Source organism: Alosa pseudoharengus, unplaced genomic scaffold (genome assembly GCF_046254945.1).
Source record: "Alosa pseudoharengus isolate Yale_2024_CS ecotype anadromous, Long Island Sound unplaced genomic scaffold, YU_APseudo_1.1 YU_APseudo_1.1_scf_4, whole genome shotgun sequence".
NCBI lineage: Eukaryota > Metazoa > Chordata > Actinopteri > Clupeiformes > Clupeidae > Alosa > Alosa pseudoharengus.
Genome location: NW_027468774.1, coordinates 43459062 through 43587731, shown reverse-complemented (window position 1 = coordinate 43587731; position 128670 = coordinate 43459062). Strand labels below are relative to the sequence as shown.

At 42.3% G+C, this 128670-nt stretch overlaps 9 protein-coding genes and 1 long non-coding RNA gene across 19 annotated transcripts; 5 read left to right on the top strand and 5 right to left on the bottom strand.

Moving 5' to 3' along the window:
* The first annotated feature begins 44111 nt into the window (after positions 1-44111).
* Positions 44112-45266, top strand: LOC143102703 (G-protein coupled receptor 183). Its single transcript, XM_076266476.1, has one exon. The coding sequence runs from the start codon at positions 44238-44240 to the stop codon at positions 45252-45254; it is 1017 nt and encodes a 338-aa protein (XP_076122591.1). The 5' UTR covers positions 44112-44237; the 3' UTR covers positions 45255-45266.
* A 50-nt stretch (positions 45267-45316) lies between these two features.
* LOC143102701 (nuclear factor 7, ovary-like) lies at positions 45317-49727 on the bottom strand. The gene is made up of 7 exons (XM_076266467.1): positions 49595-49727; positions 48282-48686; positions 47673-47768; positions 47145-47375; positions 46859-46881; positions 46488-46606; positions 45317-46275 (listed from the first exon to the last, which is right to left on the bottom strand). Exons 2-7 carry the CDS (start codon positions 48675-48677, stop codon positions 45743-45745), a joined length of 1398 nt encoding a protein of 465 aa, XP_076122582.1. The 5' UTR covers positions 48678-48686; positions 49595-49727; the 3' UTR covers positions 45317-45742.
* A 105-nt stretch (positions 49728-49832) lies between these two features.
* Positions 49833-53734, bottom strand: LOC143102700 (zinc-binding protein A33-like). Its single transcript, XM_076266466.1, has 6 exons — positions 52967-53734; positions 52243-52338; positions 51927-52157; positions 51038-51060; positions 50800-50918; positions 49833-50565 (listed from the first exon to the last, which is right to left on the bottom strand). The coding sequence occupies exons 1-6, from the start codon at positions 53369-53371 to the stop codon at positions 50030-50032; spliced, it is 1410 nt and encodes a 469-aa protein (XP_076122581.1). The 5' UTR covers positions 53372-53734; the 3' UTR covers positions 49833-50029.
* Positions 53735-58521: 4787 nt separating this feature from the next.
* tubb4bl (tubulin, beta 4B class IVb-like) lies at positions 58522-61200 on the top strand. Of its 7 annotated transcripts, none has more exons than XM_076266475.1 (5): positions 58522-58578; positions 59441-59549; positions 59789-59899; positions 60143-60222; positions 61081-61200. In XM_076266475.1, exons 1-5 carry the CDS (start codon positions 58522-58524, stop codon positions 61198-61200), a joined length of 477 nt encoding a protein of 158 aa, XP_076122590.1. The 7 variants fall into 7 exon arrangements, with proteins under 7 accessions (XP_076122590.1, XP_076122589.1, XP_076122588.1 ...); XM_076266474.1 differs by having other exon boundaries at positions 60143-60265; positions 60992-61200; XM_076266473.1 differs by having other exon boundaries at positions 60143-60459; positions 60961-61200.
* A 798-nt stretch (positions 61201-61998) lies between these two features.
* On the bottom strand, positions 61999-67594 carry crb3a (crumbs homolog 3a). Of its 2 annotated transcripts, XM_076266465.1 has the most exons (5): positions 67257-67594; positions 67094-67171; positions 66456-66641; positions 63661-63719; positions 61999-63510 (listed from the first exon to the last, which is right to left on the bottom strand). In XM_076266465.1, exons 3-5 carry the CDS (start codon positions 66541-66543, stop codon positions 63307-63309), a joined length of 351 nt encoding a protein of 116 aa, XP_076122580.1. In that variant the 5' UTR covers positions 66544-66641; positions 67094-67171; positions 67257-67594; the 3' UTR covers positions 61999-63306. The 2 variants fall into 2 exon arrangements, with proteins under 2 accessions (XP_076122580.1, XP_076122579.1); XM_076266464.1 differs by having other exon boundaries at positions 67094-67594.
* Positions 67595-68592: 998 nt separating this feature from the next.
* Positions 68593-81156, top strand: asf1ba (anti-silencing function 1Ba histone chaperone). The gene is made up of 4 exons (XM_076266463.1): positions 68593-69063; positions 69440-69555; positions 69695-69871; positions 80348-81156. Exons 1-4 carry the CDS (start codon positions 68955-68957, stop codon positions 80540-80542), a joined length of 597 nt encoding a protein of 198 aa, XP_076122578.1. The 5' UTR covers positions 68593-68954; the 3' UTR covers positions 80543-81156.
* A 2905-nt stretch (positions 81157-84061) lies between these two features.
* Positions 84062-105548, top strand: prkacaa (protein kinase, cAMP-dependent, catalytic, alpha, genome duplicate a). Its single transcript, XM_076266462.1, has 10 exons — positions 84062-84720; positions 95305-95366; positions 95849-95977; positions 96119-96217; positions 97064-97146; positions 98083-98209; positions 98634-98729; positions 99134-99256; positions 100757-100921; positions 101826-105548. Exons 1-10 carry the CDS (start codon positions 84672-84674, stop codon positions 101949-101951), a joined length of 1059 nt encoding a protein of 352 aa, XP_076122577.1. The 5' UTR covers positions 84062-84671; the 3' UTR covers positions 101952-105548.
* Positions 105549-105841: 293 nt separating this feature from the next.
* On the top strand, positions 105842-111334 carry samd1a (sterile alpha motif domain containing 1a). Of its 2 annotated transcripts, none has more exons than XM_076267194.1 (7): positions 105842-106345; positions 108322-108619; positions 108804-108943; positions 109059-109119; positions 109233-109323; positions 109983-110097; positions 110314-111334. In XM_076267194.1, exons 1-7 carry the CDS (start codon positions 105920-105922, stop codon positions 110461-110463), a joined length of 1281 nt encoding a protein of 426 aa, XP_076123309.1. In that variant the 5' UTR covers positions 105842-105919; the 3' UTR covers positions 110464-111334. The 2 variants fall into 2 exon arrangements, with proteins under 2 accessions (XP_076123309.1, XP_076123308.1); XM_076267193.1 differs by having other exon boundaries at positions 105842-106387.
* Positions 111335-113386: 2052 nt separating this feature from the next.
* tecra (trans-2,3-enoyl-CoA reductase a) lies at positions 113387-120091 on the bottom strand. Of its 2 annotated transcripts, none has more exons than XM_076267192.1 (12): positions 119883-120091; positions 119381-119570; positions 118659-118710; positions 118515-118559; positions 118244-118347; positions 117153-117268; positions 116520-116625; positions 114807-114879; positions 114644-114687; positions 114487-114544; positions 114224-114312; positions 113387-113788 (listed from the first exon to the last, which is right to left on the bottom strand). In XM_076267192.1, exons 2-12 carry the CDS (start codon positions 119540-119542, stop codon positions 113615-113617), a joined length of 1023 nt encoding a protein of 340 aa, XP_076123307.1. In that variant the 5' UTR covers positions 119543-119570; positions 119883-120091; the 3' UTR covers positions 113387-113614. The 2 variants fall into 2 exon arrangements, with proteins under 2 accessions (XP_076123307.1, XP_076123306.1); XM_076267191.1 differs by having other exon boundaries at positions 119381-119574; positions 119883-120090.
* A 3696-nt stretch (positions 120092-123787) lies between these two features.
* LOC143103352 (uncharacterized) lies at positions 123788-124210 on the bottom strand. Its single transcript, XR_012982776.1, has 2 exons — positions 124120-124210; positions 123788-123875 (listed from the first exon to the last, which is right to left on the bottom strand). It is a non-coding gene; the product is annotated as an uncharacterized LOC143103352 (long non-coding RNA).
* Positions 124211-128670: the final 4460 nt, after the last annotated feature.

Sequence of the window (128670 nt, the reverse complement as noted above, 5' to 3'; positions counted from 1 at the left end):
TTTAAATGTGTTTGACGGAACAGGCTTGTTATGAACTTTGGCAAGGGAGTAAAGAAGACTCCCTTTGTCATACTTATCAGTGTAACACTAGCCTTTTTGGCAAGATGGGTAACTGCTAAGAGGGACTCTCTCTCTCTTTCTCTCTCTCTCTCTCTTTTCTAAATAGGGAAAAAAGATGTAAAAGAATACACCTGTTTTCTAGTAACATTCCTAAGATAAATGTCATGTAATTCCAACTCTGAAGCCTGAGTTGAACTCCATGCACTTACATAACAACACAGGAGGCTTTGAGTGCCAGGGGTGAGTTGTTGTCTTCTACCGGATCACTGACTACAGGTGTCGAGACTCCATCAGGTTCTCCTATGCGAACGCTTGTCCGAGTTACCACTGGCACTGAGACCAGAGACCACTGGCACTGAGACCTGGGAAGGATGCGCACAGAGCTGTAGTGGAGGCTAACATAATTTATCCACCCCTGAAATTTAACACCCACAACATAAATCAAGGAAGACTAGACAAAGCATCTACATATTTACTCACAAAGTGTTTTTAAGCAATGTTTTAGACAACATTGACATGAAAAGCACTGACTCTTGCACCAAGTTCTGAACTTTGACTTATGAACTCACAATTTGTTATGTCCACTTAATACACGGAATGGACTTTTTGGATGAGGAGTAAATGTGTGAACTTTGAAAAAAAGTGTATGTGTAACACTGAAATAGCCTCGTCCAGGCAGCCGTATTAATCCCCCTATTTACTTTGGGTCCCATTTAAGGCTTCTGTCTTGCTCTCAACAAAAGGAATCTGTTCTTTTTCCCATAAACACATTGAAGGGAGCTGCTTTTCTTCGATTCTTCCTTAATTTGGAAGCACTGGGGTTTCATCACGGCCAGTGCATCGACATAGACAGACTACAGCCATCTTTGCTCTCTGCTTCCCATGTTAAAGAGACGAAACACATACAGAATCACAATATGCATCTGCCATGTTCCCAAGAGATTTGGGAGTTTAGCCTGACAATGATTGGATAATCTAATCTCATCTGAGAAATGATTTTGAGATGGTGTTTAATTAATTGTCTTGATCAAGCTAAAAAGGGTCTCTTCCAAGAATGAATAATCTAGATGGAAAAGGATTGAACTAAAGGACTCTAAGAATACAATTTGCCACTACGCACACAGACATAGACTGACGAAAACAGGCAGCCGGGCCTGACAGACTGTCCAAGGCTGCTCAAGGCCTGTGCTGCTGAACTGGGGGAGCCACTGAAGCACATCTTCAACTGGAGTCTACGTCTCGGAAAAGTTCCAACACTGTGGAAGACATCATGTCTCACCCCCGTCCCCAAGAAACCACACCCCAGTGAGCTTAATGACTTCAGGCCTGTCGCTCTAACATCACATGTGATGAAAACAACGGAGCGACTGGTCTTAGGTATGCTCAGACCCCAGGTACGCCATGCACTAGACCCGTTACAGTTTGCATACCAGGAGAAAGTGGGCGTGGACGATGCCATCACTTATCTTTTACACAGGACACATTCTCACCTAGACAAGTGCTGTGAGAATCATGTTCTTTGATTTCTCAAGTGCTTTAAACACCTTCCAACCCCTCAGACTGGGAGACAAGCTCTTGCAGATGGGTGTGGACGCTCACCTGGTAACCTGGATTACAGATTACCTGACCGAGCGACCACAGTTTGTCAGACTGAAGAACTGTCTCTCTGACACTGTGATCAGCAGCACCGGAGCACCACAGGGAACTGTGCTCTCTCCAGTCCTGTTCACCCTGTATACATCTGACTTCTGCTACAACACCGAGTCATGCCACATGCAGAAGTTTTCTGACGATACTGCAATTGTGGGGTGTATCAGGGACGAGCAAGAGGAGGAGTACAGGGGCCTGGTGGAGGATTTTGTGCATTGGTGCAAACTCAATCACCTTCAACTCAACACTTCAAAGACCAAGGAGATGGTGGTGGATTTCCGCAGGTCTAAGCCCGCTCTGCTACCAGTCTCCATTGATGGGGTCATTGTGGAGGTGGTAAGCACCTACAAGTATCTGGGTCTCCACCTGGACAATAAACTGGACTGGTCAGCCAACACTGATGCACTCTACAAAAAAGGACAGAGCAGGCTGTACTTCCTGAGGAGGCTGCGGTCCTTCAATGTGTGCAGCAAGCTCCTCAGGATGTTCTACCAGTCTGTTGTGGCCAGCGTCCTCTTCTATGCAGTGGTATGCTGGGGAGGAAGCACAAAGAAGAAGGATGCTGAGCGACTTGACAGGCTGGTAAGGAAGGCTGGCTCTGTAGTGGGAGCTGAACTGGAGTGCATCACTTCAATATCTGACAAAAGAACCCTGAACAAACTGATCAACATCTTGGACAATGAATGTCATCCACTCTACAGCACTATCAAAAACCAAAAGAGCTTGATCAGCTGGAGACTTCGCTCACTGCCATGCACAACTGAAAGGCTGAGGAAGTCATTTGTCCCCAGGGCCATTGAACTGTTCAATGCCTAACTAAAGGGAAGAGGAGAGATAGACTTCTCTGCTTAGTCTGTCTGCCTCTCCACCCTCTCCATGTTTTAGTACTGACTGCCAACTGCTTTACTACTGTTTTACTAATGTCCACAGCCTAATGTTTTCACTACTGTTCTACTGCTACATTGTTTTTCATGCTATATTAGCACACATGATCAATGGCTGCGGTCAGGCTTCTGCTACAATACTGAATGAATTAATGGCTATAACCCTATTACCTCAACCTGTTCTTGCACTGACATCGTTTTTTATATTACCTTGTCTACATTATACTTTACTCTCCTATTTGTCCATATTATTTATGCTGGTCTCTAGACCTTATTTTTGTACTGTTGCACTGTTGGACTAATGTTGGACTACTTTTGCACCTTCACTATGACACTCACTCTCTTGAGCACCTTGCCATGAACACATAACTAAAGGACTATGGTTGGACTACTTTTTGCACCTTCACCATGACACTCACTCCCTTGAGCACCTTACCAGTCCTGGCCCTGTCACTACAAGCGTCTTATGCTTGATCACCCTCAAGCACATTGGACTTTTTTAATTAAATTTATATAGTGTATTTAGTATTTAGTTTAGTTAGTTTTCTTATCTTCTACTGTCTTTATTGTACAGTGGAGTTTAGTTATATGTTTATACTTATGTTTACCATTTCTGCTGCAAGTGCATGTTGTGTGTGATGTCTGTATGCTACTGAGACCCTTGAATTTCCCCTTGGGGATCAATAAAGTATCTATCTATCTATCTATCTATCTATCTATCTATCTATCTATCTATCTATCTATCGAAAACAGGCTAAGCCACATACCAGTGAGTTTTATTGTGAATATGATGTATTGCAATGCTATGATTTCTGTGCTATGATTGGTTATGAATCATTCTTCTGCAGAAAAAGATCACGGTGAGCTCATTCAGTCAAAGTATCCAGGGAGTAGTAAGGACTCAATGGGTTAGGATGTTTCAGAGGAACAGCCTCATCAAGTTAATGGCATGTTACATGATCAGAGATCTTAGACAGGTCTTTAGAGGTCAAAGCCACAACATAGTGGCATGCTGAGTACAGAACTATTTGTGGCATAATACACTTTTGCCACCACGCACACACACACACACGCACGCGCGCACACACACACGCAAGTCATTAATTCATGCCATTCTATTTTTACCCTGTTTGTTGAGGCTTTCCCTTGTATTTGCATCTACTTGTCTGCGTGTGTGTATGTTTGGGTTTTGTTGCTTTTTTTTTCTTCTGATGTATTTTGATAAGGATGTGTGTGTGTGTGTGTGTGTGTGTGTGTTCTCTAGAGACGGTACACCCTGAAGCCTTTCTGTGTTGTGCTGTGTGTGTGCACTTAAGGATCTGACTGCTGACTGTCTCACGCACTCACAGTGTTTACTCCTTGCTGTTTGACCTCTGTGTTTTGATCCTCTATGACTTGAGCTTGTTTGCGATCCAATGATAGTGATCAATTAACACAAGTCCACCCTTGTCCTGCTCCACTCCAAACACTCCGCGTCCCTGGGAGTCCTCAACACCACCATTGCCACCACCGACTCCAGCCCCAGGGCATTTGTTTCTGTGTGGGCTTCCGGGGGGACTCTGTCAAACCGCGTTGGCATCACCGGCCCCAACACTCCAGTGCCTCTCGCTATACCACCTAATGAGTCAACACAGTTGGCACACACACACACACACACACACACTTCTTTGTCCACTTCTCTCCCTGCCAGGCCAGAGCTGCTATTCTGCACGCTTGTTGTGTGTAATTAAAGCCCATCACCTTTTGTTGCAGTAAACATTCGCAGTGCCTCAGAACGAGACCGGGAAAAATTCCCACAGCATTAACACAAAAGCCCTCATGAAAGGTCAAACACTTGGCCTCTTCGCTTGAGATGTAGCAACAACCCACACCACACGTACGTTCACGTTATTTTTGTCTTTTGGTTTTTGCGACCTAATTTTGCCATCACTGGACATGTCGCTGTGGCAGATTGAGAAGTCGTGTTGAGCTGTGGTATGTAATGAAGCGTGTAGCCTCTTATGTAAGGCTCAGAAGACGGGGGGGGGGGGACACACAACCATGGCCTTATATGTAGGGCTCAGCAAACAACAGCTTGTGGGGACAAACGTGGGCTTGTCACGCCTGGCTCCCCTACAGAAGCTGTGTGGAAGGAGAGAGGCACCCAGGAGGACTACGCTGGGCTCGTCTCCCTGCAGCTGGGGCAGGGGGGGCTACTCGTCCTAGAGACCAGAGCGCTCCCATATTTCCCAGGACTGTAAATCACTCACAGTGGTGTGCACTCATGCAGAGGACTATCTGTGTTTCTTACTTTTTTTAATTATTATTATTTTCTCGCCACAAAATTAAGCACCACAAAGTCCATTCCTTACCGGGAGGAGTACGATAAAGCATGTGACATACACGCTTCAGGCTTATCTTAAGCTTTGATTTCGAATGCACGATGACTTTCCGATGTGCTTTCGCGTCTGTTGCTTTTTTTCATTTCATGTGATGTAGTCATCATTGCTGGGTGTTCTCCCTGTACCACATGGCGAGAGCAGACATATCAGACATTCCAGGCAGCTGCTGATAGCCATGTGAGAAATCAGGCTATGCTGGCTGTTAGAGACACTGGCGTCTGTGTCATCCTCTACGGTGAGAGCCTTTGGACAAACAGCGTGTCAGATTTCCTGGCTTGCCATCTGCCTGCAATGTGAATATGATGGCCATCACACTAAATATAATACGAGTGGTTTTCCAATATGATTTTAATTGTGACAACTCTGCTGAATTTCCCTGTAACCAAATGAGATAAAACCACCTAAAGAGCAAATATGCATTTACACATTTACATGCCAAAATTAAGTCAGGCACTGCCCCCACAGGGGGTGATATGTACTTAAATGCACTGTCATCCTCTGAATATTACTGTAAATGTGGCGTTGCCAGTCACCAGGTTACTTCCTTCCCCCTGCCGATGAGTCCAGAGATATGGCTGGTTTTAGTTCATAGCTTGTATCTCCCAAACTGACCCCCAGAAGGATTAAGGACCTGAGGATTATCTTTCATTTCCATGTTTTCCCCGCTATTTTGGGCAGCTATTTTCCTATTCAAATGAATGGAATGAGACTACCATCATTTCTGTTCCCAAAAGGCCTCATGCCAAAGCCCTGAACGATTTCAGACCTGTTCTCTGCAAATGGAGAGAGGAGAGAGTTGTTGCAGAAGAACTCACCACTATGGTTGGAGAGAGTCTGGATCCGTTGCAGTTCGCTTACAAACCAAGATGTGGAGGACACCAGTCTGACTCTCCTTTGTCAGGATTTTATTCATGGACTTTTCATACAGTAAATATCAACACACTTCTGCATCGCCTCCAGCTATCAGATCTGTACATTCAGGCAGTGGAAAGGAGATCAAATTCCATTCTCCAGGACCCCTCCCACCCCATGTGTCTCTGGCCAACAAGTCACTATACACAAAAGCTTTCATACCCAAGGCAATACACACACACACAACATATATCTTACACAAACATCTCACATAATTAGGACATTGCCTTCAATCAAAGAAAATGTTCTAACATGGCAACATGTTGGACAATAAACACTTTGGTATGGAATAGAACACTTTGGGATAAAATTGAACACTTTGGAATGGAATAGAACAGCTCTGGAATAGAAGCAGGGTAGGAATTTCACGGCGGCCACGACGGCCATGGCGAATCGAATAACAACGTGGATTTCGGGGCCTCATTTCGGTGCTTAATTAGCGTTTTTTTTTTTTTTTAATAGGCATCACTGCATGTCATGCGCCATCTCTAACGTCTTTCTCTGATAGCAAAACATCCAGATACAGTTACCCAACATAAACACTGGATGTATAAACCAGAGGGGTGCACCACATAGGCGAGTGGATGGACAGTGTTTGACAGCTTGCGTGAGCCCAAGTAGCTTACTTTAAAGAGATATCACGAGCTCCTGTCAAAATCTAGCAGTGGGCCTAACTACACACAAGCAAAAGGCTATGAAACAACATCAACAGTAGCCTATATGTTACACAATATCCTTGCTAATGCGCTAACTGGCATTTATTTGAAATGTTATCAGCAAAGTTGTAAGGTGAAAACTTTATTTCAAAGTGTGTTCTAAAGACAACATAATGGCATATTAATCTTTCATGTGCATGAGGCCCATATATAGTCAGGGGGCCTATGTGGTTTCTGTGGGATTGAAATGTTAATTTTTGGAGAGTGGTTGGACTGTCTTTAGAGGTCATTGAACATGGAGAAAAATTATGTCTCCGTTTTATTTAACCTGTTTTAACCCTATTTTTGTGAAATTGTATATTTCACTATAATTAACACCATAAATTTCGCCTAAATCACTGGCTATGTTGAATAAAGTTCACAAAACAGTTATTTTCTTATTTTCAACAGTATGATTGTATGTCAGTATTATGATTGTATGTCAAACAATTAGAGATAAGATCAATAACCAATCAGTTTCACCAAATACACATACTCCATTGCTGAAAGATAGCAAAATCACAGAATCACAGATGAGACCTCAAACAACATTTTATTCATTTACATATACACAACATATTAGATCTCACTTCCACTCCACAATTTCCTCATCAAAATCTACAACTAGTCTACTAAACCCTATTTGTACTCACCTTCTTAAGACTGGTCTCCCCTTCCTGGATAATGTTTTGCTCTAGATTATAAATAATTCTATCAGGGCATGTACCACAGTCGTTTAAGACATCTGTTATTAAGCCCTCCCTCAAAAAACCTAGCCTTGTATCGATACTGGTCCTCCTGGACCTCAGCGCTGCCTTTGACACCATACACTATGACATACTACTTAGGCTTGAAAATTTGATAGGCATCAAAGACTCAGCACTCGCTTGGTTTAGATCATGCCTTCCTAACCGTCAACAATTTGTACAGGTCCATAATAAACCATCTACCCAGATTATGGTAAAATATGGAGTGCCTCAAGGCTCAGTACTGGGGCCCCTGTTGTTTAGTAGATGATACATAACTATACCTCTCTATAAAACCTGATGAATTAACCCCGTTAGCCAAACTTGACACATGTATAAGAGATATAAAGACATGGATGACGAATAATTTCCTGCTTTTGAACTCAGATAACAGAAGTCATGGTTTTAGGTTCTAAAAAGATGAGGGATATCCTATCCACATCACAGGCTTCATATAGTGATCTTCCACTGACCTCATCCACAAGTGTTAAAAACCTGGGAGTTATAATTGACCAGGACCTAGCACTAAGTAATCACATAAAACAGATCACCAAAACTTAATTTTACCATTTAAGGAACATTTCAAAGATAAGGAAGTCCTTATCCTTACCAGATGCCGAGAAATTAATGTTTTGTCATCTCAAGGATAGACTATTGCAATGTTATTGCAATGCTATTATGCTGGCTGTAAAAATACCTGTCTAAAGAGCTTACAGCTTATTTAAAAGGCAGCTGCTCACACACAAAAAAAATATGAACATATTTCCCCCATCCTAGCATCTTTACACTGGCTACCTGTTAAAAGTCACTGACTTCAAAATATTACTTATAGTTCTTGTTGGTTGCCTGCATTGAAAGAGGACACCTCATGAAGACACTCTTTTGTCTGCTTCTGACAGAAGAAGCACTTATCTATGCTGGCAGCAGCTGCTGCTGAACAAGTGTACAAAGTCCCTAGATGGACTTGATGCAGTTGCAGGTGTTGCTGCAGGTTCAGAAGATGGTCTACCACGTCTTTTCTGAAGACACTGAGTCCTGCCTGCTTCACATGATTTCTAGTAGCGAATCTTAGCATGCTGCAGATGCTCACTGTTACAGGTGGATTTGTAGCAGTTCCTGTGCCAAACTGCTTAGTTCTGTTGTAAAATAACTGCACTGTAACAATGTAATCGTTGGCTGATCTGTGATCCCCATCTCCATACTCTCTCATGGACAAAAACAAGAAATTTGGCATATGTCTCTAGTGATGGGTCATTCACCAGTCCACACATATCTGCCACTGGATACATAGCCCAAAATCTGTTTCTTTTAGAATATGTGTGCCATCACCTGACTAACAGAAAGACACACCTCAGAATATAACCTAACTAGACTGTGCCACCATGAACTATGAAAATGTGCTTGCTCAAATGTAGAAGGCTAGAAGGTCACTAATATCACCAACCATGAAGAACAGAGCACTATGTGCTTCAGGTTATTCGATATTCTAAATTCTATCACTGCCAGCTATCATCAGCCAACTGTCACTGGTAGTCAGGGATGGATTACTGCACGGGCCTACCGGGCCCAAGCCCAGGGGCCCAAGGAGTCAGGGGGCCCAAGCCATTGCATGGAATCATTGCCTCAATATCAACACATCATTTCAACACATAGGCTATGAATCTGATTGAATAAAAGTATTGGCCATCCCCAAAATGCACCAGAATACAGGAAATTACATCAAATAAATGTAAAAAAATGTCCCCCGCAACAATTAGTGGGGGGCCCTTAATACATCTGGGCCCAGGGGCCTGAAAGTTCATAATCCGTCCATGCTGGTAGTGTCTCTCTTTCTCTTTCTCTCTCTTACACACACACACACACACACACCTGTCTGTCTATCTGATCCTTAACCCTTTTTTTTCTTCACACTTACATAGGCTACGGAAGGCCTTACAGACTTCAGCTGGTACTATGTAAAAGTCTATTAAACTTGATTTAACAGAGATCTCTGCACTTTGTGCTCTGAATGGGTGTAGACAAGAACTGACAGAGCAGGCTAGGCCTACACTCAAGCACACTAATAGGCATGAATTGATAGTATTGATATTGAAGTATTATTTTTTTAAGCAGACAATTTCTAGAATTTTAGGCACAATTTCTTGTTAAATAGATCAATCATCAGCCTAAAAATGTTTTATAATGTTGTATTGTTTATGTGGCCCACTTTTGCACACTACCTTGTAGAATATCTTTGCTTTTTGGCACCAAACCCTATGCTATAATACCAGCAATGTGAGGTTTATGGACAAAACACCAAATTTGATGTTTTCTGAATTTGACCTGATTTGGGTCCTTCAAAACCATCAAAAAAAATGGAGACATGTTTTTTTTTACTCTTAAGAACCCCTAGAACAAAGATATAACACTCTCCAAAAATTAACATGCGAATCCCACAGGCCCCCAAATTAGACACATAGGCCCCCCTACTATATAGCAATGAATATGAAGATCATGTTAAAAGTTAGCTGGCAAAAACATAAATATGGGTACAACCGGGACGATTGAAACGGGGGACGAAGTGCAACGATGATAGACAGTCATCATTTGGACAAAACATAGAGCATATTAACCTCCGTTGCACAGCCAAATGCCTTCCTGTTACGTCCTGGTATCACGGAGTTACAGGCGATAAACGATTTTTGATGGTCACAAGTTTACTTCATTAGCGGTTTATTTTTTTTGATTATTAAAGAGTGTTTTTCATTTAAAGAAGCCCTATGCAACAATTTTAGCAAAAATGACCTTAATTATGCAGGTTGAGAGTCGTTCTGATGGTTCTACAACACTTTTTGGGTCGTTTGGTGGGTGCTTCGTCTCCCCCTAGTGCTTCTCCGCGGAAAAACCGAATATGCAACTTTCTGGTCCCGGACCGAAGAAATCCGGATGTGACTCGGCGGAAGGACTCGAAAATTTAATCAGATTGTAGTTTCTAAGAAGACTGCAAAACGGACTCCGACTTGGCTTTGTTGCTGCTGAAATTGTAATTTGCCTACCCTTGGGTGAACTTCGTTTTTGTAATGTGGTTTGATAGTCTCTTGAACAATGTGTTTGCTCGACCGTTTTATTGTGAGCCCTGTATGTGTTTAGCTTGGTTTCTTGATGGCTAGCTCGCTAGCTAGTGGGGGTTTAGTGTAGCAGTCACTTGCTACCGAAGCTGCAGGGGGAGCTATGTCGTGAAAAATGCGAGCCCAAATCAGGCGAAAACCCAGAAACAGCGAAGGAATAACCAGACTTGCATAGGGCTTCTTTAAAGGTTTGACTTCATGCTTATTCAGTAGAGCATTTAGTGCTCTCCCCAATCCCAGACGTTCACATTGCATGTTTGTTTGTAATGGATGCAAAACAGCATGCACAAAACCATCTCCGTACCAAATTTGGGCTTTAAGTTTTACAATGTGTTTAAATTGTTCCACATGATTTCATAACTGGCCAAATACAAAATAAATGTTACAAATATCGCCTAGATATTGGTAAATCAGAGGACAGCTGACTAAGAGTTTGTGAAAGTAGCCTTAATGATCACAAAATGCTAAGCATGCATCTAGGCTATTTGAGTTTCTTAAAGCTGAGCTGTGCTTAAATTGTTCAATGCATGATTTCATAACAGGCCAAATATAAAATAAATGTTATATATAGCCTAGATATCTGTAAATATTAGATGATCAGACAATTTACAGTTCTATGTTATGTCATGTTTCATGTTTTTGTAATGTTTCATACAGTGATGCAGGTCTACTGCAGTGAATAGGCTAAATACAACTTTGATCATTTTTATAGCCTACTACTGTATAGTTAACTTTGGCCTTGGTGCCCTGACATGTGGCCTTTGTGCCCCCCACCAAATATGCCCAACTGAAGGCCAAGTGGCCTTGCCCCCAGAATGGTGAAATTCCAAGCCTGAATAGAAGACTTTGGGATGGAATGGAACACTTTGGAATGGAATAGAACACTTTGGGATGGAATGGAAAACTGGAATGGAATAGAATACTTTGAGATAAAATGGAACACTGAAGACTTTGCAGCAGATAGGATTGCCCTTTATCTTTCATGATCATCAATCATGATGCAATTTCTGTCACATTGCAATTACTACACAATGTGGGATGCACACTTGACATTTGTTGTTTTTTGAGGAAATAACATTTTTCGAGTGTTTTTGTAAAGCAAGATTAATTTGTCAGATCTGACCATATTGTCATAACCAACAAAGGAATCGTCCGCCCTCAATACCAACCTCGTTAATCAAACCACACGTCTTTTACGTATGTGTGATTAAATAATTTATTCATGTACTGACGCACACACACCCAGAATGGAATCAGCAACACTGCTTTTAATCATATTGTGAGCTAAAGTGTCACAGGGATGTCAGGAAACCAATTTTGTCCTCCACCTGTGTCCCAGTGACGTGAAGACATAATAGTTTCTGAGCCGCATAATTATGGTGATAAAGAGGCAATTTCACCTATTGCTTTTTATATGAACAATCATTGGCCGAGTGCTTCCTGTTCAGTGTTTCTTTATATCCAAACCCTTAATACTTAATGGACTTATTCATGATGTGTTTACCAAGCCTAATGCAGTAAGTCCCTTGTGTCTACTAGAGGCAACACAGAGTTAGAGTTACTATGTGCACTCTCCACTAGATATGTGATGTGGCTCCAGTGTCTGTGTGTGTGTTTGTGTGTGTGTGTGTGTGTGTGTGGGGGGGGGGTGCATGCACATATATGTGTGTGTGTGTGTGTGTGTGTGTGTGTGTGTGTGTGTGTGTGTGTGTGTGTGTGTGTATGTATGTGTGTGTGTGTGTGTGTGTGTGTATGTATGTGTGTGTGTGTGTATGTGTGTGTGTGTGTGTGTGTGTGTATGTACTGTATGCAGCAACATGTAATCATCTGTAATGATAAATAAAAGTCAACATACACGTTAACCTAGATGCTAATAAGCTGTTGCTCTAACCCACTGATCTGTCCTGTCTAATAGGATACATTAGTTAAACTTAAAATTAGTGTCCTTGAATCCCGGTGGATTCTGTACAAGAAGCTAAGGAACTGACCTAGAATCAGTGCAGGTGTAGGCATCGGAGCCAAACAAATCTCCTCCCAATCACCACTAACTGAATTTTAATCAGCCGTTCCATTACCCACACCACTTTAGAGAGTGATTAACTCTCCCTGTGGTCGACATGAATGATGCCTTTCCCATTTTAGTTGAGTATAAACAGTCTCATCAGTAATCACAGTGATAACATTAAGCACAAAGCCATGAATAAATAAATGTGTAATTGAGCTGATGGCCATGTAATTGGGCATTTGGGAATCTGTGACATGACTAATTAATTGATGTAATTAATGGAAGAGGCTTAATGCTAAAGTGTTATGACCGTGGTAAATTTGTTCAGTGAGCACACACACACACACACACATGCACACACACAAACATACACACACCTACACACACACATGGTACATAGACAACAGGTGGTGTGTGTCCTCTTCACCTGTTACTTAGTGTCCGCATGGCGTCATTACACTCCTGCCCTTTGGCTTGCTCACTAGACCCATGAATCTTCCGCACATTTTACAGAGGAGGTGATCTCTTTAATCAGATTACCAGTAACTGCTATTCTCTCATTGGTCACTGGAGTGTGTCCATAGGAGAGCATATGGGAAATTATTTGGTGGGGGGGGGGGGGGGGGCTATGTCTTTTCTTCCTCTTGTTGGGACACAGCACATTTTGCCACAAGGCTGTACTCACTCGTCAGTTTCCTACGCTACTGAAAACTCTCCCCACACCCTTAGGTGACGAGTGTGTATTGATCTGTGCACTCGCTGAACCCCGTGAGTCACTGTGAACGGCTGTTGCGCTTCATCTCCCGCTGTTAGCAGGTTTGGGGAGGCAGCTCTTGTTGTCCTGTTGTTGTTGTCTCTGTTTTCGTGCATCCGTGTTGCTGTTTGTGTGGAGCCCGACATGGAGGAACACGAGCATCGCAGAGCCACAGGAGCCCAACACAAACAACTGGGGAGACAGTCGCGGACAGAAACAGACTGACAATGGACTCTTTCTGTCTTTATACCTCTCTCTCTCTTGCCTTCTGTCGCTCCCTATTACCCGTTTATCCGTCTTTCTCTCTCTTGCTGACCCTCTCACTTTTAGTCTCTCTCTCTCTCTCTCTCTCACTCAATGCCCATAAGCACAGATGGTAAGGTCTCTTTCATCCACAAATGGCTGAGTCTGCTTCCTCTAGCCAGATGTGTCAGGGACTCTGGATCCATCCACCTGGAGGGCACAGCTGGGGGGCTGAGTGGCTGTTGACACAATCATCTTACAGTAATGTAGTTACAAGTGGACATAACGCAGATCAGTTGAGATACGGCATACTTCAGCTGAGATCATCATATTATGTAGGTAGTATTATGGGGTTCTAATAAAGTAGTCATTATCTACAAGGAAGATTTGATGCAATGCAAATGTCCTACAAGTGTTCTTTTCACACTAATAATTTCTAGGAGATGCCTTGTAAGTGTCTGAGGTGTGTGTGTGTGTGTGTGTGTGTTGTGTGTGTGTCTTAAAGCAACCTCTTACTGTATGTCACCAAAACATTGTATAGGGACAAGAGAAAAAACAAACAAATTAGCTTTGGTTAAATAGGCATGGGAGGAAATTGCCGCAATTGTTTCCATGACTGGCATTTTTTTCTTTTTGACAACATGTAAATAAAGAAATGTTACAAAGACATACTTTCCGATGTTTTGAGCTCACCCTCACTGAATCACAAGGTTATGAATGCATAGTGATATTTTTGCAATGTAGTCTAACATTAGACCGAGATTACTTTGCTTCACTATACCTCACTATAGACGATGCAGCTCTAAGCTCTCCTCTTCCGTGCTGCTGTTGGGGCATTTGGGTTAAATGGCATCAGCACATGCAGTTCAACATCACGTCTCCTTAAGTACTCTAATATTTCCTCATTTATGTCATCAGCACATCCATGAATGTTGTGTAAAACACAACATGCCACAAAGAATGCTGCTTAGCTTACGTCTACATTCCTCCTCACTCTGGGAGAGATAGGTCAGTCTGGGCCGGCAGACCCTCTCCCTCCCACGTCTAATTCTCTGTCCCAAGACGTACTCCATCTCACTGTGCAATAAAAAAATTATGAGCAAGCGCATCTTAACCAAATTGTGCACACGCTACATTATTGCATATCATGTGCCCTTAAAATAGCATCTGAAAAACGTGCCACTGACTTTAGACTAGGTTTTTCCTGGTCTGTGGCGGAATTGTTTTCTGAAACTGCAAAATAGCACCAGGGAACGTTTGTGCCGGAACACGCCTCCTCTTTTCTCTGAACCGCTCCCGGGAGCGCAAGTTCCTTCCCTAATTTATCGAAGTAAAATTCCGCTGTATTCTGCTCAAATGCAAAATAGGAATGAAAAGAGTGCCAGTGTACAAAACAGTACTGTGCACTGAAATTGGAAAATATGACCAAAAACCTTTAAATTGCCATAAGATTTCTTTGACATGTAAACCAGCCTCCTACTATGCAAACGTTACGTTAGCTGGACATACCAGTTTTGATTTGATAGCTAGCAAATTATGCTGATGACAATACTGGTTGAAAGGTACATTTCGTAGAAATTAATGTTGATTACCAATTCACATTGAATAGTAAAATGTTTTCTTTTTTTATTTTAATATTACTGTATACTATTTCTATTTCTAAATTACCTAATTTGCATAATGTAACTGCAATATCCTATCTGAAAAAAATACTTTTGTATGATCATTTATTATATTTGATATAATTTGAATATTATTTGGGCCTAAACCCATTAACCTATCTACTTACAGCCATTTTATCAATACATTTCTTTATTATGCATTTACATTTACATTGTATATTCGCTAATGTATTCCAATATGTAAATTAAAAACAGAACATTGCACACCAAACCAAGATCAAATCAGTAGCCACTGTGGCCCCAAAATCTCATGTGTTCTACGGTCAAGAGGTCTCTGAACCCATTGTACTTTGCAGAGAACAGAGAGGGAGACCGTGAAGAGAGAGGCCAAGCGGCCAAGATAGCAGGCCGCCAGGATCATCCAATATGACATGGACGGCGACGTGCTGGCTGACCTAGTCACTGGTGATCAGCATCACAGACCGAGCTTGTGGTCACATAAAAATTGAAATGACCGATAAGAGGCCTAGAGCAGTTTGCTGAGTCCAGAAACAAGCTGCTCAGTGGACAGCAAGTTGGATGAAAAGCTTGATATCACAGCCATGGTGATAAGAAAAGTGCTAACTTCCAGTTGGGCAAGACCTGGATCATCACCTCACACCCCTCACCAAACTCCAAGGACTCCAAGGACACCATGTGATTTCCACTGTGCAGAGGCCTCTAGGACTATCACCTCCTCACAAAGAGAAGACTATCACCTCCTCACAGAGAGTAGACTATCACCTCCTCACAAAGAGAATACTATCACCTCCTCACAGAGAGTAGACTATCACCTCCTCACAGAAAGCATACTATTTTCTCCTCACAGAGAGTAGACTACCTCCTCCTCACATAAAGCATAGTATTTCCTCCTCACAGAGAGTACACTATCTCCTGCTCACAGGGACGAGACTATCTCCTCCTCTCAGGAAGTAGAATGTCTCCTTCTCACAGAAAGTAGAGAAGAAGGAGGCTGCCAGGATCATCTGCAACTGTAGTGTGCTGACTGATAGTGAACATCTTCCAGGTCAGTGATGTCTTGAGCTACAGTAAACTAATCAATTGACTAACCATGGACCTGGTGTCTAAAGGAAAGCAATGTGAGGCTGGATGAGGAGCTCTGATCCAAAGGTCAAGATAAAATGAAGAAACAAACCAAGAAACCATATTCTGGATTGGACAAGACTGCTCTGGTGAACTCCAGTTTGGCACCAGCATGCAGATTTGAACAAGGCAGTTACAGGAAAGCATGAGCTCATTCTTGATGTAAATGACAAGAACAAAAAAAACAATGCCAGTCTGCTCAACATGAGTCACAATAAGAATTGTGGTGAAATGAAGGACAGACAAGGAAACATGAAACAGAGAGATGAAGAGAATCCTCACAAGGTGCAGCCCAGAAAGGGAGATAAAGACCAACTGGAAACCAACAACCAGTCCCTAGGGAGATAGTCCATGGGGCAGATTGCCAAAGTGACTCAAGCAAGAGGTTTGGCCAGACATGCAGTATGATCGATGCACCCTGAGTACGGTGTAATATGTGTGCCTCTTTGCTGAGTATGCAGTGGGATTTTCTTTAGAGCACAGCAGGATTTTTGCAAGCACATATATTATATTTGAAGAGAACATATGCCTCTGAGCAAACAAAAAATCTGTTCTATACTTGTTCATCTCTCTCTCTCAACATTTACCCTGTGGGCGTGATCCACTCTCTTCCTGCGCTCACCTGACAGTATCAAGCAAGATCAAGCTTGCTTAGAGTGGTATGGTCATAATAAGCAATACATGGCTGACTAAATCACCCTCATAAATCACATGATACATGCTACAAAACTATCTCTCACTATCTCTGACCCCCCCCCCCTCTTCTCTCTAGACAAGGAGTTTGTGTATTTGGACTTCTATTCAGCTCCAATGTCAGAGGATATCTGTGGTAACCTGTGGTAAGACGCAACCTTCACTTAAAGGTTGTAAACTTCACTTAACCTTGTTAACAACTGTGTCTAGAACACATTGTTGTTTGGTCGAAAATAGCAAGTTCAGTCATTCAAAACACCATCCAGTGTTACTGTAATGACGTCAGGCTATAAGTTGATGATAAAAAAATTTGTCCTGCATATTTACTAGAGCATCTATATAGAAATTATTGAGAACCCAACGTATAATTAATGGAAGAAAATGTTTCTGTCGTGTTCCAATATTTTCTTAATTACAGCCTCTGCTCACGCGCAGGCGTGAATGAGAGGATTATTCCACCTCTGCACTCAAGATGAATAAAACATTATAATTGAAATACTCAGTTGAAGGCTGTTCAGGTACGACTACAGAGGGTCAATCTAGTCAAACTAATGCAATTAAAACGTTGACAACCATGTTTGTGATTGATCATTGGAACTACGTTTTCTGGACATATACAAGGACGACGGTTCTAACTACAAAGATTGCAGCAACCCTTTCTAGAGGGTTACTCATATAAGAGCTGTTCAGCCAGAGCTGCTCAATCCATGGAGAGGATAAGAAAGCCAGGATGAAAGAAAGAGGAGATATTGGATACAAAGAGGAATGCAATGAAGAGCACCTCTCTGACATTTCCCTGACATTCAATATGAAGGATGTGATTGCTAAGTAACGAAAAATGCCATAATTAATTTCCTGTCCTTTGTCTTCACCATTCTTCCGATTGGGAGACAATCTTTCTGACAGGCAAATTTCTAATTTCACTTAATGGCTTGATTGAAATCTGTATGCCTCCTACTGAAATCATCAGAGCGATGAGTTATTTTGGGATTCCTATTTCAAGAAATGACACATTACATTTGCCTTAAATGTGCTGCCATTACGTAGCACAAGCATCTGCTTCCCTAAAATGAGATAGCACACAAAGATGAATCTTGAGCGAATAAGTGAATAGTAAGTGGGCTATTAGGGCTGTAAAAATGACTAATTTATGTCAAATTATCATTCCAATCATCACCCCAGTCATCATTTTCTCTTTTAACTTCTGTTTGTTTCTCTCTCTTTCTCTCTACTTGCAGGACAAAAGGCACTCCTTCTCTTTTGGCTGTCTGCAGGGGCGCTGCTTTAAAATTTGGGCCCTATGACAGACAATAATTCTGGGACCCCCGATAATTTTATCTATAATATTATATGGTATATGGTTTTATATATAATACTAAGCTTTTCCCCCACTAGCGCCACCCCTGTCTGTCTGTAGTGGTAGCATGCATGGGGGATTGTAAATTTAGACAATATGTTGCTTCTTCTGCCCTGACCACAGAGGAACACAGCTATGCTATGACCTAATGCAACTAACTAATACACAACCACAGCCATAATACACAGAAACAGTATGTCAAACTGTCAATGTTCAAATCACTACAACAGGGCTCGAATTATCTTTTTGTCTTTAAGGGGGTCTCTCTATCTCATAAAAAGTTGGCACACCCCGCGCATCGATACAATGAAATAGCCTAGGCGCAAGTGGCGCTTTTGCGCAGTACAGTATATGCGCACGGTAGGCCTAGGCTTTACCTTGACACACGCACACAACAGACATAGATTTTTCATAGAAATTGATTAATTTTAATTAATTTCAACATATTATTGATTATAATAGTCCATATCTCATTTCAATTTCACAATACAAAGAAATAGACTAAACGATTTAGTCTGTGCCATTCCACAACGTAACTCATTTAAACCAGACCACTGTCTCAGATAGGCTATCCTCAGTGTCAAACACAATAATGCATGTAGTGTAACTTATACACAGGGGAAAAGGCACTAACTGGCAGAAATGAATAAAGCCAGCCAAACTATGTTCTAGTAGGCTAATGTGTTGAACCGTGGAAAATTAATAGACGAACAATTTTGGAGTTTGCACTGAGATATTGTCGGGTAGCCATGGAATATTCCGACATCAGAGATTGCTAACAGGTGTTTCAAAATAGCTGGGAACTTTCCGGAGCTCTGAATGGCAGAGGATAGCTAGATCATCAGACAACACAATCATTGTAGGCTGCATTATGGGCCATAATTTATGGCTTTGTCAATCAACATAGAATAGGTGAAGCGCAAGTTCAACAGCAAACAGGACTTTTCAGCACGTATCAAACCACGTAGGTTAGCCCAGTGTCATGCTGCGTTCAAGAGCGTAGTGTAGGTCTACGTCCCGTAGTAGCCTATATTTTAATTTAACGTCTTTAATGGTAAGAGATCGCACAGGGATGGATAATGAGCGGTTGTTTAAGATTAAATTACAATGCCAGACACCTTCAGATATGAGAGACCCCCTCAGGTTTTTGACTTTGTTGCTTTAATGGGAGCCAGTCCTCCCTCTATGGGAGCTCGGCTCCCTCTGGCTCCCACGTAATTCGAGACCTGCACTACAGCTTAGACAGACAACGTCATCTAGTGTAATGTGTTTAGTCACACGCTGCTGTGAGGGTTTGGATTTATTTTGTGACTGAAGTATCACGGTTTTAGCCCCTCACCCTATAACAGTTGTGTAAGCTGTGCTTTGCCCGTTTTTAGAGTGTCCTCATGTATGTAAGGGTGTGTGTGTGTGTGTGTGTGAGACAGAGAAAGAGAGAGGGGGGGGGGGGGGGGTGAGAGAGAAGGCACATATAAAGAGGGTTGGGGGGGCACATTCGCCGCTCAGAGCACACAACTTGGCATTTGCAACCTTGTTCCAATCAGAGCTGTGAGGGGACGCGGAGGTGTGTGATCCCCAGGCCACAGCCATTAGAGGTGAGCTTTCACAGCTGCCGGCGCTGAGAAACACTACGCCTCACTCGGTTGAGCCGCCTCGGAATGTGCAATATATATAAAACACCAAAAACGGCTTTGCGGATATTGGGTCAAAGCTTTCAACTTACCGGTTCTGTCGAAAGGCATGGAACGGCACGGCAGCTATCAATCACTGATGAGCATGCTGTGATGTAAGATTCTCATACAGAGAGGAGGAATTCATGTTTTGGTTGGATCAGTTGTGTTGTCGCTGTCAAAGAGGGACACGTGTAATTAAGCCCATGCTGAGATGAGTGGAATATTTTTATATACATTTTGGGGGGCTTTTTTTGCCATTTTTATATTATGACAGTGAAGAGAGTGACAATGAGCGAATGGGAGAGAGATCTGGTGGGTCCCCTTGGGCACATGGTCCTGAATGTGGTACATGAGCCTCCGAAATCATTAGACTGAACCCTATGTGCTATATATTCACAAATTTGAAAAGGGAATAATAAAAGGAAACATGTTCCTCTTAATCTAAGACCTGTTTTCAGACACTGTAGTCTGCCCCCAAACCCTAAGAACTGTGACATGTGGAGTAGTTTGAATAGGCTACCAGAATGTCTACTGTAGGTGCCCCTCTATCGTGTACATTATTTCATACAATTGGGAGGTCATGGTAACTTGATCTGCTGCCTGAATATCAAAGATATCACAGATAGTGCAGTATGAGACTGTATAGAGGGAAAGTTGAGTCCATACGGCAGACTCAGAATAGCAATAGGAAGGGTGGTGCAGAGAATTCGCCTAAAGTACACTGTTGATTGCAATGTCTGCCCATGGAGCTGCTTATCTGGACTGGCTGACAAATAGGAAGAATATCATTCGTCTCACTCAAGCTAACTGTGTGAGCATGTTCCTACAGAGAGGCACAAGGTGTTTGGCGCTAACACATTTAGCTCCTCTAATAGATATGGCCTACCATAATTTGATTACAATAACCATCCATAAACATTAGGCTACGTTTGTTAAAGGACCTGCACAATATGTTCTAGAATCTAGTGTGTATAGCCTACATAAAATGCAGGGGAGAGTGGGGTTCAACCAAACACATTTTGGTTTTGGTTGAATAATGTTTTAAAAGTAAATTTGTTGAGCTTCTTTGCCTTCACTATGACAGGACAGTGAAGAGACCCACAGGAAGTGAGCAGGGCCTGAGCCAGACCCGAAATCGAGTCCCTGTGGACACACAGGTATGACTGGCACGGGCACCGTAGCCATTTGCGCCACAGCACCCCCTTGGCTGAATAATTTAAAAACCTATTTGAGTTAGACTAGTCTGATCAACCCTTTGCAACTACGTAAATGGTCTGTGTTACATTAGCCTGTGTTAGTTTGTGCCCCACGCTGATCACAATTTTAAATAGCTCATATAAAACCAAAGACTTATAGACTGTTTCAATCTATTCCTAGTGGATTTCCAGTTGAAATATTCAAAACCAATGTAAATCATTTTCAATTAAAATGAATCAGACTTTAGCGTAATGCTAATGCATTTGTTTTGTTTTATCTTCAAGTTACCATTAGCTCAATCAGAGAATGTCTAATAAGCCCGTAGATGGGCTTTGGCTCAATGTTGTTTTCTGTGCCACCGGAAATGTCTTAAGAATGCATCTGTTTGTTTATGCCATTGAAAAGCTAGGCCTATAAGGAAATTGTGTTAATTACAATTAATTATTTACATTAGCAGCATTAAGCACATTAAAAGTACATAACAGCTAAGAAGCATGGATCATTCATTGATACGATTTCTTCAGTGAGACTTAAAATTAATTTCCTTGGACAAAGTCTTAAAGAGACAAACTAATGGGTTTGTTTCCTTACCATAGCAATGTTGTTATCACTCTGAACAAACTTGACATGCCATCTCCCCGAGGTAAGTTTTTCTTGTTTTGGTTGCAGGCCTAGTGGGGATCCCAGTGAAGACATTCTGTGGGAACCATATTGGATGGGCATGAAACGTCTGGCAACACCAACTACATGTAGGCTTTTTTATGAAATGAAAAATGTCACCACCTACGCTAGGCTTAGGCCCTGTTTACAGACTGTTTAGACGACAACGAAAACGATGCAACCAGTGATGTTTTTCTGCGTTTGACCCTGTCATTTAGACGCAAACTGAGGTTTTATCCCCGCAAACAGAGTTTTTAAAAACTCCGGGCAGATTGTTTTTTGGGGAAACTCTGTTCGTTTGCGTCTAAAGAGGTACAAACAGAGATTTATTTATTATTTAGGCGGAGATTTTTAGTCAGTTCAATAGAGAAAGAGGAAGTGATTCGTTGCTGTTGTTGATATTTTCGGGATTCTGATCGGCTAACATGGGCTTGAGCTTCTCATTACACTGCCACGTGCCACATACAGGTTTGGCATGCTCTTGAAGGCATACTGTATACCCAGGTTAGTGTAAAGGAAAACTTTTCTGAAAACGGACAGGTGTGCACAATGTTATTTTTGAAAACGGAGAGGGTGAAATGTCTGTTTATGAAAATAGCCGGCCACGTGTAAACGTAGCATAAGTAGCACCTTGCTCAGAGCTGCACTGCAATGGTCTCTTGTCACAGTTGGCTACTAAACATGCCATGACATATAGGCAGTCTCAAATTGGGATATTTTGAATATATTTTGGATATTTTCCCAGCTCAATCCCGCTGCAATCGATGTTCCTTCCTTTTTGTTTTCTATTTTTGTGTCATGTGTGCATCATAGGCTACAACTAACATGTTTGGCATGTGCTGAGAGAGTTAAATCGATCGCCTAGCAAGCTCTTCCATGAAGACATCCTCAGTCTGAGCCCTTGGCCTCTTAGGTCATCTTTCCTCAGCAAGGTGACATGCTGCTTAAACAGACGCAGAAGAAGGGGGAGGTGAGTGAGGCAGGCGCACGTTCATCCCTTGCTCAGATTTATCAGTTCGTTCCTGCCCCCAGGGACACTTCCGAGACACTTTAAGTGCTCTGCATTCACAGGAGCGCCTCAGTGCACGCGCTGACTGCTCACAGAGGCTAATGCGAGTGGAACAGACCACTTGAGCGTCAACAGAATAAGAACAGTCTTTGGTGCTCACGCCGACTCGCATTGTCACATGTGAAAGCTCTGTTCTTATACCGGGGGTATGGCTAGACCCTTAGGTTAAATGTTTCCGTTCAGCGCTTCCTGGACAATCATGTAATTCTCATTCGTAGGCTACTGTAGCCTACCTCACACGCTTGAGCGAGTCAATGCATTCCCGCCATCTAATGAGTCTACTCTCTTTTGAATTATAAACACTTGACGGCTTTGTCCTGCCAAAATGACATATACTGAACTACAAAGTGAACTAGAAATAGGACTTCAAATCGCCTAGTGATTAATGGAACTAGTGCAAATCGTTCCAGTGTCTGTATAGAAACCTTCCGTCCACGGAAAATGTATTTCGTGTTATGAAAGAGCTTTTTTTGAGCATGTGGAAAAATGTATTGCAAAAGAGTTCTCTTAATCACAAGCTACCAAGGTATGGTTGTAGGCGGTGTAGTCTATGTGATACGCAGGCCTACGCAGTGTACCCACTTAAAAAGCATCACCATATCCGTATACCCACTTGAAATAGGCAAGGATATGTATTGACATTTGGGGTTGATCACAGTATAACCTACAGCTAACTAGACTACACCACTGGTTGTAGGCCTACAATATACCTTTTACAAGTCAGCATGGATTTCCTTTTGAACAAGAGGAAAGACAGTGGCATTAAATGACTACCAAAGTGCTATCAACTGCCTGCTTAAATATACAGCTATCATCCATCCCGTCAAAGCACAACACACACTCTAAACCCAGATTTAGTTGTAATAAATATGTTAGGTGGTCACTACTAATGTTTGTGTGTTTTGTGAAAACTCTATGTCATAACTAAAAGAAATTAGTTGATTGTACTATTTAAGTGAAATATACAGTGCACTGATCATGTTAAGCAGAGACAACGATAAATGCTATGTTTTTGCAAGGCAGAGGAGGGGTCTAATAAAAATTCTGCCCATCAACCGTTCCTCCTGCTTCTCAGCATCGTGCTGCTGTGACAAATAGGCTACTACATCAAATGGTGGGTGAACTTACTGATGAACTTGTTGAAAAATTAAAATTCTGATGAAATAACCGAAAATTATCTTCAGTTTGACCAATAGTTAGCTAAATGTTTGTTTACCTGGGAAAACGAAGGTAACATTAGCTTCGTTGTTAGCATGCTAGTAGTCTTTCGGACAGTTAGCTCATGGTAGCTACCTTCCAATGGGTGTGTATGGTAGATTATAACTTTATCACATATGTTTTCGTGTAAATATACCTGTCTTGGTGCTACTTAGTTTAATTCAGACTTTATCATTGAAATGGGTGTTTCTGTCTGTAGACAGTCTTAGCTAACCATAGCAGCACATGTTGGTTAGCTTTTGGCTAATGTTAGCCGATGTCCATTCACTTATGTGTTGCATTCATAGGTGATATAGCAAACTTTTATTTCAACTGAGTAAATGAACATGAACTAAAAATTTGTTTTCTTGTGTTCTTTTTTATAGGTTCTTCGTCTTTTTTTTTTATAGGTTCTTCATCTACAGTGGATGTGGAATATGTGGAGTGGAGTTTATGTGGATGTGGAGTTTAAATGTTTGTTCATGATTTATCAATAATAAAAGGCATTCCTATACATTGTGATGAATTTCTCTTAAATTTTTAATAAAACAGTTAAATTAATACAGTAGCCTAATCTTAAAATAAAAAATAATAGGCCTTTCTACAGAACTTAGTTCATATTTTAATGAGTTTTTTTAACATGCATTTTAACCTAGTTATTTTATACTTTTATACATTTTAACTGCAACTTCTTAAACAATAAGTTAAGTGAACTAAAGATTTTTAGTAAAGACTACTAATGTAAGCTTAATTTGTCTACAGCATCAACATAAGGTTGTTAGTTGACACAACTAAACCTGTTTAGTTTTATGTTTTGTAAAAACTAGAATGGTTTAAGGCAATCGGTTTCCACGCAATTTTCTAGTAATGACAACTAGTTCGGGTTTAGAGTGCAGTAGGCTAACTCTCCCCAATTAGTCTGATGGGACTTTCACAACACTTGATCTGTGCTTTTGTCTCATAATGTGATGCTCAAACACATACATTTAACAAGCACAAATAACCAAACCCATACAAGAGCCATGTTTGCAGAGTCCAAAATCAGAACCATTCACTGAAGAACATATTAAAACAGCTGTTAAAGGAACACGCCACCCAAAATCAGTAATAATATATGTTCTTACCTTAACTTTCACAAGTTGAGTCATACCTCTCCCGCGCCGGTAGGTGCACTCAAACGCTCTGTCGCGCGGCGTGAATGTGTTAGCATGTTGTGACGGTAATTGTAAAGTAATTTACAAAAGATTCACTGAACAAAAATGCTGATGTGGTACATGAAAATTTAGCTAAAAATGTGGAGAATGCAATGCAATCAAGCATTTTGGATGATATATTGTCACAAGCTGCATGGCAGAATAGGCAACAGGCCGATGTGCGTTTTATTTGGAGACTGTTTTGCGCGACAGAGACTGAGTTTGCTGCTGATATTCTGGGGATAGGCCTAGCCAATGTACGACTTTAGCCTTTTAATATATTTGCTGCATTAGATCAGTCTTTCTAGAACAGGCAAGGGCTTTCTAGCCTCACGTCAGCAGCGCTGCATCACCCATATAGCCTACATTAAAACAACCAACGGATGGTGGGCGGGTGCAGTTTTTAAAATTGGTCAACAAACTTTGGTGCTGATGGATGGCTGATGGATGATAAGTTTTGCTATGCAGTTATGGTTGAAATAATAGCCCATCAGCGCATCTCTAGTGTGTGTGCCTCTCTCTCGCTCAGAGGGGAGGGAGAGGCTGAGGGTCGATCCAGCATGAATTCTAAACTCTGTGGTGGATAGGATCTACAATTAGGTGTTAATAATATTACCACGCTAGGTCGAAGTACTCCCAAGTGCTATTGCGCCACACATTGTAGTTCTCCTGTTTATTCGCTTGGAAAATCGCCACGTTTCATGTTGTGTGACGTACACATTTTTATCAACTACTCGTGCAACTGTATTTAAGTAGGGAAAACGTGGAGGTGTTTGATTACTGCTATGTTCCTTTCTCTATGGCCACGGCAGAGCCCGCTAGCATAGCAACATGCTAACACATTCGCGCCGCGCAACAGAGCGTTGAGTGCACCTACCGGCGCGGGAGAGGTATGACTCAACTCGTGAAAGTTAAGGTATAAGAACATATATTACTACTGATTTTGGGTGGCGTGTTCCTTTAATGTTCAGAACCATTTAACCATTTAAATCAGAACCATTCACTGAAGAACATATTAAAACAGCTGTTAATGTTTAAAAGAAAGAAAGAACATATGAACAAAGGGTGGAAGAAAGAGACTGCGTGTAGATATTAGTTTTCTGCCATTTATTATTTTCTCTCTGCCTGTCACCAACAAATTAAATGGCGTTTACAAACCTGCACAGTCAACTCCGGCACGATTCCGCGAAGCAATTCAGGACCCTGGCCAGAGACTTCACCAAAAATGCAAATTCCAGAATGTGAACTAGTGAACTCCACTGTGGCAAATGATGTAATAGCTGACCTACATGGCAATATGTTGCACAACAACAACACATAACTTGAAATAGGCCTACATGTGATTTTTTTTCTACTTTCACTTCATCAGTAATTTGATATTCTTTAATATATATCATGTTATGTCAGTGCCTTGAACTGTGTGTATTTACAGAGAAAACATCAAGTCTCCGAATATGACAAAGTGAGCAGGTAAAAGCAGTGCTGAAGAACGTCTGTAAAGGGTTTTAGTTTTATGTTATGTGTGTTATTTTTTAATGTCAATTGGATTCAAGTTTAATGGATCATTTAAATATGCACATCCCTAATGTTGCAACTGCATCAACTAATCTACTTTATAGAGCTAATTCCATTAAATAGTTAATTTGCTCAAATCATAGTGGTTTTTGCTTAATACGTTTGAAATGACAACAAATCTAATTGTAGAGTGAAAATACCTTTGCTGTTATTAAAATGACTGCATGAATGGTTAATATAAATTAAAATGTGCATTAAAAGACAAAAAGACTCAGAGTCCCCCTTAATAAATAGGGACTTGTACGTTTTTATTACTAATGATTCCTGTCTGGGATTTGATGTATCCCTCACAAAGCTGATTGCTTTAATTTTGCATTGCGTATGTGCTTGCTCTTGTGTGTTTAGGCCTAGGGCTCTGAGACATGTCCACTGTTGAAAGTCGTTGTGTGGTTGAATTCAATTGAGTGTATTCACCTAGCAGATGCTTTTACCCAAAGTGCGGCAGCTAAAAGAGCATCAGCAGAAGGAAAACCATAGAGATTCCACCCGTCACACACCAGCTGAGAGCCCACGAGGCACAGAGCGCACGAGGCAGTGTTGGGGAAGACGACGCAGCGGGTCGCTGCATGACTGCTGCATCTTGGCTCTTCATGTCCTAGAGACATGTCCTGTCTCATGCCATGTGGATCCGACCCATGTGGCACTGAGCCACTGAATGTCACCAGCCGGCCTCAGACTGGAGGGGACACGCGTCTCCTTATAGTGTTTCCATTGAGTGGTGTGATTCAGTTCAGTACAGTGCAGTACAGTTGGGAATGGTAAACCCTGACCTGGCCTGCTTTTCGACTGCCAACAGTGCCCTTACATGGTAGGCGGTGTGTAGGCCAGATGCCGATAGCCGCATCAGTGAGATAAGTAGCGTGACATCATACCAGCGTGACGACAACGAACGTGGCACAACAAAACAATGGAGGACATCCGGCAGCTTGTTTTTTTGGAAGGGACATGTGTCTCCTTAGTTTTTTGGAGGGGCTTTGTATGCCTTTAATCGGATAGGGCGGTAGAGAGAGTGACAGGAAACAAACGGGAGAGAGAGAGCTGGGGTAGGAAATTACCTGGGTCGGACTCGAACCTGGGTCCTCGTGGGCACGTGGACCTGAATATGGTGTGTGCGCTGTGACAAGTTGCGTCACAGTGCCCCCCACGTGTCTCTTTAGTGAGCTTGGGCCCCAGTGGTTTCGTGACAGAATTGAACCCAAATATCCCGTCATACTTTTGGCTGCTCAGCACCCTCTTTTTTGTTTCCACCAGCTAGCATCATGCTATTCCTTAACAGCAGCTTCCTCCTGGCTGGAGAGGATCAGAAACAAGAATGAATCCACTCACTCACATTATTGCAGTATTACTGTTATAATGACCACACACAAATTGAGAGTTCAGTCAATCAGGACTGCCTTGCAGAAGAGATGTTGTATCCCAATGGGACCATCCTGGATAAATAAAATAAGATAAATCACTCAATTAGCAAAGCACAGAGACTCCCGTTGCTTCAGAGCCATAGGGATAACTCTGATAAACCCTTCCCAAACTCCTAAACGTCCTGTTAAAAATGCACTTCAAATGATATAAGCAACTCTTCATCATGAAGCTGTCCTTAATTTGGGCTCTCTGAAACTCACTAGTACAGAAGAACAACCAGTCAGCATCAAGTGCTGGGTCCAAGGTCATCAGAGGAGACTGTACCAATCCTTAGGAACATGAAGTGCTCGCATGAATTTTTAGAACTATCTTGAAGCATCAACAGTCTGTAGACAAGTTATGTGCAGGCTTATGCATGTCCTGGATTTAACTGAAGTTGCCAGTTCTGGTGTATCTCATGGTCTTTGGTTTTACAAACTCTATGAGGACAGTGAGTCATAAAATGTGCTGTTCCAATGTAATTGTGAGTGAGGCTCAAGAAAGCTCTTTTTGCTTTAGCCTGCCAAAACCTCAACATCGGTTCCTAGTGAAGATATCCTCATCGAGCTTCGACTTGTTGTCACAGATGGAGTCCAGGCCCAGATGTCTGTGCCATGTACTACTCCATCCCGATATGTTTGACATGGAATGTGTTGAAAGCTAAATCTTGATGGAAGAGCAGATCTCTCGCACACTGTGGGTTTTTTCGTGCACTCCAGCATTCCAAGCTGTCAGGGCCACGAGGACATCTGGGTTGATGGGATTCGGAACAAGAAATGCAGAGAGCAGGAAGTTTGTGTTGGAGCTTCTAGAGAAGTCCATCATGGCATTTCACACCTCAGCGCTGACATGCAAGAACCCCATATAAAATATGTGAAGATTTTAAAGACATTCTTATTATTAACAGCTTGAAAGTACCTTCCTACTTGAAAGTAACACTTTCTATAAAGATCATCATTACAATGATTTGTAAAACTTTGTCACCATTTATGTATATTGATTTATGTCACCTCATACGTCTTATAATAATAATTATTAGAATGCTCTGAGATTTTCAGCCCATATTGATACGATCTGGTACATACATTAAAGCTACAGGTCATAATTCTTTATGAGCATTCATAGAGTCTCATGCTTGCTTGTAAATGATTATAACAAATATTCTAATGACTTATAATCACATTATCATGTTATGAATGTATGCATAAGTCATTATAACGATTCCGTTACACTGCTCTCACAGAGTCAGATGTGTATATTTTTACACACAGTGTAGGTCTATACTGAGACACCCCATTTGGTGTTACATTAGGGAATTATTGTACGACAAGTGTGTGTGTGAAGCATCCTAAACTAAATCTTGTTTACTCTTGTTATTCTCTGAGAGTATAATTGCCAGAGGACTATGTGAGCCCTGGTACAACAACAGAAATGAGCTCGCTGTATGCATCTAAGGATTCATGACGCATCCACATTTGTGATGAATAGCCTCTGCACAAGAAAAATTACAGAATTCTCCTTCTGTCTTGTTGGCATTAGTAATTTACTTAAGAAAACAACAACTACTACTTGCCTGTCAGGAACACTCATAGTCATGTAAACTAAAAATATGACCGTGTAATCGTAATCGACATTAATCACCCTGCAGTGCATCAGTGGCTTTAGAATATGATTCATGTTAGTTCCCTTAAAGTGAATACCCCGGCATAGCAACTGCCCCTGACAGGAATCTTATCCCATTTCAAAATGAACTGTCTCTACACTTGCAGTGTGAAGAAGATATATACGAGTAAATACTATGTAACGTTATATCCTTTAAATGGATATTTTCTTCAAGGAATCTCTGCCAGCCCAATGCTGATGTGCAATTCTTGCCTGTATGATTTACAGTTACCTTTGGTTAGAGCTATAAGCTGAATACTAAATAGGTGTGTGTCTGAGTGCCTGCTTGTGTACAGTATGTGTTCTGCATAATGTGTGTGTGTGTGTGCTTGTGTGTGTTTGTGCCAGATTTTAGAGCAAGGCAAAAAAAGGGGACCCACACATTGAACACAGGAGTTGTACTAAACAAAGATGATGGCTTGCTGAAATCCAGCATTTGACCTGCGGGCGCATAGAGACATCCGCTACCCTGAGTTAGAAGGCATCCCTGAGATCTGAAATATAATTTCTAAAGCGTTACATCAAGTGTGAGCACTCCACTGCCCTGGGGCCCCCTCGGCTCCATGCAATCATCATCTATGACTAAAGCTCCGGCTTTGTCTCCCTCATGAGTGGTGTCCAATTATCCTAAAGTCTAACAAAAACACACGTTTTTTTTTTTTAAATCATTCTACTAAATGTATTCAAAAGCTGGTGTTCAGGCTTTTTTAAAAAAAAAATATCGGTAACACTTAATGAAATAGCGCTGAAATGCTTTCAAGATGTGATTGAACATATTTGGACATTTTTCTGTCTGTAGCCTACTCTGCTTCGTCCCATTGCTCACACTTGCACCCTTAGGCCTAGTCCACATGTACCAAAACGATCTCCCCCCGTCTTCCCTGGAATCGTTTCAAGAATATTTGCGTCCAAACGGACCCATCTCAACACGATTCAACACGTTACTTCATATTCCAAGCCTATAGGTGGCACTGTTTCTGTTACAGAAATTTACCAAAGCGTGCGCTCTGTATACTAGACAGGCTATGACGAAAATGGCTAGTGCAAGGAAACCAGAATCATTTGTGTCGACTAATAGTGAACTGTCAACTGAGCAGAGCCGGACAGTAACGGAGTACATTTACTTGAGTACAGTACTTGAGTACAATTTTGAGGGATCTGTACTTTACTCGAGTATCATTTTTGGGGAGTACTCATGACTTTAGTCAAGTACATTTGAGAGGCAAATATTGTACACTACATTTCTATCCATAACTGTGAGTACCTGTTACTTCTAAAAAAAAAGGGAAAAAAAAAAATCTCGGAAACCCTCAATTTGTTGCTTCCCTGTGATTGGATTGTGCAGACGCCACTGATTGGGACAGCCTATCAGCAATCACCTTCAGCTTTCCGCCAAAGTCAACTCCATGGTCAGATTTAGATAAGAGACGAAACCATGGACGAAACAATGGATGAAGACGCAGCAGGTCCATCCCGGGAATGTGCCAACCTGTGGCCCCACCTCGCCAGACTATTTCAGTTTTCTGAACAAGTTAATGATAGTTTTCGCTACAAGTGTTTCAATTACAAAATAGTATTTTGTATTTGAAATACGTATTTTAAATACATGTATTAGAAATACTGCCCATCCCTGGCAACATGGTAAAAAGATCAGTACTTTTACTTAAGTAGACATCTGACTGTTGTACTTTTACTTGTAAACTTAATTTTTACGGTTTGTGAAGGCTATTCCCTCGGCACATTTTTAATATCTTTGTTAGTCGATACTTTTGCCTGCATCAAATCACGCATTCGCATTTAGTGCGCATCTAACTATAGGCTCAACATGAGTTCTAAGCGACTTGTATGCTCATATCTGACTTCACTAGACTATGAATGCATATTATTATGACCGCCGCGCAGTGAAGTCGGTACACTGAAAGACCGGGGTGCACGAAACTTGGTGGGCATGTAGCCCCACAAGGATAACATGGAACCATTGTTTTTCGAAAGGAGGGTAGGGCGGACACAGTTTTCTGTGAATATCTTGAGAACCGTATAGGGTTTAGGAGGACCACCTTTTTAAAGTTAAAAACGAAAAAGTAAAAATGAGGTGTTGTAATCGCAGATATCTGTGACCTAACATGGTCAAAACTGCTTTTTTTGTTTTGCCTCCAGGGGTCATGGTAACTAATTCCATATGCACACATGTGCATAAACAGATATTCACACACACACATACATTCACAGTAATGATACGTATGACACATACACACACAGTAGACATATGTACGCATGCATGCACATGCACACACACAGGCACATTTACAAGCACATGCACGCGCGCACACACACACACACACACACACACACACACACACACACACACACACATAAACACGTACACTCACACACACAATTCAAGAAATTCTCAGAATTATGAACAGGCAAGATGGGGGTGGGGTTGTATAAAATGTATTTTACATGTGAAATCTATGAACTAATCATGTTTTGGTACTTGTTGTCTAGCAGATACCAGTGAGAATTGAGTGTGCATAATACAATTCAGTGAGACAGTTAGAATCATATATGCCTTTCACCTTTTAGCCAGCAGCCAGACCAGCAGATACCCTGACTTTGCTGAATTACTGAAGCTAAGCAGTTAGTACTTGGATAAGAAACCTCCTTGGACAAGTAGGTTCCTGCTGGAAGTGGTGTTGGTGGCTGGCCAGTAGGTGGCACTCTTCCCTGTGGCCAAAAGCCACCAAACATGGCACTTATCGCAAAGAGTAGGTGGTTCCCTGATTTGCTTTATTTATGTACACATACATAGACACACACACATGCAGGCGCGCCTGCAGGTGTACGTCCGTACGCACTGTGCGTACCATCAGGCTACTCAACACCAAGAGAAAATTTCCCGTGTGTGTGTATTCACACCAAATTGGCCCACCATACCTTCCCAACTATGGACAGTATCTCCCATTAGCTGCATGCCATCAGCCTACAATTTACAATTTTCTATTGAAGTTAGTGAATACCTTATCCAAATTTTACGCGCACACATTTTGTTTGAGCAGGGGAGAGAGAATACGCACGCAGGCACGCAATAGGCTACTTGTTGTTTTCTTTTACTCGGCTATCTATATATGGTTATCAGCACACACTGTTGAGTTAATTCACTAACTCAATACTCATCATGGATATCACAAGTTTAAACAACGAAAACAGAAAGGATGGATGCAGCAAAGCTAGAGGAGTTATTCCAGATGGGCAAGATTACAAGGTAGGCAATTGCTTGTCAGAACGTTAGACTGCATTAGACAGCTGTTTAAAGCCAGACGTCACGGTAAGCTAGAACAAAACTGTAAGGTAATTTTCGCCTGTATAGGGCTGTATCAAGTTGTCCAAATGAATACTGTAGGTCATTGAAGACGTTGTTGTTGTATTATTGCATGTGAATGTTGCTATGTTACTTTTTTGCTCACCAATGCACGGACCTAAAACCGGGAAACGGACAAATATTGTCCACGCGTGAAATGTTTTTTTTTTTTTTTTTTGGGGTGGGTCAGTGATGGGTGTGCGTACCATAGCATTAATTCCTGCAGGCGCCCCTGCACACATGCACACACACATAAAAACACACACACATACATGCACACACACGACACGCACACGCACACAAACACATAAACACACATACACACACACACATGCACCCATACAAACACACCTACATACACAAACACAAGCACACACACACACACACACACACAAGAAACACACACACAAAACACATATACACAAAAACAACCACACACTCTGCACACACTCAATTACAAACACACAAAAAAGGAACAAAGTAGGAAATGAACACAATTTGACAAGCGTGACTTATTTTTGTGGAAAAAATGTGCTGGACTGGGCGGCGGTCATATTTTGTACCGCTCTGTTGTAATACATGTAAAATAAATAAAGGATACCGGCATGATTCATTTAAACGTACACCGCACTTCCCTAATAACTTCTGACTAGTTCTCTCGCGTCAGTCACTGACAGTAGCTAGAATGCATCAAGAAAACACATAGGAAAAACACTGTTCAGTCCACCAAGTCAAGATAAGCTATTGGCGCTGCGCAGCACCAGTTGTGATATTTATCCTACTGAGAGTAATCGTAGGTAATGTCATGTATGAAAACTAGTATTGTTGGGCAATACTACAAGTGTCATGTCCAGGGCAGCTGTGGTGATGACAAGCGGTTTCACCGTCCATAGAGACTACGGTTTCAATTTTTTTCACCCTGGGACCAGGTTTCAAAAAAGTGCGGTTTCGGGCAGTGCGTTTACAGGATTCGTTTGAACGATCGGCCAAGACAATGCAAAACACGTGCGTTTAAACCAAAAAGCGTCTCCGTGTGGATGGCCCCTTAAACTGCACCATAAGGTGTCACTTTTCTGTGGTGTTAGAAAGGTGAGGAAAAGAGGTTTAAGCATTCAAATGGGTCAGAAGGATAAAGAAAACAACATCAGTCCCGGGCTAGACCAGGCATGTAACTGAAGAGCTCTGTTTGCGGAGCGTAAAAATAGTTTTAGAAGATAGTTTTCATTTTTTCTAAGATTCACACCCCTATCACATCTGGTGCAGCCAGTTCCATTGATTACAGTGGAAGCTAATTGTTGCAACAGACGCTCTGTGAATGGAACACTTCAGTTACCGGTGTAACCTCCCTATCAGAGTCAGATGTTTCTTTTAGGTCTTTAACTGTTTAGCAGAGTCCTACTTTTCATCAGACAGGCAAACATGGGCCATAAATGGAATGATCCACTGTCTGTGAAACCACTTCACACCTTACAGAGAGCATAAGTACATGGTTGAAAAACTGAAAATGTCAAAACCACCTCTTGATCATCTCTCAGAACCACCACCTGAAAAACTCAGTGCAGTGGCTGACAGTTAGCCTGCTGTGTTTTGAGTGCCTCACAACTGGGCAGTGGGCATGTCTCCCTCCCAGCTTAGCTTAGCCTCGGTCTTTCCTCATCCTGAAACTCACTCCGCTGCTCTTGGTTAGAGGTGTTCCTGTGGCTACATCTCTTCTATTGACCTCCGCGCCAACAGCGGCCCCTTGCCCTGACTCCTTGGTAGACGAGATGATTGCCCTGTCAGCGCACCGTTCCACTGTTGGACCCTGTATGCATTTGTTCCCCTCGCTCCCTCTCAGAAGGAGTCAGAGGCGAGTGCGGCAGGGAATTCATCTTGCAGCTGATGTTTGCCAGCAGCGTGAGACGTTTCAGCCAGTGGCAATGAAAAATAACCAGAGCATTGTTTTTTAGTAATGAAAATATAGAAGGAGCGCTAAAGCAAACCCTCATAGCGCTTGAGGATCATTATCATATTACGACTTTTGCATAACATTTTAATGTATGGCTGCTCACAGACCTGATAGCAGAGCGCAAAGCTGTGGGCATATCCTTTGTGTATTAGTTTTAAATGTCAAATAAAATGGAGAGCCAGTACAGAGATCAGTTCATTTGCTCTACATAAGTATGCAAAGCATGTTTGGTCAGCATGGCCTTTTCCTCACCGCTGTCCCAGTAGGATTTTTGCCCTGTTGAATTAAACAAACATACCCCCCGAGTTTGCCTTGTTTGCTTCTCTCTCTAACCTTTTTTAACCCTCACTTGTCTCTCTTTAACCCTTGTAGTGTTTTGTCTCATTTGAGGACTATAAAGCTACTGGCTCTTGCCACTGTGAATCTTGATATCCATGTGTAGTGTTTACTTATCCTAGTCCCCTGGGAGGCTACGCAGAGGTGGACCGGGTGACCGGGTGGTGACGGGTGAGGTGAGATGGTGAGAGAGAAACAGAGAGTAGAGAGAGAGAGAGGCTGATGGTCTGTATCATATGAGATCTAACTCAACAGAGGGGCAACAAGGCAACTGCCTTCTGTTTTGAACTGTTTTGGACTCTGAGAAAGAGGGAAAATAGGTGTTATCTCCGTGCTGATGTTACCCACACACATACACACTTACAAACTAATCAGCCATTGTACTGATCTCATCACTCTTGTACCACTGCAGGGCATCTGGTATGTAGGCTATTACATGTGTTTGGGACAGCGTTACAACCCAAATTCACTTTTGTAAGAAGGTCCATAGTGTCTTCAACCTTCGACCTTCATGAACCTTTCTGGCTCTAGAGGGAGACAAAGATGTACCAAACACCACGCAAACCAGTTAGCACAAATGTTGTGTCTGAGATGTTGTAATGAATATGCCTTCCCATCTGTAGAAAAATAAAATAAAAATGCTGTGAAATGATCATAAGCGTCCTGAGTGTCTGTTTTTGATCCGATGTGCTTTAGCGCTGTGGAAAAAAAGTCCTAGCACTGACTCTCAGCTTAATCCCAGGGAGCGTGAAGTTGGGTGTCCTGACCGATGTGGACCTGGTGATCCAAGCTGACCCAAACACTGCGGCTCTGCTCTGCTCTGGCATGCAGTTGCCCTCCGAACTCAGTTGCCCTGCCATCTGAAGCTTTCTCTCATACATCAGCACAGGCCAGGCCTGCTGTTTTTACCGCCTGCTCTGCCCCTCTGGATTTCATCCTGAAAATATCACAAATCTGAGAGTGAGCCCAAACCCCAGACTTTATTCTCTTAGCCTCGAAGAAACTTTAGCGCCCTCGCCAATGTCCTGTAAGCAGAAAAGGCCAGACCACCGGTGTATTTAAAGGTCAGGCTTACATTTATGCAGTCTTTGAGATTCAAAGTGAAACAAAAAAAGCGTGTCTGACTTTGCTCTCTCTGGCTTCAGCCCACAAGGTATTTTTCATTTATCTGATGATTTCCTTGACTTCATCATATTTCAAAAGTAGCATTTATAGTCCCTAAACTTAACTAAGTGGAAAATGTCTGTTTGGGTGAAGTACCTTAATTGAGTGAAGCAACTTCCTGTGGCCCCTCTAATTGAGAGCATTAAGTAGCGCCAAGCAAATGGATATGGATGGGTTTGTTTATTTGTTTATTGGTATGGAGTGAATGCCCTAATGCTTATGATTATGATAATTGAACCACGTCTAGAGAAATGTAATTGGTGGCATTCAATATGGGGCAAAGCCAGTAATAGCTCCATACCGCTTAGAGCTCTCAATTGCAGGCAGAGAGAGAGAGAGAGGAGAAGGACAGAGACAGCCAGGGAATAGAGGGGGGGATAGAGAGAGGAAGAGAGAGACAAAAGGGGGAATGAGAAAGAAAGATAAAGGAAGAGAAGAAAGAAAGTAAGAGAGGAAGAGAAAGAGACAGACAGAGAAGAGGAATAGACAGAGGTAACAAGAAGTAGGAAGCTGACAGAGAGATGAGTGAAAAGAGAGAAGAGATGAAAAGAATAAAGGAGATGTGGAGTGGAGTGATAGTGAGACAGAGATTCTCCCCTCAAGCAGGCGCTCGTTACTTGCCATTAATAATTAATTATAATAATCATTACTAAGAGCTGTAATGGTCCTCCTTCTCTTTCTTCTTCTTCTTTTCCTCCTCCTCCTCATCCTCCTCTTCCCTCTCCACCTCTTCCTCCTCCTCCTCTTCCTCCTGTTCTCTCAGATCAGGCTGATACACTGTCCATCAGATGAGCCACTGTCATGTGATCTTGAGTGGTGACTCATATTACATCACCTCTGGGACTGTCAAAAAGCACGCCCTAGGGTCATCGTGGCGCAACTGGCAACAGCGCCCATGCCACATTCGGCTCCACATGCCCACGGGGAACTGTGTTCAAATTCCAACCCGGTTTATTTCCACATACCACCGTATAAATCTCTCCCACTCACTTCCTGCCACTCTCTTCACTGTCCTGTACCATTAAAGGTATAAACAACAATAACACAACAACAATAGTAACAACAACAAAGCAAAGCAAAGCAAAGCAAAGCCTGACAGTCACTCACAAAGCTCACAGAGAGACAGCAGCCATGTACAGGAGGCTTGAATGCTCTCAGTCCAGGATCTGAAAGCCTAACCGGTTTGTTTGTGCTGTATCAGTGATGTGGGATGTGAGTCATCAATCAGTCAGCTTGACGTTACATGTGCCTGTGAGTGTGTATAACAGTCTTCACTGCGGGGCAGTCTCCGTCAGTGCCATAATACTGTGCTCCACCTCCACATCCGCTCTTTAGCTTACATCCGCTGAGGAAGTTCTTGCGTCGTGTTTGTAATTCAATCATAGCAATCATAACGTACAGTAGCATAACAATAGCATTCCATGGCTCAATATTGATATATCTAGTTAATTCAGTGAAGAGTTTTTCTTCTTTCTCTTGTAGACCACTTAGCCCTATGCAATTTCCTTAGTGATGGGAGATTGGGGTTTATGGAGTGTAAATGAGATAGAAGGCCAGGATCTCATTAGTTAGCCTACAACACAGAGAAAATGCAAATCTATTACAGTGATTATGGATCACTGGAGATTTGAGTAGAATACTGGGTACGCTAATTATGTATTATGTTGAACTGTGCTTTAGTAATTGGGTTCAGTAGTATAAGTTCATCTGTGTTTTTAATTATATGTTTAGTTGAAGTCCGCGTGATGGAGAGTTTACCGTACATCTGATCATAATGGTTTACTTTGTTTACATAATCTTATCTCACTGTGTATTTTTTTTTTGTGGACTTCATTAGCAATGCATGTCATAACCACTGCACTGTGACTCACAACAGTGTTGCTCATGAATAATTGTTGGAATAAGATAAGTAAGCTACATTAGACTTGAAGAGTAGATCAGAGTTGTCAAAAGGCACTTTCCCTCCCAGAATAAGAATCAACTCCTCTATTTTAAAATAATAGACAGAAGCCATATCCCCCACCCACCACAAACTGAGGAGACTGCGCTGCCCTTTGGAGGACACTGTTGATGTCCAGGCTGAGGAAGAGCACTTCCAGGTCCCATCTCTGGCAGTGAGAGCAGGTGAGGATTACAGCTCACAGCCTCACAGTCTTAAAGCTGTGGTATGGAGATAGGGCTGAACCGCCGTGTAATCCGTGTTGTGTATGAGCTCACTTTGGGCCTCTTTTTCAACATCCATCAACAGAATGAAATATTTATACATTGGGCTATTTTTATTGAGTTAGATCCTGGTGAACTATATATATATATATATATTCCCTTGTGGAAGACGTCCTGACCCAGCACGCCATATTGTAGGGTTGTCCATCTGTGACACAAACTTTCTCTGCTTTAGTGAACACAGAGGAGTGGAGAGAGATAGTGTGTGGAGGGGGGATGGGCAGAGGAAAGACGTAAATGGACAAAAGAAGAAGAAAAGTTTGAGCTCACCTCAATTTCTCTCTCGATATAAAGCCCATGCAACTCACATTTGAATTGCAAGAAAAATAACATCTGAGAACATCAGAAAGGAAGGGTACAGTTCAGGCCTCAGAGAGAGCGAAACAGAGAGATAGAGAAATTCCCTGAGGGAGGAAAAAGAACAGAAAATCCAAAAAAATGGTTGTTGAAGTGTATCTAAAGCGATGAGTAATATTAAGGCAGTGAGTAACACATAAATGGACCGGAGGTGGAAAAACACAGATGAAAACGCGAGCCCTTCGTCAGACTCAGTCATCTCATTCTGATGTGTAGCTGAGGCTTGAGTTGAACTTGAGCACAACAGGAGTCACACTACTGTGTTACTACAGCCAATGGAGAAGATAGCGCAGTGGCACCGACCCAGTCCTCTTGTTCTACAGTGTGCAGCATGGTGCCAGCTCTGTACTGCCCCCCGGTGGAAGGTGTTGTCACGACAAGAATGAGAGTGTTGTATAAAGACCACATTACACGGATGATGATGGGGGTGTGGGCAGGGCCACAAGCCATTTCTCCCTATCATCTGAGATTACATCTCTGGCATGAATAAAAGATTTAATGTAATGTCTATATTGATGATAAACACAGAGTCAAAGGATCCACATGCTATAAAAGCAGAATAGACACTATGATATGGAAAGATATGAAATGACCATATCACAAATGTAGAAGCTGCAGACACAATGTGCACAGGGTTTGTGAGTGTTCTATGAAAACACTATCGATCACTACACACACACACACACACACACACACACACACACACACACAGAGATACAGAGTTATATCACCCTTGATCATCTCGAACACTAACATACCAGATATAAATCAACAACCTAAGTCATAATGCATGTTTCTTGGTAAATACTAGTAGTGCATGTTACTTGGTAAATATTTAATATTTGTACATTTCTCTAAACATGCATTCAACTATTTAATGTGTTTCCTTATGTGTCTTTATAAATTATGAAATTATGAGAAAGAATCGCTGGAATCTCTTGACCTACATGGGGCACTTGTGTACAAGGCACAATGTTTTTTCCATGGAAGACACAAATGCAAATATCTCATATCCTCAAAGAGAAATAAAAAAAATCAGGCACACACACACACACACACACACACACACACACACACACACACACACACACACACACACACTGACACACGCACACACACACACACACACACACACAACACACACACACACACACACACACACACACACACACATGTAAATATGTATGCCCGTACACAGTTCAAAGCACCTGTGATCTCTTTCTCTGGAGGGACATGGCGAAGCAAAGAGGTGAGGACAACTGACATGCTGCATCCTCAGGGCAGAGGCTTCTGTTTTGATAGTTGTCTTGTATGTGGAAATACTACTTAAAATAGGCAAAATGATCTGGCAAGATTTGCCAATAGAACAAGAATATTTTGACTACAAGGTAAAAAAAAACTTAAAACAAGTAAAAACATGTTTTGTTATAAGCATATATTCCCTTGATTTAGATTTTTGATTTTGCAGTGTTAAAAATATACTGATTACAGATGTAACTTCTTCACTAAGTAAAAAGTAACAAAGTACAGGCTTGTAAATGTACTCAAAGTATAAAAGTAAAAAGTATCCTAGACTTGCACTGGACTTATATATTGACCATAATAGTGAAATAGCCTTTTGGTGGAACATGTGATTCTTTTAATCATTGTCCACACCTGCAAAAGTGGATAAAAGACAAGCAGTTGTTCAGACATGGGGAAGCTTGCATCTTCAGCACTTTCTTGCTTCTAGGACTGTCCATGCTTTTGTATGTAATTATCTTTGTGCTCTTTTTCCCCAGACAGCTGATTTATTTATATATTTATTGAAATAAAATAAGAGGCCTATTTTGATAACACTGTGGTCCGTCTCCATTTAATGTTGCGGCTCACAAGCTGGGTTTTCACCTTCCTACCAGTCAAGCTCAACCGTTTGCATTCCGTCTCTGACAGAAGGCCCCTGTATGATTCCTATTCTTTTTTGAGTCATCCAAGCCCCATGATAACCCAGCCCTGTTGACACACTTATGGATGTGCTCCCATGCCAGTCACCATAAAAACACCCTAGGAGCTGTTTCATGTCTGTGGAGGACTCCCCCCCCCCCCAAAACAAAATAAAATAAATAAAAAACAGTCTAGTACAGCCTCCTCCCCACAATGCAGACTTTCAATTCCTCAAGGCTTCAGAAGCCTTTATAAACAGGTCCCTCAAGAACGGCCCCCTTTTATCTCAATACAGGTAAGACTTAATGGAAGAAACCACTTACATTTTTAATATCAACAAGTATCTTCGACTGAGTGAGTATCTCATTAATAAGTGAAATTAGTAGATTAGGATTTTTTTTTTTTCAGTTCAATTCAGTCTTAATCAATTTAACCATTACATTGTGTTATGGAGGGTTGGTTGTGAGGATGCTTTTTTATTCAGATGTTTTCCTTCATAGTTCTTTGGCACATTGTATAAGGGGAGCTTTACCAAAGATCTGTCTATGAATTGTCTTTTGCCTTTAGCCACTGTATTATCCAAATTATGTGATTTGTCCACTTTCAGCAGTACCAATTTCCGAACCTTTATCATAACAGTAAGAGATCAAACTACATTTGTATTTTCATATTGCCCTTAGATAATTGTTCAGGTTATGCATCAGCAATAATACACTACATCTGAAAGATCTTGCAAGATCACTGTTGAAAATGAAAATATAAGATTCACACTTCACTCAGACACTTCAAAGCAAACTTAAAAACTTGAGATATAACTTGAAATATAACTGTATGTATATACATAACATAATTGAGTTTGTAATTAGTCTAGATGTTAAACATAATGCACTGTGAATTCCAGCTGAATATTAGTGTTCTCTTTTGGGAAGCCAATAAATCATTGGTTTTGATATCCTAGGCTGAATTAGTATTTCAGAGGATTTTAGTTGATTACATTGAATTTTAGAGTGTATAAGTTACTTTCACTCCTACGGGCTGATGTGTTAATTACCTTAGGATTCAATTAACAGTGAATTGTCCCAAGCAGGGCTGACATTTTCAACATTGTGAATTTGACAAGAAATGATTAATTAGCTTTATTGGTAGTGCCCATCTGCGTTCCGGCTGGTTTGTCAAGATAAGATGTAAATCTCCCATATTAATAATCAATTAAAGTTTAAATATTAGTTTATGATTAAGATTTGGACTCACAATTTGTTAGACATTTGATTGTTTTGAGAATAGATTGCGGTATCGCTGTCACGTCTGATCCTTTCGCATGTAGTCTCAATTCAAGTGTCAGTTAATGTTTATTTCACTCTGACATACACACACACACACACACATACACAGAGAGAGAGAGACACATACATACACACACACACACACACACACACACATACAGAGAGAGAGAGACACATACACACACACACACACACAATTGATTAGTGGTAGGACCTCAAGAGAGGCAGATCTCGAGCAAACAGCGTTCATGGCCCCGTTGGGATGGGTGGAAGGGGAGCCCCGTGGGCCAGGTGTGTGTGTTGGAGCAGTGGAGAGGCAGCGATCCGAGCCCCTGTGTGCCCTCCAGATGCTGAGGGGCAGGGCGTGCAGAAGGTGCCTGGCTATAAAGCACTACAGTGGTGGGGTCGGGGGGCAGGGCGTGCAGAAGGTGCCTGGCTATATAAAGCACTACAGTGGCAGAGACAGTTCTCCGACTCTCAGAGAGCTCAGCAATGCTTAGTACACAAACAAATGTAACAACACAGCTTGTGCTGTTCAGTAATGTGGGGTGTGTTTGGGCCTGATTGGGAGGTAACTTATATGGCTTTAACTGCAAATATATATATATATATATATATATATATATAGTTACAGAGAGATCTGGCCACTCTGTGAGTAATATAATTATTTATTAGCACAAAGAATTTAACATCTCCTCCTGTGTGTTGCTGAATGACTATCTTCAGGAGGTTCACCGCATATAAGATGCGTGCCAAACAATATTACTGTAAAATGTAAGTCATTACGATAAATGAAGACAAAGTAGTCATATTTTCTGTTCTTAAGTTAAGCACCATTAAGCCAATAGCATGGCCTATAGATATATGGTACAACATATGTGTTCTGGCCTTGAGGCCTAAAGATGCCTGGTTTCAGAACAGGAGTATATGACTTTTATGACTGTGAGACTGTGTGCGACTGTGGTAGCAGTCTATTTATACTGGTGGGGAGGAGTCTTTACAACAAGTGGCCTGTACTTTAGGACGTCCTCCCTCTCTTAGATGCACAGGGCATCCATACACAAAGGGATTTTATCTCAGGAGGGTCCCAACTCAGATCTGAACAACAGAAAATAGCTGCAGGCATGTTTTTTCCCAGCAATGACAGAGAGAGACCAAATAACACAAAGGGATTAAGGTAGTTTTTATTTAAGATGACGGGAAAGAGAATAGTATAAGTATATATACTCTTTTGATCCTGTGAGTGAAATTTGGTCTCTGCCTTTATCCCAATCGGTGAATTAGTGAAACCCACTCAGCACACAATGAACACACAGTGAGGTGAAGCACACACTAATCCCGACGCCGTGAGCTGCCTGCAACAACAGCGGTGCTCGGGGAGCAGTGAGGGGTTAGGTGCCTTGCTCAAGGGCACTTCAGCCGTTCCTACTGGTCGGGGTTCGAACCGACAACCCTCCGGTTACAAGTCCGAAGCGCTAACCAGTAGGCCACGGCTGCCCGTAATATGTATGACAAAAGAGTGATCAAACAATGTGTCACTCTTTCCCAACTACAACAAATTACAAATGTCAAAGTACAACATTGAATCAGTGCAATCTTGAATTTCTGGATCAATAAAGTATCTATCTATCTATCTATCTATCTATCTATCTATCTATCTATCTAACAAATATGAGCCAGGATGGTCGTTGATATCAGTGCCATGTCTCTTATCCTAGTCATTTGACCTCCATCCAAATTTCAGGACGAACGACCGCTTGAGGATCATGGCAGCTTCTCCAGGCCTTCAGCTCCGACTGAACCAGACCTCCAGCCCCACTCTACTCAACGCCACAGACGGCATGATGGTCAACGCCACCGCCAAGCCATTCAGCGTGTTTGACGGATGCGAGGGCATGGAGGAGGGCATTCTATTTGACCTGGCCATCCAGCTGATCAATGTCATCCTGGGGATCCCGGCCAACGTCATGGTGATTGTCATCCTGATCCAAAACCGCCGTGAGCCGTCCACCTCCGATATCTACCTTGGCTGCCTGGCCTTCATGGACGCCTACTTCGGGGTCATGACGCCCATCATTATAGCCAACATGTACCAATGGCAGAGCAAGGATGTCTGGACGGCGAGCAAGTTCTCCTACGGCGTAAAGGACACCAGCGGACCCCTCTTCCTCTCATGCATCTGCCTGGACCGCTTTGTGGCCGTCGTCTTCCCCATTGCATTCGGCCACCTCAAGCACCCCAAGTACAGAATCATGCTCACAATCCTGGTGTTTGGGCTCACGTTTGCGTATTCTGCCGCTAAGGCCGTCGGAGGCCTGCCCAACTTTGAGAAGGTGTTCACCGGCGAAGTGCTGGCCACCTTCACCTGGATGATGGTGTGCAACGCTTCCATCCTGCTGGCGCTGAAGCGCTCCAAGGGCGCCGGCAAGGACGAGATGCACCCCATGAAGAAGAAGGCCTTCAAAACGGTGCTCTCCATCCTGGTCATCATCGTAGTCAACTACCTGCCACTGGTGGCGCTCTTCCCGTTTCAAGAGCGCTACACGCCAGACGTCTTCCGCTGCTATGTGCAGCCGGTGGGCTTCGCCTTCCTGAACATCAGCAGCAGCATCCAGCCAATGATCTTCCTCTCGCGCCTGGACAAGGTGCCCTTCCTGCCCGAGGCCTGGACCAAGAGGTGCTGCGCCCGCAACCAGTCCACCAACAACGAGAAGCCCACGATCACCGCCAGCACAGAAACCATAGCAACCGTAGCATCCACCACACCTCTTTCCCCGGCCTAACCCCATACTGAACATGAAACAGCGGAACTCATAGGACACACTCAGACAGATAGACACACACATCTGAACATCATTTTCATTTTATTAATTTAATAACTTAACTTTGTTTTCAGATAGTTGTTAATTTATATGAGAACAATTATCAGCAACTCTAGCTATTTTAGGATTGAGGCCTAATATATGCTACATATCAGTACCCAAATCCTAGAGTTACTTAAGGATAAGAATATAATGTTAGTAGTAAAGACAAAGACAAAATGCCATAGTTCTGCCATAGTTGTATAACATTATGTCTAGAGTGTCATGTGCAAAATATTGCCCCTTGACTGATAGTAGAGCGTTGGTTTAGCTGGGACTTTACTGACACCATGAGGACTATTCTATGACTGCACAGAACATTTTCTGCTCTGAATTTAGTAATATGCCTATTCAATGACTCATTAAAACCCTACGACATATTAAAAATGAAAGTGCTTGTTTTGATCATTCTACTCCAGTGAAATAGACATTTTCCGAGGTAAAACTCTTAATGGTGGGTCGGTGCCTGTAGACAGCAGGGGAAACATTCTCTCTGTGAATCTGTATCTGAACTTGTGCAGTGTGACCTTTGCCGAGGGGTCACTGAACACCAGCTCCCCTCGTTCATAGTCTAGCTCGACCCTCACCCTGCGCGGCTTCTTCCTCACCAGCAGAGGGGTCACCGGAGTAGTGACCGCGATGTAGCCGCCGTCGCGGTGCCAGATGCTCCACAGGCCGCTGACGGGGCCCAAGGGCGTGACCGGCCCTTTCCTCTTCACCGACTCCCTCACCATGCCCAGCAGCCAGCTCGGGTTCTGGCCCACCTCCACTTCCCAGGTGTGCCTCCCCGACGTGTAGCCTTCGGAGCCCAGCACCTGGAGGTAGGTATCAAACCTCTCAGCGTTGTCTGGCAGAGGCTGCACCCCACCGGCCGAGAGGGTGTTCAGCTCGTCGGACACTCTCAGCATGGGGTGGGCCGTGTTTGGATCCAGGACTATGGGTGCTGACCAAAAATTAAGAGAACATTTTTGTTATTCACTGGAAAGAGGATGATTTCGTTAGCGTAGTGTAATTCCATTTCGAATTAATTCCAAAAGAATGACCAAACTGGCTGATAATGTTAATTGACCTCTCTTTAAATGATTTTCAGTCATCAACCAGAATTTAAACCACATTCCACAAACCCATATGTCAGTAAAGCACAAAAGATCTTACTGAAATAAACAATATCCAGCATCTTCTTCCAAACATTGTATTTAAGGTTGCCCAGATATTTTGCCACATCAATCAGTGCCCCCGTTAAATCCTCTGGATCGTCAACTGTACACTCTGTTCTGCAAAGACATGTATACAGTGTGTGTACAGTATATAGTATATATTTATATATATAGTATATATTTTTCTCTAAAATTTTCCTCGGGATGAATAAAGTATCTATCTATCTATCTATCTATCTATCTCTCTATGCGTATGTATGTGTATAATGATGATATACTTATACATAATATTGGCATCATGTATTGCTAATTCATTTATAAATAGTACTATATCACAGTTGGTGAATGAGGAAAAAGTTGGTCCAATACCTTTTTTCCGTGTCTTTGAAGTTCTGACAAAAAAATAAATACAAACAGATATACTGTCAACATGCAGTGTAAAATGTAAAGTGGGGTTTAGTGAATTATGTGGATCATAATGACTGCATGCAGAGTATATATATATATATATATATATATATATATATATATATATACTCTGCATGCAGTCATACAAACATAAATACAAACAGATATACTGTCAACATGCAGTGTAAAATGTAAAGTGGGGTTTAGTGAATTATGTGGATCATAATGACTGCATGCAGAGACTGACCTGCAGAAATAAAAGGTCATTGGCTGGCATCTCCTGCTCGATGAGGGTGATGGTTTGTGAGATAGATGTGATCACTTGTGTGATTTCCTCAATTTTATTCTCAATGGTCTCATTTTTCTTGTCCTTCTCCTCCCTCAGCTTATCAATCAAAATGCTCTCTTCCAATTGCAGAAACACATGCAGTTTGTTGAACTCCTCTTTGATTAAGCTCTCTGTGGACTTAGCCTGACTCTGAAGTGGAAGCAGTTAGACTGTCAGAACATGCATTGTTGTGGGCTCAATATGATCCAGAAGCACTTGTAAAGTTTTAGATAATGACTGTATCATTCTTATATAATAATTAATAAATATTGAGAGGCCCTGACTTTGGAAAGACATTTATATAGTTCTTCAAATCAAATAATATAATTATCCCATTACTCTATACATTTCTATACAATTCTATACAGTTAATTCCATCAAAATGCATACACATAAGGCTTTGTGTTTCATGGTGATGTGTACAAAATTATGTGGAAATATTCATACGATACAAAGCTGTCCAGTTTGTTCCCAGGTTTCTTTGTTCTTTTTCATGGTTGCCAGTCTCTCATGCAGCGGCTTCACAGCAGTCTTCAAAACATCCTGCGAAGCAAAGAGAATACCTGAAGATTACCATTCAAACATTCTATGTGATATTATATCTTTATTACACAAACTATATATTTATGGAAATTACTGTATGTGCACAATATGCTCTTAAGACAGTGCAGCCTAGTGGTCAAGATGGTACTTTTAAAATGCAAAAATAAGGAACTACCGGTACATTGAATGCATTACAAGGAATGGTAAATCAAATATTTCTAGTATACAGAATATTTATATCCCTCTGTCACAAGTTCAGCTTTTGACAGCATTACATGCAAATTGTTGAATGTATGTCATGTCACTTTTGAACAGTGGTTACCTAATTTTAACATAATATGTTACACTAGAAATGATAGGCACTTCTCAAACATCAGTTGGTTTAGACAGAAATATTTGCAATATCAATTTAATCATTTAGTCATTGGAATGCCATAGAAATAACATAGGCCTAGTACCCTTTCTTGTACTTTCAATACACTTCAAAACTCTTGTCAAGCATGTCAGACAGACCTTGTACATCTGAACAGCCTCCTGTGTGGAGCAGAACTTGTGATCCCTGTGTTCCACGGTCAGACAGTCTACACACACTGGACGCTTATCCTCCAGACAGAAGAGCTTGAGCTGCTCGCCGTGACGACTGCACAACTTTGACTGCACCGCCGTCCTTCTCTCGCTGTCCTCCCTGAAGCCCGCGCACAGGTTCCGTAAGGCCAGGTTGACCGGGGGACTGTCCGTCAGGGACACGTTCCGGCACACGGGGCACAGCCTTTCTTTGTTGTCCACCCAGTATCTCTTCAGACACTCCTCGCAGAAGCTGTGGCTACACGTCAGGACCACGGGCTCCGTGAAGATGTCACAGCACACAGGACAGGAGAGGTCCTCCTCTGGTAGAGGCTGATACGCCATGACTACAGACTGACATGAGGAATAACACACAGTCACAAACACAAAATCACTGCATATCATGGAGAGATTGTGGGGCAGTTATATATCACTGCTATCGACTTAACAACTTATCCTAGTTGTGCCTTTATTCACATGTGCGCAGTAAATAAGGCCACAACTAGAATGAAGCCACAGACAATATTGACTAGAAAATGTGAATGCAAACATGTTGTCCATTTGTGTGTCTATTGGGTCATCAAGATATTTAATTATGTGTCCCTGATTAGAAATTAAGAGGAAATTGGAAATGAGATTGAGATGCCTAAGCTTGTGAAACCATGCCATGAATGAAACACTGGAAGGATATAATTAGTGGACCTAAATTTCTTGGACCATGATTTGTATGTTTTTTTTAATAATCAAAACATAGCCAACCACTTTTTCAAAACTGTTTCAACAAACTTGACTTTCATTTGAAACTTGACTAACTTTTAATTATCTTGAGGTAAAACCATATCTCCGTAACTAAGTGAATGTCCTGATGGCTACACTTGGCTCCTTGGTCTGCATATACATTTCACACTTCAGCACATATTGTTTGTTATGAACATTAAGTGTTGCATTAAAATAAGCTGAAACAGTGTAAGATCTTAAATAGTGTTGCATTAAAATAAGCTGAAACAGTGTACAAGATCTTAGATGGGCCGTGGCTGAGATACAAACGTTTGCACACCAGGCGAAACACCTTTTCATACACAAACCTTTACACAAAGCGCAGGCGCCTACCTCGAGCTAGCGGCTAGGCCATTAAAAACACACACACGTGAGACTCAGACCCAGAGGCCATCTCTGAATTATGAGGTTCCACAACACACAAATACAAACCAAAGGTTATCAACATATTCTTACCTGAAGTTAAAACATACATGTAAACTTACCTGATGTGATCAGTTGGGGCAGTGTGTTTGTGTAAAGTAACGCTTGATTCTGCTGACTGCGTTCACTCATACTGAAGTGCTTCCTCATAAATGCCGCCCTTCCTCTGTGGCCTCTATCTATGAGCTGATCTTTGCCCCGACAAACAAACCCAGGTGGCTGATCAGGTTTCTCCACATACTTTCTTTTGCCACTTTTGTCTACATAGAAAATTATTTTACAATTGGCAATTGAAGAAAAAAGGAAGTAAGATTTATTAACAATACAATTTATTCTTAAAATGAACTTGACAATGATGCAATGAGTTTATTCCCTTATTCAATGTTTGTTTGACAAGAAATGCATAGACCATTGTCAAACACAAACATATGATATACATTAATATGAATACGACTTTATCTAAAACTGTCAGAGGTAAACAGCCTGGTATCCACATTCTAAACTCCTCTGGTAACACTTGCTGGTTCTGGTAAAATCCTCAAAGGGTGTTTACTTTGTGTGTAGAAATATGGCAAGACAGTCTCCTCAAAAGTCTGCGTGAACGTGTACAGGGTGACGCCCTCCTCTGAGTCTGTGAAAGACAGCTCCCCTCCCTCCCAGTCGAGCTCAACTTTAATCTGCCTGGGCTTCCCGTTCAGCGTCAGAACAGTCGGCGGTGACGTCATTGCCCGGTACACGCCGTCTCGCAGACACAGTGTCCAAAAGCCGTTCTCAGGTCGGGCCGAGATCTCGGCGCTGCGCTGCACCGACCGGTAGGCCAGGCCCAGGATCCAGTCTTGGTTGCCGGTGCTGTCCACCACCCAGGAGTGCGTCCCGGCGCAGAAACCCGTGGAGCACAATGCCTCCGCGCTCATGTGGAAGCGCTCCGGGTTGCTAGGGAGACGCGGCGCGGGACTCCTGTGCTGCAGGGCAGTGAGGTCATCTGAGAGACTGAGACAGGGGTGGGCTGTGTTTGGGTCCAAGATCACAGGAACTAGGACACAACGAATGGTAAAAAGGTTAGCCTACTCCCTTCCTGTCAGACCCTTAACTGTCCTATCACATTAAAGGCAAAAATCCCCAAAAAATATACTTCCTGTTCTTCCAGATAGAGCCAACAACAAAGAACTCTCTAGTTCAGCGTGGTTGGGTCACAAATACTGAACAAAAACATCACATTTTCACTTCCTGTAGCAAGTGGTGAGTAAGTGTTTCAGTCCTCACTCACAGTGTGGAGCAACACTCCTCATCTTCTCCCAGACCCTGAACTTCAGGTTCCCCAGGTGTTTGGCTTCATCCATCAACAACCCTGAGGCCAACTCCATCTCTGGCTCGGAGCACTGGACTCTGTGGAACTCACATGGCTTTAATATTCACAGGCACTGGCATATAGTGTAATGGGTAACTGTATAAGAGCTGAGTGAGAAACTGAACTGAACTGAGTGAACCATGTGAAATGCCCTTACCTCTCCATAGTTGCTTTAAATCTCTGTGAACATAGTCAGACAATGAGCAATGGTAAATAACTTGTAGATTCCATCAGAATGAAAACAAAAAAACACAGAAATGATTGGTTTTAAAGAGACCATGTGTGCATAGATTCAGGGATAATTATGGGTTGGCTTGGCCACCACACAAGCAGCTAATTAGGAAGACAATAACACATTAAGGGACTTACTAAATCAAAGCTTCTTTATACACCATAACTGTCAACATTTAGCTTTCCAAAAACGGGAGATTTTTTTTTCGGGCGGGGGGGGGGGGGTGTCAGTGTTTGTACAGGATCAGTGTTTGCATATTGAACATGTTTTATACACGTGTTTCAACACTGCATTTCGGTCGTTGCTTTTACCTTACCATTACCTTATGCATGCCAGTTATGTAGGCTATCCACCAGCTGCCTGCCTGCAGCCTACCAAACTCCAAAGCTGATTGCTGTCAGATTTGGTTCCGAGGACACAAGTTCAGTGTATCAACAACACTCAATAACAGTTTATGAAGTTTGAAGGCCATGCAAATTACGGGAGTTTTTCGGGAGAAATAACAAAACGGGAGGGTGCCGGGAGATGACCTTGAAATACAGGAGAACCCGGGAAAAACGGGAGTGTTGACAGGTATGTTATACACACCCAGTTATAGGCTGTTGGATGGAATACAAAAGAATGGTATAAGGATTTGTGTGTTCCCCTTTCCATATTCTCTGTATGTTTTCTATGTTAGTCGCATTCTATGGTCATATAACATTGAAAAAATAATCTGTCCTATTTGCCTTGAGTCCTAAGCAAGTGTAAACAGATGGAGCAAAACCACAGAGATCTGGCAACCGAACCGTGTCTGTGAAACCCAGGCACTCACTTGCAACACAGTCAAGTCATTAGCTGCCACCTCCTGCTGAAGGCTCCTGATGGTCTCTGAGAAGGAGTCTATCGTCTCAGCGGTGGACACGGCCTTCTCCTTAATCGTGTGGAGCCTGGCCTCCTCTTCCTTTCTCAGACTGGACAGGGCGGCTTTCTCCTCCTCAAACAGAAACTGGTGTAGTTTCAAAAACTTGTCTTTGATCCGCTTGCTTATTGACTGGGCCTGAAGCTGAGAGAGAAACACCACAGTCTCAGTATAAACAGGTTGTTCACATGGCACATGCAATTAATGTCAATGAAGATGGGGTAATTACCTTAATGTGCTCAAGGGTCATGTCTACGTTGGATCGCTGTTTATTAAGGGCAGCTAGCTGGTCCTGCAGGGTTTTGAGAGCAGCCTTCAGCTCAGCCTGCGAACCAGATGAATTTTTTTTTCTTCAAAGCCAGATTCCAGATATCTCTATTTAAAGACCTGCACTTCACTGATAGATCAATCATAACTTTTTCACAACACACATTGTTAGTAGGACAGTTTATAAAAGAAAAGCACTCTTATTTTTAATCCAGCTCAAACTTTGTATTCTATTTATAGACATGCATTGTTTTTTTTATTAGTTCAATTATCAAACACAGATGTCATAAAACAAAGAAACAAAACAGATGATTTTTTTGATGTAAAAACAACTTGAAAGGAATGCAGCTCTACACCTTTGTGTGGTTTAGTATTTTCTCTCCAGTGGTGCTTTGCCAATATGCCCCATGATAATGTCAAAACAGACTTGATTAACAGCATTCTGCAAGCCTTGTGCTCCATATAAGGACAGAGACAAAGCAGAGTTAACAGAAACAAAGGCAACACGTGCGATAGAGCACCTCGCTGTTACAGAGGTTCAGCTACATTTCTATCTCACTCAATTGTATGTGTGTGTGTGTGTGTGTGTGTGTGTGTGTGTGTGTGTGTGTGTGTGTGTGTGTGTGTGTGTGTGTGTGTGTGTGTGTGTGTGTGTGTGCGTGTGTGTGTGTGTGCGTGTGTCTTACCCTGTAGTCGACGGCAGCTTCTTCCAGTGGCAGGCACTCATGGCCCTTGTGTGTTTTGGACGCCTGGCACACGACACAGATGGGCAGCTGGTCCTCCTGGCAGAACAGCTTGAGCCTCTCCCCATGCTGCGGGCAAAGCTGGCCGGCCTCGCTGGCCTCCCTCCGCACCCTGTCCTGTGCGAAGGCCTCGCACAGGTTCCTGAGGGCCAGGTTGGCAGGGGGGTTGCGTCGGGACGACCGTCTCCGGCACACCGGGCAGCTACGAGCCCCCGAAGTCTCCCAGTAGCGCTGCAAACACTCCCGGCAGAAGCTGTGGCTGCATGGGAGAAGGACGGGGTCCCTGAAGATGTCACAGCACACAGGGCAGGAGAGGTCCTCCTCTGGTAAGGACAGCCCAGATGACATTCCACCGGTCCTCTTCCTGACCACTTTCAACGCAGACGCTTACTTCAGGGGTTGTGGAGCAGCTGACTGCGTGTAGCTGCCTGTCTCTCCGCTGAATTTACTACCATTGTCTAACAGAGGATGTCTTTTGTTTTTTTTTTTCTCTCCCAAAGTGACCCCTCCTCTAGTCAGCCTGCCAGTGCCTCAGCCTATGAAAGCAGCTACACAGAAGCCAGTATGACAACATTGTCAGCTGGTGTCTAGAAACAGGAAGACAAAGCTGATTGGTGCTAATGGAGGTGTTGGGAACCAGTTTTGTTTACAGTGAGATGTCCTGATGTGTAATTACGGGCCCTGCTTCTAATGCCCTTTCATACTGAAAACAGTCATTTGCAGGAGCAAAATTCTAGATTGGACTTTCCCACACTTTGCTAAGCTATAGCATATATTACCAGATACTTTAATTAAATAAATTAGTGCCTGCATATGTAGCACATTTTAAAAATCATAAACTTTTTAACTGACAAAAAGTTCAGGGGCTGGTAAGGTAACATTTGAGTAATTTTTAAAAAAAAGGACATTATTTGATCATTCCTGGCATTTACAGTGTTTTACAAGAGTACAACCAGTCATTGTTTTCATGACTGCATCCTCACAACACTGCCATTCTTTTCTCTTTTTTTAACTGTAAGGGCTGATGGATTTCCCTTCCTGAAGTAGAACCTCACCCTGATCTAAAGTTAGGTTTTCCATGAACAATGCCCATTTAAAGAGCCAGGTTAAACCCAGTTCCTGTGTGGCATTGGCAGTCATAAGTAGCATGAGTGGTCTTAGCCTGTGGGAGGAATAGCCACACAGGAAAGAAACAAAGGCCAAAGGCATCTGTTGCTTCTATTCATGAACTCTACAACCAAAAAATAATGATGAAATCTGTAAGAAGTGCTATTATGGCATCTTTATGATTAAAAATAATAAAGTTATAGCCTAGAAATCTATACGCACCCTAGCGGCAGCATATGTAATTTGCAGCCAGGGTAGTCTAGCAACTCTCCGTTGGATTGCAGGAATTAAACTTCGATCAGGCCAATCACATCGTGTATAGAGTCGGAGGGCGAATTCCCTGCTACTTGAAAACAAAGAAGATGGATGCTGCTGCTGGTGAACAGCGTGGCGCGAGTTAAGCTTTTTTTAAGTTGGCAAAAGTTTGATAGCGCTATCCTATTGTGTGCAGAGGGAATTTAAAGGTTGTATCAGTGATTGCAGGCCAAAAAAAGGCCCAAACATAAATTATCACATTTATCAAATCTTTCCTAATGATCCGCTACCTGCCTGCCCCATAAGCAGGCCATCAAAAAAATGTGCCTCTGTAGGCAGCCTAGGCTCTGAGATCTGCACACAAAAACAATTGCTACCAACAAGTGTTGCCAACCACTCAAAGGCAAAATAAAGTGTTCCAACCAATAACCGACGAGATGCGCGTTCAGGAGAGTTTCAATTGCACGGGAGGGAGGGGGAGGGAGTAGCAAGCTAGCTCTCTGTTTTGTTTGAACGTCAACAGAAGTGACTTTACCCCGCCATCGTTGATACAACCTTTAAAAGACAAGCGTTTATCCCGCCCCTCGGATTGAGGACTGTGAATGGTGAGTTCCCAGACCCTACATCTTGATGTGGGTCTGGCTCATCAGGCTAGAAGTTCTACACTTTGGCGTCACTTGACGCACGTCAGATGCCGCCAATGGATGTTGGCCTTAAGAAAAGGTATTGGACCACAGGCTGTTCCAGGACTTCACCTTGAGTTTCTTTCCTATTTGCTTATATAGCTGCTTTATTTTTTGTGTCCTATTCCATACTTCCATCTGTCGTCCTTTGTAATGTTTGTAGCCTCATTGTAAAAGCACCCTAAACTACCTTGTGTATTAAAAATGCTGTAAGTATATAACAGGTTCTTTTCTCTGCAGGAGGTGCCAGTAAGAGTGCCCGTGCCCGTGCTCTATCAGTTGTGTAAGTTGCTAACAACACCAGGGAGAAGAAGCTATATTTGGTCCTCCTCGCTCCGGCATCCTTTGGTGCTCTGCCTCGAAGCACCATATTGATCCTTAAGACTAACGGCTCTCCCGTCAGGCCTACACAGACAAATTAGTCATTACCTTAAGTGGGGAGAGGGTCAGTGTTATATAAAGTACTAGAAAGCAATACTTGAGTAAAAGTACAAGTATCGTACTAGAAAAAGACTTTGGTAGAAGTGAAAGTTACCTTTTAGAATATTACTTAAGTAAAAGTCTTAAAGTATCTGATATATACTGTACTTAAGTATCAAAAGTAATTTTCTGATATTTAATGTACTTAAGTATTTGAAGTAAAAGTAAAAAGTAAAAAGCAAGCGGTTTTATTTTGAACTTTTATTGTGAACTTTATTTTGGCTTTTTTATAGTAAAGCATAAAGCATATTCAGGGTTCCCAGGTTAGGTTAATCTCACTCATCAAGAAATTTCACTTTTGTATGAACTTCAGGTAAAAATGAAAAATAAATAACTTATTTCTTTTTTTAAAAAAATGACCTGCTTGTAGGGAGAACATGTTGGTCATGTAGTATGAGCATTTCTAGGGCTTACTCCCCAGGTCACCATCTCACTCTCACACACACACACACAGGCCACCTATGTCCAGCAGCTACTAATATGCCAGTCATTAGTTGAAACTGAAAAGGTGTCTGTTCATCTTCAAAAGAAGCTGGTTTTCAAAGTTGCCAGAATTCAGTGCCCGGGAGTTTCAGGCCCAAGACCGGCCCACGTTTTCCATAGTGGTGGAAATTGGATAAATGAAGCAACATTTCAGCTATTACTATCCTGTAGTTTTTATTAGTACCATGGTTCAACAAATGTGTAAAGGTTATATAATAATTCACTTCAACTGAGAAGTTAACAAAAAATATTCCACTATTCCACAAGTTAACAAAGAAAGAAAGAAAGAAAGCATTTGAAATGTAGCCTATCCCATGCTTCCACAGAGGCATATTGAACTAATGTTTAGGCTACATGTTTTTTGCATGGGTAGGCTATATTGTTGTTTGGTGATTTAGCCTACTCCTTTACTACACCCTCTTCTGAGCAAACAAGGCATATAGGTTTATCATGTAGGGTAATTGCTCTTTCTTACATTAAATAACTTTAATTTATCCTCTCTACTTGTCCCTGTAGTCATGGCCTTCTCATCACTAATTTCGGGCTCATCATTTTCAGTGGTTGGTTTCGACTGGTTGATCTTCTGCTCAGTCTCTCCTGGCCTCTTTCTACCATCCATTCTTCCTGACGCTTGTGTCTAGCCTACTGTAGGGCCGGCTCAGCTATCGGTATCTGAGAAAACTTTTGGAAAAGACGGGCTATATGGACCCAACCAACTCTTTTTGGGAGGGGAGAACTCCCTCACGTAGGCTACAACCCATGCAAAGGCATTGGTGTCATGCACAGAATGCGGAACGTGTCCTACTTTAAGAAAAGATAGACTAACGTGACAAATGTCAATATTTTTTTCCTCGACCAGTCCAAAAGTGAAGCGGCCCACTGGGAATTCTCCCGATTACCCACCCCGGGCCTGATTCAGTCTTACTCTTCCTGGACTGAAGACAAGTCCTGCGATGCTAAATAGCCTTTCACAGGCCGCTGAGGCAGGTAGCGGAGTGTTCAGCTACACAGAAAGCTGCCAATGTACAGAAACATTTCTTGTAAATACGGCCACGGGTGTATGACCTTCTCTTCACCACTACCCTGTTCACTGAGTTCACCACTATCGTCGGGGTGGTCGTCTATGATAACGCGAGGTCCTCCACTAGGTGCTCCTGCTCGTGCTTCCATGGCGGTTTCAGTTGTGCGTCCTCCTCTCTCCTCCTTTAACAACAAACAAGCGCTGAAATAGAGCGCGGAGCGTGCATAATGCAATCTAGGAGCAGTGATTCGCTAAACCTCCCTTATTGCAGTCACATTTCTTCTAATTTTATGTTTTAGTAACGAGTAACGAAGATGCTTAGTGGAAATATAACGGAGTAAAAGTATACATTTTATCTAAGAAATGTAGTGGAGTAAAAGTGAAAGTTGACATAAATTTAAATAGTGAAGTAAAGTATACGTGAAATGTCTACTTAAGTACAGTAACGAAGTATTTATACTCAGTTACATTACAACACTGGAGAGGGTCACAGGGATGGATTACTGCACGGGCCTACCGGGCAGGCCCAGGGACCCAAGGGGTCAGGGGGCCCTGAAGCCCAAGCCTTTGCATGGAATCATTGCCTCAATATCAACAAATCAGGATGTAGGCTATGAATCTGATTGAATTTAGTATTGGCCATCCCCAAAATCCACCAGAATACAGGAAATCACATCAAACTAATTAAAAATGTTCTGGGGGAGGACCCCCAAACCCCCCCTCCCACATATATGACAATTAGTGGGGGGCCCTTAACACATCTGGAGGGTCATCATAGCTCTAAAAATGGAAATATTTAAGGTAGAATTCACTAACCACAACCTACCCTCAGATCAAAATAGAAAAACAGTAAAGTATGGCATTGACCATACAAAATCCGATGCATAAAATGCAAAGAATGAACCAATGAATGAATAGAAACATTTACTCCAAGCCAAGCACGCCAACCAAAAAGGCCTTCAGTAAGCTACACTGGGTCACTTGCACAGTCATGTCTCTTTATTTTGCCTTTCTGTGACAGATGTTAGCGCCACTGTAACCTTGAGGCTTAGCATTGATATGAACTTGCTGAACCCTTACTACAGTAAGGCTAAAAAAAATACTCCAACCATCTTATTATATAAACCTTTGGCACAGCCATTTCATAACGTAAACGCACATCAAACCATAGTTCCATCCCTCCGGAGCATGGTCTCCTAAATTACTATGTGCAAATCACAGCATCCTATCCGGTGTCTCCACGAGCCCAAGGACCTCCTTCTCTCCTCCGGTCCTTGGTTACCATGGCGATGACGTCATGTTGCACCACGGATTCGGCCCAGTCGTGGCGAGAGAGGCGGGCGCAATCTCTCCAAGCGTATGGGACTCAAGCCACGGAGAGAGAATAGGCGCATTCCAGCTGAGACGCTTTGTGCAAGCTGTTTTTAAGTCTCTTGTCCACGCGAACATCTTGACTTTTCTGCGGCACCATGCGCGAAATCGTGCATCTGCAAGCCGGCCAGTGCGGTAACCAGATCGGTGCAAAGGTAGGCTGAAAGACCGCGTTTTTGTGTTGTTTTGTGTTTTTTTCTCGCAAAGATGAGCTGCACGGGGGCGTGATCACACGAAAAGCCGCTACTCAGGGCAAAAGCTATAGGTAGCCTAATCGGCCCATAAGAATGTTCCAGAATTCCAATGCAAGTAGGCTATTGGAAGTTTCAGACAAGATTGAAATGAGAATTTAGCAGAATTAGGTAGGAGACAAGTGTAGATTTAGCCTTTTCGATGAAATAAAAGTAGCCTAATGGTTCATCCCACTTTAAACAATGGGAAGGTGGAAAGCCTGAAAAGACACCCGTTTTTTATACAACCAGGCAATATTGGTCATGTTGGCCATATTGTCTTTGCGTGGTTGTGAGTTATATGATAATTGTAGCATAATTACAGCCCAATATTTATATCTACCAGTTATACAACACTCTGAAGGAATCAGGGAGATCAATTGCATTGTTATTACATGAGTAAGCATCCTTTTGCAGAATGACCAATTTTCTCAGGGTTCAATCGCGCGCAACAAAATGAACAGAATAATTGGGGGTTTACATGTTTTTAAATCAGGAAAGAGAAAATAGTAACTTAAAGCTTATAGTTTATATGAACATGGGGAAACCTCGAATATGCTTGGGAGTCTTTTGCACCATCCATCCCCCACTAAAGGACAGACAGTACCATTCATTTGTAGGCTAGTCATCCATAAACGTATAATTTGCTCAAACATTCGTGCTTTTCGGTTGGATAATCCTGCAGCATGAGGATTTTCGATTTTTGCATGCGAGTATGAAAATACAGTATGTCCTAATCTTCTTCCCTTTCCCCCGTGGCGTCCGCCTTTCCTCTCCTCCGCCTCAGTTCTGGGAGGTGATCAGCGATGAACACGGCATCGACCCAACCGGCACATACCATGGAGACAGCGACCTCCAGCTAGACAGGATAAGTGTTTATTACAATGAGGCCTCAGGTGTGTACATTTCTTATTGCATGTTTTTCTTTTCTTTTTTTGGCTTAAGAATCAACTAAATTAGTGAATAAATTAGCTATATTTATGTGTCGTCGTCCTCAATTCCTGTAGTATTTTATATTTTTGTTAACTTACTTAATATTGTTATTTCGTTTAAAAAGATAAATAGGTATATTTTAAGAACAGTTATGTTATGCTAGAAGGGGAGTAATGGTAAATATCTGTGTCGGTCCTGTCAGGTGGGAAGTATGTTCCTCGTGCCATCCTGGTGGATCTGGAGCCTGGTACCATGGACTCTGTCCGATCGGGTCCCTTCGGTCAGATCTTCAGGCCCGACAACTTCGTCTTTGGTGAATAATGGCACCTTTCTCAAATACCCTCTGTATTCATTTCAGTTGATATCCATTTAAAATGACCCACTTACAGAAATTGTAAAAAAAACCCACAAAGCTTTGAATCTTCTTTAAGTCTTCAGTGAACATGATACATAGGCCTTAGCATGCCCTAGTGTCTCAGTGATGATTCAGTTTTAGTAATAGTTCTAGTTGAATGCCCAAGCCTTCATTTGTGTGGAATAATGTTCCATATCATAGGCCAGAGTGGTGCTGGAAACAACTGGGCCAAGGGCCACTACACTGAGGGAGCTGAGCTGGTTGACTCTGTCCTGGATGTGGTGAGGAAAGAGGCCGAGAGCTGCGACTGCCTGCAGGGCTTCCAGCTCACCCACTCCCTGGGCGGTGGCACTGGCTCGGGCATGGGCACCCTGCTCATCAGCAAGATCCGTGAGGAGTACCCCGACCGCATCATGAACACCTTCAGCGTGGTGCCCTCGCCAAAAGTGTCAGACACAGTGGTGGAGCCCTACAACGCCACACTATCCGTCCATCAGCTGGTGGAGAACACCGACGAGACCTACTGCATCGACAACGAGGCCCTCTACGATATCTGCTTCCGCACTCTCAAGCTGACCACGCCCACATATGGCGACCTCAACCACCTCGTGTCGGCCACCATGAGCGGCGTCACCACCTGCCTACGCTTCCCTGGCCAGCTCAACGCTGACCTCCGCAAGCTCGCCGTCAACATGGTGCCCTTCCCTCGCCTGCACTTCTTCATGCCCGGCTTCGCCCCCCTCACCAGCCGAGGCAGCCAGCAGTACCGCTCTCTGTCAGTGCCTGAGCTGACCCAGCAGATGTTCGACGCCAAGAACATGATGGCTGCCTGCGACCCACGCCACGGGCGCTACCTCACAGTGGCCGCCGTCTTCCGCGGCCGCATGTCCATGAAGGAGGTGGACGAGCAGATGCTCAATGTCCAGAACAAAAACAGCAGCTACTTTGTCGAGTGGATCCCCAACAACGTGAAGACCGCCGTCTGTGACATCCCCCCACGTGGTCTCAAAATGGCCGCCACCTTCATCGGTAACAGCACCGCCATCCAGGAGCTGTTCAAGCGCATCTCCGAGCAGTTCACCGCCATGTTCCGCCGAAAGGCCTTCCTCCACTGGTACACAGGCGAGGGCATGGATGAGATGGAGTTCACCGAGGCCGAGAGCAACATGAACGACCTGGTGTCCGAGTACCAGCAGTACCAGGATGCCACCGCCGAGGAGGGCGAATTCGAGGAGGAGGGCGAAGAGGAGGTCGCCTAAATCTCCGCTCAACCAGAGTTCCACCCCTCCCCCCATCACTCCATCCTAATTCCATCCTTCGGCTTTCCTCCATGGGAACAGATGTCCCCGCCATAGTCCCCTCAGTGAACTTCATTCACAATCATGTTTACTCCCATTTAATAAATCTTGATGTTTTGCAGAATTTTGAACTTTCTATTTAATTCATCATTGTGTTTTTGTATGTTGTGAATGCACTGCTGCACCACATTGCCCACTCATTGCCTTGCAATAGTGAAAATCAAACTATTTTAACTTTGAAGCCTTCAGATTTGGATATGTAACAACTGTCCATGTGAATCTGATTAAAGGCTAATTCTAAAAACAAAGCCTTTTGTGTTTTATGTATGTTGATTTAATTATAATTTAGTAATAAAATAAATGTTATTACACCTTTTAATAGAAAACAGTTGAAATGTACATCTCACATAGGCAAACTGTAATTGTTTTACACTGAATACGTTATCATTAACTTGAATTTACCCAAGAGCTGTATTCACAAACGCATTTACTGTACCAGGTTTTAAATGAATGGATTCATATTTTAGTGCTGCCACTGGTTTACAAGACCAGAGATGAAAATTTCTTAAGACCACCACTAGATGGAGATGTACGACATCCATCATATGGATTCATCACATTACCTTATTATGGGTTGCCATAGCCTATAATTAATTTTGGCTGACTTTAAGTGGATGTTTTATTTTAACACACAGAAAAAGATTACAACGTTGTTGAGATAAAACAACAATGCTTACAAAGGTATTTTAAGTGTAGCTGCCATCTGCGCATCACAATCTAATGGCACTCAGCATCCACATCAACCACTCACATGAACTACTACTACTTGGTAACTAAAACTTCTGCACTTATAAAAAGATGCCAATATATAAAAACGACAAAAATATCTTACTATTGGTCATCAACAGTATAAATCTAACTGGGCAAATATATCCAGATTTAATAGGATATTTAGCAAACAAACCATTTTAAGCTTAGGTTAACACAAAGGTCCAAAGGCTTAAAAAAATAAAATTGTTCTATAAAGTACTGTGACAAACACAAATAGGAATGCCAGTTCTGATTTGATAAAAATTACATTTAATATAACATTCACAAATTAGATGGAGATCACATTGTAATTACAGCTGAATAAGATAAAGTGTCGGAGTAATTCCTAAGTCGTAGTTTTAGTGTTCAAAGTAAACTGCACAAGGTTTGTGCATTTATTGATAGTTATCAAGAAATGTCTGATTGAAATTCATGGTAAAACGATTAAAGTGTAAACACCACATTTCTACTTACTACTACATTCAAATTATGATACATGAAACTTGCCAATGAGATTCCCATTACTATGAAGACCATTAGTGTCACATCACATACATTAAACGCCAATCATATCTCTAAAAAAGTCAAAAATAATTAAACATTTGAAATATTTAAGTAGTTTAGTAAAAACTGTAATTTGGGTTTCAACACATCCCAAATAACCAGCATGAAATGTTTATGTGCAGTTTGTGTGTATCAAACAAGCACTAGCTCACTAAGCTATAGCAGCAGTTACTATAGCTACTTAAAACAGTTAGGCTAGTGCCACAGGAATCCCAAAACAGGACTTCACATGAAGAACATCTGTTCTTCAGTACCACAAGAATCTCCTCTTGCGGTCCTTCAAGCTTAAGCTTACCCACAGGGTACATTTTGTTAAGTGTTATCCTTCTATAAAATTATCCTTCTGGTCAGTGTTGAAGATTTCCACCTCTAGTCACTGACCAACCCTACGTCAATTCCTTGTATCATAAGGCTAGGAATGACATCACATCTGTAGGTGGCCTCTTGGAAAGCATGTGAGGTGGACGATGACAGCGTACGCTTCTATCATATCTCCTCTTTAATAGCGAGCAGTCTGATGACATCACATGAATATTTCTCAATCCATGCACAGCTGTCTCTGTGTCTTTACTGACACTCCACTGTAGTCCAGCAGCCGCTACAGAACCTATTTGGATGAAGGCACAACTCCCTTTTGGAAGCAAACTGTGACATCACTCGGATGGTAGCAGTGCTTAAAGTCCTGCTAGTGCATCAGATCAGCCGTTCCTCTTTGGGCAGTTTGAGGGCATCGGGCACGGCTACGTTGTGTGCCCCGCTTTGCTCCTCGGCACTTGGCCGATACGTGCCCTCCGTCTGCCTCTTTTTCCTCACCACAATGAAGAGATATGCCAAGACTGCAGCGATGATGGCTAGCAGACCCAGCACCACTATGGGAACCACGATGACTACAACATCCTGTAAAACAAAACACAGGAGATCAATGTGAGAAGACTACTACAGTACGGCATGAATGGGAAAAACTGCACCGAATAGAGATTGAGAGATGATATTTTTAGTGTCAGTCACAACAAAAACATCAACAAAGAACATAGGCTCTGTACTCACCTGGGGGCTTGTGGTATTTGAATTTCTGGATAGACCACTGATGACTGTAGCATTTCCAGCTGTGGAAAATTAGTGAGTTGGTCAAACATGCTGAACACGAAACATGCTGAATATGGAACATTTCCTCCCGAATCAGCTACTTACTCCAGCAATCAGATACAAACTAGCTATATGAAAAACAAATTTGTGTCTTAACCAATCATGAAACAGAGATGCAGACTGCCAGATAACACATGAATACAATTCAGAGAGGAGGGATGGAATGGTGGCTATGAGTACTGGAACACTTCACTTTACTTCACATTGGGCCCTATCGTACACCCGGTGTAACGTGGCGCCAAGCCTTGTTCATATCTTACACCCAATTCAGTGATGACTTTTTCGCCATGCACTCCACTTCAATTGAACATTGTGCCCACGGGCGTGTCAATTAAAAAAAATAAGTGTGGTCAGGCACATGATACAAAAATTAGTATCTTACACCCTCTTAAAATCATTACGCCACTAACCAAGAAAAACCTGGTCTAAAACGAAATGCGCATATAAAGCGAGACGTAAGCACCCCTTAGTAACAAGTCCCAAATGACACGTCTGCAGGACAAATATCCTTAGGATTTTTATTCAGTCATTCGAACATTATTAGGGTAAGTGTTGCTTGTTTTCGATTGTAACCCCTCAATAGTGAAAGTAAATAACTGTGTTTTGCTGTTGCCTATGATACCATGGTGAAGTTAGTTTCCCTTTGCCTATGAGTTCAAATAATAAGCGAAAACAGATGCATGTAGGCTATACTCTAGTCACACACAGATTTTTAAAGCAAGGTTTAGTGGAATCTCTCGTGTGCTAGCAGATTCCTTAAGATGCGCTCTGTCAAAATACCGACACGCTGTCTGACGTTTTGCTGCTTGCTCTTAAAGGAAATGACAGATGTCACTCTCATTGGTTTAAAGGATGTTACGCCCAAAACACACCCATGACTGATTAAGAAACATAAGAACAACCCTTTTGAACAATGTTACAAAATCACACTGTTAAATTAGCGAATGTGGAGTGGACACGCCTTAAACCTTGCATCTCTGACCAAGCGTTTCAGATTGCTAAAATTTAGCCCTTAGTGTTTATTGCACATAACCTAATACAGTACAACAAATCCATATGCAAAGACTCATACCTAAATCTTTGCAACTACTTAGAAGAACCTAACGTAATTCAACATCCCCATACAAACATATTAACACAGCCTACATCACAGAAATCAAAATAGTCCTACAAGAGGAGGGCTTCTTACCTTGCCATTCTGAGTCACAGTAATAATTTAAAAAAAACTAGATAGGAACTGCAACTCTTTCAAAGGGTGTGTCACACAAAATGACTGCACTTTCCTTCAATATACCCAGAAAAGAGATCTACACCTATTCGTATTTTCATATTTTGAGAGAAATGTACATTTGGAGACATTTGGAGAATTTCTAAATGACTGTACAGTCAGTCGTTGGGGCAGCCGTGGCCTACTGGTTAGCGCTTCAGACTTGCCGGTTCGAACCCCGACCAGTAGGCACGGCTGAAGTGCCCTTGAGCAAGGCACCTAACCCCTCACTGCTCCCCGAGCGCCGCTGTTGTTGCAGGCAGCTCACTGCGTCGGGATTAGTGTGTGCTTCACCTCACTGTGTGTACACTGTGTGCTGAGTGTGTTTCACTAATTCACGGATTGGGATAAATGCAGAGACCAAATTTCCCTCATGGGATCAAGAGTATATATACTTATACTTAGTCAGTGATTTTGGATAAAGGTTAACTCCTTTGAAATGGAATTGGGTGGAATTGTGTCTGGCTCAGTCTGAGCTGCTTTGTTACCCATTTACAGAACCAGGAGTGTGTATGAATACTGTTTTTTTTATTATTACACACATCAAACAACGGACAACTTAAGTACAGTGAGGAACAATTCACTGAATCTGACAAAATATGATTAGACTCGCAGACCTAATCTAGCCCATGCCCTTCAGGTTTCTACAGTGACCAAGCCACTTCTCAACTTAGTAGCTTTTCTCTCCATGCCTCTGGCCATGTGATCAGTCTGCGATTGCACTGTGCTCAGTGACCACATCAAATGGGACATGCGAGAAAGAAAGCAGAAGCAACAACAGAACCTGTGTGTGACTTTTGGAAACCACTTCTGGACATGGGCCTAGGTGTAGGGGAAGCTTGAGGAGATCTGAACTCTCAGTGACTTTGTGGCAAAACCATATGGTGGTTGGAGGGTTGTTTGGAGACAGATTAGTAGTTAATCATTCACCTAAGGTAAATGGTCAAAGAGCTCAAGGACGGAAGTGGCATCTTGGTCAAGACAGCAAAGTTTTTATTGCTGTTATTGTTGTTTGCTTAGTTCCTTAATTCCAGTACATGAGATGGATATTTTAAATGAAAGATAACAGGACTGACACTGACCAAAGTGCAGTAGGGACCCACATATTGGGTGAATAATATAATATTTATCTACGGAATGTAGAGTGTAAAGTGCCTTATTCCTGTTTTCAGGACCACATTGCCTTCCCACATCCTTGAATGTTCCTGCAACTTGTTGACATGTTGATGCCTGTCAGTGACTGGAACTAAAAAAACAGAACAGGAAATAGTGGATAGTGAAGTTGAAGACTGAAAAAACTTTACTGCACAGTACACGCCCTCCCAGCCCTATGCTCCTCAACTGCCAAGCCTGTGGGAGTGAGTGCCTTCTTGGGTGGTTAAGATTAAATTCCAGCAATGAAATGGTGGAGGGGCCAGGCATGACTTACCTCTAGCAGAGCTATTCTTCAGGAAGAGCAGGAGAACACCACCTGCCACCAGCCCAAAATGTGGTATTGTGTCTGGCCCAAGTGTCATTTTCAGTTTTTCTGCCACCCCTCAACTCTGTGGGTCGGCTTTCTGTGTCCAAGAATCAGGTTCATGCCATTTTTTCAATAATCTCAGCCGTTGCCACCCTGAGAGAAATGAGAAATATGTTTATAGAGTTGAGAATGTACTAAAACTGAGGAAAATACATCTCTCTTCTAACACCCATCTCTCTCTCATAAACTATATCTCAACAATTTTCAAAACCAAATGTCCAAAAAGAAACAAGTTAATCTTTGTCCAGCATGGCTGCACCTGCTAATAATAGCCTAGCAACAAACCAGAGGTAAATAGAGGATAACGGCGCAAACGTCTGACAGACTACGAATAACTTATGATGCTGATTCACATTCTGTTTATAAAAACAAGCATAAAATGAACTAGGCTATTTATGTAGTGGACCAAACAAGTGACCAGTAGGATAGGTTAAAGTCAACTGAAAATGACCTGCGCTGACTGACCAGTTGGCTACCATCCGGATAAGAAATGCCCATGGACAAATGCTGAGGAATCAAATTAAAGGAATGAATTATATCAATACCTGTTCACGTAGAATGAGCTCTATCCAATGGTGATGGTTATCCTTCTGAATGATATGAAGAAAAAATGCCGCTTCCGCCTTGCGACCGATAATTTAAATTCAATCGAAGGAGTTCTGGCATATAATTAACTTGCATTAATACATATATAGGACATTTACTAACCTCTGTTGAGTAGCCTTTATAGCCTACACACATCTGGTTGAAGCACAATTTCTTTCTTTCCCCCCCAAAAAAAAGAAATGCCGAGACCGACCTATGTAAAACAGTTTTTTCCTCCTCCTCTGGTCGTCCCTGTGGTGATCACATGACGCAGGCTCACGTTACAGTACCTGAGCCCAATGTTCAACCTGTTGCAAGGCCGATACAGACGTGTCTTTGTGTGCACTTTGAGCCGACTGCAATCCACCTGCTCGCTGTGCGCACTGGAGCGCTACTACTCTCATCCATCACCGTGGAGACTTGAAACGAACATTTCAAAATGCTTTTGGCTCACACTAAACTTTTTCTAGTTCCACAAAGGACAGCAAGTAAATGCTATTGTTTTAAGCGTCATACCATAGTGCGTTTTGCCCTCCAATTAAATTCATGTATTACAATGGCATGTTGCGCCCCCCAGTGGTTTAGCATGATATTCTGGACAATTAGGAAAGCAAGAATTCTTAAAATTCCAGGAGCACGACTAATCGCAGTGTGCTTTGTTAATCCCTTTCTGGTCCAAATTGCATTTGCTATCTCAAATTCAGGCTAAAACAGTGGTCAGTATATATGAATGCAAAATACTCGTTTCTTGGGATAGCCTAGTGTCACACTTCTTAACCAAATGGTGCGTGCCATGGCAGTCATTATACTGAAAATAGTACACCGTATTCTTTAACATAATCTCCCTGTTTATTTAACAACCACAGAATGATTATCAAGAAAAAAGGTAGCAATAAGGTTTGGCAGACAAATAGCTCATGAGTGACAGACTGAAATGGATCTTGAGGGTGTTGTCTGAATATTCTTTCCCACCTATTGACTCATATTATTGTCAGCAGAACACATGTCAGCAATGTTATCACTGACACTCAAAACTGCTTAAAATGACAAGCTATGATAACATCATCTTGGGCGGATTTTGGAAATGAAGCTCTTTGGAAATGATAGATGGAGCATTTTTTGTGTAGTAGGCCTAATGGTCCACAACATTACTAGTATCAGATATAATATAATATATCATTATATAATTAATATAATATAGATCCATATATAATTGTAAAATATTTTTAAAATCTACACTCCCACTTCTCAAACAATCAGGTATTAAGAAAACAATCTTACATAAAAAGTGGAGAATTGTTTTTAAGGAACGACCCAATCTGATACCTCGTTGTGAAATGCTCCAATTGGATAACGCTTGCCAATTTTCAGCCAATCCAAATGGCCGTATTACGGGGTCATGGCAAATCCACAGCCAATCAGAAATGAGATTAATTAGCTCTTTTTTTAGGTGCGCTTGCTTATGTTCGTAGTCGGCGGGAGGACTGTACAGCTCCAGGAGAAAGAAAGACCGTAGAAGGGTCATAGTTTCTGTTGTAGTGCTGTTAAACCAAAGTGTATTGTTATCTAACGTTAGACGACCTCCTTCAGAAAGCTCGTAGATGTATTGGTTTGTCTGCTAACCAACCAGCTGTTTAACCGGCCAGGTCTGTCTGTCACCTTGCTAACTAGCTATTATTAGCTAGCTAACGAAACTAACTAGTGGCCTTGCTAACTCCTGGAGAAACGTTTTGTTTAATTAACTAACTGCATTGACAGCCATCCTTTAGGTTTGTTCAGTTAAACGTTAAACGCAATTTTAACTAGCTACTCGCCAGACTAATGGCGAAGGTCCAGGTTCTCAATGTTGCTGTTTTGGACAATCCAAGTCTTTTCGGAAACCCTTTTCAGTTTGAAATTACATTTGAGTGCATGGAAGATCTATCTGAAGGTAAGCAAAACATATCGTTACCTGATAAAAAAAAAAACATGCAGAGTATATTTGATACAGGCCAATGCGACTTTATTGTGCTTGCCAGCCATGATGTTAGAAATTCCTTCTTTCCCTCCAAGATGATGTTCGTGGCGGGAGAGGAACATTATCTTGGCTAGTATTAGCCAGAATGCCACTGAAGTTCCCGTTAACGTTGATTTGAATTGTTTTGATATTTGATTTGATTATTAGTCAAAATAAAAACATATATGTATTGTGACAAGAGAAATTACACCTTGATGGACAATTGTTAGTCCTGGAACGTTAACACATCATGCTGCAAAGGTTAACCCGTGTTATGGTGTCTATTTCAAATGCCTTTTCGGTATTGAAGACCTGGAATGGAAGATAATATATGTTGGCTCAGCAGAGAGTGAGGAATATGATCAGACTCTTGACTCCGTGCTGGTTGGTCCTGTACCAGCTGGGAGACACATGTTTGTGTTTCAGGTGAGTGTTGATGTCCCCATCATGTTTTGCTTTCCTTCAGCTTGCGCTACCTGATGGCTCCCTTATACCCAATTGTACGAGTTCAGCCAGTTTACCTGGCGAGCTAAAGTTTTTTTTTTTGTTATCCTTTTTTTACCAGGCAGAGGCTGCAAACCCTTCTTTCATACCAGAGAGTGATGCAGTAGGCGTTACTGTTGTCCTGATCACCTGTACATACCGTGGACAGGAGTTCATCCGCATTGGCTACTATGTGAACAATGAGTACACTGATCCTGAGCTGCGGGAAAATCCACCTATCAAGCCAGACTACTCACAGGTAGTATTAGCATCAATTCACACAACACTCTGTGAAATCGTAATATAACACCACAGTTCTGCCTTATATTTTTAGGCAACCCTTGACTTCTTGCTTCAAATGTTTAAAACGACCTTCCACTCACCGTTCACCGTTCGCAGTGCTCAGTACGAGGTGCGGGATAATCAGTTGTCTTTCAAATTCCCTCTGCACGCAATATAGGACCGCAATAGGATATTTGTTTTCAAGTAGCAGGGAATCATCATTAATCATTATGTTAAGCCCAACAAAAGACTCTATACACGATTTCAATGCCAGATTAAGTTTCGATTTCTGGAGCTCACATTGTCACCGGAGAGTTGCTAGACTAGCCCTGGCAGCAAATGTAATTTGTAGGCTAGTAGTTCTGAACTTTACATATCCCGGATTTCTTCAATTATGATTCAATTCAATTGTGAATTCTATTGGGAACCAATCTCTTATCTGATTAACATGCAGTCAAATTGTCAATACTTCTGACAGTGACTCCAGGGTTCCCACAGGTCATGGAATTTCTGGAATATCATGGAAATTTGATAGAGTCTATTCCAGACATGGAAAGTCATGGAATTGTATCATTTGTGGGGCAAAGTCATGGGATATCAGGGGATTTTGCAGTTTAAAGTGTACTTGCAAAAATACATTAATGCAAATAATATTTATATTATTATATATTATATGTCTACGTAGAATTGATGTATATCTGGTAATTAGCTTTACTGCTTGCTTGAGTGGTTGTGGTTAGCCTAACGTTGCTTATTCAATGCCCATTTATTCATCTCCCACTCAAAAAAAAAAGGTTCTTGAATGCTACGCAGGTACTCTGAAATCTTTGGTCGGTATATTGTATGATTCATTCTAAGTAGACTTATTTCGAAGCCACCTTGAAACAGTGGAAAGTCAGTGGAAAACTGACTGATGAACTGGATAATGACTGAGCTACAAAATTGATGGTAGTTTCCAAGTCACTTAGCATGTTTGGAGGCAGACTTGGTATGGCTTTGGCCCAGCTCAGGATAAAGTCCAAAATGAGTGGACCAGCTCAGCACGGTGTGGCACAGTCAAAGTTGTAATGGAAAGAGATTGGCGTGTTACACCTTGGCTCGGCCACAAGTGCCGACGGAAAAACCTCCCTTACCTGTACCTATTAGGCCTGTCAAACTCGATTCCTTTTAAGGATCCGGGTTATTCTGAGTCACTCACTAAACTGATCCGGGTTGAACGAGTCACTTGAGTCAGTATTGCTAAATCGCAAAGAAATTCAGTCCTACGTTCAAGCAGTGCAGTGGGGTGCTTCATTTCGTTAAGTGCCTTCTCATGTTGGATGTGGATCCTCCATGATTTGAAACCAGGTTTTTGCAGTACTTGCATTTAGCCTTTAGAGTTTTGCTCTCCTGGTCAAAGTGCATCCACACATTGTTCATCTTTTTGGTGCTCATGTTCAGAAACTTTGATCTTATTGACAGAGAGGGTAGCCTATATTATAATAATTAATTATTTGTTGTTGTTTTGTTAACAATAGAAAAGTTTGCCTAGGTCTAATGCTACTCTGCTACAATGTTTATTACCACTACTATATACTAATAGTAGGCTACTAGGAATCTATTCTAATAAGTATTATAGGCTGCTAATACTAGGCAACTAATATTATTATTAATCTTAGCTATACTGTCAGGTAGCCTAATATAATATAATATAAAATAGCCTAATATAATAGCATCAAAACCTCCACCCACTCACAGGAAATAAAGCAGTTTGAGCCAGACTGTTTATTTATTGTCTTAACCTAGCCTAAGCAATTGACTATTGCTTATTTGCATTTTAATGCTATGCGTGCAGAACGTATGTTATTTCAGAAGTGAAAGTGTGGCTTTTGTTGTGGATTGGCTTTTCACCTTGACGAGGAGTTACTCGCTCCTCTAAAGATCCACTCATGACAACGTAGCCGGCTGACTCGCACTCATAACAACGTAACCGGCCCGCCCGGCTGATTCGACTGACCCAGGTAGATACTCAAGCAGCTCCATGACCGTGCAGTTCGGACTGTCTGCACGACCTAATTGCATTTTAATATGCTACATCTATACACCAAATCTAATTATGTCTAGGCTACATGCAGAACATTGAATGTTATTTCAGAAGTGAAAGAATGGCTTTTGTTGTGGAATTGCTTTTCACCTCGAGGAGGTCCACTCATGACAACGTAGCCGGCTGATTCGACTGACTCGTACTCAACGTAGCCTAACCAGCCGGCTGATCCGACTAACCCGGATTGCTACTCAGCCGCTCCAATCTGAGTCCCATGGTCTGTGAGTCTGCAATGTTTCCGGCTCTGCGGGAAGTTAACCAGTTATCTCGGACTGCCTGCTCACTCAGTCGCTTGAGTTGATTTGTGGAGTTGTGGTTGCCTACGAAATTGTTAAATTTTTGCCAGCTACGATGGCTAGGGCTAGGAGGCTAGCTAATGTTGCAAGAGGTTTGTGTGTGACGCTGTTTATCGTTTTAGATTGAATTGTAGTAGGACTCAACTGATCCGAGTTAATGATACTAGAGACTCGCGACTCATGGGTTAATTTAAAGACACGGATGAAAGATCCGAGTGAGTCACGACTCAAACACCTTTAGTACCTATGCATTTGTGTTCTTGGATAAAATGACTGTACTGTCTATTAATGCTGATTGTCCTTTGTCCTTTGAGGTTTTACAGCTATTTATGACAGCCATACACTTTATCTTTTAGATCTTATAAGGATGTTAGAGATGTCCGATAATATCGGCCCACCGATATTATCGGCCCGATATTAGCATAAAAATGTAATATCTGTTAATATCGTTATCGGATTTTTTTTTGCCTTAAAACCGATAAAATAATGCTTGCGTTACACCCAAATAGTGCCTATGCGCTCCTGAAGCGTTTACCGGCGCACAGATGATGACCTCATCAAGCTGCGTCTTGAAGCATACAAACAAGCGTGGATGGCTGCAGCAGAGAATGTCTAATAAGGGTAGACGGGCTCTGGCTGCAGTAACAAACTTGCTCGCTCTGTTTCAACATTATGTCTGTGGTTTGGAATTGGCCATGGCCGTCGTAGCCCCTTGAGTTGGCCGTGACGCCCCTTTGAAAATCAGAGGTTTACAGGCCACGGTGGCCTTGGTGCCCCCTTCTTTAAATATTTTGCTTTGCGTCCTACTAATAGCGATATATATTTAGCCTATGGCCAAATTACGCAGTGGAGAAAGTGACAGCGCAAGAAAGTGCGTCCAAATTAACCCATTCTTCTCAGTTGAACTACTCGCGAAGTAGCCTACTCATCACACAGACATCACAAGTATCACATGAAAGAGCTTTTTCTCAGCTTTTAAACGATGTTAGCCGCTAATTGCTGTGGTGAACGGTTCGCGAGAAAAGTAAATAATATCATTCAATCATAAATTCTACTGAAGGTTTTGCGTCCATCTCCCTACCCATTCATCTCGGTGGGAATACTTAAGAACCCTTCGTTTAACATATGACAAACCATATATCAGAATAAACAGCAGACCTTACCGAACAGAAAGGTGTAAATCAGTCCCCTGTACAGTTAGCCGTTCCAGACTAATCCCGTTTTGAATTTGCAGTAAATTTCAACATACATGGATGTCTCCAAATTTGGGATTTAAGTTTTACACTGTGTTTAAATTGTTCCACATTATTTCATAACGGGCCAAATACAAAACAAATATTACAAATGTCGCCTAAATATCGGTAAATCAGAGGACAGTATTTTTTGTAGCTCAAACAAATGTTTTCAAAATTGTGCAGTATAGCTGCTTGCCACATTGTAATTGACTCATATTTGTGCATTCATTCAATTAAGGTGATTGAGTTTTAGTTAAAGAAACAGTTCATGAAGCATCCTACAAATGCAGGCTCATTTAACACAGAAAAAGGGTAGCCTGTCATACACTATGCCTGTTATTTTAGTTGGCTTTACATTCTGCTATGTTGCACATAGTTGTTCAGTTACAATGTTTTATCATTTGTGAAGAAGTCAAATTTGCCCTATTTGTTGTGGGCATTGTCAAGATTATCTCAGGGAGAGTGTAATCCAAACTGTTGTTTGAGACAATTAAAAAATAAAAAATAAACATGGCACTTTTTCCCTAAATTAAGTTGAAGTATTTTTCTTATTTTGCACAGCCTTTTTTTGGAAAGCCTTGTTGCATTCAAGAGTGCATCCAGTGGGGCATCACAATAACATTAAGCATGTTGTGTTAATTCCACAACAGGAGATATGTGATGTTACCTAAATTAGTTTTGAGGAAAAATAACCCACATATCGACATCGGTATCGGCTGATATCGGAATCGAAATTTGAGAGTTGGACAATATCGGCATATCGGATATCGGCAAAAAAGCCAATATCGGACATCCCTAAAGGATGTTATAGACTTTAATATTATATCTTCTTGATAAGTTGTCCATATCTATCCTTATACAAGTACTTATACAACACCTGAACGCAACACTGAGCAGTGTCCAGATTATAGGTACAGGTATGGTTTTAAAAACTGCTCATGTCATTGTCAGCAGTATCATGGCTATTGCATGGCAAAGCATCACCTGCGACGCTGACTGACTGTTAAGTTGCCTTGTGTTGCCTGTACTAGGCCAGAAAAGTTGCACTGGAACACCCCTGCAAAAACTACTGTCCATGGTCAGCTACCAAGTACATTCTGAGTGGTGTACATTCTAGATGTACAAAATGTAAACAGAGCAGCACTCATTGCACTTGTTTACCATTTTCACTCTAATCTTGCTGTAGAAACCACATAAATAGATCCAGTAGTCCAGATGCAAAACACTGCCAGGACTGTATCTCCTTACACTGTACTTTTTGACAACAGATAGGTAAATTGAACAGCCAGTCGGAGCAATCATTTTACCAACAGCTCCAACGCCTGTTCAACATGCTGAATCAGCTGCATACAAGCTAGCAGAGGTTTGTCGATGCCAATGATGCAGCACACATCACACTGCAGGGTACCCGCGGAGTCTTAAAAGTATTAAAAAGTATTACATTTCATTTTCCTAAATAAAGGCCTTAAAAAGTATTGAATTTCACCTCAAAGTCTGGAATTTTTTCACGGAGGTCTTAATTTTTCAAATGATCAGTAGATTTAGTCTAATATCCTCACGTAGCGTAAATCAGACAAGGATTAAAGTTCTCCGTCATGCAGATCCGGTGAGGAAAAAAAATAGGAGGGGGGTCTATCACCTTTTCTTTTCCTTTTTTTAAGGCAACTACAAATATTAGCTCCGATGAATGAATGTGTGTGATGGTAAATATTTAAAGACCTAATAGTGTTCTTGAGAACTTTCTGTGTCTCAATCAGACCGCTCAAGAAGATACGTCACCCATGAGTTTCGCTTTGTTTATGTTGTAGCTACACGCTTGTCTCATTGGCCTGGGGCGGTTGCTTAAAAAAAAAGAACACGTCTGGAGGATGGTCAAAGTTGGATTATAGTGACCCCATCGAGACAGCTGATGAGGTTGCCCAATCCGTTTAACTTTTTTGGATATGATATTGTGAGCTCTGTGCGAATTTGGAGGCTGTGTTATTTCCGTGCATCAATGTAGACAATTTCTTACTATCGCGAACTCTTGTCAGGGGAGGTCATTCATTTTGGGTGTCACCTATGACTTGAACAGATAGCCTGCTGCCACCCGATGTAGCCTACTATTATTGTTACAGTTTTTGATCAATGCAACTAACAGTAAAGCGACTCAATATAAACCATAGCCTATGCCTATCCCGTCTGTTTTCACAATTTGCGACGGAAGGTTTTGACTGAGCATGTTAACATGAAATAAAAATATCGCGAACTGTTGAGTAAGGGGGTCAGTCGTGTTTGTGACGCACAGACAGCCTTGTAGCCTATTTTGCTTAGGCCTCATTTTAACGACAGTAGGTTGTGAGCGTATGTTGACAAAAAATAACCATGCAATTAAAATAGTCAACTTAAAACTTTGCTATTATTAATGTATAGCACAAAACCATAACCAGTAGGCCTACCAGAACCTCGCATATTAGCGTCATGATTTGTGTGCGTCTATTTGGCAAGGCCACTAGCTGTCATGGATGCGTTGCTAAAGTCAAGTCAAGTTTATTTATATAGCGCATTTCATACACAGAGGTCATTCAATGTGCTTTACATAAACATCAATGTGCTTTACATAAACAACAATAAAGGAAGGCACAGGTGTCAAAAGTTAAAAAAATAAATGGAGATGGGCGGCTGTTGGAAACGGGGGAGAACTAACAAGCCATGGTGTAAAAAAATAAAGTGCCAGGGGTTTGCTTTTGCGCGGTTTGCTGCAAGAAAATTGTTCATGGATGCAATAGGAAAATGTTTTAGCACGCCAACAATCAGAAGACCGCCATAAGGTTAACGTTCTTCAGGACATCTTCCCTACCTGGTGCAACTAGCCACCATGACGAGATAGGCTACGTTTATCTATGGCTGACAGTGATGCCAGTAACGCGTTACTTAGTAACGCGTTAGTCTATTTTGACCACTTATTTCAGTAACGAGTAATCTAACGCGCTACTATTTACAAACCAGTAATCAGATTAAAGTTACTTATCTAAGTTACTGTGCGTTACTATTTTTGTCATTTTCCTTAATAAAAATATATATTCTTTGCTTTCTTCTTGTCTTGGGGATTATTGTCATGTAGGCCAGCGGTCCCCAACCACCGGGCCGCGGCCCGGTACCGGCCGTAGACTACGACATGAGTTTAAAAAAAATGCATGCAAACTAAACTAAATTTAATTCGCAATAATGTCACGTTTTTACATGGCATAGGCCTATATGCAGTTGTTTGATTGCACGCATGTTTGCATTTTGCAAGGTCTATTTTCTTACGTCTGTCTGTCCCGCCTTCAACACTTTTACATATTGCCTTCAGCGCTGCGCAGCCTCAGGTCAGCTCACTTCACTTGATCAGTTCTTGGCGAACAAAAACAGCAACAAAAAACAAGCATCTTTAGCAGGTCACTGGCCAGAGTGTTTGAGTTGCGAGAGCCACTGAAGATATTTCGTACAGAAAAAAAGTCACCATTAGCTGCGCATTTTAGTGATGAGGACTAGGTGTCAAAACTCGCTTACCTGTGTGACATATTCGGGTTGCTTAATGACCTCAACCTGTCACTCCAGGAGAGAATGACGACTGTCTTTAAACTGGCAGATAAAGTCGCTGCATTTAAAGCCAAGCTTGATTTGTGGGGACGACGAGTGGACCAGATAAGTTCCAAACAGTATTGGGGGTTTTGGGAGAGACTGAGGCAGGGCCCTTTCCTTTGCAGCTGGTGCGCGATCACCTTGTTGCGCTTTCAAATGAGTTTGAGCGTTACTTCCCATCCTCCAAAGATCCACGGAAAAACCAATGAGTGGGTCAGCAAACCATTTGTCAATATCCCAGTCCTAACTTGTCAGCGCAGGAGGAAGAGCAGTTGATCGAAATTGCAAATGACGGTGGTGTTAAGAGTGTGTATAAGGAAACCTCTCTGGCGGGTTTTTGGATCAAAACCAAAGCAGAATATCCCGAGAGCCGTAAAAGCGCTGAAAACGTTTCCCACCACGTATCTATGCGAGGCCGGGTTTTCGGCAATGACTGCAACTAAGACCAAATTACGCAATCGACTGGACATTTCAAACACACTGAGGGTGTCACTGTCTTCCATCACCCCCAGATGGAAGCTTCTTAATTGTTGTAGGGAAACAAGCAGGGCTCCCACTGATTATATTCGTAATGCACGTTTAGTTCCCATGTTTTGTTCCCATATTTTGTTAAGCATGTTCACACGTATAGATGTAGCTTCAAGTTGTTCAATATTCATAGTTCATATTGTTAAATTTTCACTTCTTCAAGTTCACGTTTTTCACAAGAGATCGTTACCTTCACTGTTCATACATAACTAAAGCTAGTTCTTTTCAAGTAATGCATGCACAACACATATGGAACATGGAACCCCCGAACTCTTTATATCTCTTTATATCTCTTTTCTCCCAAACATAATTAATCAGTTCAGTCAGTGTATCTAGGAACAGAAACGTCATGGCAGCGTCAGTGCCCCTCAAAAAGGAAGATTTAAGACCCATTTCACATCAGACTACACAAAAGTGTACCCAATTGTCTCAAAAGATTAAAACATAATGATAGTCTTGCACGCTGCACTGTTTGTAACAGCGACTTTAGCATTGCTCACGGCGGGTTAAATGATTGCAAAAGACTTGTTGAGGTGAGTTTAACAAGTGTAATTTCATTTGCATATTACTCAGGCCTATAGGCTACAAGATTGCTAGTTGCCAAGGCTACATGAAAAAAAATCTACATATTTTACTATAACAATTTCTATCAATAGGCCTTCCTTATTTGGTGTACTTAGACATTATTGAACAAACATCTGAATTTCAGTATCTAAGTAGGTTAGGTTGGGATGTCTGCTATACATTGCTTATAAAATGCACTTCCAGTATAGTGAGTATTGGCAAAACCGGTTATCATTTTTATGTTGAGGCGTTGGGGGTGTTGTCAGCAGCTGCTGAAAGTAACTAATAAAGTAACTTGTAATCTAACTTAGTTACTTTTAAAATCAATTAATCAGTAAAGCAACTAAGTTACCTTTTAAAGGAGTAATCAGATTACTTTTTCAAGGTAACTGTGGCAACACTGATGGCTGACCATGTTTGCGCTCAGAAAGTAGGCTACGCATGTTCTTTCATAGCGCAACATGATTGTCGTTATCAGATGCGCAGACCTCCTGCATGAGCGCACACAGTATTGCTGCTCATTGGAAAACTTGAGTTGTCTGTAAAACTCAAAATTACCATGTTTTCATTAAATGCAGATGAGGCAACAAATGGAAATATGAACAATATCTAGACTGTTCTGATTCATTACTTTGATGAGGAAATGTGAAGTCTTGCAAACTTGATTTTATAGATTTTACTTAGTGTTGAATTGCATATTAACAAGAGAAAAATCTCCCCTTTAAACACTTTTGGCCTGAAGTAATTAAATAAGTGTAAGTTAAAGCCTTGCTACAGTATTGCTGCAGTAGAAAAGAACAGCAATGGCTAATCAGCAATGGTTAGGGATGGTATTGAAATATTGTTTTGTTCAACAGGAAAACTCAATCTCAATGAAGAACACTCTCAATTCGCCTTATTCACATGGCGGCCATTGGCGGCTAAAACGAGGCTACAGGGTACACAAACCATAGGATTGTTATGTTCTATGCATTCACCTGTAGGTAGCATTAATTACATAGTAACTTAGTACCCTGTAGCCTCGTTTTGGTGTTTATTTGGTGCTTTACTTTCTGTTTGCATCTTTTTGTACATTAAAAAACAATAGGTCGCGACCGCAAAAGGGGTGCTATCTCTATAGGTAGATATGAACAACGTATGACTTATGGCCTGAAAAAAGTTCAGTCAAACGATTTTTTTTTCCCACTTTAATCCCTGAAATCAACTAGGTTCTATTCCGTGTAAATTTGTCCATGAAGCGGGACATTCAGTCACGTTACTACCGCGACAAAGCTTTGCGTTGCCACTGCACTGCTGTCATGTTCATGTTGGCATGTTCAAACACTTGTAAATAGTAATTATTTGAGGTTTAATCTTACCTTTAATATTATTTATTCTATCCGAATGGGTGCGATGTAGGTATTAAATTTCATCTGGTATTAAAAAGGTCTTAAAAAGTCTTAAATTTAGGTCTGACAATTCTGGGGGTACCCTGCACTGATTTGAACCGTAGATTCTCAGAGGCCCGACATTTTCAGATGTCCAATCCTCGACTTGGTGTGTGCTAGCTTTGAACACAACAATGTAGGCCTAATGTGGGGGAAATGCCATAGATCGAAACCTCTCTATAATAACAGGTTACATAGACCACATAGAGGCAAGTGAACCCAGAAACCCTATGTTAGGGTTTTTGTGAGGTCTTAAAAAGTTTAAAATGTACCATTGATTGGTATTAATTGATTGGTTAAACCTCAAAAACTGGGAAGACACTGACATTTTACTCATGCTACACATTTCAGTTGGTTGCAACACACATGGACTATAAACTATATGTGACCTGCTCAAGATGGCTGACAAAAATGTTGGGCATGCATGAAACACATATACACACACTATTTCATGCACACAGTTCTGTGAATCTGAATAAAATAATGGATGGGTACTTCTCATTTTCCTCCATATTTTTTATACTCGTCTTGCCAACTATGAATGTGATAAAAGTCCTTTGAATCAAACAATGATCTTGTTTATCTGCAAAAACCCTGTATTTGGCAGCAGGAAATAGCTATTTTCCATTTATTTTCTTAAGTTTGTTTGTATGTTTGACATCACACCACAGCAAACAGAACATTAACAACAACTTTTTGTGCTTTTTCTTTCAGCTCCAGAGGAACATTCTGGCTTCCAACCCACGTGTAACTCGCTTCCACATCAACTGGGAGGGGAGTGCGGAGAAGATGGAGGATCTGGAGAATGTGGATCCGGCCCCCAATACCACGATGCCCTCTTGTGCTGGGGGCAAAGCGCCACCCCTTGGTCTTGGAATGATGCCAGACAACTCCATGGACTGCATGTAAGACGGACTCTGCATGTAGACCTGACACAGGAGCACATCCACGGCCTCGCTCAGTCCAGGCAGTCAAGCCTGAGAAGTGAGAAGGGAGTGGCTGCCTGAAAGACACACTGAGCCAGCTAAGCCTTAACAGCCCCCAAACCTCTTCAGTATGTTTGTTTTATCCGCTGGTATGCACTTACAGCAGATAGACGTTGTGCGCCTCTGGCTGAAGAATGTATCGTATCGAGAGCCTCATTGCAAAAGCACTAGGGAACATTGAAGCAAGCATAGCTGCTACGATCTTGGGATAATCATATCTATAATTTAAATATTTATTTATACCTTAAAGTCTTTACTCTTTACTAAGGAAATGGGCAGGTGGCCTGTTGGGCTAAATGTGAATGTGTGCCTTTACCATTCTTCCTCATTGGCCGTCCGTATTTACCAACAACTCTTCCTCATTGGCCGTCTGTATTTACCAACAACTCTTCCTCATTGGCCGTCTGTATTTACCAACAACTCTTCCTTAGTGGAGGATGCAGGTGACGGGGTTTGTATGGGTGGTCAAGTGTATTATACTGTACATCTAATACTCTGTGTTTTTCTATATGTCTTCAAATAAACCATGTTTTGTTATATCTGGTTGATTGGTTGTGAGAGGGGGGTGCAAGAGGTCACTAACATCAGACATTCTTGATTCTACACTTTAATACTACATCACCAAAATAGAATCACTTCTGAGCATTATGTTTATGTTAAGTTCTTAGTAGAGGCTTTTATTGACTTAAAGTGATAACTGATTTTAGTAATAATAGACAGAGTAGAATTTAACAGAATAACAACAATAACCATAAACATGCAAACTAACTCTGATAATTAATTAGTTAGATACAAGGTAAAGAGATTGTTTGTATGTATGTGTGTGTGTGTGATCCGAAAACTATAGCTAGAATGTTGAGCATACTGTTAACAATTCCACAAATGAGGAATCATAAAAGCCTTGACTGACTCTTAGCAAAGTCCTTTGAGGCAAGTCCCTCCACTCGGCAACGCTTTTTGGGCACGGGCACTCATCGGGCATTCATCTCGGCAGAAATGCGCGTGCGCAAGGCTTCACGACACCAATCTACTGCAATCTTGCTCCAGCGGCGAGATCACAACACATGATTGGCAAGATGTCTTCACAACACACCACATTATTGGCTCAATGTATTCACAACATGGCACATGATTGGCGCAATGTATTCACATGTCAACGTTTTGCCGCGGAAGGGGTGTGATATGCGTAGACAACTGCCATATTGGCGTTACAAACTAAGATGCATTTCTATGGAGGATTTTTTGAGTGCTGTCTCCTCATCAGAAAGTCTCTGCTCTTAGTCTTGATGGAAGGCAAAGATTATAGAATCCCTTCTATACATTGCTGTGGAATGCAGACATAGCAGATGGTCATCAAAGGAACAGTGGGTGAGAAGTGATGGTGGATCATGGAATTAAGATGACAATTGCTATTAGTGCCAGGAGAGAGGACAACATTCCCTCTCAACATCACTGGACTACCAGTAGACAGAGTGTCATCTTGGAGTTTAGATTTTGTCTGACTTGTCATGGGATGCTCACATCAAGTACATGATCTGCAAAGGCGAGGCCAAGGATTCATAATCCCAGAGTTGCCAAAAGAGCTAGTCTCCCATGTCATGTTCTAAAGCAAATATACCTAACCTTCAATTATCCAATTCTCATCCCAGTGTGGGGTGAGTTGACAAAGAGTCAGGAGTAGAGAGAGTGCAAAAAAACATTGCTGCATATAATTGGAATCCTATCTTTTCTTTTCCAATACTTTGTGAAAGACGTGATCACATCGATGTAGCTACCTGTGCACCCACACGAACATATTAAAGGGAAGCTCTTCCCCTGCTCATGCCTGCAGCCCCTACACTCCTCTATTCATGGGGAATGCCTATGAGTAGAACTAAAAGACAACACAACTCCTCTGAGCTTTAAGAACTTTTCCTCTGTCGCACGCATGCTATTTATCCAGCACTGGCTTTGCAAATAACGATGTCAGACCAGGTATGATTTTATGAAAGTACGATGTATTGCGACATCAGATGCAAGTCAAACTTGTAGTTTCTTATGTCTCATTCCATCAAACTACAGAACCGCTACCCGATCTGGCAAACTTACATAGAAGCGAAGCGAATGCAGAAGTGCCGTTCACCCTTTTACGAGTTGATTAACCACTGAAACGATTTTGGAAACATTATTTTAAGGTACAAAAACTCTTTGGTGTTGCTTTAAGCTGTTTTTGCATGATTTTTTCTTTCTCTACTTGTTTTTAAAAAATGTATGTTTTTATGCTGTCATACCTGTCATTTCAAATTTTAATAAATAATTCGATTTCATGCTATTGCATATCCACTAAATGCCATATGCTAGACAGGATGAAGTTTTTTTTTTATGGTTATGGTGTCTGATTCCCACTCCTTTTGTTTATGCTCATTGCCGTATGTCATGCTCTCTGTTCATGCAAAATGGTGTGGTGCCTGATACAAGGGAATAGAGAGTAGCCTGGCACATTTTTTCTGGTTTCATTCATAAAAAAGGAGCACCAGTCATTTTGGAGTGAGTGGATCAGCTCGCTTCCTGTTGCTAAGCAACGTGAGCAGTTACAGCACGCAACCATGCAACACAGGAACATAAGAGCCTATGTTTTTTTCCCCTCCCTTATGCCGAACCTAGTAATGTATTGTTTTATAATAAATTAACAGTTTAGCCAGTTAATGACAATTTTGGATTCTACCACGTTAAAGTATAACCGTATTGCCAGACACATTAGGGAAATTGTATAGTTTAACTGCAGTGCAATTCCTAGTATTCTTGCCATTAAAAAGACTTTGGATTTTGCTGTGTTATTATGAAACGGTCAATGTACTCGAGCAAGACGCCCCCTAATGATTCAACAATTCCCATGCTGTGTAGCCATTTTTTTATATTTTCCTGCCCATTGGAAAACGGTAATCAAACGTTCTAATAATACGCTTATACACACAGAACAGAAGTGACCTCAATGTTGTGACTTGCCATAAAACCGACTTCTTTTTTATATTCTAAAAACGTAGGGTGTCCGCGTGCTTTAAATTCTGACCAACTTTCTAAAAATAGACCATCTTGACGTCACACAGCCAATCACAGATTAGTCGGGCGGGAGAGGCCATTTCGTTTCAGAAGCCATGGGCTGCTGGCCAGAATAATTTATGTGGATCTACGAAATGTTTTGCACAGTTAAGTTGCAGTTCTAAATGACTGAACTGAAATGTGGATCTTAACTGTATGAATAGTATGAAAATAGATGACGTTATTCATTGGACTGCGAGGGTGGGACAAAGTTAACCTGACAGATAGTCTTTGACAAATCACAATTCTGCACAGACCACACATGCAAAACTGTATCCAATCAAAGACATTCTTTGAGCCTGTCATCTGAACATTGACCAATAAGAAAGATTTAGGGGATTGGTTCTGTCTGAAGCTGGAGTTCCCTCTAACGTTAGCTGTAGTCGGAGGATTAATGGGGGTCTGTCGAATTATGCGAACAAGCTAGCTAGCTGCAGCGGTTCTGGATCCTAGAAAGTCATCGGGGCAGGGACCAACTGGAAAGGGGAAAATTATTTTTTATTAGAGAAATAATACCAGCTGTTAGAGAAGTCTTGGCTTCTCCAGCAGCAGAGTCCGGGCCTTGCTGGGTGCTACAGTAGAGTCTGAGGGGGTAGCGTTAGCTACGTTCGAGGGGTAGAGATACACGCAAAGAACTGGTTTCGACGATTTCTACTGTACCCAGGGAGCCGAGAAACATTAGTTGGCTAGCAGTTTACTGCAACCCAAAGGTAGCTAAATAGCTAACTCAGAGAGCTAGCTGGCGTTTATTCGCTAGCTAGCTACTTAGCTAGCAAACGTTACCTACGGACTTTTTTCAACGCAAGGTAGAACAAACAACGGGGAGATACCACGATTGGTATAGACGTGTTGCGAATTATGTTTGTAGACTACGTGCGCATCGACTCTAGATATTGAAGACTCGATTGAGAAGTGGACGTAAAGAAAATCGCAAGAAATTCTGTATCAAGGGATCTCCTACCTGGCCTGCAATCATGGGCAACGCGCCCACCGCCAAGAACAAGGGCAACGAGATGGAGAGTGGTGAGTTTGCTTGTATGGTTAAACATTAGTCAATTGGCTGGATAGCTAGCAACCTTAGTATGATGCAGAATTATTTCGGGTCTTCATGCATCACCTGAATAGGTGGGCCAAATGTCAATGGGGAACACTTTCGATTATGTATTATTAGCTGACTGGCTAGGTAGCCAAGGCACTGAAACACCTATGTAAACGCGTAGCTAGCTAACTAGCTTAGTTGTTTTCTTTGCTCTCCTGAAGATGAGTAGCAGCAGTCGGTCAAGGCCCTCGAATCCTGTTGACTTTTTTTCTTCCAATGTCGTTTTACGAACTAACACACGCAAATGTTACATGCACAGGTTTGGATAAGCTTCACGATAGGTCTTACTTCAACCACTTCCCTCCTTCCTGTCAGTTTGAGGGGTCTTTGAACCTCGCCTTCAAAAAGGAAATACTTGGTGGTATTGCTTGACATTGGCCATTTTACACTCTGTAGAGATCTGCAACGTTGCCTTTTACCCTGCCATTGCACTTGTGACAGTTTGGTTTGATTTTGAATGTGACGTGATGCACAGTTATGATGTCTAGGTGAGATAATAATAATAATAAAAAAAAACTTTGCGTAATGCTTGCAGCAAATATTGAAAATGCATCCACTAGCCAGGACTTTCAAACACAGTAGCATTTGAAGTAGGCCTATCGTTGTCATGGTTGGTTAGGTATTCAAAACGTAATGTACCATTAAGGTTATCACTGCAATGTCCAGCAGTATGTGGCCAAGTGTAGAACGTGTAGAATATAATGGAACATAACGTGTGTTTATGTGTGGGGTGAGAGAGAGCGTGTTATGGAACACGAGTGTCATGAACCCAGACTTGTTGTGCTTAGTGTCAACCAAAGCCAACCAAAGCTTTTCCTCCATGGTTGAGATTAGTTTTGATAGTCTTGGTATGCCAAATAATTAGAGATTTTTTTGCTGTATATAATGAATTAGAATAGAAGAAGCTAAAATGAAGACCTCAAATGCGTGTTGTTTAGAGTTTGCTAACACAAACATACATATTTTCGTGAGACTGAAGATATAGGACTCCAGTAGCTCGGAGCCATGTTTCCTTGTCTGGGTATGGCAACCTCATTCACAAGTTGACTGTTCAGGGGGCAGGTTAGATGATAAATTGCTGTTATCTACCTTTGAGATGACTGTAACAAAGAGGAAGTAAGGAACAGGTAGGCTATCTCTTTGGATTTTCAATTCAAAGCTTTAGTTCCCAAATGCAGTGTTCCACCGCGACTATCACAACCTGTTCAGTATTCAAAACAATCTCTTTCTTTCTGGGGAACATTTTAGGAAACAAACCCCAATGTTTTGTATTTCAGTGTTGTCTGCACATTGTCTCAAGACAGTGGATCCTTTAGGATGGAGCATAGGTCAACAGTTTTTTTTTTTTTTATGTTTGCTGTTATTTTGTTTTCTGAGTCAGAAGAAGATACGGGTGGCAGTATACAAAGCATACCTGTGGAGGGGAAGTAGAGTTTTATACCACATGTGCAATGGAGAGGAAAATAACGTGGTGTTGACAAGCTCATTATCAACCTCTCCGAGATCGGAAAAGTTGCCTTTGTGACCTCAGAAGGAGATGGGGAAAGTGGCAAAGTTTGAGGAGAAGTGCAGTGTAGGTCAGATGGCAATGGAGGGTATAGGGACCTAGAACTAAAGCGCTGGGTCGCTCTGGCTCTTGTGAGGGCCCGCATGCAAAAATATACAGTTTGGTGACCCTCAGGGGGCCGGGCCCGCCTGACCTGCAGGCAGAGACGCTTCCCCTCACAGGAAGTCTGTTTATGTTCACGCTCTGTGGCAGTCACATCAGTGGCCGCACAAAGTAGTAGTGATGGTGGGGCTGTGTGCGTTGTCCTGTGTGTGTGTGTGTGTGTGTGGGGGGGGGGGGGTATTGGAAGTCTGGTGGTGGTGTGTGTGTGTGTGTGTCAGGGGGGGGGGGGCGGCATTTTCTGGGCTGTAGAGGTGTCATATGATCCAGTCGATGTGATCCACTCCAGGCTTAACTGTGACGCTGAGGAGTCTCTTGAACATCATGTGATAGCCCAGTGTTTAGAACAAGACTACTTGTGTGTGTGTGTGTGTGTGACCCTCTTGTGCCCATCTTTGGGCAGCTCTGCTCTCTCTTGTTCTCTCTTCCTCCTTTCCTACTATCCCAACAACTCTCTGTTCCCTATTTATCTCATTTCCTCTTCACTTCTCTTCTCGGCGCCGGAGAACCCCCCCCCCCCCCCCACCACCACCAAACTGTCCTGCAGAGGCCAGCCACTACCTCTTCACTTGTGTTGTGTGAGTGATTTAGCTTTACCCTACCGCAGGAATGGAACACATGCGTGGCTGCCAGATTTTTTAAATCCAGCCTGCCACCACTGTCGAAACACCTTGTGCAAAATCTGCAATTTAGAGCCAGCGCCGACATCGCTGGTTGTAAGAGTGTGTGAGTGTGAGAGAGAGAGAAAGAGTGCGCGCGTGCGTTTGTGTCTGCTGGCCGTGAGGTGAAGCAGGGATGTGTGAAATGGGCCTTCGCAACAGGCTGCCGGTGGAGCGTAAGTGTGAAGAGTGGATTTCTATTTGCATGGGACTGCATGTCATTTGAATATGCCCGATACATTCAGCTGCGGTGTGGCACGTGTGCTGCTGCTGCCGCTGGTGGTGGGATTGTGAGGGTGGCGTTGGTATGGAGTGGGGGGGGGGGGGGGGACTGGAGAGGACTAGGGCAGGGTGCAGGGCTGGGGGGGTAGGGGGTTGGCAGATTATGTTCCTATTCTGAAGCCTTTCATGGAGGTGGGTGATTAAGCCGTAGCAGTGCGAGCTGGTAAGCCAATCCCCTCAAGGAGGGCAGGTTTGGAGTTCTCCCCTACTCATGGACACACAAACAAACAAACAAACCTTATTATATACAAAAATAACAACTCCCCCCACCCCACACACACACACACACACACACACACACACACACACACACACACACACACACATACACACACACACATAAATACACAGACACACACACACACACACACACACACACACACATCCAGTCTAAGGAGCATGCGTTTTCACACACTTTGTAACTTCCAGCTGCACTAATGTCATCCCCCCCCCCCCCCCCACACACACACACACACACACACACACACACACACACACACACACACACACACACACACACACACCTGACATTACTCTATGACTCTCTCTTTGTCTCTCTCATACAAATCATATTTTAAACTCTCAAACATTTTTCAAACACTTAACCTCACACAGTGCCCTCCCCCCACTAAAGCCAGTCCCCCAATCAGCTGTGTCTGCCCAAGGTCCACCCTGATGCCCAGGAACAGGTGCAGGGGCATGGTGGTCAGAGTTGTGGTGGTGGTAGTGGTGGTGGGGGCTTACGCAGGCACACGCCGAGTCGACTCAGTTTTCCAGTACATCTGCATGGTTCGGAGGACGAGGACCTGCAGCGCGCCGGTCGGGAAGGACCTTAAGGAGATCGTGGGCCACGACTGGCAGGGTTAAAGTTCACCTGTCTTGGAGGGTGGGGTGGTGTTTGCAGCTTTTGGAGCTTCTGGAGCAAATGTCTATGTCTCTCCTCTTGCCCTCCACGACCACTCTACTACCACCACCAGCAGCAGCAGCAGCACTCTTGCCCTACCTGCCCTTTTCTCCGCTAGCGGTCAGGGGAAGAGCGGGAGTTTCCTGGTGCCTCGGGGAGCCTCGGGCCCACAGGAAAGGGCTGGGTGGACAGTGTGTGGCGCGACAGGAAGTGGAGAAGCGCTGCCCGCCTGCCTGCTGGCCGAGTCTGAGCTCAGGCAGGACGGAGGAAGAGAGAGTGGTGGACGCAGTGACGTGGAGGTGTGTGAGGTGGGGGTGGCACAAAAAGGCTTAAAGGAAGTTTGGAGAGGTCTGGACAAAACATCGAGTTGGACTGAGACGGAGGGGTGGTGCGAGCTCTTGATTGGACTTGGGGACTGGGCACACTTAACCAATAAGGCTACACTTGTTTTTACTTTTTGCCACACACATTTATATTCTCACATAAACACACTCACATTCTCACACACACACACACATACACACCCTCTGGTGGCATGTCGGTTCTGCAAAAGTTGGCGGGGAGACTGTTCCAGCGCGCCGGACCGTGCTTGGGCAGTCGCGAGAACGACAGTCACCTCCAGCTGCCGGACGAGCCTGAGGCCTGCCGCTGGAGTGAGTGCCTGACTGACTGACTTTACAGAGCTGTGCTGCTCAAAAAGGGTTTTGTGTGTTTGTGTGGTGGTGGTAGGGGGGGGGGGGGTGGGATTGAGGGGCGGGGGTCCTTGGCTGGAGTGAGTGTTTTGATTGGCTGAGTGGGTGGGAGGAGGGACGGCTGATGGGGGTGGTTGGCTGTGAGCAGCTCGTCTGAGGAGATCTTCTGACTGCTGCTGCTGCCATTCGCTCGGTCTGGCTCTCGTAGATGCATGTGAGGTTGTAAATCAGGCCTCTCCTGTCATCATTGAACCATTGTCATCAATATGTGGTTTGGTAGAGTCAGATTTGGGATGGATTCACAGAATGAGTCGTTCAATAAATCTTCCATTTGAAGAAGGACAGTTTCTTTTAGTCTATGTTATGCATGTTAAATGAATGCAGTGTAGTGTGAATAAAAAGAACTACCTGAAATCCAAAAATTAGGAAGCATAATGCTTCTGTATATTGCTCTTTAAAAAGCTGTCACTGTCCTTGGTTATCTAGCTGCTTAACTCAAATAGGTGAGGGTGGTCCAGTACAGTCCCCTAAACTGTGTAAAGATTTCTTTTTCTGAAAAGCCAAATGTGGGCCTCAGCTGCTCAACTGGGATGGTGACATCCCCTGAAGCGCTTGGCTTTCTCTGTCTAGCTGTTTTTGTTTTAAAACAGTAGCAGTGTAGTGAAAGCAGCGAAACAGGAAGCTGGGGCATTGGACGAGCTTGCGGTGTTCTGCAGATTGTTCCCTGATTAGAGATTTGGACAGGGGTGTGTGACTTACGGTGCTTTACCCCCCCCCACACACACACACACACGTACATTCTCTCACAAACGCACACTAACACTCGCACAATGCTCTCTTTATGCAGCGTCTCGTGTTTGCTCTGTTGCCTGGCATTGGCTGCGTCACACAGGAGTTCCATCGCGCCCGTGTGTCTGTCTCCTGGGAGACGTCCGTGTGTCCGTCAGCGGCGCGGGCCAGAGTCCTGTAGCGTGGGGCTTAATAGAGTGTCGATCCGTGTGTGCTGCGCTGTGTTTATGTGATTCCCCCCCGTCTGGCCACCTCTCTCCCTCTCTGCGCTCTCTCTCTCTCTCTCTCTCTCTCTCTCTCTCTGTCTGTCTGTCTGTCTGTCTGCTTTGTCTGACTGTCTGTCTGCACCCCCTCCCTCCACCCATCTGTCACTTTACACACTCTCCCTATACACTCCCACTCCATACACTCCCACTCCATACACTCCCACTCACTGACTCACTGTCTCATTCTGCTCCTCTCTTTGTCTCTCCCTTCTGCCCCCAGCCTTTGTTTAGTCAGGAGGTTGTAGCCAGTTTTCCTTTTAATGTGGCACATGCAAGGTCTTCAAGATATACATGGGAAATAAACAGCACTGCATCGCTCAACAGCATTTAAGCTGCATCCCCGCCCTTGTCTGCTCCCCATGTTCACCATGGCCAGGGTGTCTACCTCTCTACTGTAAAGCTCAGATGCTGCTTTCCTGCCTCCCTCCCCGCTCTGCTTTTTACTGTCATGCTGACTGCAGGACTTAAAGAACCACATAGCGACTGGATTTAAAAGCAGTGAAAACAAATTTTGTAAACTTACCAGAAATACGGCCGTCATCTCCGGGTTTCGTCAAATGAGCTTGTGGATCTCTGTGCTCATGTACCCACTGTTGCTCTGACCGCAAATTTCACTGGCTCGGATACATGGCGTTGTGCCACGTGCCATGTGCCACTAGGGACGTGCCCCACACCGAGTGGCGGCTGGAAGCTCAAGCGTTATTTGGCTGTGGAGATGATATCTGGTTTAGCGCGCCCCCTATCTGATGCCCAGACCACTGCTAACCCCCTTTTGGCCCCATTGACCCCACAGCCTCCCCTCCCACCACCAGCACCACCACACTTCCCAGCCTGCTTTACGTCAAAGTGGCACACAGTTGCCGCTGGGCACTACTGATCCATCCATGGGTCTGATCGATGGATGGATGGATGGATGGATGGAGGGATGGACGGTAGATGGATATGCTTTGTCTGCTGGAGGACACACACAGGATATGGTTGTGTGTTGGTGGGTTGAGCTCCAGGGTGGTTTTCCATGTCACTCCAGCGCCACTCGACCTCTTGTGTCCAGTCACCGTAACAACTGTTAATGAAGTATGGTTAGTAGCCAACCAGGGGATTGGCTTTACGAGCTGTCAGTCTCTCACCTTTGTTGTTGTGATTGGTGATGATGCCCCTCCTGGTGACCGGACCCAAGGGAGGATCAATACTGTGTGTGTGTGTGTGTGTGTGCCTGCGTGTCTACTCTGTGTGCAGAATAAATATTGATAAGGATTGAAACGGAGCAAGGGTCCAATTGATTGTGCTGGGTAAAGTTAGCAGCTGTGGTGACTACAGTGACCACAGAGGAGATTGAGAGGCTCATGCTCTCTGCAGGCTGGACTGTGAGGACTGAATACCCAGGGCACTGTGAGCTGTGAACCAGGACGCTGCTGTGGTGCTACCTCTTTAGTGCTGAAGCCAGAGCCTCCACTTGCAGCCCCGGCCTCAGCCCCTGGGCAGCCTCCATCACCAAGGAAGCATGAGTCTGTGAGCGGGACGAGGCCCAGCAGCCCGATGAGCGAGCGCAAGAGCTCCCGGAGGCACGGCGGGAAAAGGGAGTCCCGAGAGTCTCGAGAAGCCCGGGAGTTGCGGGAGGCGAAAGAGCCAAAAGAGACATTGGAATCCAGGGAATTGCGAGAACCTAAAGAACCGAAAGAGTCGCGGGAGTCAAAAGAACCACGAGAATCAAGGGAGTCAAAAGAGCCACGAGAATCAAGGGAGTCAAAAGAGCCACGAGAATCAAGGGAGTCAAAAGAGCCACGAGAATCAAGGGAGTCAAAAGAGCCACGAGAATCAAGGGAGTCAAAAGAACCACGAGAATCAAGGGAGTCAAAAGAGCCACGAGAATCAAGGGAGTCAAAAGAGCCACGGGAGTCGAAAGAATCACGGGAGGCCCGAGAGTCAGCAGCTTCTCGAACAGCTGATGGCGGGGGAGGCTCCACGTCTGACTGTCCCACGGCCCTGCTGGAGTGGGGTAAGGGGTGGGAACCGGCTGCATCCTTCCAGGGCGGTCGCCATGGAACCCGGGGAGTAAAAACATAGACGAGAGAGAAGCCACTACTGTTTTGTTTTGCTGTTGAAAGAGCCTAATGGACTTGTTGGTTTCTATGAACCACAAGGGCCAAATGCTCAGAGTCCTTTTGAGGAAACTTCTTGTGGTCTTTCTGGCAGGAAATGTAGAGCCGTGTGTGTGTGTGTGTGTGTGTGTGTGTGGTGTGTGCGCGCGCGCTTTCGGTTATCTCCACTGATGTATCTTATTTCCTTTACTCTGTGCACACGGGTTTGTGGTGGCTGGTTGGCTTGTGAGGAGTCGAGTTCTTCTCACCTCCTGTGCATGTGTTTGGTTGGCTTGTGAGGAGTCGAGTTCTTCTCACCTCCTGTGCATGTGTGGCTGGGCGGAGTGGAGCAGGCTACTGGAGCAGCAGCTCTGTCTGGGTGTGGTGGGGGGGGGGGGCAGGCCAGAGATAGCATCGCCGCCACTGCATGTGTGTTCAAAAAGACTGTCACAGTGTGTGATGTTAATGATAGATGGTCAAACTTTTTATTGGATCAGTGTTGGTGGATGACTATTTGAGAACTATTGCGTTTAGAAGCCATCTACAGTCTTTCTCTTGTCTGTCTGATCTTTACTTACTATTCTCTCTCTCTCTCTCTCTCTCTCTCTCTCTCTCTCTCTCTCTCTCTCTCTCTCTCTCTCTCTCTCTCTCTCTCTCTCTCTCTCTCTCTCTCTCTCTCTCTCTCTCTCTCTCCAATTCAATTCAATTCAATTCAATTCAAGGTTGCTTTATTAGCATGACTGTAAGTAAGTACAGTGTTGCCAAAGCACAATTAAAACAGCATAACAATTAGAACATTGACAGCATTACAGGAAACAGTAACATAAAATTGTGTGTATACCCTCACTTTCTCTCTCTTTTTCCACACACACACTCTCTCTCTCTCTCTCTCTCTCTCTCTCTCTCTCTCTCTCTCTCTCTCTCTCTCTCACACATGTGAGTAGTGGTGGTGTGGAATGAGGAAGGCCCTGCTGTAATCTGGATGTTCCCACAGAGCGTTTAGCCCAATAAAGATAAGGCCACCAAATATGATTGTGCATGAGACAGCGGCGTGTATGGGCGGCGATAGGCAGTTTCAGGGCAAAAGGAGAAGGCTTCTTCTTTAACGTGTCGCCGGTCTGAACTTTGGGGCTTTGTGTGGCGGTTTAAAGGCAGATGCCACCCATGTGCATGTGCACACAGTGGTGGATACTATCGATCAGGGGCTCTGCCTCTCCAGTTTTCCTGTGTGGCTGGCCGGGGCAGGATGTGTTATATAATGCAGGGATCTGGTCAATATGCCTCTTGCAGCTGTGGAAATTGGACCGGTGCTAGCATTGGTTTAGTGGAGATAGCCATGGGCCCTGCAAACAAGTATAATACTCGCTGCGACTAGACCAACCAGGTTATACGCTTAGACAGATTAGACCAGTGAAAAGGACTGACTGAAAAGAAGCTGTTGTACTGGATTTTCATTTTCTGTGTTGATTTTTATTTCCGAAGACTCAACTAGTCAAATGTGTCAATATTTGTTGTATTTTTATAGACAACAAAGTTGCTATTAAGACATTTTATTTATTTGATGCTGATATATAAACTGATATAGGTTACCTTTTGTGATTGATTGATTGATTGATTGATTGATTGATTGATTGATTGGTTTATTCATCCCCAGAGGGAAATTATGGCAATTTATTCTTGCTATGGCTGTAGACTAACCAAAAAATATGATGATCTGAATTACTTGGTTTTAGGGCTTCCCTCAAAATTATGTCAGTAGTCAGTCAGTAAACTTCACTATTATTTTGGTTGTTCAAATTCCTAACAACATATGGCTATGTTATAACAATGTAGATATAGCTATATTAAAATTGTGCCGTCTTGGCTATCAAACTAAACAGTATTGCAGCCCTCAGCCTCTTAGATAATGTCCCCATGATAATCCACCCATGTGTAGTTACATCTCCAACTGAGAAGCCTTTCAGTCACATATCCTGTTATGAAATATGTAAGAAATGAATGTAGAGAACTGAAGTTGCATAATGAGTTGGTTGTCTTGCCGGTGTAACCAGTCATAAACTTGATTTATCATATATATCTTGTGCTCTTCTAAGAACTACAATGACTTGATCTATTTCAACCACTATTGACACCCACATGAGAGGGTTTTTCCCCCCAGGTTTAGGTTATTTGTCTAAGCCAGTGTTTTTCAACCTTTTTTGTGCCACGGCACACTTTTGACACTTAAAATGTCCCACGGCACACTAACATCCTGTGTGAAGAAAAAATAAACATACCATAGCCTAAAATGTCAAATAATACACAGATATGGCCTTAATATGGCTTCTATGCAAGACCTGCTTAATAAAACAAGCGCCCTCTGTTTCATTTGTAGGTGACTATATCTAATTTAATTGTTGTTATGAACTGGATATGTGATGTTTCTGTGAATACTGGATATGGGGCCCCCGTTGTACAATGCCTGCATACCACAAATAGTGCAATCATACAATCAATGAGAGCATGTGGTTATAAATTCTTTGATGCAACAGTTGCTTTTCTGGACCAGTGAGTGACATTTGGGTAATTTTCTGCGGCACACCTGATGATCTCTCATGGCACACTAGTGTGCCCCGGCACAGTGGTTAAAAAACACTGGTCTAAGCTTCATGTGTAACAACTGTAACCAGTTTTTAGATTTTCCATTTTATGCATTCATAAAGGTGTACCATCACACCGGTGTGACGGGAATGTTGGAAAATGAACGTTCTAAAGAATAACTGGGTTCATTCAGAGCCTTATAGATAGATAGATCTATCCAGAGCCATATAAAGGTACCTTTATATGGCTCTGGATCTATCTATAAGGCTCTGGGTTCATTGTATTCAACATAGAATTTTAGAACCTTGAATTGTTACGGAACGGAATCTTATGTTAGAATGTTCAAAAACCCCCACCTTTAAGGGTTAACTGCTTTTTTTTTCATCCACAATATCATGTGGCTCAAACCTACAGTCTATGAAACCAACAGATAACGACCACAAGCACCCCTATGGTTTTCATATCATGGCGCTTCAGGAGTGAATGAGTGCAGTTTTAAGTTGGCTGCCGATCAGGCATCAGATCATTGCTGAAATCCTCTAGAAAAGAAGTGTATGTGCTCTAAGCCTCTGTTCTCTCTTGTCTCCTACAGTGAAGGAGTTCCTCGCCAAAGCCAAAGAAGACTTCCTGAGGAAATGGGAGAACCCTGCACAGGTGAGTCCACCAGTACACACACACACACACACACACACACACACACACACACACAACATGGCCGCCCTGGCCTCTCACTCATTGAAGGAATGCCCTCATGTACACACGCTATCAGGCAGGCCCTGGTATGTTTCACCTTCAGTTCACCTTTGTGACTGTGGTACTAAGTGTCTGAGGGGGGTGGGGGGGGTGTGCCCCCTACTGGGCATATGGTGCAATGATATGAGGCAGGAATGATGAAATGAATGGTGAATCTTTTCCCCATATATAACTGAGGTTTTGGAGAGTATTTTTTTGTAAGCTCCAGAAATATGGTAAATGCTTATGGTTCTATGGTATTCCTTAACATGGGTCTGAACGATTGTAGGCCATGCGTGTTAAGTGATTGTAAACTGTACTAGAGTTTCTACTGATTCATTAGAATCAAATCCTTATCTTATTTATCAACTATAGTTCTGACAGTGTTTTTCCCCTCTCCACAGAACACCGCAGCCCTTGACCAGTTTGATCGGTTGAAGACCCTGGGCACGGGCTCGTTCGGACGGGTCATGCTGGTACGACATAAAGAAACGGGCCAGCATTTTGCCATGAAGATCCTTGACAAACAGAAGGTAGAGTGGCCTAAATGGATACTCCCATGACTGCTGTGGCTTTGATGTGGTTGCTCCTTGCGGCATTAGTATTGTTGCTCACTGAAGTGTGTGTGTGTGTGTGTGTGTGTGTGTGTGTGTGTGTGTGTGTGTGTGTCTCAGGTGGTGAAGCTCAAACAGATAGAGCACACGCTGAACGAGAAGCGCATCCTGCAGGCTGTCAGTTTCCCCTTCCTAGTGCGGCTGGAGCACTCCTTCAAGGTACAGTCATTGCTTGTTTGTGTGTGTCTGTGTCCTGTGTGTCCTGGCGATATACAATATATCGATATTTTTCTATATATACAATATTTTTTTATTTTTTTTAAATATTTTTTTTCCTGTTTCCACCAAAGCATTAGGCTATGCATTAGGGTTATTAGTTGCACTTTAATTTGGCCTTAAAATGTATAGCAAACCCAAGCCTACGCAAATGGCCTACACTGTCTTCATAGTTTAAACAGGGGTTGTTTGTCAACTGAATCTTTGCTGGTGTCTGTGTAGACCTGCAGTTCAGCAACATTACTTTGGGGAAAAACAAACTCTGTAGCGCTCTAGAATCTTTGCTCTGAAGATGGCTGTGTCTGTACATCTTATTTGGGTGTACTTATTTTATTATATATATATATATATATATTATTTTATGTTTGTTAACAAGAAATGGATATAACATGTGAGAGCATGGCACAATTATTGTTATTAAACTTACAGCTGCAGTGGTTTCCGAGCAAAGTACAACACCTATCTATAGTTACACCAGGCAAGCTCCACAGCACAGTTGTTGCATTCTACATCGCCACGTTGAGAATTTGCATTCTGAATGTACTTAATTTACAAGTCAGAGAATTCTTTTTTGGTTGCTGAATTGAAGAAACGTGTAGTCATTTTAACGCAAAATAAACTATATTGATATAAACAATGTCTTATCCGATATCTAGTTTGAAAATATATCGACATATCTTAAAAATTGATATATACTGCCCAGCCTTATGATATCAGTCAGTATCATGCCTTCTGACATGTTTGACAATGACTCTTGTTGTACTTATGCCCGCTGTCTGTGCTCTTCAGGACAACACAAACCTGTACATGGTCATGGAATACGTTCCTGGGGGCGAGATGTTCTCTCATTTAAGGAGAATTGGCAGGTTCAGGTGAGTTGTTGTTGTACCTCATATTTACTATAGTAATACCATACCAACCATAACACCATAGCTTAATAATTGTTCCATTATTATACTGTGCGCAGTATTGTGTAATGGCTGTTTTTGTTAGCCTGAATTTAACCAGACGCAAGATCACTTTGTGAATTCAGATTCTCTTTGTGTATTCAGATTCACTTTGTGTAATGCAAGTGAAACATGAGCTGGGAGCCACAAGTGGACAGCCAGACTAACACACAACAAGAGAACCTGCACTTGTAGTATTGTTGTTTATGAGTGACATAAAACTAGGCTATGCAAATTTCTTTAGTGTAAAATAGCACAGATGACACACTAGAATGCCTATATTCATGAATGAAATTCTGTTCTCTGCAATCTGTCTAAGTTCAAGTCAACCAAGCAGCTGTCCCTTTGTATACCAAATCAGATTAAAAGTGTATTTCTATGTGTTGAGAGAAATGTGGCTGTGAAGAAGGTCATTGAAACTGTAACTGAGTCTGTTGCTCTCATGATCACTTGTTCAGATTCAGATTCCTTTTATTGTGACTTTAAAAGAATACAACGGAATTTCATTGCACCAAGTGAGGACAGATCTCAAGCAATAAATAAGTAAAAAAATAAAACTATATAAATAACATTTGCACATTCCCCTTCCACCAACACTCACACACAGTCAGCAGGTATACGGCCAACATATGCTGTAAACATAAATAAATACAATTATTGCACAATCCCAGTTATCTGGATGATTTCATGGTAGTGTTCAGTGTAGTGATGGCCTTTGGGTAAAAACTGTTCAACAATCAAGTGGTGCGTGTTCTAAGTGTTCTGTATCGTCTGCCTGAGGGCAGAAGGTCAAACAGATGGTGGACAGGGTGGGAAGAGTCTTTTAAAATATTTGTTGTTTTGTGCTTGTCTCCTTCCCAGTGAGCCCCATGCCCGCTTCTACGCCGCCCAGATCGTCCTGACCTTCGAGTATCTCCACTCACTAGACCTCATCTACCGAGACCTTAAGCCGGAGAACCTGCTCATAGACCAGCAAGGTTACATACAGGTACGTCCACCTGCTGCCTGTGCTATCCTATCCTAGGATTTGACAGCAGAGGAGGAGTTGGGTGTCCTGATGGAGTCATTCCCTGCATGACTTTCTCCCAGTTACTCCAGATATGGCCACTGGCTGTGTTTCAGAGCCCAATACCAAAAATACCCATCAATCACGTTGCTACTTTTTGTGTTTGACTCTGAGATTTGGCCTGCATCTATATCTGTGAGAATGTGAGAAATGTTTGGGATTTTAGATCATTGTGCAGGGAGTGACTCACATATACTTAGTCACAGTAAGCACAACAATAAGGATTGTAACTGTTGCCTCAGTCACAACATGTGTCAGCCTCACGAGATGCTTTCAGCTCAGGCATTGTGCCGTTTTGGGTGTGGGAGTCTCAGTGTTCACACTAAGTTTGATTATCCTTACACAGGTAACAGATTTTGGGTTTGCCAAAAGGGTGAAAGGTCGGACCTGGACGTTGTGTGGCACCCCAGAGTACCTGGCCCCTGAAATCATCCTCAGCAAAGTGAGTGCCCCTTCCGTGTGTGTGTGTGTGTGTGTGTGTGTGTGTGTGTGTGTGCGTGCGTTTGTATGTTTTGATCTTGGCTATATCCGAGTCATGGGAGGACGGTACAGTACAGGGAGGCTATTCTGGGCACGTAACTGAACCAGTCCGTTGGTGTTATGTCAGCTGCAATAAGTAAGTTGTAATCAATGGAACTGGCTACATCAGTCGTGATAGTATGTTCGGAAAAATTAGTCCAGTCTTCCAAAACAATTGCTATGCTACACAAACAAAGTGATTCAGTTGCGGACCTGTTGTAGCCCGGGCTTTAGTCATGAAAGGATATGATGTCTTTTTTTGTCTCTTACTGACCTTGCTTCTATTTGTCCTTTTCTCTGCCTCTCCTTACATCTCTCCCTCTTTAGGGTTATAATAAAGCTGTTGACTGGTGGGCTTTGGGGGTGCTTATTTATGAGATGGCCGCAGGTTACCCCCCATTCTTTGCTGACCAGCCCATTCAGATCTATGAGAAGATTGTCTCGGGAAAGGTCAGTCCAGATATTGAACTGCGAAAAAAGGAGACCAATTGCTTCCGATTCTTTTTTGCTCTCTTCTGTTTTTCCACATATGGGTCACATATGGGTGTATACCGTAAATCCTTAAATTGTAGCCGGGGTCATTTATTTACTTAGACTGCGCAAAGCACAGACCTTTATTTGGTGCCAGGTTGTATTCGAGGCAGGCCTTTATTTCTTATTAGGCTTCTGTTATAGAATTTTATTCTTAGAAGTAAAGTAAAAGGCTACTCTTAAAGTGGGCCAACACTGTTCAACACTTTCTGTAACCGGCATATCGGTAGGCTGTCAAAAGCAGAAGATTTTCGGTTTGGCTTGGTATTTAATTTACTTTTGGACTGTTTGATTATATTGCTACATGTTGGGACTGATGGGCACTGGAATCTGGGGGGTATTTCACTATTATTTATTGCGAGACAAGGTAGCCACTTCCATTCATTCATTGAACGTGCGCTGTGCTGTAATGGAAACCTTATTGTGTAGCCAAGTAGCCTAAATTGAGTTACTTTTTAATTATGCATGATTTACTTTTTATTATATTCGTAGGATGGAACGCTTCACGGGAACAATTGTGTTTAAATGTAGTAGTACTGCATGAGCCTCTGGCAAGCTCAGAAGGGAGCGGCAAGAGACTGGTAGCTTGAGAGCGACGTGTTGGAGACTCATGCTGTAGGACAACGACTTTTCATTGGCAACAGTATTAAACCAACCAACAATATGAAATATTAAGACGAGCTCTTTTATCATTTTTTTATTATTATATCTTTATTTAACCAGGGAAGAAAATCACATTGAGATAGGTATCTCATTTACAAGTGAGCCCTGGCCAAGGTAGCAGCACACAGTGAACATAATAGAGCTTTCAATTTCATTGAGTTAAATCGAAACAATGTCTTCTAGTGCTCGTGGACTGATATTCCTACTGGTAGGCAATTATAACCCCTGCTTGTATTTGGGGACCGGCCTTTATTTGTCCGAATTGACCACGCCCCTGCTATTATCCGAGGCCCAGCTATAAATAGAATCCCGGCCATAATTTGAGGATTTACGGTATAAAATTCTGAGTCAAGAGATGGTCTGGTGTAGAAGTGTGCATTATTGAAGATGAAGTGTGAACGTGGAATATAGAATCCCTTTTGTCTGCTGAGTGGAAGTTTACTAGAATATCTGATTCTCTCAAGCAAATGAATGTGTGAGCATGTCATTTTCAGAACATTCAGTTAGAGGAGGTCACTGTGCACATCCCAGGTGCAGGACAAACAACTGTCAGAGCATCAGAGCCCTTTTCAAAGCATTGTCATGGTTGACTTGTAAATCTTTGTGCAACCACAGCTGTGTAGAAATGCATTATGAAATGTTATCTAAAAGGGAAATTGTATGCAGAACCCGATTAACAGCTGCTTAGGTTGGGACGTTCATTTGGCCTCATGGCTGAACCCCAGCAGTGACCTTTGACCCCGTTGGCTTTTTTAGGTGCGCTTCCCATCGCACTTCAGTTCAGACCTGAAGGACCTGCTGCGTAATCTGCTGCAGGTGGACCTGACCAAGCGCTTCGGCAACCTCAAGAACGGCGTCAACGACATCAAGGGCCACAAGTGGTTCGCCACCACCGACTGGATCGCCATCTACCAGCGGAAGGTCAGTGTCAGTGAAAAAGTAAAGGCTGAGCTGAGGCAGGCCAGGCCCCACGGTGGTGTCCTGCTCAGTTGTATGTGTGGAAGTAAAGTCCCGTCACTCTGGTAAAGTGCAAAGTGAGGGGGTGGGGGGGGGGGGGGGGGGGGGGTGCCGGGGGGCAGCTAAGGACAAGCTTTAGTCCTGCAGAGACACATTGCACATTGCAACAGAGTTACAAATTGCCGATCTGACTGAGGTGACTGATGACTGATGTGTAACATATGACCGAGGTGGCTTACACTGCATTTGGAGTAAATAAAACAGTGAGTTTACAAAGCTAAGGCTCAACAAAACCTCTGGATATGCTAGCTTGGCAATGAAAGAGATGGAACTAATGACTGAACTTTGGCTGTAACAACCATCCATTTAGAACTAGTAACGGCAGTTTGTCCTGTAAGTTGAGAAATTAATTAATGTGTGATGGAAAGTAGTTCTACAAACAAGACAGTTTTAGCATATCAGACATTTTGTTATGTTTTATGATATCAGTAAATTAGGGAGTAAGGGAGATAATGGACTTCATGGCATTGGGTTATTAGAATTTAATGCATAATAATGTTAAGTTTGGGTATCAGAAGTTAAAGCGCTCCAGTTCACGTAGTGGTTGCATTGCCACCTTGAATGTGCAATAACTTCTAATACTCAAATGCGGTGTGGTCCATTGTCCAAAGGAGCAGTCCGTTATAAACAGGGCAGTGTGGCTAATTAGCAGTTTAGCACACCATTTTAGAGCTGTAACAAAGAGAAGTGGTGATACTGTAGACATGGATCTTTATATGTGTCACGAAGAATGTAATTTTATGATCTTTGAAGTGGCATGAAGAGTAACGTGTGTGTGTGTGTGTGTGTGTGTGTGTGTGATTTTAAGGTGGAGGCTCCTTTCATCCCTAAGTGCAAAGGTCCTGGAGACACCAGCAACTTCGATGACTACGAGGAGGAGGAGATCCGGGTGTCTTTCACAGAGAAGTGTGCAAAGGAGTTTGCCGAGTTCTGAACGCACCCAGGTGCAGCAGAGGCAGAGTGGGGACAAAGAGGAAGAGAAAAAGTGGAGGGGAGGAACAGAGAAAGAGCAAAGGGTTGAGGGGGAGGGGGGGCATAAAGGTGGAAAAAAAACGGGACTGCCGACCTGCACATAGAAAGAGCGACAACAACAATGTACAACCCCCCTCCCTCCTTCCTTCCCTTCCTCGGAAGGAGCAATGAAGTGGTCCAGATAGAGCCAGCAGTGTTGCCTTCTCCGATTGTTTCTCACCTATTACTTATCCATTTAATGTTTTCCCCCCTCTCTCTATCTCTTGGTCTGGTGGCAGAGATGCAGTCCACTTTTTTTCTTCTTGTAATCCGTCGTCATTGTTTTTGGTTATTTTTTTCTTTTTAAAATCAAGGCAGAGTGACACTGTTGAGTCACTGCAGCTGGTTGCTGGCGTTGATGTATATGTGGTACTGGGTTGCAGCCCTTCCCAGGGTGGGTCATCTCTGGGGGTGCTTGTCAGTGAACAAGGGCATCACCATCACTGCTTGGTTATTAGAAACCACACGTCACCCCATCTGGACACACACACACTCAGTCTGCCCTTGCTCCTTATCCTTCACCTGCCCAAGCAATACAAAGTTCAGCTCTAATGTCTCTACTGTGCCTGTCATGATGGCAGCTTTTTCAGTGGTCGTGCTGAAAAGTACCTCCACTGGGATTCAGCTTGTGGCGGCAGCGAACCCTCTCTGTTCTGTCTTTTTTTCTTTCTTTTTCTTGAGAATTGAAATCATGATGCCTGATGCATCACCACACCACACACACACACACACACTCATCGATTATGTGTTTATATTGTGGCACGATTGTTAGTATTTTTTTTTACTTTATTTTTTTTCAGCGCTTTCTGTTCCATCACTGTTGACCACTTGAAAAGCAAGACTAGATTTGAGTCATGTACCGAAAGTTGGTCTCTCAACTGGTTTGACATGTAGGTCTTAATTGTCCTAGGGACCTATCAGTTAGCAGACCTATGCTCAGCCTTTTGTAGGGATAATTATGTCCATCTGTGGCTCTCATGAATGAGGTTTTTCCCCTTTCTTTTTGTTAATAACCTTTATGCGAATAATGTGTGTCTTCTTAAGTGTGTGTGTGAGTGTTTGTTTAGTCGTTTGGACAGAATCTATAATGTGTTTTCCTTTTTTTTTTAGTAATCACCACCATTTTTATGATCACTCCTGAGCATAGATTCTTGTAGCACATAAATATACATCGATATGATTAACTCCACACCCTTTCATTCACTCCCATCGCTTTTTCTCGCCTTTAATAGCTGTGGAATAAAAGAAGAAAAAAAAACTTAAATGAAGTTTTTTTTTGGTTGTTTTACAAATAAACTGACATGATATCTGCCAAAATCACAAATGTTGACGGCATTGTTGAGAGCCTAAATGCTATGTAAGTAATTTAAGTGATGGGAGACTGTAAAGAGGGGAAAAAGTAGCAAAACGCAAAACGTTTCAGATACATGGTGCATGCCATTTTTGTAGATAACACGTATAAAAGGGTAAGTAACACTTTTCTTTGGTTCTTCTCGGTATCTGTTTGGGCCAGGTTTCACAAGGTTGTGGGTATTTTTTTTTTTTTTTTTTTTTTTTTTTTTTTTGGTGGTGGGAGCGGGGTGGAGGTTATTGTTGGTGTGTGTGTGTGTGTGTATGCCTTTGTTTCTGTTGCTTCATAATATTTGAAGGGAGCTTAGGGAGTGAGTGTAGATTTGTTTCTATATGCCAGGTTTGAGTTTTTTTTTTTTTTTTTTTTAAAGTTCTACTCAAGACCCCCCCCCCCCCCCCCAGCTCTATGATCTCTAATAGTTGTTGGAGCTTGGGCTACAAGATCCGTGAACTTTTTCGTCTGCTTTTCTTTTAAAGCAGCTTTTTAAATTGTCCAGTCAATCCCTCTCTAGCCTCTGACATGTCCTACCCCTCCTTAACTCCATTAACAAAGACACTTTTTTTCTGGATGTGTATTCTGGAAACCAATGCGTCCATGTGGCTTACAATTCCATCTGTAAATGAAAAAAATCTACCTATAATGTACAGAAATGAATCATTGCAAGAGGGTCATTTTAAAGTCTGCTAGCCCGGTTACATTTTGGACAGGATTCCCTGTGTGTACTGCAGGATGCGAGACAATCTATGGCCTAATCCCCAACACGGTTGGCTTTTTAAGAACCCTGTGCAATAATGCAAAACAATTTGTTTGTCCAAACTTTTACTTTTGGCTTCTTGGTTGATGTGAACTTCTTTCATACTCATTTCATTATCTTTGGCCCATCCGCCCAGTCAGTTGTTCTTTCGCCAGCTGCAACAGCACACAGCTGATATGTGTTGGTGTTTTTCTTTTTGTTTCTTCAATGAACATTAACACATTGTTTTGTCATGACATTTAGGCTAGTTTAAATTATTTCAACTGAATGTTCACAAATCTAATAGTCTGTTGCCAGCTTATTAAACCTTTCAAATGCTCTTTTTGTTTGGAAGGACTGGGTTAATTGACTCAATAGAACTGATGAATTCTGTCTTGTAAAAAATGTGTTTAAAATGCTGTATGAAGGAGGAAACATACTGGGTTTCAGAGATTTCTCGAAGGGTCCCTGCACAGTGTAATGCTTTACTGCATTGCAGGTTAGTGGTTGTGGTTATGGTTAGGTGATGAAGCACCTTTCTCCTTCAAAATCCTCTCAAAGTGATTTTCAAATGTGATGAAGATGCAAAAAAGGATTTGCACATTTTCTAGAGCGATGTGCAAGGCACTCATCATGTTTGTTTTCTCACCTTTATGTACCACTCCCGTCATATTTAGAGTGGAGGTCACATATGGATGTCCACCGAATCGGGCCTGGTGTTGGTGCAGGCCTCACGCTCTTAACTCACGTCGTTCACATTACTATTGTTCGAAGTGCGGCAGTGGTGTGCGCCACCTGGTGGCTGTATAACACACCGACACTGGGTGTGCAGATTTAGGAGGTTGGTTTTAAGTTTTTGGTGTCTGGGGTGTGGACGATAGCACAGTGCTTCATTAAAAAAAAGGAAAGAGCAGAACCGAAATGGTTTGTAAAGGAGCAATCACCTTCATAATATACATGTGAATGACACCGAGTACTTAATAGCCTATCTGGCTCTTTTAACCTTTCTTGAACGGTGTCGATTGTCAACATTTCCCTCTTCCTTGTTTCCCCCCCTTCCACCGTTTTGCTCTATTGTGGTCACCAGTTCATGCTTACCTTTGCTTTTGTATGCATCCACTCTCCCTTACGCACTTCTTAGGCTACAGACATTTCGCTTTATGAATCATGGAGGAAAAAATGTTGATTTTTTTGTCATTTTTTTCTAAATGTATAAATAACAGGAATCTTTCCTCCCGATGCAGGTATGGTGATGGTGTAGTCTGTTGTACCTTTTTTCGGGGAACAATACTGTATATCTCTGCCTTTATCAGTCTTAATTATTTTACCTTCTGGATAACTTGACAGATACCCTTAGCACACATCGAGTATGTTAAAAAAAGTAATATTTTACAACATGTATCATTCCAATAAAGTTTTACTTGTTAAAATTACAACTACATGGCTGCATTTTGTTAGACGCTGGACCTGTTATTCATGGATGGTCGACAGCAAAGGGTGGCTAGTTGACTAACTTTTCATTAATCGAAGCTGATAATGAATAGCAGATGAGGCGCAGTCTGGGAAGAGCGCGCGAATGCAGCTAAAGGACGCCTGTCCCAGTCGGTACGCCCTTAAATTGCTCCCCTGGCGGCACATTCCACTTCGGGCAGTCCACCTTAAGCGCACAAAGTGAGCAACGCACGCGTACAGTGAGGTTTCCGTTCTCTCGAGTCTCAACTGGGCTCGGACCGCGACCGCGGCTTGAAGAAGTAGCGCAGTCACATTGGGAACACTCAAAGAATCCGACGAACCTGTTTGGAAAGAAATGTCTGAACCATCGTATCGCGACTGGATACTTGAGACGATAGACTCTTTACGGTCAAGAAAAGCGAGACCAGATCTTGAAAGAATTTGTAGGATGGTACGAAGACGACACGGGTCCGAGCCAGATCGAACCTGTAAAGAATTGGAGAAACTGATCCAAGAACAAACGGTCCTTAAAGTTAACTACAAAGGCTCGATTTCTTATCGAAATGCTGCAAAGGTTCAAAGAAATCGAAAAAAACTGAGTCAGGTGACAAATAGATCAGTGGTAAAACAACCAGCGCTCCCAGATTCGAGCAACGACGACAGTGTTCTCGGTCCCACGGAGGATGAGATGGGGGATATGGAAGTAATGCATGGCAGCCAGTTTCACGACTCTACGCTTGACACAACAGTAGATTCTACCGACATTGGCGAGGATACAACTGTGAGTTTAGTGTCTGAAACGACCATTTTCACACTGACACCGGTATTCGTCAAAGTGAATTTAGATGTTAATGGTTTTAGTGATTTAAGCAAGTGCACCCACAGAAAACTGCCGCAGACGGGGAGCGGCACTACCTCTCATGACCAGGGTAATAACGCCAACAATGGAAGGCGCTCTCCTGTCAGCGTGAACAACGCAAGTGTTTGTGAACCAAGTTTGCAACCAAGTAGAAACTGTAACTAATGCAACAAACAAAAAGCATAAAACTTTGACATGTACCATGAGAACGAACAGAAAGAACCAGTAGCCTACAAACTAGAGCCTTGTGTAGACCAAGCATGCAACGACATGAGGCCAGAGCGTAACCAAAACAGCTTGGATATAGGGGATCGACTGGTTCAGCTCTGAACGCCGAGCGCCGTGAGGACGATACATTTCAAAGGTCATGCACTTCAAAGCTCTAAGATATAAGGGGTGTATAGGTATGAACGAGCGCCTGTCGCAGGGAGAGATGTCCCTAAGTCAAAACAAAGTGAATGGGTAGTGAGATTTCCTGCCTGCCTGCACAGATCTGCTTCGTCGACTGGAGCTAATTGTCAGAGTAGCCTGCTCGTCTCGGAAGTGGGAACGAAGTAGTCGGTGCGGTTATCGAAGAACTCACGACATAGCGCCGATGCAAAGGAAAAGGTAGCTAGCTAGCTAGCATTTTGATTGCACGTCAGCACTGCGTTTTGCCCCTTTTCCCCCCTGAACGAAATAGGTAATCCAAGCGAGAGCAACTAGAGCTTTTGGAAATAACGGAAACTTCTTCAAATTCGGATGTCTTATCTGATTGGTCTCTTGTTGTGTTTTGTTCAACACTCTAAACAGTTGTGTTTGTGTATTTGGTGATTATCGACAGGACAGGCTGAAGGCTAGTTGTCTGTTTTGCGTGTTCTCAGTAGCAAGCGCTTCAGTGAGGTGCGGGGCGGGCTTTGTGGAGTTAGCGCTCGCACTCGCGCGCCTCAGCTAGTTACACACAGACATACGTACGGCGAGACACGGCTCACGTTTCATGTCTCGTTGGAAACACACATTTGAGGGGGGGGGGGGGGGGGACCGACCGACCGACCGCTTGCAAACTACACGTTTGACCCCTTTGAAACTCTGAAATATGAAAGTGTTTTTGCGAATCGTAGCCCCCCAAAAAGCGCTTTTGTGAAGACACGGACATTAGCAAGGCCTAAAAACTCGCAACGTTTTCGAGACTGCCCGACGTTGTGGGTCGACATGCGAGCAGTGTATCAGCACATATTTCTTACAATCGTACAAAAACGATTTATTTTTTTGCACCAACCACTGTCACTTGTTTCATACGCTCTTCAGTCTTCAGCATTAGCGCTTTATCTCTGCATTCGCGTTCAAGCAGATGATGGGCTATCCCACTCTATGCCCGCTATCCACTCAGGCAAAAGGTCAGTGTTAATGCGTTTGTTGATATGGCGCAGTTTACATACATAACGCATTCATAAAGACACAAAACAACTTGACTGTCTTTCACAGACAGTTTCTCTCTGACGAAGAGCAAGAAGGTTATACCGATCTCGAAAACGCGAACATGCTGCTACGGGGTTATGTCGGTAATGTGTTTCATTGAATTAATCAGAAACAGCATTGCCCATGCCAATGGGACAATCAATGTGAATGATCATGGTGGTCTGCATTCTTACCAGTGATGGGCAGTGTGTATCATATGACAACAGATTCTTAGGGCATCAACCTAAATCTTATTATTCGATTCCAGCACATTTTCTTGAAAACCAGAGAAAATTCTCTCTTAGATAATGACATTTTTGTATTATTACACATTTTTAATATAAATCTCAAGCTGTGGGCTCCAGTGTGTGATAGTTGTATTTTCATTCACTGTTAACTTTAATTAAACATGTGGATATAATGAAGTATTGCTCAGCATCACATCAGTTTCTGTCTCACAGGGGAGCGTGTCCATGGCCGTGGAACTGAATAACCCTCTGACACAGGATGGCACAGGCAACACACAGGATGAGTGTGGCAACACTGGGTCCCGCTCTGGGCATGGAGATGAGATGGGCATCTGTGCCCATGTCAGTTCTCTTCCTCACCCCCTGGGCCCATCATGCAATGGCCACTGGCCTTCAGACAGGCCCAGCCTGGGCAAATGTTCTCCTAGCCTGGCCCCACTAAAACATGAGGGATATGAGGGCAATGCCTACCAAGCAGAGCCCCTACCGACTGGATCGCTCCGGGAGACAGGTAATAATGATAGTCAGGGGCGCCGCTGGTGGGGGGGGTTATTGTCTGTCATAGGGCCCACATTTTCAAGCAGCGCCCCTGATGATAGTCATTCAAAACGTTGCCTTTAAAGGGAATATGCAGATGAAAGGTGTGCTAGGCATGCTAAGAAATGCAATTAACTGTATTTGTGTGTGTGTGATAGGAGTGTTGGAGTTGGGGAGCCAGCCTCTTGCACTCTGCCCGTCTGTTCAGAGGTACGCTCTGAAGAGAGAGGAAGGGATGAGGGCAGTAGAGAGTGCGGCCACACCGGATCAGCTGGGGTCAAAGTGCAGCCCCACGCAGGTCAGTCCATTTGATCATCGGATGTATATATTGGATGTATATCATGTGTTTGTATAATGTAAGTCCTTTAGTGCGTTCTTGTTGCACACTCACTTTATTGTGTGCCTGCCTGCAGGATGAAGCAATGCAGGTCTCTAAAGGACATTCTCAAATGTGTTCCTATGGCTCAGAGAATGGTGAGTGGAGAGGGCCCAATTTTATCACCTTAATGAGATGATGACCTTGTGGGGTTTTATATGCTGGTTTGTGGTGATTGATCGTCTTGTCCTGCCTGCCTGTCCCGTTCCAGGTAAGGAGAGTACGAAGGGGATGAAGGTGACTGTGACCTCCACTCTGGAACAAGATGCAATCGTCAAGGATACAGAGCAGAGCAGAGAAGTGTAAGTATGTCTTTAGAGCTCTATGTTCATAATAGGATAAAAAACAAACAATAGACTCTTTATCTTGCAACTTATTTCATGTTAAAGGTTAGTTAACATGTACACAAATGCATGCACACTCTCACAAGCAGCCATGGCCCACTGGGGGCAGCCGTGGCCCACTGATTTGCACTCTGGACTTGTAACCGGAGGGTTGCTGGTTCGAGCCCCGACCAGTGGGCCGCAGCTGAAGTGCCCTTGAGCAAGGCACCTAACCCCTCACTGCTCCCCGAGCGCCGCCGTTGAAGCAGGCAGCTCACTGCGCCGGGATTAGTGTGTGCTTCACCTCACTGTGTGTTCACTGTGTGCTGTTTGTGTTTCACTATTTCACCGATTGGGTTAAATGCAGAGACCAAATTTCCCTCACGGGATCAAAAAAGTATATATACTTATACTTATACTTATACTTATACAAGCACCCACACACACAGTGAGATGTTGTATGTTGGATTAAGTCCCTCTCTATCTGTTTGAAGTATGTAGTAATGCAAGAGCCCCGTTCAAGTTTTGTTTGAACGCAGATGCCAACATCTTGACAGGTTCGGAGAAAAGATTTCTCATATTGCCACATGGCCTCAACTGTTTCTCACGCCTGTCCATTTTGCTTCTTGTGTCTTCAGCTCAGAGGGCAGAGGGGAGATTGGTAAGGATCCGATGCAGTGGACTGTGGCAGATGTTGCCAGTTATTTCACCACAGCAGGGTTCCCTGAACAGGCGTTGGCGTTCAGAACCCAGGTACTATATACCCCTAGGCTGTCCTCTCTGCTCTCACCACAGGGGGGAGCTATATGTTCATTCACAGTCGTTTGCAACAGAGTAACCATTTTAAAATTAATTGTTAAAGTAGATCCCTTGATATCCTTAGCCATACTGGAGATAAATGACAAGCTACATTCTACATAAGGTCAAACGTCTGACTTTTTGTTATTTACACCATTTTGTCCTTGACAGGAAATTGATGGCCGGGCTCTTCTCCTGATGCAGCGCAGTGATGTGCTGACCGGCCTGTCCATTAGGCTTGGGCCTGCCCTCAAGATTTACGAGCGGCACGTGAAGATGCTGCAGAGGAGGGTCTTCCAGGACGATGGTGACCTCAGCTGATGGTCGTCATTCTCCACCTCCCCGTTAGGTGTCCGTACAGCAACCTGGGACGCCTGTCTCTCACCCATTCACTCACTCACTCACTCATTCTTAGACAGGGCGAGCAAGCTAGCCATCTTGACCCTGAGTGAGTCAAAAAGGTCACCACTGAAACAGTGGCATCAAGCTGAGACACTTTAAAAATCACGTCAGCCAGAGCTGAGGTTCTCACCCTTCACCCTCAGAACTGAGAGAGCACAGACTATCTTGTGCCACATCTCAATCTCTCTCCCTCTGTTTCTGGAACTGGCCTCTGAACAGCTTCTACTTTTGCACATGTGTGGAGACCTTGTTTAGTGGATTCCATGTAAGATATGGTTAATGTATATAGTGTTATAAAGTTAATGGCTACATGGTACATACACTGCCATTGCCTTGATGGAGCAGTAATTTTGACCACTAGCTCTGGATTTGAATGTATATATGTATGTGTGTATAAGATGCATAACAATAGCATTTTAACCGTTATGTACTGTTAAGTCAGACTGTTTCCTTGATTTTACAGACATCAGGTTTCCGTTTTTATTTGAAGGTACTTATCTGTGCATCCAATGCATGTGAAACAAAAATAAAAAAATGAATATAATATCTCTGTGTCTGGCACTAAGGAGAAGAAATATCCATAAGTTACATAAACTGATGCATTTTCATTTGAATTCAGGAAACAGAAAAGTGTTTGTTTTGGGCATAAAGAGTAAATTGTTGTTACTCTCAAGAACTAACAGTTTGACGATAAAGTATGATGTGGCCTCGGGGGAAACCTTGTTTGGAAGAACAGGTTTGTTTTGTTAACCTGGCGCTTATATTAAAGTGATTTGACTGAGCATCTGATGAGGCTATGTCCTGTTTCATTTTGTCTTATGTCATTGTAATTCTTTTTAAACTGAGGGTTTTCAGGAATCCCATTTTGATTTGATTTGCATTTTTTAATGCCATTGATTGCATATCCACCAAGTAGGCATTATCATATCTCTTAGGGTGTCCTCTATTCAAGCGGACATTTAAGATATTTTTTGATGATATAATCTAGGGCTGTCAAAATAACTGATACATTTTGATTAATTAATTTCAGAAAAAATAACTGATTAAAAAAATTAGTGCAGATTAATCGATTCCGTATGACCTTTGACCCCGAGCCATTCTAGTCAGCAAAAATTAGACTGTAAAATGAAGGAGAGAGAAGAAAACGTGCTGCCTGAATCATTGTTTGGAACATTTACTTTTAAAAAACGGCCTGATGGTGTTGATAAAAAAATAAAGTGTTGAAAATAAAGTCCTCTGCAATGTCTGCAGCAAGGAATTTGCATATCACTGGAGTTCATCAGCTCTAGTCGCACATCAATGCAAAGAAATAAGTGTTGACATTGAGGGGAGTGTTCATTTATTTTCATTGTGTCCCCTAGGTTATATCTGTGGCCTGAAATGCCTTGTATGTGAAAAAAAAACTTCTTTCAGAAGCACTTTTGAATTTATTTCCTCAGCATATTAGGTCATATCATAGATTATTATGGCAATTATTTGAACAATGAAAATAATAATAAAAGAGTCTTTGAACTTGAATGTCACTAATGCTGATTATTCAATGATTCATTTGAATTTAAATATTTAAAATACTTTCACAGCAAAAATATATGCGATTAATTTAGATTAATTAATCACAGAGTATGTAATTAATTAGATTAATTTTTTTAATCGATTGACAGCCCTAATATAATCATCTTTTCTTATATACAATAAGTTTATTCAGTCACATTCTGGAATTTATTTTCCAAATGCGAACTCAAGGCATCAATTTCAATATTTGTTTTCTGTGTTGTGATGGTTGAGCATCAGTTATACCGATATGTCTATTTTACACACTTCCATTTGAATGCCTGTCAGAGTGTACCAGTGTTGCTGTAGCATAGACATTTGAATGCCCTTCAGAGTGTACCAGTGTTGCTGTAGCTTAGACATTTGAATGCCTTTCAGAGTGTACCAGTCTTGCTGTAGCTTAGACAAGCTGAGACTCATTAGTGGATACCACATATGACGATACATTTGGCAGAAGGAAAATTGGATTTTTAAAAATCAGGCTGAGGGAACTGAGACAGCAAAGACCATCAGCTGAAATTGAGAGGAGAGATAGGGGACGTTTGCGTCCAAGCAGCACCATGGATGTTGAGCTTTGATGTGGAAACGCAGTGTTCTTCTTCATATATTTGGGGGGGAAATTGAAAGGGACAAAAGTTTTATTGTTTGGTGTTTGATTTCCAGTTTGATGAGGGTTACCCTGAAACGCTTAAGGCTAGTCTGGCTGACACCGGACTATCAAAAGAGAATTGGTAAGGGGACCCTTCGTTAACTTCCCATTTCCAAGGGGCATGACATATTCAGCAGTGAAATTAACTTTAAAAAGGTTTTTCTGTGATTTTGGGAATGGCTGGGAATTGGAAGGTGGCCAGGTAGATCTACAGAACAAATTCAAAAGTGGTCACATATTTGTCTGGGCTCACCCAGGCTAACTCAAGGTACTTCAACAGCAAAAATACCAATGCAAATGTTCAGATTCTTCTGAAAGTATATTTTAGTCATTTATGTGTAAAGGATAAAATTATATCCACAAAGAGAAAAAAAGAAGTGACATGAATTTGGTCTTGTGTAATGAATTATAAAAAAAGCTTTAGTAGATTCAGAGTATACTATCTGGATAGTTATTATTGTAATCCAGATAGATAAAAGCAATAGGTTATTGGGTAGAGGTAGAACTCTGGTTCTAACACCACTGGTTAAACTAATGGTGTTGTGTAGTTATGCATGAAATATTCATTCGATGTGATGGCAACAGTTTCTTTTAACACATTCAACCTTCATAGCATAAATACCCACAAGTCAGTATTTCAGGCTACAAATGGATTTATTTGACACAGGCAATGTAATTCATGAATCACTTTCCTCGTCTAGTATTTCACTTCAACGTCCATCAAGAGCATTTCATTGCTCGGAGTCTAAACTGTTCACTAGATGCTGTGGCAAACATCTGCTGACATGAGCAGATGGAGAGGTGATGGGGGTAACCCCCCCCCCCCCCCCTCTCTCACTCCCTAGGGTCCATCAGGGTGTCTGGCGTGCCCTACAGGATGAAGGGCAGGATGGAAGAGCGGAGGGTGGGGTAATGCGGGAACTCCTTCAGGTAGCTGCGGTGCTTGCCCCGTGCCCATATCGCCATCTGGATGAAGCCCACGATGGTGAAGAAGGCCACGGGCACACACTGGGTCATCACTGTGAAGCCCACCCAGGAGCCACACTGGAGAGGACACACATACACACACACACACACACACACATACATACACACACACATACATACACACACACAGACACACACACAAACATACACACATATACACGCACACACACACACACGCGCGCGCACACACACACACACACACACACACACACACACACATACACACACACAAACCATAAACAGTAAGTTATTCTGGTGCTTCTCCATCATTCAGACTCTTAAATATGTGATGTTTTGTAGCGATGTCATTGTGAGACAGCTCCAGGACGAGAATGCCCTCTAGCAAGCTTACAGCAGCACTGTGCCTGGCAGGGGACTGTCTGCCTCATTACTCAATGCAAAATATCCATCTAGCCAGTGGGGGGCAGCAACACTCAACAGTACTCAGGCAAATACCACTACACACAGCGCGTCGATGTCATTCTTCAATACCTCGTAAGTGTAATTTGGACAGGAAACCACCCAGAAGATCCATGTGAAAGGATTCTTAGATGGATAAGGGATCTTCTTCACCTTTGAACCTGTGATGACACGTCAGATGAGAAAGTTTCAACTGCATTTCAATGTGACAGCACTTGGCTTGGATGTCTGCATAGTGCATACCAATTTCAGCAGTTACTGACAGTAAATTAAAAGTTGTGGGTGTGCCTATGCACTCTTGGGAAAGAGCATGCCATCTTGCCCCATTAACTCACCAGGTTGCTTGAGGTTGCGTAAGGCAATATGGATGGAGAAATTTCCTAACTGACAGAACTGTGAATATAAATTCAAGCAATGCCTTTCAGCGTTAAAAAATTTGCAATCCAAAAGAGCAATACAATATGTATTAGCTATACCACAACTGCTTCTTACCAGAAATATCATAAGAGCAGTCTTTACTTGTTGCTCCCCATACACTGAAAACACATATTTACAGTGGTGTTGTTGATAATCTCCCGACATCAAACTCGAAACTTCACTCTTTGAAAATGTGAAATGCTTTAAAACAGTGTTAAAAATGAGAGGTATGTCTTACTTGGTGGAGTGTACAGAGGATGGTTAATGTAATATGCCATCCATGCTGCAAAGAACCAGTAATAGGAGCAATTCTGAAAGGGAAAAATCATGGCTGTTGTTATGGGTTAATTGCTGGGTCAATTTTAAAGGAACACGACAGCTTTTTGTGAAATTTGCTCATTTGCTGTCTACCCCAGTTCCATAAGAACACTCCCCCTTCTCTTCTCTGTGCTTGCAATAACCCTGTTTGGCTCCGTTAACACTGCTAGCCTAGCTTATAGTATACTTCACTGGAAGTGGGTTACACCAGTTAGTATACAGCTCAGAGAAGAAATGGTATGTACCCTCTTATTTAACCCAAAAATGATGTGTGTTCCTTTAAAATTAACCCATAAGCACAAGGCATTTATATATGCATTCCTCTCAATCAAATGGCAATTTACATATACAACTCCATCAGTGAGCATGAATCTTGGTCTCGGTAGTACAAGACTGATTAACTAACAGGAGGATTTAATCAAGTAAACTCATCCTCAGCCTTGCAATCTTTTTTGGATGCTAACCAAGTTCGAAAAACACTTAATGTTTGCATATTATAGTATAGAATATAATGTGGGAGCCAGTCATTTCTTAGTCACAGGTAAAGTCACAACCACCATGTCAGGGTGCTGCCGCTCTATGAAAACTTCCAGCTGCTGTCTGAGCTATATTTAAACCTGAACTTGATAAGGGAGCAGTTTCAAAAATGTTTCATCGTAGCAAAAATGACTTTAGTTATCTCCTGCCATGCACAAACAACTCTGCGTGGGAAGAATCATTACCTAATCTTGTTGTGAAATCAGCCCTTGAACAATCCATATCGAAATAAAATATGATGTGATATTTGCATATCAATGTGTTTCCCTAAAATTCGAATTAATCAAACTCTGATAAGAAATGTACTTATTCTGTGACATGATCAAGCATAAGGTGTCCGCAGGGATCTCTTGAATGTGAAATGGCATGTCATACTCCCTCAGTGTGTTGTGGAGATGTCTGAAGTGTCAAATGATGTGGTAACTAGAGCCCCTTTTCTACCAGTGTGCTACACCACACTATGATATTCATAACTATGTAACAAAGTTACATTGGTAATACAAAATGAATGTAGTTGTAATTTGGTAGAGTTGCTGAGAAAAAAAAAAAACATGTACCGGTAATAAAATATTGGTGATTACAGAGGGGATACATCTGATATTCTTTTAAATATAGAGAGAGTTTATAGGTAGAATGTAATATTCATTATGGTGTAATCTTAGATGTCTGCAGACAGGTTCCATTCAGCTCAAATTTTGAGCAATGTTTGCTCTGCTCATGTTATCTGCCATTCCAATAAGTTACATTAGTTTGATAAGTTGAATTGAATTTTAGTTTAGTTATCACAGTTAGAGTAACTGAGTTATAGAGTAACTTGTCATTTTGTAACCTCCCACATTACAAAGGTAAACTCCAAATCCACTACAGCAGACTTAAAACCTTTGTCATAAACTAGTCATAAACCATGAATATCATTATGAACTGAATTGGAACAGTACTGTGGTAAAACACCAAATTAGTTCCAGGAATGAGGGTGAGAGGCCATTTTATAAACTGAGTTTCAACAAAACGTAGTGCAATGTCAGTAATACTGTCAAAATCACTGACCACTGAGGGATTCAAACGAAAGGTGCTGTGTCAGTGGCTTCACGGCTACCTTGAATATGTTGCGGAGGGGCATTGTGCCTGTGGAGAACCGGTGCACGAACATGGTCTCCAGGATCCGTTTGACATAGTGAAAGGAGTGGCATATGCAGGCAAGGCTGCAATGAGAGACATAAGCTGGGTGATGAAGGCTTGACCTCGGGTAATGGGCATGCTATATCAGTCAATCACACTATATGAGTCTATTCATCATCCCACACTGTAAATGTCTACTTTAACAACTGTAAGAAAACACCAGCAGTGTCATCACATGAGGGCCTGGTTTTAAAGCAACAATCTGCCTAATAATACACCCTGTGAAGTAGATGGACAATGGTGCAACAGCATGGATATGCAATGTGGGTCAAATGAAACCAGTCTATAGTATATTAGCAGCATTGTGTATAAACCTCAGGACAGTGTTTTATGGAAATTTAAAAAAAAAGTATTAAGCGTACCTGTGTATTAACCACAGTGCCTACTAGCCCAGTGAATCAGACTGTGCTTTAATCATAAAAGAAGAATGAAGGAAAGAGATGCATTTCCATGTATAGCCCGCCACGGCGTATTAACCTCATAGCTAATGAATGTTTGCTAAATCAATCTATAAACCTTGGTTAATAGGTGGGAAATGACGAGTACTCACTGTACAACCCATTGTTTAGGGGTGGTGAAGTCATATCTAGGGGCATAAATGAAGGGGAGCCGGAAGTAGAACAACAGATAGATGACAAGGGGTCCAACGCACTCTGCCAGAAACACCTAGAGAAATAAGGGTGTGAAAGTGAGTGAAAAGACACAGTGGTAGAGAACTTGCATTAAAAATATTAAATTGCTATTTAACAGTAGGAGTAATAAAATTACTTGTTTTCCTTCAATTCACATTGCCTCAATAATAGTTTGTTTTTGGTTCAGGCTCTTAGGCACAGGTGATCCAATTCAGTGATCAAGTTGCAAAACAAGCAGCCAATAGAGATCTGTGCTCTGCTAAGTGGGATATGAAAGGCCTCCATAATATACATGACTTGGCATTCAACTAAAGAGGCATTGTCTAAACGAGAGAGCATGGCAGAACTATTTCAAAGCGAACTGTCCCTCAATAAGGACTAAACAGGAACTATTTGGTGAGAGAAGGTGGTGGAACACTAATGAAGACTAATGAATTCTGAAGCACTTAAAACTAACATTCATTGGCAGCAGTTAGCAGCACGTTTCCATGCTACCACAACAGCAATGCTAGACGTGAGCATCAGGGCTAATGTGAGCTGCAGGGGCTTCCAGCAGAAGGTGAACAGGAGGGCAGAGGGATAAACACCTGCGTGGATATGACACTGGTGAGATTACATGTTCCAGGAAGGAAGAAAGGCTACCACAGAAGCAAGAGAAAACTGAACAAGAGGATGGTGAACTTGTCTGTCAGCATATCTTCTCAGTGGTGTATGTGTGTTCTGAGTAGTTGAAATGTGTGTGTGTGTGTGTGTGTGTGTGTGTGTGTGTGTGTGTGTGCATGTGTGTGTGTGTGCATGTGTGTGTGTGAGTAACAGAAAACAGACTGGGTGGGGGTAGAGTGTGTTCTATTGTTACTGTTGTGTGTCTTTGTGAATGGCTGGGGGTCCTATGTCACTTAAAAAAAAGAAAAGACATCATGTTTAAGAATGCCTGTGCATGCTGTGATTCTGTCTGGGCACTCGAGTAGAGTAGAGGTCATACTTCACTGTGGCGAGCCTGCAGACTTACTGTTCCCCAGCTGAGCTGAGCCCCAAGGTCCCTGAAGTAGAAAGTAGCCGTAGTTCCAACGGGAAGGGTCTGAAGGATGTCTTCATCCTTGAGCGACCTCCCCTCTATAGAATGATTTTCCAATCAGTCATGAAAACAGCTCTAAATAAAACTCATCCAAACAGCTAACCTGCCAAAAGAAGCTTCTAGTTCCTACAGAAGAATATCTGTGGCAGGTGTGGAGATGTTACTTCTGTGATTTCACAGGTTGAAATGGAAACAGTCTACTTACTTGGATCTAAGCATAATGATTGTCTAGCAGGATACCACTGTGGATCTGGGAGGAACCAAGAGATAATATGGATGATGACCGCAGCATGATTCAAACATGGAGCCCTTCAGAGCAGTAATGTAATGCCTTATCTGTTTTTCTTACTTGATTTGTGGAACATGGACTTAATATCCAGAATGGTTGAAGTGGGCTCCACCTTGACGTAAACAACAACATATGTTTAAGGAATATGTAAGCAAAAATAATTTCAATACTGCCTCTGATAGACATGATTTCTAAGAAAACATCTCACAAATGTACCACTGCCGCCTTTTAAGTTATTGTCATCTGAATATATTCATACACTGTGCACATATATATGCACATGCCTGCCAAATGCATTGCTCTGCTAGCTTGGCTGCCTGACCAAGCAGAGAGCGCACACTCACGGCTAGCTCAGGAGATTCCTGTGAGCTCAGCGGGTATTCTCGCCTTCCAAATGCAACACGACCTCAAAGAACCAGCCGGATAATGTCCACATGTAACCACAGTATCGGTTAAGTATGTCACTGGCTGTGAGACTCGCTACCCCACACATGACAGATGGCCTATCTCTGATAGAGGAGCAAGTCTCATGGCATTTCAGTTATTATTAGTATATCATAATAAGCACTGCTAATGTTTGCTTTGTAGAATTGTTGTGGTTAAATCATGTCCATTACAGATAAATGGTCTTTCTGACCTGTCTGTGCTTTGAGAATTTAATTTAACAAAACCATATCCCCACATTTGTTCAGGTAAATGTAAACATACACACACACACACACACACACACACACACACACAAACAAACAAACACACACACACACACACACACACACACTTACCTTGTCCAGGAGGAGGAGTTTTTCCTTTGTCTTTGCGTGCAATATCTCCAACTCAAAGTAAACGATTCTTTTAGCTTTTTTCGGTTGCTTTGGTCTTTTGGTAGGGGCAGCAGCTGGGGCATCAGCCTTGTTGCCCTTCGCCTCTAGCGCCAGGGCATCCATGATGCCCTCGGACCACTTGCCTCAGTGCCTGACTGACAAAAAACAAAAAACAGCTGTTTCTGGAAGAGTGAAAAAATCAATTTCCCGTCCACCTTCTTGAGAGCGTTTAAAAACACCTGTCAGCTGTCATTTGCCGTCATTACACAACACTAGCGCCCTGACACCTGTGCTAAACTGCTTTCCCCTTAACCAACACAAAAGCGTTTGGTTTCACATAACTAAGGGGGGATAGCCAGAGTTTAGAGACCCCCCCCCAACTAATGACAAAAAGACAGGGCAGAGAGAAAGCGAGAGAGCAAATAAAGATTGCACGGTAGAGAACCGCGAGAACGTAACCCACCTTCAAAACACCTGAGGAGCTGCTACAAGTCACCCGCCTCACAAGCACTCACTCCCACCAGTCACTTGAAGACGAAACCCGAGAGACCCAAGGCATAATCCACGGGCGTCGTGTACACAGCTAAATATAAGCGGCCAAATTTGTCATGCTGTAGTATGGTGACCTTGCCAAACTCAAGCCTGCTCAGCAGCAGCGACTGAAAGACCAGAGCTGCTGGTCTGCTGTCCTCAACACCCAGAGTGAGAGAGACGGCCGAGACGACCACCGCGTGTCCGTGGGTTAAAGAAGCCGCCCACATTCCAAATCGGCAAATGGAACAACACTGTGCCCACGACCTCCTCTCACAAATAGGCTACCTTGCACTAAAAAACATTTAGACAAACTTCACATGTACGCAGCTTCATAAACAGTTGAGTTGCCTTAATTAGAACGAGATCAATTATACATTTTCAGAGTGAAATTATTTGTTTGACTCCACACTAAATAGGCTACAATTAATTTGGTAGCCTAATCTAAATTGTAATTTAATTAAATTACAACAATTAAATGAAAGTCAGTCGACCACTCAGTTTGGACATTTAGGGTCAAGGAGCTCTAATAAACTTGGCTAGTAGTCCTGTGATGAAATTATGTATTTGTGCTGATTAATAGGCTATCAGGCAGCCCTTCAAAGATAGATGGTACTGCTTAGCTCAGCACTCAAAAGGGCACCTTGCTGCCCTCGTGTGGTCAAAATCTGAAACAAGCTACCGAAATCCTCTCTCCTCAGGGAAGAGGAGAGGGGTTTTCTTCTGACTACAGTTTGTTGTATTAAGTGTTTATATAACTAAACTAAACAGTGTACATTTCCAACATAAACAAACGCATAGACCTAGGCCTACATATCTGAGGCCTAATATAAAGTATGAATAATGTATGTTACAATTTACAAGTTAGTTCTAGATAGATAGATCAAGGTCACAGTAGCATACAGACATCACAAACAACATGCACTAACAGCAGAAAAAGTATAATAAGGACAGTAGAAGATAAAGAATATACTAAATACAAATTATACTAAATAACACTAAATCTAAATCAAGTCTAAAAAAGTATCAACATAGTGTGCTTAGGGGTGATTAAGCTTGAGGCGCTTGCAAGGCAGGGACTGAGCCTGTGATTCTCTGTGCATAGTAAGGTGAAGTGAGTGTCATGGTGATAGTGCAAATGAGTCCAACAGTGCAACAGTGCAAGAATAAAGTCTAGAGACCAGCATAAAATAAATATGGACATATAAGAGAGTAGACAAGGTAATATAAAAAAAACTATAGAAAAACTATATCAGTGCAAGAATGGGTTGACGTAATAGGGTTACAGCCATTATACAAGTAGGCTATTTATTATAAAGTATTAAAGAAGCCCTATGCAACAATTTTAGCAAAAATGACCTTAATTATGCAGGTTGAGAGTCGTTCTGATGGTTCTACAACACTTTTTGGGTCGTTTGGTGGGTGCTTCGTCTCCCCCTAGTGCTTCTCCGTGGAAAAAACGAATATGCAACTTTCTGGTCCCGGACCGAAGAAATCCAGATGTGACTCCGCGGAAGGACTCGAAAATGTAGTCAGATTGTAGTTTCTAAGAAGACTGCAAAACGGACTCCCAACTAGCCTTGGGTGAACTTCGTTTTTGTAATGTGGTTTGATAGTCTCTTGAACAATGTGTTTGCTCGACCGTTTTATTGTGAGCCCTGTATGTGTTTAGCTTGGTTTCTTGATGGCTAGCTCGCTAGCTAGTGGGGGTTTAGTGTAGCAGTCACTTGCTACCGAAGCTGCAGGGGGAGCTATGTCGTGAAAAATGCGAGCCCAAATCAGGCGAAAACCCAGAAACAGCGAAGGAATAACCGGACTTGCATAGGGCTTCTTTAAGTATAGGCAGAGCCCGTCTACGGAGAGCCTCCCCACTCTCTATTAATCCCATACAAACCGAATTTGGCTGCAGTTCACCAGAGTTCACCTAGATGGCGATCGCGGGCGAGTCCAAAATACATGGGGTCCTATGGAGCTACATGGCTACATTTATTGTTTTCACCTATATTTGACAACTGAAACCCTCAGATTTTATTTTATTTTTCGCAAAATGGATATGGATTATCAATCAAAAGTGAAATAATCCGGGAGTCATGTCCTTTCGTTTTCTTACAGGTTGGGTCGTTGTTGCCCATAACACGCTAGCATTGATGCTATGCTATGCTATTATCATGCTAATGAATGACGTCATTGACACGTTTGAAAGGCTTTTTAGAACAATTAAGTGACTTTAAAAAATATAATACTCAACCAAGTGTATTGTCTTTGTCTTCCCTTTCGAATACAATATTCAAATTACTTGAAAAAAAATTATATCCCGAGAAAAGTGGATTTTGAGGGGTACAGCTCCATAGATCTCCATTCATTCTGGACTCGCCCGCGAGCGCCCCTAGATGCAGTACCACACCGGAAGAGTTCCGAGACATTCTCTGGTATAGGTATATTAAGCAGACATGTGGACTCGAGTCACATGACTTGGACTTGAGTCAGACTCAAGTCATGATTTTAATGACTTCAGACTTGACTTGATCAAATTCTGCATGACTTGCGATGGGCAGTAACGCGTTAGGCCTACTGTAATCCAATTACTTTTTTCAAGTAACTAAAGTAAGGGATTACAATTGCAAAAACAGTAATTAGATTACTTTACTTTCCTGCAAGCAGCCTGCGTTACTGCATTACTAAACCGTGATTTTGCCATAGACAGTAAAAGAATTTGGGATTTTGCCATATAGATTTTGTGAGACTAACTCGTGACAATGATGTAGGCTATATAGATGTAAACAACAGACACACATGTGCAAGACATGGAGTGCTGGAGAGAGCGCGAACATGGAGCATTTAATTCATTGCAGTTCAGACATTACGAAAAAAACATTAACGCTGTACACTCTTCATGGGAAGAAACATGTTGTCTATACAGCGAAAAATTCCACCTCAAATCTGAGCAAGCACCTAGCAAGCCGGCACAGAAATGTGAAACTCATTGAGACACCCCCAGATCCCGACATGAAGGCTGCAGCAACAGCTGAAAATAGAGGACGTCGCGGGTTCCCTGTTACCTACTGGCCCGTTATAACAGGAGCCAGGGCATTATAATATTCTGGCTGCATTCACTGTGGTTTGGAAAATGGGCAAAAATATAATGTGGTCTTTGCCTTTTTGTAATGGGGCTGGTGAGTGTTGAAGTCTTCAATAATTCGTTTCCCTTAAACCAGCGTTTTTCTACTGGTTCGCGGAGACATGCCAGGTGGGGCGCGAAAAACAGGAGTTTTTATTTATTTATTTTTTTATCTGTAGCCTAGGCCCAGGTAGCACCCGATGCGCAACCCAGATAGCAAACATACACTGGGACGGAACTGGGCCACACCTACCTCAACATCCGGCACGGATCTGCATAATGGACCTGATCAGGCGTCCAAACGCACATCGGTCCAAAATTGGTCTGGATCCGTTTGACGGATCTGGTACCAATAAGGGCTAAGACTGGCCCAGTTCCGTATGGTAGTCTGTGTTACCGACGTGTTCCAGATCTGCTTATCATGCAATACGGGTCCGCTTATTGTGTGTGGTACGGACCCGTTTATCAGACATCAGCTGGCTTTATTTGACATGTGAAATGTGATTGGTAATTAGGCCTAATTATCCTGAAAAATCTGTTTGCTACACATTTGCTAACAGGTTCGTTATAGGTTCACCCAGGCTAAAGTTCGTAGGCCTAACGTTTTCCCAACAGCTCAACTGATAAACATAAGCTAGGCTACAAACAAGAGGGGGGTAAAAAAAACTTTACACATAAGTGTCTAATTATTTTTTTATTCAACAACCTGGCTGTAGAAGTGCAATCCCAGACAAAGTTTAAGTCGTGTTAATTCCACTGTTCCCATCGATATTCAGGCTGTCTTCCTCAGTCATCTCCATGGTCAATCTGAAACAACACAAAATAAACATTAGCCATTTATTTCTTTTTGAAAATAGGTAGTCACAATTACACTCGTTTTTTATCATCAGTGATCCTGTTAGCGTTATCAATGTTTTTTCCAAAATAGTTATTGTGATGGCTAAGGTAGTAGGCTAGCCCATATTGCTGGAAAGTATAACCTTAAAGTTATCAATCGCTCGGTTGCTTGTTGTTGTCTCTGAATAAAACAGATAAAAAGCAGATAACCTACCTTGAAAAGTTGGGCTGTCCTAGTCCAACCCCAGGCTGGCAAATCATGTCAAAAGATTGATAGTGAGCAAACCAAAGATCCTTGATTAACGTTACTTGGACTTCTGCATGCGTGGAAAGAATATGGGGTTGTCTCATAGCACTGTTAGATCTGACACAAACAACAATTGACTACTTTTACCACTGCTAGGTAATAATAAAAATAATGAAACGAACATATGATCAATATTGAGCCAACTATATCTTCTTTTCCAGCCTTACTGTAGAAATGAAGTGGCCATGGGAACATAGTGCACCCCATTGGTTTCTAAATTTGTGCCATTCCAAAATACCTTTTTTTTTCTTTAGCAGCCAGTTGACAATGAAGTAGGGAAAGGACAGTCAATTTAGCAGAATCAGCACCTTAATTAATATCATTACCACCTGGGTCTGCTGTGAAAAAATGGTCCTTCGGTTCATATCCGTATCACAGGTTTGGGCCAAATCAGTGTTTTGTATTTTAAAAGCATCTCCTGACTTCCAGTTGAGTTGCGGAAATTGGACCTGGGACAAATCTGTAAACCGGTGATAAAACAGCATTGCTAGCAGAGCTGAAACCTGTATCAGGAGCAGACCTGGCCCACAGTCAGATACCGTATGTCCGCTACAGGCGGATCTAAAGGCTTTTATGCGGATCCGGTCCAAAGGAAATTGCTAGCTGGGAATGGACGCATGTGTTATTCATAGGGAAGCGCTCGAGGCGTGAGCGCATGAATCTGCAAGCACGTTCACTAATGAACATTTCTTGAAGCTGGCCTATCTGCGATATATTTGGAAAGCTCAGTGAGTTAAATATCCAGTTACAAGGCAAAGACAAGCACCTACCTCACCTAGCAGATAAGATTACTGCATTCACCAAAAAACTTGAGGTATGGGACAGGCGCCTCGATCGCAACAGTATGCCTTTGAGAATCTGAGTGAAATCGCTGAAACGTCTGCTTCGGGAGCCACTCGATCCCATGTATTAAACAGTAGGCCTACATCACATCCCTACAAAGTTTATTTCAAAAATATTTCCCAACCAGCAGTGCTCAGTATGACTGGATTATGGATCCATTTAATGCAGCATGTTGGTATTTCATTGAATATATTGTACAATGCTGTAAAATATTGGCTTATGCTTCCTAAAATGTTGCTGGAAAACAGAAATATGTGTGTTTAATTTACAATGGCACATTATGTATTTATTAGGGGTCCGAGCAGCGTAGCTGCAGGAACCCTATTGTTTCTGTACCGTTCATTTTTTGGCCAAAATTCTGTAAAAGTCATACTGCAGCCTAAACGGTAACTCCAAAACTCTTGAAATTTTCAGGTATGGTTACCAGTACCCCCCTCTACCCATAACCCAAAATTTGGGGTACTGCACCCAAAGGTGGCGCTATTGAAAAAAAAAGTTAATTATGCTTATTTCTCCTTACCAGATTCACCTAGACTCAAAATTCTTTCAGAATATTAATCTCTAAACTCAGATGCATCTTTTTGGCCCTGGTCTTATGGTCTACAAATGTTTACTTTTTCCACAATTTCATGGAAAAGCCAAACATTATAAAAAGTTTCACACTCTTAAAAAATAATCGAATCTTCACCAAAATTCTCACAGACAATGTTTAGACCAAGCCTCACAAAAGTTATCGCTCAGAATTTTGATATTTTGTTCCATTTCAGAGATATAGGCCAATAAAGTTAGACCACTTAGGCCTTTTTTCCTAGATCACCTATATTCCTATAAACCGTAAGTCCTAGAAACTTGACATTTTCAAGTATTGTTACCAGTACCCCCCACTACCCATAACCCAAATTTGGGGTACTGCACCCAAAGGTGGCGCTCTTGTCAAAAACGCTTATTTCTCCTTACCAGATTCACCTAGACTCAAAATTCTTCCATCATATTAATCTCTACATTCAGATGCATCTTTTTCACCCTGGTCTTATGCTCTAAAAATGTTTACTTTTGCCACAATTTCAGAGAAAAGCCAAACATCATAAAAAGTTTCACAGGCTTCAAAAATGATCAAATCTTCACCAAAATTCTCACAGACAATGTTTAGACAAAGCCTCACAAAAGTTATCAAAATAATTTGGATACGTTGTTCCATTTCAGAGATATAGGCCAATAAAGTTCGACCACTCAGCCCATTTCTCCTATATCACCTATATTCCTATATGAGTAATTTTTTTTTCTTGGATAACAACCATACAACCATCATTAGGTGGATACCATTAACAGTGCACATTTTCAGATATGTGCTCTTTTTTATAAAGCCCTTAATTCTATTGTCAAATGTATGCTAGGAATTTTCTTGATGTTGTGTGTTTGCCAACACACATTTTCACCATTTGAATGTGACTGCTCAATGTGTATGATTGTCAGTGGCTGAGTGGGATAATGCCTAGTGCTGGTGTTTGTTAGGTTGAGAGTTCGAATCCTGCTAGAGCTTTAGGCTCAAGATGCACATGCCATTGGTTATTGAAGATTCACACTATTGAACAGCACCTGAATGACATCAGACAATTAACATTCACACTCATTAGTTGCCAAGAATCAGAATGCCGACACACTCTATGACATATAGGGGAACTTCTTTGTTTACTATTTTTCCTTCATCATTAAGTCTATCATATTTATATTTCATCCATTACTGTTCTTCTCTATAAATGTCTAATTGCCCCAGAATATCCAAAAGTTTTCAGGTGTACTTTTTCAGGAAAGCCCTTCATTTTATTGTCAAATATATACTTGGAGTTTTTCTTGTGTGTTTACCAACACACATTTTCACCATTTGAATGTGACTGCTGAATGTGTATGATTGTCAGTGGCAGAGTGGGATAATGTCTAGTGCTGGTGTTTGTTAGGTTGAGAGTTCGAATCCTGCTAGAGCTTTAGGCTCAAGATGCACATGCTATTGGTTATTGAAGATTCACACTATTGAACAGCACCTGAATGACATCAGACAATTAACATTCACACTCATTAGTTGCCGAGAATCAGAATGCCGACACACTCTATGACATATAGGGGAACTTCTTTGTTTACTATTTTTCCTTCATCATTAAGTCTATCATATTTATATTTCATCCATTACTGTTCTTCTCTATAAATGTCTAATTGCCCCAGAATATCCAAAAGTTTTCAGGTGTACTTTTTCAGGAAAGCCCTTCATTTTATTGTCAAATATATACTTGGAGTTTTTCTTGTGTGTTTACCAACACACATTTTCACCATGTGAATGTGACTACCCAATATGTAGGATTGTCAGTGGCTCAGTGGGATAATGCCTAGTGCTGGTCTTTGTTAGGTTGAGGGTTCGAATCCCCGGTAGTGCTTTAGGCTCTAGCTCGAATACTATTGGTTATTGAACATTCACACCATTGAACAGCACCTGAATGACATCAGGCAATCAACATTCACACTCATCAGTTGCCAAGAATCAGAATGCCGAGACACTCTATGACATTCAGGGGAACTTCTTTGTTTACTATTTTTCCTTCATCATTAAGTCTATCATATTTATATTTAATCTATTAGTGTTCATCTCTACAAATGTCTAATCGCCCCTCCATGCTTGGAGTTTTTCTTGTGTGTTTACCAATACACATTTTCACCATGTGAATGTGACTGGCCAACATGTAGGATTGACAGTGGCTCAGTGGGATAATGCCTTGTACTGGTGATCCTTAGGTTGAGAGTTCAAATCCCACTTGAAGCATTAGTGGGTTGTGGATGTTAGCATACTACAATTGAATGCTGTTGGGTTGTGGAGGATAACACACTACACACATTACAGCTACTTGTCAATATGGACTTGTAGTGCAAGGCAAGTATTACTGTATAATTATAAGCTGTAGCCTATAATTATTTGTTATTCTTATATTTGTCATTTCTTATACATATTTAGTCGGCTCTTCCACTTGACAGAACAACTCTATATCGGCTAAGGATGTCACGCATGAAACAATGCTGCAGAAACACGAAAATACGACTTTGAGTTTAGTAGGTTATAATTTTCAGTTCCTGTTTATCTATTGCACAATGGGTAATAATTTAAAGGAATCATGTTGCAGTCTTGTAAATAGTGACCCAGCAAGATCCCTAGTTATTGCAAAATCATAGTCTGTGACTTAAAACTCTACTACTTGTCTTTAGATGTGAGAGGGTCTGAGACTGTAGTCTTTCAAAAATCTTTTCCAAATCTTTGCAAATCTTTCCAAAGTTTACCCGCTGGGAAACCCTGTAGCTCCGGAGCAGGGGCTCAGACCAGGATAAATTGTTTGCTCGCCCTCAGTTCGCTCTTTTGTTCATCTCAACCCAGCACTCCAGTGTGTCCTGCTCTGTGTGCGTCTTTGAGTTAACGTAAGTCATCACTTTAATCACCCTCACTATGACTTTTGTGATGTTTATCAGTTTGTAGAGTAGCTCTGCCATCATGTGTAAAGTTAAGGTCTTTGTTTGTTGGTTTGGTGTGTTGGAGTCCCATGTGAGAGATGATTAGGTGATGTTGGTTGACTTGGGATG

Bases quoted from the DNA above. Each gene is read 5' to 3' on its own strand.
- tubb4bl (XM_076266468.1), top strand. From the start codon at position 58,522: ATGCGCGAAATCGTGCATCTGCAAGCCGGCCAGTGCGGTAACCAGATC. The intron at 58,579-59,440 runs GTAGGCTGAAAG...CCTCCGCCTCAG, and splicing joins GTAACCAGATCGGTGCAAAG to TTCTGGGAGGTGATCAGCGA. The intron at 59,550-59,788 runs GTGTGTACATTT...CGGTCCTGTCAG, and splicing joins TTATTACAATGAGGCCTCAG to GTGGGAAGTATGTTCCTCGT.
- samd1a (XM_076267193.1), top strand. From the start codon at position 105,920: ATGTCTGAACCATCGTATCGCGACTGGATACTTGAGACGATAGACTCT. The intron at 109,120-109,232 runs GTGAGTGGAGAG...GTCCCGTTCCAG, and splicing joins TTCCTATGGCTCAGAGAATG to GTAAGGAGAGTACGAAGGGG. The intron at 109,324-109,982 runs GTAAGTATGTCT...TTGTGTCTTCAG, and splicing joins ACAGAGCAGAGCAGAGAAGT to CTCAGAGGGCAGAGGGGAGA.
- LOC143102700 (XM_076266466.1), bottom strand. From the start codon at position 53,371: ATGTCATCTGGGCTGTCCTTACCAGAGGAGGACCTCTCCTGCCCTGTG. The intron at 52,339-52,966 runs GTAAGACACACG...TCTGGTTCGCAG, and splicing joins AAGCTGCCGTCGACTACAGG to GCTGAGCTGAAGGCTGCTCT. The intron at 50,566-50,799 runs GTGAGTGAGGAC...GTTGTGTCCTAG, and splicing joins GAGGAGTGTTGCTCCACACT to TTCCTGTGATCTTGGACCCA.
- asf1ba (XM_076266463.1), top strand. From the start codon at position 68,955: ATGGCGAAGGTCCAGGTTCTCAATGTTGCTGTTTTGGACAATCCAAGT. The intron at 69,064-69,439 runs GTAAGCAAAACA...TCGGTATTGAAG, and splicing joins CATGGAAGATCTATCTGAAG to ACCTGGAATGGAAGATAATA. The intron at 69,556-69,694 runs GTGAGTGTTGAT...TTTTTTTACCAG, and splicing joins GACACATGTTTGTGTTTCAG to GCAGAGGCTGCAAACCCTTC.
- LOC143102701 (XM_076266467.1), bottom strand. From the start codon at position 48,677: ATGGCGTATCAGCCTCTACCAGAGGAGGACCTCTCCTGTCCTGTGTGC. The intron at 47,769-48,281 runs GTCTGTCTGACA...TTTGCTTCGCAG, and splicing joins AGGCTGTTCAGATGTACAAG to GATGTTTTGAAGACTGCTGT. The intron at 46,276-46,487 runs GTAAGATCTTTT...ATTTTTGGTCAG, and splicing joins GCTGGATATTGTTTATTTCA to CACCCATAGTCCTGGATCCA.
- tecra (XM_076267192.1), bottom strand. From the start codon at position 119,542: ATGGATGCCCTGGCGCTAGAGGCGAAGGGCAACAAGGCTGATGCCCCA. The intron at 114,545-114,643 runs GTAAGAAGCAGT...TTATATTCACAG, and splicing joins CTGCTCTTATGATATTTCTG to TTCTGTCAGTTAGGAAATTT. The intron at 114,313-114,486 runs GTGAGTTAATGG...GTGTCATCACAG, and splicing joins ACGCAACCTCAAGCAACCTG to GTTCAAAGGTGAAGAAGATC.
- LOC143102703 (XM_076266476.1), top strand. From the start codon at position 44,238: ATGGCAGCTTCTCCAGGCCTTCAGCTCCGACTGAACCAGACCTCCAGC.
- prkacaa (XM_076266462.1), top strand. From the start codon at position 84,672: ATGGGCAACGCGCCCACCGCCAAGAACAAGGGCAACGAGATGGAGAGT. The intron at 95,978-96,118 runs GTAGAGTGGCCT...TGTGTGTCTCAG, and splicing joins AGATCCTTGACAAACAGAAG to GTGGTGAAGCTCAAACAGAT. The intron at 100,922-101,825 runs GTCAGTGTCAGT...TGTGATTTTAAG, and splicing joins TCGCCATCTACCAGCGGAAG to GTGGAGGCTCCTTTCATCCC.
- crb3a (XM_076266464.1), bottom strand. From the start codon at position 66,543: ATGACACTTGGGCCAGACACAATACCACATTTTGGGCTGGTGGCAGGT. The intron at 63,720-66,455 runs GTAAGTCATGCC...AATTTTCCACAG, and splicing joins GAAGAATAGCTCTGCTAGAG to CTGGAAATGCTACAGTCATC. The intron at 63,511-63,660 runs GTGAGTACAGAG...TTTGTTTTACAG, and splicing joins CAAATACCACAAGCCCCCAG to GATGTTGTAGTCATCGTGGT.